Raw genomic sequence first — 139165 nt, 5'->3', positions numbered from 1 at the left:
GCGCCTCGGCCGTTTGGGATGATGGATCGTGGCGTCTGCCCTGATGCAGCAGATGTGGGCTGCACTTGGCCTCAATCGCTCCCCAGGGGCCCCGATCGATGGCGGCCCGTGCGCGGCCCCAGCAGCCTGTGATGAATGGCTGAAGATTGATTTTCACTTAATTGACAATTTGGTGAACCTGTTTGCAAAATCCCAGGTTGGGCCCAGACAGTCTCGAGGTACTAATAGATGGTCGGGTTGACGCTGCCCAGGCCAGAGTGGCAGCCAGGGGGCAGTAGAGGCAGCCTAGCGACTGGGGACCCGGCTGTGCCCGGGTTGAGCTCCCCTCTGCAGACCCAGCAGGGGCAGGTGTGCCAAACCAGATCAGGAACCCCCAGAGGGGTGGGCCCTGGCACTGGTGGTCACTAGGGCAGGTTGACATCCCGGGCAGGGGTTTGATCCTGGCTGGGCCCCCTACTGTATCACCAGGGCACTGCCTCTGACCCTCCTTGACCCTCCGTTTCCTCTTCTATGAAGTGGAGCTCACCTGGCACAGCCTGGTCCCCCCATTGCTGGGGGCCTGTGCTGTCCTCTGGCTGCCACCTGGGCTCAGTCATACCCTACAGCCCCATCTCATTGCCGAGGCTGCCCGCCCTCCCTCTGCTCAGACACAGAGGCCCCCACATTGGCCCCAAGGCAGCTCCTCTCCCACCTGGTGGCCCCATGCTGACATGGCCCTGGGACCCCTGCAGATCCTGCGGATGCCCCTTTCTGCCCCATCCGTCTTCCCCACGGCGCCTGGGTGACACAACCAATCAGATGAGGTCACTCTTTGCCTAGACCCCTCCACTTAGGTCCCCACCGAGCCTCAGACCCTGTCCTCTCCCCCAGCTCCCGCCCATCCCCCTGTGTTCTGGGTGCCTCTGTCTCCTCCACGTGGCAGCCTCCTTCCCACTCTGGGCACGCCGGCTTCTGCCAGCCTCAGAGCCTTAGCACTTGCTGTGTTCTGTGGCTGCAAGCCTTCTCCAATGACCCACACAGGAGCAGCTCCAGTGAGTCATCAAAGCCTCTGTTTAAACGTCCCCCGCCCAGGGGAGGCCTTCCCTGGCCCACGTCTCTGCCCCAGCCAGGCCCTCTCTCATCTCTTTCCACCTCCTTTTCTTTAGAGCCTTCATAACCACATCAACGTCTCTTCCTGGCATGAGGCTTGTTTGCCCGCCTGTCTGCTGGGCCGTCAGCCCTGTAACCCAGAGGCACTGCCCGTGTGGTCACCTGGCTCTCCGGGCCATGACCAACCCAGTCCTGTGTCTGCTCAGCCGGCACCCAGGAAGCGCTCTCAGCACCTGGGCCAAGCCCTGCAGACGCTGTTCCCAGGGTGACATGGAAACAGCCTGGAGCTCACCTTGCCACCTGCCCCTGAACTCATTAGCAGGGCCAGTCTTGGGAACTGAAATAGGACTCTCAGGTAATCCCCTCCGGGGGCTGCCCTACACAAAAGCCCAAATTAAGTCAGTAGAATCGAAGGGGAGAGGCCAAGGGGCTGGAATTTACCCCCTAAAAGCAAACAAAGAAACTCCTCTCTCAGAGGCAGGCTGCTTGAGGTCTAATTTCCGTTCCATGCAATTTGACACCACCCAGGAGTCCCTTGGACTGGCCTGCCTTCCTGGTCAACGAGAAAGCTCTGAGCCCATGGGTTGGCACCCAAGGTTCTCGGCAGAGCCTCACCACGGCTGCAACAGGGCCCATGGGCCCCACCCCTGCCCTGGGACAGAGCCACAGCTGGGCAGAGGGTGGGGCCCTTCCTGTTGCAAGGGGTGCTCAGGGGACCTCTGGAAGCTGCCTCCCAGTCTGAGCCTCAGTGGCTGTTCTGAGGAGGCTGCCAGTGGTCTCGGGGGAGATGTTGGACACCGCAGGGGCTCCCAGTGTGCTGGGTGTGGGAGACGGGGTGAGAGGGGGAAGCACAGCCTTTGACATCAAGGTCCTTGGCGAGCCTTGGTCCTGGTTCCCCTGCTACTGTGTGGGCAGCTCTAGCAAGTGGCATCACCCCAAGAGGCTCAGTTTACTCATCTGTAAATGGGGCTGGTGGTCCCAGGGAACAGATTGTTACAAGAATCCGCTAAGATGTCTGGGGTCCCTGCTGCTCTTGGGGCTCTGTGGTTGTCGGTGACGGTGTCTGATGAGGGAGCTCCATGCATGAGCGTGAGGGTGTGCGAGCGGGGGATGGGACCCTTGCATACACACTGGCACTGTGGGGAGGGAGGCCATCGAGGTGTTGGCCTGGCCTTGCTCCACAGTGACCAGGTAGCCTCTGAACTTGCAAAGAGTGTGTGGGTCAGGGCAGGGGTGGAAGTTATTGGCGGGCCACAGCCCTGCTGAGGTCGACGCACTGTGGATGGGCAGCACCGAGTTGAGTAGGTTTTTCGTTCCTCTGCTCATACCCAGTGCCTGACGCACCCCAGGAGGTGAAGCTGAGCGGCCAGTGTGGCCTGTCAGGCCATGGGCTGGGGCAGACACAGGCACTGCCTCCAGCCCCCTCGGATCACAGGAGAGGTGGCCGCGAACCCTGCTGGGTTCGTTACCAAAGACCGAGATCATCCATTCCTCCCATCTGTGGTTTCCTGAAGCCTCCACAGCTCAAAGAGCCTGAAACTCACCTGGAGCAGGTGCTCCTCTGCAGCTGGGCACAGGTGCACCTGGTAGACATTTAGCGACATCCCTCTGAGGCCAAAATGCTTCTCTTTGGAGAGCAGGAAATGCAGCTGTCAGTTTGCCCCTGTAGTCCTTCAGGTTCTTGGCCCACCTGGCTGTCAGGAGGAATTGCTCTGAATTCCAGAGTTTTACAGGCCTCCTTGGAGCCAGGAATTGCTCTGAATTCCAGAATCTTAGAGCCTTCCCTGGAGGCCCACGGAGTTGAACTTCCTGGAGGCCCATATGACAGTGGCAACAGTGCTGCAGCCCAGTTTCCACCAAGGGAGGACATGGGAGACCCTGGAGGCTCTGGGGAAGTGGGCTTCATTCTGGCTTACTGTCAGCCCAGGAGCAGCAGACCCAGGATGCAGTGGGCTGGATGTGCCCTCAGAAAAGCTGTGTTCAAGTCCTAGCCCATCTGTATCCCGGGAGTTGACCATCTCTGGGAAAGGTCTTTGCAGAGGTGATTAAGGTAAACATTTTGAGATGAGATCCTCCTGGATTAGAGTAAAACCTAAATCTAATGACAGGTGCCCTTCGAAAGGCAGAGGGACACAGAAAGGAGGGGCCATGTGAAGGCAGAGGCAGAGACGGAGCCATGTGGCCACAAGCCAAGGAATGCCGGGGCAACAGAAGCTGGAAGAGGCAGGAAGGATCCCACCTGGAGCCTCGGAGGGAGCCTTGAAGGTGACCCTGTGACACCTGGTTTCTGACTTCTGGCCTCCGGAATGCGGAGAGGATCCATGTCCTGCTGTTTTAAGCCCCTAGTTTGTAGACCTCTGTTACAGCAGCCCCAGGAGACCCTGACACAGACCCGGGCCTGTGGCTGAGCCCGCACATCCCTGCTCCTTGTCGCCCCCGAGCCAGCGCTGCCTTCCTGTCCACAGCAGCTCTTAGCCCTTTCCCTGCCACAGTGTCCTTAGCCCTTTAGCCCTTTCCCTGCCACAGCGTCTTCCACTACGTCCCTGTGAGAGCCCCCCCACAGCCCAGGCCCGGCACACTCGAGTGACTCACCCAAGGCAGGCCACACAGAAGGGGTACAGGCAGGTCACAGGTACTGACCCCACATCAGGGAGGCCTGGGGCAGGGTCTCAGGGAGCAGGAGGAGAAGAGGGTACAACTGGGAGACAGCAGGCACAAAGACCCTGAGGCTGCAGACTCAGAAAGGAGCGAGTGTCTCGGGTGTCTGGAGTGCCTGGGGTGTCTGGGGTGGGCTGGGGTGTCTGGAGAGTCTGGGGTGTATGGAGTGTTTGGGGGTATCTGGAGTACCTGGAGTGTCTGGGGTGTCTGGATGTTTGGGGTGTCCGAGGTATCTGGGGTGGGCTGGGATGTCTGGAGTATCTGGGTGTCTGGGGAGTCTGGAGTGTCTGGGGTATCTGGAGTATCTGGAGTGTCTGAGGTGTCTGGAGTGTCTGGAGTGTCTGGGAAGTCTGGAGTATCTGGAGTATCTGGAGTGTCTGGGGAGTCGGGAGTGTCTGGGAAGTCTGGAGTATCTGGAGTATCTGGGGCATCTGGGGTGTCTGGAGTGCCTGGGGAGTCTGGAGTGTCTGGAATATCTGGGGCGTCTGGGGTGTCTGGAGTGTCTGGGGAGTCTGGAGTGTCTGGAGTGTCTGGGAAGTCTGGAGTATCTGGAGTATCTGGGGTGTCTGGGGTGTCTGGAGTATCTGGGGTATCTGGAGTATCTGGAGTATCTGGGGTGTCTGGAGTATCTGGAGTATCTGGGGTGTCTGGGGAGTCTGGAGTGTCTGGAGTATCTGGGGAGTCTGGGGTGTCTCAAGTGCCTGGAGTATCTGAGGTGTCTGGAGTATCTGGAGTGTCTGGAGTATCTGGAGTGCCTGGTGTATCTGGGGTATCTGGAGTGTCTGGAGTGTTTGGAGTATCTGGGGTGTCTGGTGTTTCTAGGCTGGGCTGGAGGGGCTGGGGCAAGAGGGGTGGAGAACTGGGAGGGCAGCCTCTGCCCTAGGGGCGCGTTTTGTGCACAGCAGATACACTGGCTGTCCCTGGCTGCTAACCTGCTGCCAACCTGGAGCCCCTGTGGGCTGGGCAGGCCTGGCTGACACTATCCAGGACGAGCAGGGTAACAGCTGTGAACAGGGGCCAAGGGCCAGGGCGGGGCCCGCTGCGTCCCCTCCCTGCACCTGCTCCCAGTGTTCTCCGTGGTTCCTCTCACTTTGAGGCCCCTCCCTATGGCTCAGAACAGCTCAGAAAGTCCTGGCCAGGTTGCCCCCCAGTTGACCTGGGCGGTGCTGTGGTCCAGCCTTCCTGACCACATCGAGGCAGCCATGCAGGGGCCTGGGCTCCAGGGGCCTGGACAGACCCTCCCTCAGCTGGGGCAGCTTTCTGGGGGTGAACCCAGGAGTTGGACCCCAACACATTCCTGATCCTCTCTGGGACCGCTTCCACTTCCTGCCTCCTTTTCCTCCCTGAGCTCAACACATCAGAGGAGGGCGAAGGCCTTTGTTTTGAGCGAGTGAAAACTGATGCTAAACTCTCAAGCTCACACCAGACAGCAATTAAACGTCCATCAGCTTTCCTGTTCCCAGGCTGGTCCTCCTTAGCCTGGGGTGACCTGGAGGTGGCTCCCCACCCCCTCCCAGCCAAAACTTAAATTGAATAAATAGATGGGACTTCCGAGGGGCCTTGAGGAGGGGTTCTCCCGAATGCAATCAGCCAGAAAGGGCTGAGAGCTTTGGAAACCATTTCATTCATCAGCCTAATGGCTTTGCAACCCTGTCTGAGGAAGCTCGGGGTTAGGGCTTTTGTCTCTGGTGCCAGCGTCTAAGCCCCTTCCCTGGGCAGGAATGTGGGCTCCCTGGACCCCAGCCCAACCCCACCGCCCTGGAACCAGAGCCACAGGCTCAGCCGGGTTGACTTTGGCTCCAGGGCCAAGGCCCCAGCTTTTCCCAGGCTCTGCAAGATTTTGCTCCGAGCAGAGCAATTTCTTGGGCACTTTCCCTGGATCAAGTGTTAGCCAGGGCTGTAAATCTTTTGTTCCAAAATGCAGACCTCATTCTTCTTGGTTTCTGACACAGATTTGCAGTAAATTAAATGAGAGGGGCCTGGAGGTGGGACTTAACGTCCTGAGTGATTCCGTGGGGTGCCCGCCGTGGAGAGCCCACAACCTTGGATGTGGGATGTGGGATGTGGGTTTCTCTCGCCCCCCTTGGTCTGAGAGGGCACCAGGAGACCTTCTGCCCAGGGCCAGACTGTCCTGGGCACCAACTTTTTTTTTTTTTTTTTGAGCCATCTCGGCTCGCTGCAACCTCCACCTCCCAGGTTCAAGCAATTCTCCTGCCTCAGCCTCCCAAGTAGCTGGGATTACAGGTGCCCGCCACCACACCTGGCTAATTTTTGTGTTTTTAGTAGAAATGGGGTTTCACCATGTCGGCCAGCCTGGTCTTGAACTCCTGACCTCAAGTGATTCTTCTGCCTCAGCCTCCCAGAGGGCTGGGATTACAGGCATGAGCCACTGTGCCCAGCCAGTGACCTCCAACTTTAACCAGGAGTGGGGCTGGCAGGGGGCTGCAGCTTCGCTGGTTCTGTTCCTTCCGCGCAGGGTGCAGAATCCCCAGTCCTGTTGCTTCTGTTCCGAGTCCTAGCTCTGGAGCACACCAGTCACAGGCGCCCTCCCCCGTACTCCAGGCCCCGGGCCGGCTCTCTCAAGTGGTCTTATCTCCCACTCACTGATTAGGAACCAAGGCTCTGAGAGTGGTCAGGGGAGGCCTTAGCAGGTGGAGCCAGCCTCAGCCCAGTGCTCCAACCCAGTGCCTCCGCCCACGCCCCCAGATGGCCTCACGCGGGGCAAATGTCACCCAGAAGTTCACGTCCAGCACAGTCCTCAGGCAGCCCCACAGGTGGGGCCTGGACAGTGCTTCCAGGGCCCTCGCCAGCCCAGGCCCTGAGTGTCCCCATCTCTGCCATCTGAGGAGGGCAAGGATGGCTTCGTTCCTTATTGCTACAGAGATTTCTGGGACTGTTCACCCAAGAGCTGCCATGCCCTTGGTGGTGGAGGGTCCGGGAGTGGGTCACTGAGGAGGACCCAGCTCTGCAGAGGAAGCTGTGTGTGCTCCAGGGAGGGCGGCCGGTGGAGTGGGCAGTGGGGCTTGGCTGGGCGACTGCTGCTCAGCTTACTTTGAACAAACACAGTGACCTAAAGCAGAGCCGGGCACTCCAACCTTTTCATCAGGAAAGATTTAATTTATTGGGAACGCAGAGCCACAAATCACAGGCCTGGATATTTATCGCCTCCAGGGGCAGAACTGACCACAGAGGGAAGGCAGCCTTCCCAGGCCTGCCTGGCTCCTTTAATAAAGTTGAAAATGTAAAATACGCCCCGTCCCGCACCGGGCGCCGTGGGCCCCGCAGCTGAGTTTACAGAGGAGGCAGCACGACCCTCATCTCCTTACCGAACTCAGTAGGGGCCTCCTGGGCCAGGGCGTTTAGGGTTGCGGTGCTGGTGGGGGTGGCGGTGGGGCGGATGCTGAGGAGGTGCTGGGGCCCAGGAGGCGCCCCAAAGATCAGCCTTTGGAAGACTTGGAAGACGGGGAGGAAGATCACCAGCATCGCAGGCAGAGATAGCACTGGGGGAAGTGGGATCAGGGCAACCGTCCTGGGGAAGGGGGTGGCACTGGGGGAGCTGGGATCAGGGCAGGCATCGCAGGCAGGGGCGGCACTGGGGGAAGTGGGATCAGGGCAGGCGTCCGGGGTGGGGGCAGCACTGGGGGAACTGGGATCAGCGCCGCTGTCACAGGCGGGGGCAGCACTGGGGGAAACGGGATCAGCGCTGCGGTTGAGAGCTTCACAATCAACAGAGCCCATCTCTGCGCTCGTGGAGCCTCCAGGCCCCTAGCTGGGCTCTTCACGATGTCTCGTGCCCGAAGTCCTGGTGACCAAGCATCAGAGGCTCTTCCTACTCCCGGCTCACGGGCATGGATGCTGTGCAGACCCGCACAGGCACCTGAGGCTGAGAATGCTGAGATCCCAAAGCCTGCATGCCCCAGCCCCTGGTTCCTCATTCTACCTCCTTAGGTCCCCAGCTGGTAACACTACCACTCATACACAAACCCCAACCCACCAGGGCTCAGCCCCACATTGAAAGTCAGCCCCGACCCTGTGGGCAGTGCTGGGGGCGAGGAAGCCCCAGATGCCCCTCAAATCTGGGGGAGCCCCCGATGCTCCCTGGGGCACTGAGATCTTTGTGGGGGGTAAGGGAGCCTCCTTGCCAGCGCTGCAGACAGCACAGGCAGGCCTGTGATCATAAACGGCCCCTGCGGGACCCGGCACCAAGGCTAGGAGGGGACAGAGCCGAGCTGGTTGAAGGGGCAGGGCTGCCCACCCCCATCCCAGGCTTGTCCCCCTCTGTAGCTGCCACAGCGCCATCCCTGAAAAAATCCCCCCAGTCCTCAGTGAAGAGCCCCAGAGCTGGAGGGACCCTCCTCGGGCCCCCTCCCCGTTCCTGGCTCTCCTGTCTGGGATGATGACATCCTTAGAAGATAAGCTAAGCCTGTGCCATTCAGCCTCAGTCCACCCTCAGGCAGTGTCAGCTCTGAGTCCCGGGGCTTCCCTCCAACTGCCACTTCCAGGGAGGATGGAGCAGGAGCAGGGGGGTTTTCCAGCAGGGACTGCGAGGGCTCAGGGCAGGGCCACGGGTCCCCCTGGGAGGTTCCACAGTCTGAAACTGGGGCCTGGAATCTCGGGACCTTGGACAGTCGGGCACGGAAAGACAGACTCCCGAACCTCTTCAGTTAGAGCTGGGGAAACTGAGGCTGGGAGGGAAGGGATTTGCTCAAAGCCACAGGGGAGGTAGTGAGCCCACAGCGGGCCCAGCCAGCCTCCAACAGACGAGAGACCCTCGGGTCACCCTTACTGGCTGGGATGGGTCCAGTGTTCCCCAGAGACCCCCCGGGGCCCCGTAGATGGCCCCTTGTTCTCCCCTCGCCCACCCTGCAGTAGGGACCCATCCACAGAAAGTCAGGCTGCCTCAGGAGGGGCCGTCTGCCCTTTGTCCTGCTTCCCAGGTGGGAAGTTTGCTCCTTGCCACGAAATCAGACTCAACGGTGAAGCCCTTTCTTTGGCCTGAGCTAATGTCTGCAAAACAGCACCCCCTTGCAATGTGTCTTCCTGCATGTCAAATAAATAAATAAATAAATGTAAAAAATAAAACAGTGGCCGGGCGCGGTGGCTCAAGCCTGTAATCCCAGCACTTTGGGAGGCCGAGACGGGCGGATCACCAGGTCAGGAGATTGAGACCATCCTGGCTAACACGGTGAAACCCCGTCTCTACTAAAAAATACAAAAAAACTAGCCGGGTGAGGTGGCGGGCGCCTGTAGTCCCAGCTACTCGGGAGGCTGAGGCAGAAGAATGGCGTAAACCCGGGAGGCGGAACTTGCAGTGGGCTGTGATATGGCCACTGCGCTCCAGCCCGGGTGACAGAGCGAGACTCCGTCTCAAAAAAAAAAAAAGAAAAAGAAAACAGTGTCCCCCTAACCTCCATGACCCAGTGGTGCTTTCTTGCAAGTTTATCCAGCAACGCTGAGGGCAAACCTTCCCAACCCGGGACACATGTGGCTCTGGGTCTCTCTAGGAGCGGGAAGTTCAGGCCGAGAACTTTCTTCAGCAGGGAAATTGGAGAAGTGGCCTCGGAGGAGAGAGGAGGTCAAGCAAGATCTGGCAAGGAGCAGATGTGTGCGTGCACAGGCATGTGTGAGCATGCACACCTGTGTGCAGTGTTTGTGTACGTGTGCATGCGTGTAACTGAGCACAACGTGGCCGTGTGTGTGTGTCCCCACACCGGGTGGGCAGCCCTCTGCGTGAGCACGTGTGCACACACAGCATGCTTGCCTGGTGTGTTCATGGACACCTGTGGGGAGCCTCGCCTTCTTTTTTTTTTCTTTTTTTTTTTTTTTTTTTGAGACAGAGTCTTGCTCTGTCACTCAGGCTGGAGTCCAGTGGCGCGATCTCAGCTCACTGCAAGCTCCGCCTCCCAGGTTTACGCCATTCTCCTGCCTTAGCCTCCCGAGTAACTGGGACTACAGGCGCCCACCACTGCGCCCGGCTAATTTTTGTATTTTTAGTAGAGACGGGGTTTCACCATGTTAGCCAGGATGGTCTCGATCTCCTGACCTCGTGATCTGCCCACCTTGGCCTCCCAAAGTGCTGAGATTACAGGCAGGAGCCACCGCGCCCGGCCTAGCTTCATCTTCTTGGGCCTTCCCACATCAGGCCTGGTGCTCCCGGGTTCCAGAGCCCTGAGACCCCAGGATTGAGACAACCTGGCAGCCCCTGTTCTGAGTCACCCATGGGCCCCTGGTAGACCAGTCCTCCCCATGCCCGGGACCTCCCCAGTGCCCAGCTGCCCAGGCCCTGGCAGAACCTGCAGCCCGGCCCCTGGCCGCAGCCCGCTCTCTCCCCTCACCAGAGGCTGCAGCTCCGGGACCACCCACCTGTCCAGCCCGTGCCCCCTCCCCACCCCCCAAGCACTCTACTTAATGTCTTTCTCATCAGGAGTTTTAAATTATAAGCCTCAATGAGGTCTATAAATTTGACTTCATAAAATCCCGCGCACATCATTTTCCAGCAGAAAAGACTCTCTAAGAAATATTTGCCATGTGACCCTCTGCACCCCCTCCCTGGGCAATAGAACATTTATTCTAATATTAAAATGGCAGGCGTTCTATAAATCGTGAGTCACCAACACTCTTCATTGATTTTCCTGCGGTCTCCAGCCCGGGGTAGGAGCCGTGTGAATATCTGTCTATTCGATTGAGATTCATACCCTATTTGAGGGTCAAAGAGCGAGACCTTGTGAGTTTGAACTTCTATCAGCCCAAAGCTGATCAATACTTGGAGATATATTAGGGGCCGGCTGCTCACACAGATTAAGTGGCCATAAATACAAGGTGAGGGGGTACCTGGCACCTCCAGAGGGAGGCAGGAGGCCTGGAGGGTCTGATTAGGGTTGGAGGCTTCCCTGGGGCCCCCAAGTAGGGGGGTCACCTGAGGGGCTGGATCTGGCATGGAGGAGCCAGGGGTGCAGGGCCAAGTTGTAGGGCAGGTTGGGGCATTGCCTCCAGCCCGATGCAGGGCCTCCTGGCCCACCTTGACAGGCTCAGAGGTGTGGGAGCCCAGAGGGACAGTTCCCAAGGCCTGGAGAGGCTGAGAACAGCCAAGAGACCCTGGTCCTGGACGGGGGAGGGGCCTGGGATGCAGGAGCTGCTGCATCAGAGGGATCCTCTCACCTCCGTGCACCAGAACATTCTGCAGGCTGGAAGGGCATGCCAGGAGGGGTTTTAATCATTCAATTAGATGATCTTCATCACTAAATCACTTGTTTTAATCATTAAAAAATGATTTAATTTTACCCACGGTTCTTTCCCTGGTTTTTGGGGCCTCGGAGGCCTGTCCTGTCTTCTGGTAGAGAATGAGATCTTGATACTCTGTACAGGTTGATGTGATACCTGATGCATTTCAGGGAACTCAGCATAAAATAGAAGAGATTTGTGCAAAGGGGGCTGGGGGATGAGAGTAGGGACCGTCTATGCTGGAGTCTGAACTGCACTGGAAGCGGCATCTTCAAGGTTCACATGTTCAGCTACAAGTTCATTTGAGTAACAGACCAAGTAAATATTTGAGGTCAAAACCCTACCATGTTTTTGGCCAGGCGCAGTGGCTCACGCCTGTATTCCCAGCACTGTGGGAGGCCGAGGCGGGTGGATCACGAGGTCAGGAGATCAAGACCATCCCACCTAACACGGTGAAAACTCCATCTCTACTAAAAATACAAAAAATTAGCCAGACATGGTGATGGGCGCCTATAGTCCCAGCTACTGGGGAGGCTGAGGCAGGAGAATGGTGTGAACCTGGGAGGCAGAGCTTGCAGTGATCTGAGATCCCGCCACTGCACTCCAGCCTGGGTGACAAAGTGAGACTCTGTCTCAAAAAAACAAAACCAAAAAAAATAAAACAAACAAACAAACAAAAAAAACCCTACCATGTTTTTTTAAAAAAAACCTTACCACGTTAAAAGAAGTATTGATTTGCTTGGGGAGGAAGGAAAGGAATGAAGGAAGGAAGGAAGGAAGGAAGGGGGAGAAGGGAGGGAGGGAGGAAGGGAGAAGGGAGGGAGGGAGGGAGGAGGGAAGGAGGGAGGGAGGGTGGGAAGGAAGGAAAGAGGGAGGGAGGGAGGAGGGAAGGAGGGAGGAAGAAAGGAAGTGAAGGAAGGAAGGAAAGGAGGGAAGAAAAGGAAGGAAGGAAGGAGGAGGGAGGAAGGGAGGGAGAGAGGGAGGAAGGAAGTGAAGGAAGGAAGGAGGGAAGTAAGGAAAGGAGGGAAGAAAAGGAAGGAAGGGAAGGAAGGGAGGAAGGAAGGAAGGAAGGAGGGAGGGAGGGAAGGAAGGAAGAAGGAAGGAAGGAAGGAGGGAGGAAAGAAAGGAAGTGAGGGAAGGAAGGAAAGGAGGGAAGGAGGGAGGAAGGGAGGAAGGAAGGAAGGAAGGAGGGAGGGAGGAAGGAAGTGAAGGAAAGAAGGAGGAAAGGAAGGAAGGAAAGGAGGGAAGAAAAGGAAGGAAGGAGGAGGGAGGGAGGAAGGGAGGAGAGAGGGAAGGAAGGAAGTGAAGGAAGGAAGGAGGGAAGGAAGGAAAGGAGGGAAGAAAAGGAAGGAAGGGAAGGAAGGGAGGAAGGAAGGAAGGAAGGGGGGAGGGAGGGAAGAAAGAGAAGGAAGGAAGGAAAGGAGGGAGGAAAGAAAGGAAGTGAGGGAAGGAAGGAAAGGAGGGAAGGAGGGAGGAAGGGAGGAAGGAAGGAAGGCAAGGAGGGAGGGAAGGAAGGAAGTGAAGGAAAGAAGGAGGAAAGGAAGGAAGGAAAGGAGGGAAGAAAAGGAAGGAAGGAGGGAGGGAGGGAAGGGAGGGAGAGAGGGAAGGAAGGAAGTGAAGGAAGGAAGGAGGGAAGGAAGGAAGGAAAGGAGGGAAGAAAAGGAAGGAAGGAGGGAAGGAAGGGAGGAAGGAAGGAAGGGGGAGGGAGGGAAGAAAGAGAAGGAAGGAAGGAAAGGAGGGAGGGAAGAAAGGAAGGGAAGGAAGGAAGGAAGGAAGGAAAGGAGGGAAGGAGGAAGGAAGGGAAGGAAGGAGGGAGGGAAGGAGGAGGGAGGGAAGGAGGGAGGGAAGGAGGGAGGGAGGAGGGAAGGAGGGAAGGAAGGAAGGAGGGAGGGAAGGAGGAGGGAAGGAGGGAGGGAAGGAAGGAAGGAAGAAGGAGGAAGGAAGGAGAGGAGAAAAGAAGGCAGGCAGGCTCGCTCCTCTCTGGGCCTTGGCCTCCCCGCTGGTCCTGTTTCCTGAGGCTATTCCCCTGCAGAGGCCACCTCCTCTCTCTCCTGCACTAGACCCACCCTTGCCTTTGGGGTCTCTCCTGCTTCTGCCTTGGAGTCCAGCTCATTCGGTTGGACCCCAGGACCCTCGAGGCAGGCCCAGGGGCTCCCTCCTCCCTGCGCCCTGCACTGCCCTGGGCTGGTGACATTGTTCATCCTACACTTTCATTGTTCATCCTACACTTTCCGAGCACCTATTGGATCCTGGTCCCAAGGAAGCTTTAGAAAGTCTGCTGAAGCCAGCTCTGCCTCGTCCGTCACGGGCAAGAGGAGCCACAACTCCTGGGATGTGGGGTTTTATGAAGGAAAATGTGGGGGCAGAGCCCACAGGACCCACCTCTCCTGGACGTGGATGTAGGGGTCCCCAACTCTGCAGACATGCCCTAGCTGTACCCTTGGGGCGGGGTTCCCCTTCCTGCCTCCTCATAGATCACCCACCCCGACTGGCTGGAGGCCTGCCTGCCAGCCTCTGACATCATGCATGTAATCTATTAAGTTATTAGGGAGATAAATAATTTGAACTCTGGCCTTTTACCTTTTCCCCTGCAGGCGACCGCCCTGCGCGGCTCCTCGTGCTGCCCCGCCTGGAGGAGCAATTTCATTAGGAGTGTCCGCGGCAGCTGGCAGAGGCCAACCCGTTGGGCCCGCGAGTGGAATTTCTTTATGGAGATGAGAAATAGGAATATGAAATTTTAAGCCGCAGCGGATGTAATTTAACTTTGCATTATTTATCGGTGACACAAATCCTTTCTAATATTGGTGGATTTGGGAGGCCAGGGCAAGTCGTCTTGGGGGCCCTCAGGGAGCGGCCAAGGCACTGGCTGGGCACCCCTGCCTGCCACCCCCAACCACCCGCAGCCCATAAAAAGCTGCTGGGAGAGTCAGGGCACCGAGGGGCGGTGGGCTGGGGCTGCGGATGCCTGCCCACGCTGCAGGGTGAGAAGGAAGGGCCCCAGCTGGTGGCGGGGCAGGGGTCACTGCTACCAAGGCTGGACAGAGGCAGCAGCCCCAGGCCCTGGAGATGTGAGGCCCCAGTAGGTGCCCTGGGCTGGAGCCAGCACCCAGACTGACTTGTTCAGGACCACACCGGGCCCTGTTCTCCGGTGTGCCCAGCCCCAAGTCGGGACCTGAGTATACCACGCCCACCGGCCTGGCCAGATCTCCCGGGACCAGTCAGCACGGGCCAGGGACCGGCCCAGGGAGGGGTAACCAAAAGTATCCACCCCTCGGAGGCGCATTAGTGTCCTGGGGCTGCTTTCATAAAGTACCGACAGCTTGGCGGTTCACACAACGGGAGGGTGTCCTTCCGGAGTCCGGGGGCCACAGGCCGAAATCGAGGTGGCCCGCTGGGGTGGCTGCCTCCAAGCGCCGGGGGAGAATTGTCCCGTCCCACACATCTCTCCCCGCTCCTGGGGGCTGCTGGCGTTTGCCCGTTGGCTTCCGCCACACCTGCCTCTGCCATCGCTTGGCCTTCTGGTACACCTCCCCTGTGTCTTTGGTCCAAATCCCACTCTAAGAACAGGAAATGCCTGGACCCGGGGCAAGGACAGTCTTAGAAGGATCCTCATTGGAGCAGGGCCCCCTACTCCAGTGTGGCCTCATCTCCCCTTGCTCTCATCAACAAAGACCATATTTCCAGATAAGGCCATTTTCACCGGGAAGGGGGTTAGAACGTGGGTATATATTTTTGAGGGACATAGTTCAACCCCTAACAGGAAGTAGGGGGCAGGGATGGGGGGCTGTCATCTCACACCCACAGAACGCTCAGAGCACCCAATAGCCCAAGTGTGAAGTTGTGTAAGAAAAATTTAATTTGTTGGCCAGGCACGGTGGGTCATATCTGTAATCCCAGCACTTTGGGAGGCCAAGGCAGGTGGATCACCTGAGGTCAGGAGTTCGAGACCAGCCTGGCCAATATGATGAAACGTCTCTACTAAAAATACAAAACTTAGCTGGGGGTGGTGGCGTGCGCCTGTAATCTCAGCTACTTGGGAGGCTGAGGCAGGAGAATCACTTGAACCCGGGAGGTGGAGGTAGTGAGCCAAGATCGCACCACTGCACTCCAGCCTAGGGAACAAGAGTGAAGCTCCATCTCAAAAATAAAAAAAAGAAAGAAAAATTTAATTTGTTAAGTATCAGTATTCCATGCTCTTGGATGTTTTTCTTTGTTTTTTTTGCATAGAAAATATTATTCAGCATAGTTATTTTGGTTTTTGAAATATTCAATTAATTTAAAACTCTAGTTGTTCATTAAGCTTTTAAGTTCAGTTTACAAATATGATTCCATTAGGAATCTTAGTAAATTTTAAGAACAATATGAAGGAACTTTCACTACTCAATTAAATTTCCTTCAACATTTAAACTTAAAATTTGGTTTCCCGGCTGGGTGCCGTGGCTCACACCTGTAATCCCTGCACTTTGGGAGACCGAAGCAGGTGGATCACAAGGTCAGGAAATCAAGAACATCCTGGCCAACATGGTGAAACCCTGTCTCTACCAAAAATACAAAAATTAGGCAGGCGTGGTGGCAGGTCCCTGCTGTAATCCCAGCTACTTGGGGAGGCTGAGGCAGGGGAATTGCTTGAACTCGGGAGGTGGAGGTTGCAGTGAGCCAAGATTGCGCCACCGCACTCCAGCCTGGCAACAGAGCGAGACTCTGCCTCAAAAAAAGAAAAAGAAAAAGAAAAAAAAATTGGCTTCCTTTTTAATCACTTCAGTTGTTGGATGTAAAGCAAAGGCCTCGTGAACATGGGCCATTCTTTCAAGTCTTAAAAACACATTAAACTTGCAAACGTGAAGCCTCCTCAGCCCTCTTATATTTTCGATCTAGTTTACAAAGTTGATTGACCTGAAAATTTAAGTGGATTAATTAACCATTTCCTTTGGAATCGCAGCTAACTTCTGACTAACGGGTCAAATTACTTTAACCAAGACAAAAACAGAAGAGAGCAAACAGGCAGGTTCCTTTTTACCCCAAATGCATCGACATTCCTAGAACCATTTCTCTGTTGTGTTGAGTTAAATGATGCCTACTCCAAATGAAACAATGAGGAGTTGTTTTGGGGGAACCATGTGACCCCGACCCCCAGGCCAGGTGCAGGGTCACAGCCTGTGCGAGGCCTGGCCATCTCCTAACGCCACCTCCCCACTCGAGCTGCTGCTGCCTGAGCCCTGACCTCTGTCAACATCTCTCCCATCTGGAAAGCCTGACCCCCCAGCCCTGGTCAGCTCCTGGCCCCTCCTCACCCCTGCACGGCGCTCACCACTCCTGATGCTAGGTGTTGGCTCGGTGGGGGCTCAGTGGAGGACAGGCTGAGTGCCCCAGCGTCCTGGGGGCAGCTGAGGTACCCCTGTCGGCAGCTGAGGTATCCCCAGGAACAGGAGGAAGGGGCGGCAGGGTCTCGCCGGCTGCCTCAGCTCCCCATTCCCCCACAGCTGTCCCCCTCGACTCCGGGCCCATTAATACCTCTTGTTGCCGCCCCGTGACTGGGGGAGTCAAAGGAGACAGTTCAGTTCTGTTTAAAAATTCCTCAGAGGGTTTGTTAAGGAATAGTGACAGGGGGCGGGTCTGGGCAAGCCTCGGGGGTCCGACCCTTCTAGACCCTCGTGTAGTGCCTGCCTGCCCGGGGCCTGCACACAAAGGGACAGATGGATGGCCAGATGCAGGCACAGGGGCGCGGGCGGCAGGGATGGGTGTGGGGTGGGATGGTCCAGGCGGCCACCAGGGGCTTCCTTCTTCGCAGTGGTCATCCACGTCCCTGGGCTACCCAGGCAGCACCTGCCCCGCAGGTGACTGAGCCCCACCTCCGGAGCCAGCTCCCCAGGCCCACTGGGTGCCCTCCCTGGCCCGCTACCCAAAGGTGCCACAGGGCAGCCACACGCCTGCCTCAGGGTGGGAGGAGGGAATGCGGCCAATGGCGGAGGGAGCCACCCAGGGTGGCTCCTGGGGTGGAGGGGACGGAGCGAGGGCCCCAGAGGCTGGAGGTGAGCTCTGCACAGCAGGAGGGAAAGTGGGCGCTGGCACCGCGTGGCGTTGGCGCTGGCTCTGGCGCTGTGAATAGGATTGGTAGCAACAATGGAGAGCAGCTGCTGCTGTTCCAGCCGTTACTGGGGGAAACGGTTTTAGGCCTCAGCCTTTCCAAGCTTCCTCTCTGAGTTGCTGGGACACACCACGTGGTTCTCCTCCTTCTCTGGAACTCGTCTCTTGCCCACCCCTCCTCCCCACCCCTCTACCCCAGCCCACATCCCTCAGCCAGGGCACCTCTTCACACTGCCGCTGTGCCTGGAGAGGTCACACTCAAAGCTGCCAAAACCTACTGTGTGACCCAAATACACTACTCCCCTCAGCCCCTCCCAGTACCCAGTCCTACGATGGGTAAAAGGGGCTTCCTTCAGTTGCTCCCTCCCTGAGAGAGACTCCTCACTTTCTCTCAGTATCCCCCAAAGCCTTCACAAGCTCATGACCACATCCACCCACATCTCTACCTCCACGCCTAACCCCACACCCCAGCCACCACCGCCTCCACTGGGAGCATTGACTGACTGGTCCCTAATCACATTGCTGCTCTGGATGGAGAGCCCCAAGGGGGCAGGCGGCCCTCCAGGCAACCCCAGGGCCCCCACCCAGCCCTGGTTCAGCCTCTTTGGACCTGAGCTCTTCCCACTGCAGCTCCCGCTGGGATGCCCTTCCCAGGTGGGGATGCCTCAGGCCTCGTGGGAGCATGGCCTCTCAGGGGAGCCTTCCTCAGCCACCACCACCACTGCAGCTCAGCTCCTTCCTGACCTCTGACACTGGAAGGGACCCTGCTGCCTCGTCCAAGGTCACATCCCCAGGCTGGAAACAGCATTTGTTCCCTTAACCCTAAGGAGAGGCCCACGAGATAAATGAATTCCCGACCCCGCACTGCAGGTGAGAAAATGGGGCTTCAGAGAGCTCCGGTGCTGACAGAAGCTGGCCAGCTGTTCGCTGGTACATCCATAAGTCATGAGGGCTCCAGGCCCACTCGACTGTCCCGGAAACGGGCGTGGGGACAGTTTCAGAGGGAAACTTTTCTCAGGTCCTCCAAGCTGACCTCAGCTGTCTTTATTACAATTTCAATATGTGAAAATCAGAAGGCAGGTGAACATCCCAGGCCTGTGGCAATTCGGTAACTATAAAATCAAAACAGCTTTGGCTGAAATTCAGAACAGTGCATTCCAACTAACCGCGTATTTCAGTGACAAGAAGGTTCCTTCTTCCGTCGACCGTGTCATTGTTGCACCCGAGAAGTCCACGCCCATCGCGCCGTCCAGCGTCCAGTCCACCCTCATTGCCACCTGGGAGCTGTAGGAACCCCGGGTACCGGGTCTCAAACCTGGGGTTCTTGGGAGAGGGTCCTGGCCGTCATGCAGTTTGTTTTCAGCCCCTCAGGTGGTTCTAACGCACAGGCAGGGTCAACTCCAAAACACAAAATGTTAAAGATTCTGGCAAAGCACCCAGGATGCGTGGAGAACGACGGCCCCTTGGCTGCAGTTTGAGAAACTCAAAGTCACCCAACCAGGGCAGGGAAGGAGGGAGAGCGGGGGCCGGGTAGAGCCACAATGGCGGCCGTGAACAGGGTCCCCATGTGCTCAGAGGCCCCCTCAGCGACAGGGAGGAATACAGATGGGGAGGGGGAGTGGCCTGGGCATGGGAACATTCTAGAAATCAAAAAGAAGGCTGCAATGTGAACAGTCCTCCCCAGTGGGTTGCTCCTTTGGTCAGGGAGTCACCCCTGGATAGGGGAGAGGCTGATTCCTCCGGGTGAGTCCTGGGCCACCGTCCGCACCCTAGGCTGTGTGTGTCTGGGTCTGTGTGTGTGCTGGTGGGGGGCTCATGAGCCCAGCTGCTGCCAACATGGCCCTGTTGGCCTGGTGAGCTGCCCCTACTCCACCCAGCTTGGATGTGGCCCATGACTGCCCAGTGGAAGCAATGAGAGAGGCCTAAATGGACAGCCCAACTTCAGAAGGCTCTGCCACCCCATCTCTGGAGGGTCACAGATGGCCTGAGAAATGGTCATAGTGTGACAATCAAACCAAGAGGTAGGTTTCAAGTCCGTACATCTCAGCTGGGCGCAGTGGCTCACGCCTGGAATCCCAGCACTTTTGGAGGCTGAGGCAGGAGGATCCTTGAGGCCAGAAGTTCAAGATTGGCCTGGTCAACATAATGAGTCTCTGTCTCTCCAAAACATTGAAAACAAAAGCTGGGTGGGGTGTCCTGTGCCTGTGGTTGCAGCTACTGGAGGGAAGGAGGGGCTGAACTGGGAGGGTGGCTTGAGCCTGGGAAGTGGAGGCTGCAGTGAGCCGAGATCCTGCCACTGCACTTAAGCCTGGGTGACAAAGGACCCTGTCTCAAAACAAAACAATATATCTCCTAGAAACCCAACTCTGTAGGGTGGGATGTGGTGCTGCCTGCCTGTAATCCCAACACTTTGAGAGGCTAAAGAGGGAGGACTGCTTGAAGCCGGGAGTTGGAGACCAGCCGGGGCACCAAAGGGAGACCCTGTCTCTACTCCCGTCCCCCCACCCCCCAAAAAAAGCCGGTTGTGGTTCTGGCTCTAGTTGCTGAAGTCCCAGCTACTCAGGAGGCTGAGGCAGGAGTTTCACTTTAGTCTAGGAGTTGGAGGCTGCAGTGAGCTATGATGGCACCACTCCACCCCAGCCTGGGCAACTGAGTGAAAGCTTGTCTCAAAATCAGTAAACAAAGATAAAATTTTGGGCCGGGTTCGGTGGCTCACACCTGTAATCCTGGCACTTTGGGAGGCTGAGAGGGGTTGGATCACGAAGTCAGGAGTTCAAGACCAGCCTGGCCAACATGGTGAAACCCCGTCTCTCCTGAAAACTATAAAAATTAGCCCAAAGCGATGGCAGGCGCCTGTAAATCCCAGCTACTCAGGAGGCCTTAGTAAGGCAGGAGAATCACTTGAACCCGGGCGGCAGAGGTTGCAGTGAGCTAAGAACACGCCACTGCACTCCAGCCTGGGTGACAGAGCCAGACTCTGTCTCAAAATAAAATAGATAAAATAATTATTTTTTAATTAAAAAGATAAACCCACCCTGGGTAAAATATGTGTGTGCACCGCCTAGGAAAAGCCTGGAAGGAGCATCAGCAAATGGGGTCTGGATAGAGGACCGGTGGGGCAATGTCAGGTTCTGTTTTCCAAATTCTCCACAATGAGCCTATGTTACTTTTGTAACAAAAAATCAACCATGCATGTGAGTTTATACATGCTGAGCGTGGCCAGCCCGGCCCCTGGGAGATGAGACTGGAGGAACCCAGGTCTCTCTGTCCCGAGTCCCGGTGGGGAAGGAGGCAGCCCCTGCCAGCCACGCTGCCTTTCAAATGCCCGGTGGGGTCAGGGCTCGGTGTGCCCACTGGCGATATCATGTCTGCAGGCGGTGGCCTCTCCACACACCCTGGCTGCAGAGGTCCCAGGCCTGAATGTCTCAGTCCCCCGAGAGCCTTGCCAGAACCTGCCCAGCCCTCCCTCGGTTCTGAGGCCCGTGTCACCTGAAGGACTGGGGGGACCCCCGCCTGCCCGTGTGCTGACACCAGCCTGGGCGTCAGGAAAGGTGCCCGCCCACCCCCCCATAAAACTCCTGGCTGCCTTATCCATCTCCACCACGATCCCAATCCCACTGCCATACAGTTTCACTTTAACTAATGGGACACTTAGTTTAATGACGAGCGTTTGCATAAGAGGAACCTGCTAATTAAATTTTAAAGCTTGTCATTCCGAGGATTACCGAGCTCTGAACAAAGCGTTTGCCAGGGAGAGGAGTGAGCCCCACCCTGGGAGAGGCCTGGAGCTCCCGGGCGTCAGCTGCTCTCTGCCCTGCAGGGTGCGTTGGGCGTCCGGCACAAACCACGGAGGGGCCTCTGGCTGCCACAGCCAAAAAGGAGCTTTCGTCAGGCCTAGGAGTCTCAGGGCCCTAGATCCCCAGGCAGCTCCCAGGAGGGGCCTGGCTCAGGGCCTTTGCTCTGAAGAAGTGACTTCAAGGGCCCTCTGGCCACACCCCTCCTGGGTGCCAGATGGGGCGGGGTGGCTGTCTCCTAGGGACAGACCTGGGGAGTAAGTGCTGTAAGGAACCCCCCGAGGTGGGGTTCCCAGACGACCCACCGCCCTTTCTGCCATCCTCCTCCTCCCCCTACCTCATCCCAAGGTCAGCCCTCTTGGACTCAGAGCAGGTGGCAGCTGGCTGGTCCCGCCACCCCTGTCCTCTGGGAGACCTAGCTGAGCCTTCAAGTGTGGCCATCCCTAACGCTCAGCCACCCACCATATCTGCAGCCAGGGTTGCTCCCCAAGCAGAGGAAGACAATGGGGAGGGTGGCATGAGTCATGGTGTCACCCCTAGAACATCACAGGTCTCAACCTCTGACCTCTCTGAAGGTCTGACAAAGCCAGCGGTCAGGGCTGGCCAGCCTGAGAACAAAGCTCTTGCAGAGCTTTTGGCTGAGGACAGGACAGAACCACTCTATAAATGACGACCAGCCACAGGCAGTCAGTGGTTTCGGGGACACTGGAAAACACATCCCTGCTGGACCCCGAGGACTCCAGTTCCCCGCCCACCTTGGTGGGCTCTCCCCAGTCAAGGCAAACCTGTGGAGATGCAAGCCTTCCGGGGAAGCCCTGGGGCTGCAGGAGGTGGGTTAAGGACATCCTGTCCAACACAGGCCGGCTGTCATCAGGTGCTGGGTGCAGACATGCTGCTACCCACGGCCCAGCCCTGTGCACAGGTCAAACCCGTGGGGTTGACCCGTACAGGAGAGGCTAGCGAGGCTCAGTCCTGCTGCCCTGGGCCAAGGCTCCCGGAAGGGGTGAGGCGGGGAGTGGCTCTCAGAGACGGCAGCTTTTGGAGCCAGGTGGGACGTTGCCCGCACCAGGCTAACTACAAGACTTCCCGTCTGCCTCTCCCGCTGGGAGCCAGGCGCATCCTCCAGGGTGGTCTGGGAGGGAGTAATCTTCCTGTTTAAAATTGAGGTAAAGTTCACATCACGCAAAATGAACCACTTTAAAGTAAACCCTGTGCAACCATCACCACAGTCTAGTTCCAATCCAGCCACCACCTCCCGCACCTATGCTGTGGGAGAGGGTGGGGGATGTTTGTGAGTGTGCCGTGCCGTGGGAGTGTGACCTCTTGGAGAGCAGATGAGCGTGTGGATGAGCAGGTGTGGGTGTGCAAGTCAGAGTGGGTGTGCCCTTCACCCACCCATCCCAGGCTTTGCCTTGGCGAGGGTAACCTTCCCACGGTAACCCTGGGAAGGAGATTGTACTTGCTCTTCACAGACTCAGAGAGGCTGAGCGGTTCGCCCACAGTCACACAGTGTGGCTGGTGAGTCACATGAACGAGAAGGACGAGGGGCCAGTTCTCCTGAGCCTGTGCTCTGGGGCCTGCTCTGCCCAGGGCATCCCACCGTGGTTCCCTGACTCCTGGACCCACCCAGCCCCAGCGATGTGACCTGGGGGACCCCAGTCCTCCTGAGACGGCATCCCAGGATGGTGTAGGGGGAAGTGTGTGAAATTGGATTTGGAGGGCTGTGTAGCATCTGGGGCCTGTGGCTCCCAAGCAGGGCTGCCCCCAACAGCGACAGCGCTGCAGCCTCTCACGCACGTGCAGGGCAGCCTCTGCCCGGGGGGCTGCAGAATCCGGAGTCTTCTCCTAGGTTTGGTCTTGGGCTCCATCCTACACCCCGAACATGACAGCTGCATCTTCATCTCATACCTACTTTGGAATGCCAAGAGGGGGCTCCGCTAGTCAGGACAGAATATTTTTATGGTAAAAAATGAGCTGCAGTTGCATCAGCTCCAGGAGGGTGGGAGCCGTCACCCGAGGTCGCACAAGCAGACTGATGAAAATTCTGCTTATGAAGTCGCTGCTCCCCCATTAATTAGGGGGGAGGGGGCACTCCGGCGCCACCACGCACCTCACCCACGGCCAAAAGCTTGTCAACATTTTCCACGAAGAATGAAAATGTAAATAACTTTCAGATTATTCAATGTCACCAAGGTATGGAAAAAGGTCGCCATACTGGGTGTCATTTATCTCATTGTGGATTTAAAGAGCTTTTTTCTATTAAATTTCTCAAAATTAATGTTTTATGTTGCTCAGAGTAATTTAAACAATTATGGGCTTAAAGAATTGATCATCACAGCCTCTGGGATTTAGCGCTGCAGGCTGATTCCCCTGAAAAACCTCTGATTCATCAGGGCTGCTACTCGACCAGGCAAGCCCAGGGATTTGGGCCCCACCCGCTCCTGTCCCCCCTTGGGGAGGGGGGCTGGACCTGGCGGCAGATGGTGAGGAGGGAGAGGAGGGGAGGGTAGGGGGTGTCCCCGCTCTTAGGGAGAGGGAGGGGTGCCGCTGTGACTTCTAAGGCATCCCCTGATTTGGGAAGGTCCTTTGGGCTAAAAGAAGCTCTTCGTGTGAATTTCATATTTAAGAGAAAATAAGCCCTTTTAATGTGTTGGTTGAAATTATTTTATTATTCAGGTATTTAAGTTGGATGATGTAATACAGTTGCTGGATTCAAAGTTAGCAAGCCTCTTCTCCCCCCAAGGGGAGGCCACCTAGAGACCTGTGCCACCCTCACCCCCTCCCCTGCTGCAAAGGGGGATGGGGTCCTGGCAAGGGTCGGTCCTCTTTGGTCAGGGACCCCTGCTGCCTCTCGGGTCGGGACCCCAACGAGCGAGAAAAAATAGACAAAACGCGTGCCGGGGCGCACGACCCCGGCCCCGGCTCCCTGCACCCCTGACTGCGCAGAGCCCTCGCCCTCCGACTTTCCTCTGCCAGCCACGCCAGCAGAACCGGGCAGGTCCCATCTCGGGGTCTCCTCCAGCCCGGACGACCCCTCTCCCACTGCGCCCCCGGCCCTACCTCACCCGCCGCCCCACTAGGGTCCGAGACCCGGAGACCCCAGCCGCGGGCGGGACATCAGCCTTCGATCTGTCCCCGCACCTCCCGCTCCGCGGGGAAACCGGGCGCCAGGAACCCCAAATTCCGGGCCGACAACCCGCAGGCGCGCGGCTAAAGCTTCCACCATCCGCTAGAAGGCGTCTCCACCCTGGAAGGAAGGGGCGTCGGTCTCCTGGGGCGGGACCCAGGGAGGATGAGGGGTCCACGTTCTCCTTCCCTTCACCTCGCTACAGCCCAGAGCCCGCAGACTGCCCCGCAGCCCGCCCCGCAGCCCAAGGTCTCTCTCCTCCTGAGGTCTGCAGCTCTAGCTGGGCGCCCCCGGGCCTGGCAGGGGTCCAGGTGGGGGCCGCGGCCCTAAGTCTGATTCTGGGTTCACCCTCGTGGGTACTGAGCGGGAGCCGGAGGAGGTCGGAGCCTGCGTTTCTGTCCCTGGGGCGCGGGGAGGTCACAGGGCTCCCCGCAGGCCCGCGCGGGGTGGCACCGCGTACGGCGCGCGCTGTTCCGATCCGGAACCTGAGGACAGCGAGGTCACGCAGACAAGCTCTCCAGGGCACCGCGGGTCTCCCATCGCGGAGGCCGCCTCCGCAGGCCCCGCTCCCCGCGCCGATCCCGCCGCGCCCCCCTCCCCGCGGCTCCCAGGGCGGTGTCGGGAGCAGCCCCGCCCCCACTCGAAGCGGGGGCGGCCCCGGGCTCCGGGATTATCGACGCGCCGCCAGCTGGAGCGGGCTCGGGCGGGGGTGCTGCGGACGGGGTCCCCGCGGGAACACTCGGCACTTTATTAACCTGTCAGCGCCTAAAAGGTCCCGGGCGGCCTGGGGGAGGGGCCGGAGGCCGCGACGGGGTGGGGGCGCGACAGGGGGATTTGCACCCCCTCCTCGAGGCTGCCCCTCCCAGCCTGCGCCGCACCCCGGTGCCCCCTCCCTAAATCCCGCCTTCGACCTGGGCCTGGAGCCGCTTTCCCCCGCGGGTTGCCCGTTGCCCCCGGAGAGAGTTCGGGGTCGTCCCTCCAGCGCCGGTCCCTGGCCGTGGGGCCGCTGGCTGGAGTCTCTGCCCTGGGGGCACCGCCGCCAAGGCCGGCCCCGAACCTCGCACTTTCCCATCGGCGCGCCTTTGCTCGAACTGGTCGCGGTCCCCACGCGCCATCCCAGCGTCCAACCCCATCTGCTTCCACGCTCGGCTCCAGTTTTGCCTCCATTCCCAGTGGCCGTCGGGGCCCTTCTCCCCTCCCAGGGCCGCCCTGGTGACCTGCGCGTCGTTCCGCTTCCCAGGGGTGCCCGGTACCTCCTTAGACACAGAGGGGCTGCCCAGACTGGGGCCGAAAGTCAAGCGCCACATGGAGGGAGGGAGGGCGGCGCTGGGGCGGGTGGGGCTTGGGAGGACCCGACAGAAACCAGGTTGACTGCCTGAGCAGCACACCTCCTTCCCCACAGCGGGGGGTGGGGGTGGGGGGACCCAGGCCAGGACAGGCCCTTTCCCTCTCTGGGCCTCAGTCTCCCCACAGGCAGGGGCCGCTGGGCAGAGCATAGCCAATTCTAGAAATGTTTACGGAATGAACAGATCCAGGAGCCCGCCAGAGCCCCTGCCGGGTTCAGCCCTGCAGACCTGGGGTCTGTGGGCACCTAGAGGTCAGCAGAGGTCAGGGTCAGGGCAGCCTGGACATCAGACCCTCTCCGTGTGACGTTTCTCAGAGCTCCTTTACCCCAGCCCCATCACTCCCAGACCCCAGGGTTGCCCAAGCCTGCATAGCTGAGGACAGGCTCCCCCTCTTTTCTCTCTAGCTTCCCTCCCCTCTTCCCCCTCTTCCCTCCCCTTCCCCTTCTTCCCTCCTCTCTCCTCCCTCCCCACTCTTCCCTCCCCTCCCCTTCTCCCTCTTCTCTCCCCTCTCCTCCCTCCCCTCCCCTTTCCCGGGCCTTAGCTTTCTCTTCTGTGAGATTGAGGGGAGAGGCCGCTGTGGGACTCAGAAGAGGACCTGCCTGACACGCATCCCAAAACGATGAAAAGGACGTCCCTCAAAAGACAACTGTTCCCTTGGCTGGGCGCGGTTGCTCACGCCTGTAATCCCAGCACTTTTGGAGGCTAAGGCGGGTGGATCACGTGAGGTCAGGAGTTCGAGGCTAGCCTGGCCAACATGGTGAAACCCTGTCTCTACTAAAAATACAAAACTGGGCGTGGTGGTGCGGGCCTGTAATCCCAGCTACTTGGGAGGCCAAGGCAGGAGAATCGCTTGAATCTGGGAGGCAGAGGTTGTGGTGAGCTGAGATCGTGTCATTGCCCTCCAACCTGGGCAACAAGAGCAAAACTCTATCTCAAAAAAAAAAAAAAAAAAAAAAATGGTCCCAATCAGTTTCCCCCAAAAGATGGCTGGTTCTGGAGAGACTTGGGGGTCAAAAAAGGGGGAAGATCCTGATTCTGCAGCTCAGAGCAGCTTCCCTTGGCCACATTCTGGAGGGGCCTCCCCACCCTTACTTGGGGGACTGAGGCCAGTGCAAAGATCCCCATGAAAGGCATTCCCCCGCTCCTCCACCTTCCCTCCCACTCCACTGAGAAATAGGCAGACCAGGCTCCTCCACCTTCCCTCCCGTCCACTGAGAAATAGGCAGACCAGGCTCCTCCACCTTCCCTCCCTTCCACTGAGAAATAGGCAGACCAGGCTCCTCCACCTTCCCTCCCCTCCACTGAGAAATAGGCAGACCAGGCTCCTCCACCTTCCCTCCCCTCCACTGAGAAATAGGCAGACCAGGCTCCTCCACCTTCCCTCCCCTCCACTGAGAAATAGGCAGACCAGGCTCCTCCACCTTCCCTCCCCTCCACTGAGAAATAGGCAGACCAGGCTCCTCCACCTTCCCTCCCTTCCACTGAGAAATAGGCAGACCAGGCTCCTCCACCTTCCCTCCCCTCCACTGAGAAACAGGCAGACTAGGCTCCAAGAGGGCTCCTCCCTCCAGCCCCCACTGTGCCCCAGGGAGACCCTCAGAGGAAGAGACCCTCAGGGAGGAGGCCCAGCCCTCCCATCCTGCAGGAGGGAAGGCCGAGGTGGAAGGGCCAATCCTGCCTGCTTCTACCACTGCCCCTATAGGAGCACTCACCTGGGGGTGGGGGTGGGGCGCACACAACTTCTTTCTGCCCTCTGAGGGGACTGTCACCACTGTCTTCTCTTTATGGCTTACGGTGGGGGAGGGATGGGGGGAAAGCAGGGCTCAGAGGGGTCGAGCCCCCAGTCTTCTAACACAGCAAGTTAGAAGAGCCAGGATTGGAATCCAAGCTGGAGAGACTTCCATGACCATGAGCCTAGTCACCCTACCAGCCTACGCCAGCATCCCTGTCCTGGGGCTGGTGCCAGCTGCAAGCTGTGAGTGACACACACGGCCCACCCTCCACCCCATCATGCTCTCTGGACATCCCAACCCCTACCCCTCCCAGGGACAGGGTGTGGAGACCCCAACCTCCCCCCTCCATCAGGAATGGACAGGCTGTTCCCCCCACCTCCTCCTAGTGCTCCTGAGCATGGCCAAGATCCAGGGATAAAGACAGCCCAAATTCATACTGGGTGGCAGCCCAAGCAAGGAACTAGGGAGGACCCAGGGCCCCTCCAGGGCTGCCTCTCAACATTCACAGAATGTTCTCCACACTCAACACCCTCCCCCAACCCCTGCAGCCTCATAAAAACACAGGCCTTCCATTGACTGTAACTGACAAATTTATTGAAGTCTTGGAAAGAGCTGATCACCCGAGAATAAATAAAAGACACAGAACATACACAGAACCAGTAGGTAGCTCGAGATTTGGGTTTGCGGGAGTGACTTTGACTTACACACAGGCCAGCCTTTGTGTCTGGGGCACACACAGCTGCAGGTGTCTCCCAGAAACTTCTTCCCAAAGGATCTGATGGAGGAGGCAGGGCAGGCTCAGAGGAGCCCCGCCCTTCTCCAGTGGGGAGACTTCCCAGTCTGGGGCAGGCAGAGCCGGCTCCAGCAGGGAGGGCAGGCTGTTTGGCAACGGACATCTGTGGGTGCAGCCTGGACACCAAGGGCCTGGGGTGGACTGAGGAAGAGACCCTGAGGGGCTTAGAGAATTGAGCTTGGAGAGAAGGGACCCCAGGCATTTTTGCCTCCTCCACAGGGTACTCAAGAAGAATAGAAAGATCTAGAGACCTGGGGACTGGGGAAAGCTGCTCCCGGGGAAGGTGGGGCTGAAGGCAGGGAGGCCCCCCACAGTCTGGGGAGAGGAGGGGGGACAGGTGTGTCCCCGCCCCTGCGGCCTCCTGCCTGGACAGGCAAGGCCAATCTGTGACCTAAAGAGGGAGCCTCGGGGTGACGGCTCCGAGACATACGGAGCCTGGGAAGTGAAAGTACGATTATGATGATTTCTCAGTTTTAGAGATGAAAGTGTTTTTTCAGCCCTCAGGCTATGCTGGGCTGGGCTGGGCCTCAGCAAGGTGACATTTCATGTCTAGAAACAGCAGCAAGTGCTCAGTTAATTGATCAATAAAGGGGAGAAATTTGCTTACAAAAAAGGCCGGCTTGCTGGGCCGCCACCTGGCGGGCCAGCCCTGTGTCAGAGGAGGGGCCAGGTAGGTCCCTCAGCCCCCAGGGAGGGAGCTGTGTGGTCAGCAGTGGGAGGCTCCGAAGGCACCAGCCCTCCCTTGACGCCCTGGCCCCACTTCCTCGCAACCCCCAGCATCCCCGAGCCGCCCACCCAGGGGCAGCTCCCTCGTGTCCGGTGCTGGGTGGAGCTGGGCCTGGGTCAGAACTGAGCGTGGTCCACCTCGTCCAGCCAGGAGGCGGGGCTGGCAGGGAAGTCAGGGTAACCCCCGCTGCTCCCCGTGGATAGGTCGGAACTGGGTCCGTTCCCTGCCAGCACCCTCATGGGTGGAGGCCCGCCGGGGGCTCCCGAGGGCACAAGGCCCAAGCTGGTGTCTGGGTACACCAGGCTGGAGAGGAGGGGCTGGGGGCCAGGGAGGTTCTGCGGGGCGGCGGGGGATGGGGGGACACCGTAGGGGCTGCCGGGACGCAGCTCTCGGTACTGCTCTGGGCCTGCCAGGCCTCCATGCTCTAGTGCGAAGTTGCCCAGGGCTCCCGAGGGCCGGCCCAAGACCGGTGTGGGTTCCCCCAGGCTCCCGTAGAGGCCGTTGGCCGCGCCCATTTCCGCCAAAGAAGGCTCATCTGCAACAGAAGCAGAGGCTCAGTCAGCGTCTGCCCTCCACCTTGAGTCCCATCCTGCAAGCAGAAGCACCCCTGGGCCGAAGCAGGAGTGACTGCCCCACGCCACATGACAGGTCAGCACATGTCCCTTCTGCTCTTGGAAGGCGTGGCTGCCCCTGCCGCTCCACTGCCCTCACCCCTGAGTCAGCCCAGGTGTCTCAGGCCTGGTGGGATCAGTCAGGAACAGCCCAGCATGGGCCCAGGCTTTCAGGACCAGCCCCACAGCAGCCTAGGGAGGGGGCACAGATACCACCACACACGTTTTGCAGACAAGGAAATTTAGTTCCAGAGAGGCTGAGTGAGTAGCCCAGGTCACAAGGCGGCCCAGAAGAGAGTGTCTTGCCCACACTCTGAGGATGGGCATCAATGGATGGGGACGCAGCATCCCCGGTGCTGGAGAATGAGATAAATAATCCGGGCCCCACAGAAGGGTATGGAACCTTCTCTCCCTGACCCCAGGTAGCCCCTTCACGGCCCTCCTCAACTCCAAGCAGCTGGGACTTTGACTCAGTCTCTCCCAAAATGCGCTGCCCATTCTCCTAAAAATCACTGCAAGGGCTAGGAGCCAGAGAGACGGTTTGGACACGCCCACCACCTCACCAGAGAAAGCCCAGTAGGGGCCCAGCTTGGGGACAGGTCGGGCCACAGGGATTGTGTCCCAACCAGGGGAAAAGCAGTGGTCCGGAGTGGCCAGCCAGGGCGGGGAGGGTGCTGGGGATCAGATTCTTAAGTGAAATGTTGTTGAAAGTACAACTTACGGAGCCCCCTAATCCCATGGGAAATTCAGATCCGCAGGCCCCCTGCGACCCCGCTGAGGCGCGCGCATCCCTCCCCGAGCTCTGCGATGCCCCCGCCTACCGGGGAAGGAGACCTCGGCGTCGCTGTCCTGCCCCTCCTGAACGCTGTCCTTATCCGACTTGGAGCCGCCGCGAGAGCGCTTCATGTTGCGGAAATACTGTCCCCAGCGCTGCCGGCCGGCGTCCTTCTTCAGCCGCTTCTCCTTGGCCCGGCGGTTCTGGAACCAAACCTGGGGGCGGGGCGGGGTGAGCGGCCGCCCGGCTCTGCGGGGGTCCCCAAGGCCGCGGGCAGGAGGGGAGCGGGGGCGAGCGCTGACCTGCACCACGCGCATGTCCAGGCCCGTCTCGACGAGAGCTGCTCGCGCACGTGGCGCGCCGGCTTGGGCGAGGTGTTGTAGGCGCTCTTCAGCGTCTCCAGCTGCTTGGCGGTGATGGTCGTGCGCGGCCGCTTGGCCGTGGCCTCGGCCTCTGCGCGGCGGGCGAGCGGTGAGACGCGGCGGCCCCTCCGGCCCCAGCCGGACCCCCAGCGCTCCCCACCCTGGCTGGCGCAGGGACATCGGGGCCCCAGGTGCCCACTCCCAGCGCCCCCCCACGAGCTTCTGAGAACGCGCGGGCGCTGGGAGCGATTGGCGAAAACCGGCGGCACCCAGGCCGGGGTGGAGGGGGCGCCGGCGGAGGGCGGGTTCTGCTGCAGGGGGTGGGGGCGGCGTCTTCCCTAAAATCACACCACCCTCCGTGGCGCCCCGGCCTTCAGCCTTGGCCACCCTCCTCCAAGTACCCTGCTTTCCCCGCGGGATCCCCTTTATTCTAAGGGTGTGGGTATGGCCCAGTCTTCGCGGCCAAGAATTTGGGGCAATCATTCCGACCAGGGGTGAAAAGTCGCACACTTTGGACCGAAGCAGTTCGGAGCGCCGGTCTGTCCCTGACTCTGCCGCTCCGGGTCTTGGCTTCCTTCTGCCCGCACCGCCCTAGCCCAGGCCCCCTTAGTGAGCGCTTGGGGTGAGCATTTCCCCGGAAGCCCCCCCGGACCTGGCCTCAGCCCCATTTTTTCAGACCAGAAAAGGTGGGAGCGTCGTCCCCTCGGCTGACCTCGCTGCTTGGCAGTTTCGTAGTCCGCCTTACACACGAGCCGGCTGTCCTCCATGAGGTAGAACTCGTCACCCGTGGCCAGCTGCCGCTTGCACACGACGCAGGCAAAGCAGTGCAGGTGGTACACGAAGTCCTGGGCGCGGCGCACCACCTGCGTGGGCGGGATGCCCAGCTGGCACGCGGCGCACTTGGTCCCGAAGCGCCTGCAGGACGCATAGGGCCCGGCTCAGCGCGGCAGGGCGAGGCTCATTTCGCCCCGAGCGGGTCAGAGAGCAGGAAGCGGGTGATTGGGGAGGCGGCCCCGGAGGAAGGGTCTGTCTGGCCCTGCAGGTTGGTCGTCAGCCTGGCCTCTGGGGCAGAGCTGCCCACTCCCACTGAGAAGGGAACCTCAACCTCAGGAAGACCTCGGGGAGCCCGGCCGCCACTGCCTGCAGGACCCATGCTGGATCTGGGAAGGTGAATCCGGAGGGAGAGGACCCATCTGGGGCCGGTCCCTCACACCCCACAGCTGAAGCCATGAAGGCCACTGGGCCGGAGCCCCTGGGTCCCGATCATTAGGGATAAAAACACCACCAATTTCAGAGGGACTAAGTCCGATAAAATTCTACAAACTTGGGCGTATCTTCTCTAATGACTGCTTCTGTGATTTAGGAAATAAATTGTTTTTTCCAAATAATACTTGCTGATGTCCCAGCCAGGCCCAGCCACCCAGGGAGCACCCATGGAGAGGACCCATCCTTAGTTTGGCCAGGCCGCAGGGTGCCCTGCCTGGGTGACAGGAGGGGGCCGGGATTGTGAGAGACGCGGGCTCCGGGGGCCTGGCCTCAGTGATTGTGAGGCGAGGAGTCCCTGGGGCAGGCGTGCCCTCTGCTCCTACACTGAGGACCTGGGGTGGCAGGACTCTAGGCCGCCTTTCCCTGGGATGGGCGTGCTCTCTGCTCCCACAGTGAGGCGAGGCTTCGGGACTCACTTGAAAAAGTCATCCTTGCAGTAAACACTCTCCCCTCGGCTGAAGCAGCGCTCGGCCAGTGGCGTGTGGCAGTCACTGCATTTGAGGCACTTGCTGTGCCAGTGGCGGTCCAGAGCCTTGAGGATGAATCGGTCCAGGATGTGCTGGTCACAGCCGGCGCACAGTGGAATCTCTGTGGGCACGAGGAAGCTCTGGGTCACCTCCTAGACCAGGAGGCAGTGAGGCCACCTTCCCACCCCAACGCGAGTCAGCCTCCCCTCCAGCCCGCAGGACTCAGGGCTGCTGAGGGGCTCTCCTTTCCCTGCAGGCCCTCTTCCCCAGCCAGCTTAAGTGGCCCCGCAAGTTCCGGGAGTGCAGAGGCATCTCATCCTATGGCAGGAACTAAGGGGAAACTGGCATCGGTCTAAAAATGTGTGTGTGTGAGCAGGAAAGCGTCCCAAGCCATTTCACGAAGCTGAATACTCAATTACAAAATGTCAGTGCCAAGAAGGGTGCATGTGGAGCTCAAATGAAAACCCTACCCCAGGTCTGCTGTCTGAAGCAAGGCAGGAAACATAGGGAAATGGGTCTTCACCATCACCCGCAGCTGGGGCACCCCACTGGGGTCTGCTTCATATTAAGCGTCATGACCACTCTTTCTAGGGACTCCTCGAAAATGTAGCTGCCGCGCCTGGTGGCCCTGTCTGCAGGCCTCTGGGGTAAGTATCAATGCCTTTCTTATCATTGAGCGGCCGCAGAAGTACTTATGAGTGGACTGGACAAGCTGATCCACTGCCTTCGTGTCAGGCATGGGTGCCCCCAGCACCATCAGAGTTACTCAAACGTTCGGCTTCCCGCTGCTTCTGCCCCCCACACTCCACTTCGGGACTGCAGGCCCCCTGGAGGAACCACGCTGGGGAGGTCCAAGGGTGCCCTGTGGGAGCCTGGAGTCTGTGAGTGGCTTTTCCAGGTGTCAAGGGCTGAGGACTCCCTCTTCACTTAGAAAAAGTCTCTGGAAGATGAGAGTGCCCGCTGAAGGGACCGGGACCTACTGCCATATTGCACCCGCCTCTCTGGCTGTGGACCCCGCCGGCTCCAGCTCGTCTCCCAGTGGTTGAGAGACACGGGGAAGGTGCTCCCTCGGCCTCTGGCGGAAAAAACTGGGCTCCGCCTCCCCCCGCAGTGGCGGGAAACCGGCAATGAATGCGCCCCGCATCCGGCAAAACCGCAGCTCCAGGTGCGTAACATGGAGGACCCGCTGCGTGATCGTCCCCATCGCGGGCAGCGATCGCAGGGCGGCTAGGACCCGGCATAGAGCGGGGCAGCCCGACAGGCCCACACAGCGCGTATTCAGCACCGCGGACCGGACAGCGCCTCGGCCGCAACGCGCCGCCGGAGCCCGCGTCGGGCAAAAGCCGCCCCAGCCCACCCCGCGCCGCGTCCGCGACCCCAGTCTTACGCTGCATGGCGACTCCAGCCCCGGCGGGGTCTCCTGCGGCCAGGGATGGCGGGGTCGGCGGAGCCTGGACGCCAGCCTGCCGGCTCCGGCTAGCTCTCCGGAGCGCAGGGCGCGCAGCCCTCCTCCCTCCCTCCCTCTCTCCGCCTTCCAGCCCCCGCGGTCAACCCCTCCCAGGAACCGTCGAAAATAAATAAATAAATAAATAAATAACTAGGGAACCGCGAGCCCCCACAACCTGGATGCAACCCCCTCTTCCCGCCGGTCGGTCCCTCCCACTCCCCACTGGCTCAGGGGCCTCCTTCCCCATCCTGCGGCTCCAGCTGGCCCAGGAGTGGAAGAGAACTGCCCAGGTTCTCTAAGAACCAAAGTGCTGGGAGCTAGAGTATTTCCAGCAGGAAACTGAGGGCCTCGGAGAAGCGAGGCTTTTTCCTACAGACGGGCCCTGATCCGGGATAAACCAAGCAGGTGTCTGTGGGCGCAGACGCTGAAAACTGACTTCGGGGAGACCGATGGTCGGAGTTCAGCCCGACCTTGGCCCCTGCATCTGACTCTGTTCCGCTGGAACGTGGAAACAGTCCAGGTGGGGCGGCCCTCTTGGGGACCCTCGGGTCCCGTGGTCACCGCCCTACCACTGCTCACTGCGCCTCGTCAAGTCCAGGGGGCCGGCTCAGGGCTGCAGAGGTCTCCTAAGCCCACCCTGGACCCCCGAGAGCTCCCTGGCCTGAGCAGTGTGGTGCCACAACCTCACTCACTCCCTGACAACCCAGGCCAGGGGCCCCGAAACAAAATCAGGCTGAGGCGCCCAGGCGCGGACGTTACGGGGTCCTCGCACCCACTCCCGCCCAGGTCCTCTAGCACCTGCCAGCCTCTGCGGCCAGGCCCGGAACGGCCCGAGGATCTCCGGGTCTCCCCGGTGCAGCCGATCTGCCGGGGCACCCACCTCGGCGCAGGTCCGCCCTCCGCGCCAGCAGCGCTAGCAGCAGGTCGCCGCCCGCCGACTCCCGGGCTGGGCCCAGCTCCCCGCGCGCCTCCATGGGTCCCGCCGCCCGGCGTCGCCACTCTCCGGTCCCGAACTTTCTCGGGCCCGGCAACACCACCCCGCAGTGGTCCCGAACCGGCGTCCAAGCGACTCCCGGTGCTGCTGGGTGCTGCGCCCGCGGGCCGCCGTGGGGCCCGGAGCCTCTGGCCGAGCGGAGGGCGGAGCGGCCGGGGGGCGGGGCCGCGGTGCGGGGCGGGGCCGGGGGTCGCGAAGACCAGCCCCGGGTGACTGCGGACTCTGCGCGCCTTTGCGCCGGGACCTGCGGTGCCCAGAGGCCGCCCCGCGTGCCCGGCCCGAGGGCGGGCACCGGTAGGGGAGGGCTCAGGTCAGAGCTGCCCGCCAGCGTTCGTCCCGGCCCCGCAGCTTCCTGCGCAGGAGCGGGCCGAGGGCAGAGGCCTGGGCTGGAGTACACGCCAGGAGGGCTAAGGTTCCCGGGAGAGGGATCGAGAAGGCAGCCGGGTCCTCCCGCCGCTGAGGTTTGGCCTCGGGAGCCGCAGACGGTCGGCAGGAGCTCAACCCGAAACGCAGAAGGGGTGAGTGTGGCGCCGAAGGCTGCGTACGGGAACCGCAAGGTGCCTGACGATCCCAGATGCTAACGGGCTTCTGGGCTCCACCCCTGGAACTGCGGCCCCGGACTGGGCTCAGGGAGGAAGGGCAATCCTTGAGTGAGAACAGGCTGTGTCCTGGACACGCAGCCAAGACCTCGGGCGGTGGGGGGCTGAGCTGGGGAAGCCCCAGGTCACACCCTCCATTTCCAGCCCCCAGCCTCTGGCTCCATCGGAACAGGGTCCCTTACCTGGTATTCCAGCCCCTTGCCCCAGTCCACACAGGTGAGCTCTCCAGAACCCATGCTGTCCTTGCAGGCAGAGGGATGTACCCACCACTGCCCAGAGGGCCCTGGGCCAGCACCAGCCCTGGGCAGCCACCCGGGGAAGAGCACAGCAGTGGGCGGCCCTGGGCAGCACAGGACATGGTGAAGGCAGGGGGCCCTGGCAGCGCACAGAAACACCCAGGAAGGGTTGGGGGACCAGGGGCTGATGCCATCCTCCAGGTCCCTCTCCCTGTGGGTTTCACAGTAATACTCTGTCCACTCTGTCCATGGCTTCTGGACTGTGAGCTTTAAGGGCCCAGGCTCACAAGGATGGGCAAAAGAAACCACAGTCCCTCCTTCCCAGCTCCCAGCAGGTCCAATGTGTCCGTTTTGAGCAGTGGCCCATGCAGCCCTCTTTCTGCCCCTTCCCTTTGCACGGCACTTGTTACCCGAGAAGGGCCAGGGCAAGGACATGCGGGCGCAAAGCTGAGTGTGTGCGGGCTGTGCTGGGTGCAGGTGGCTGAGTGTCAGCTGCTGCTGAAGGGAGCAGGGGCTGTGTGTGGCTGGACGAGGGAAGGGGCCGCGGCAGGTCAAGGAGGCAGCCCACTCTGCTGGCATCTGGCCAGCCTTCCAACAATGCCTCCATTATTTCCCAGCGTCCGTGGTGATGGAATGGCCCTTGGAGAGGGTGGTTCAGGCGGGAGACCCAGCCTTGGGTCCTCTGCTGTGGGGTCCAGAGGCCTGGGCAGGCCTGTTTGCGAGAGCTGAGGGGCACTGGTCACCGGGAGAACTTGGCACCCCTTGCTCAGCCCCATCGCCCCCCAGATGCGCCTGCGATGCCCCTTTTTCTCTGGTGGCCTCCACTCCAACTGCTGTCCCTCACTCTTGCAGGCCAGCGTCAGGCCCTCCCCGCCACCCTGGGATCTGGAAACTCACTCTCTGCACTGTTCCCATCTCTGTGTCCCGCCTACAGAGCGGCGGGACTTTCTTTGCCTGGCCGCTGGCCCTGCACGCACCCACTTCCTCGCGCCTCTGCCAGTTTCTGTCCTCGTTGTCCTGCTGGGGCTTACCCCGAGTCCCGCCCAAGGTGCAGACGGCGGCGGCCCCAGGCCTCTCTCGGTCGCGCTCGAGCGCCGTTTCCAGCAGCATCGTGGCCACCAGGCCGAGTGGCGCGAGCCGCGCTCCTCGAAGGTCGGCGTCCCCTGGAGGGCTCGGGACTCCCAAGTCCCGCCGCGTCGTGCTGAGCAGGGAGCCCGGGAGCCACTGGGCCGGGCGCTGTCCGCGGTGCTGAAGGAGGCGCCAGTTGCCCGCCCCTCCCGCGCGCCCGCCCACCTCCCGGGGCCCCTCTCGCCGCCCCGGTCCCCACCCCCGCCTCTGTCCCCCTCCCTGGTGCTCGGGCGGGCGGGGTCGGGCGCGCCTCCCTCCCTGGCTGGGTTGGGCCGCTCTCGGGGCAGCCCCCGCCCTCGCCCCCCTGAGACCCAGGGTGGCCGCGCCCGCTCCTCCCTAAGCTCCAGGCCCCGCTGAGGCGCTGGGATTCGCCGAGATTCGCAGCAAACGGGTCGTCCAGCCGCGGGGCAGGAGGCTGCTGACCCTACCCTTCTGACGTGCAGCCTCTGGAAAGCAGTGCGCAGGCCGTGTCCCAGGGCAGCCCCTTGTCTGATCACCTCCAGCCCAGGGCTCACTGGGGCACTCTCCTGCAGGTGTTTTGCTGGTCCAGGAACTTTCCACTCTTAATCTCCTTGAACTCAACCTCCAACTTCTGGGAGGAGCTCAGCCCGCAGCCCTCAGGCTGCCAGGAGGAGGGGCACCTACAGCCCCGCCTAACAAAAGCACTGCTCACGACTGAAGACCTTGGGCATAGGCAGGGCCTGAAGGAATTGCCCAGCACACACCCAGGCTGGTGTCTGCTTCGTGCCTGCCGAGGGACTGAGTTCCTGCCAGCCTCTGCACAGCCTGGCACAGGACTCCTCCAAAGCCACAGAGCAGACTGTTGGAGACCACTGCCCTGCCCCCACCGGCACAACAAAAGTGGGGGTTGGGCAGAAGAAAACAAGGGGTCAAGGGCACCCCACAGAGCACCACAAACTCAGCCTTAGCGGGACACTCAAACCCAGGAAGCAGAGGGGTGGCCGCTGACACAGGCTAAGTTCCTCTGAGGCGCCCTCAGGCTGGGCTGCCGCGCATGCACTTTGAAGTGTGTATTTACATGCATCTCAGCTGCCCTTTAAATCTGTGTAAAATCAAGGGTCTTGTCCTGTGACAGTCTCCCCCAGATCAGCTCCAGGGAGATGATCTATCACTGATTTCCATCTTTCACTTTCCATCTGACCCTTGGGCTGTCTCCTTGGACAGAAGAAATTGTAGGATTCCAGATGTCCAGTCCGTGAACAGAAAGAGGATCCGTTCCGCACCCACCGCCTCTACCACAACTCCCATTGGTAGAGCTGGTTCACACTTCAAAAGAATCACCATTTTTTCAAATCTCAGATTTCTTTATTAAAATGTGCACCTCATAGCTTACTTAAATACAAAATGTTCGCTTTCCTTGCAGGTAAGAAATTTCACTGACATTTCCATGTCGGTTTGCTTCTTTTTAATACAAATCCTTCCATTGAAAATAAATAAGCATTTAAATTACTGAACTATTATTATATTCATTAGTCTCAATACCTCTTAAAATACCTAAAACTTTAGAAAATAGACTCTAAACGTTGCCTAAAGGCGGCATCCAGCTCTGAACAGGCCACACGAGGTGTTTGGGCACGGCATTACAACCCGAGGCCACCTCCACGATGGCCCACCCCCACCACTGATGCTCTGCTGAAAATCCTGCCCCTCAGCAGGACGCAAGCTTGTCCCCCAAATAGTGGTGACCTCGAACTGCAATACGATGATGAAACCTGCAGCCAACACTGCCCTCCACAAGGGTTTCTGGAAAGGCTGAAGCTGGAGACGTTACGGTAAACCACAACACCATCCCAGGTCACCCCAGGCCACCCCAGCTGAATATATTCAACACTAGCCAAGAGGCAAAAGTTTAGTTAAGGGTTCAAAGGCAAATACACTGAAACCCATGTGTAAACCTGCCTGGTTTTCAAACTGAAAGAGAAACACTCTGGTTTCTTCAATAACCCAGGCCTGCACTGGATGAAGCAATGAAGGCAAGGTCACGGCTGCTAAAGCACAGAGGGATTCAAAAGTGTGAAACCAGAAGCAACTCTCGAGTGAGAGACGTGAAGCAGGAGGCCGAGGCAGCAGACACCTCTCCCACCACACACCTCTCCCACCAGGCACCTCTGCCACCAGCTGCAGGGCCCTGGGCAGCGTTCTCAGCACAGCCATTCTGTGACAGTTGTTGAAGGAATCAGCTGTTGACTTTTTTTCTTAAGCGGCACCAGTCACATCCATATTACAGGGGTCTTATGAATACATCCATGTGATCAACTCGTTAGTACACACAGGAGTACACAACATAAAGTAGGCAAAGCGGAAAAAATACTTACAACTGTCAAAGTCTCTCTCTCTCACACACACACACGGGCACACAAATACATGAGTCTATTTTAGCCGAATCAGATTTTGCCTGTGAGACACACCAACAGCCACAAAGAATCTCAATATAAATGTTCCCAGAAATAGTGTATTTGTTTAAATCTTCAGAGGCAATTGACCACTACATGTTTTGGGTTTAAAAACAATGTTTAAAATTATGAAATGGTAAAGGAAATCATGACCAAAGCTTGGGAGATCAGGGCCTGTGTGGAGACCCTTCCCAAAACAGCTTCAGGCAAAGAAGCCTGGTGGTGCAGGCCCCTGCCACCTCCGCCCCTCCACGGGCCCAGAGTGAGATGCTTGAGTGTGCGGCAGGCGCCTCTGGTGCTGGGTGACGAGCAGACAACACAGGGGGCTTTAGAAGTCTCCCTGGGGCCTGTGCTCCCAAGGGCAGCCCGCTCTCCTCCCCACCCCCCAACAGAGGGGCCTCTGCTCTGAGCACTGCCCACTGATCCCAGAGCTGCCCTCCAGGGACCAGCGGCCAAATGGCCCCCATTTGCCTGCCTCTCTCTTGTCACCAGATAGACAAAGGCGCTGCCTCTGAGGGTTAAATGAGCCACCATCCTTCCAACCCCCAAGTCCACTGCCCAAGGCCTCGGGGGGTTATTTTCTGAAATGCAGCAGAGCCACCGAATTCCGTGGCTCCTCCCCTGTTGAATTCCCCACATCTGGCGTGAAACACCGAGAGCCCTCAGGAGCCTGCCCTAGGGAAGCAGCCACAAGCACAGGATAGTCCCTGGAGCTCTGCCCTGTCCCCGCCTGACTAAAGGAAAACACTTGGCAGCCTGGGGCAGGGGACATGGGGGAAGCAGAGGGGGACGAGGGGAGTGGAGGGTGCAGGGGGGGTGAGAGGAGTGGAGGGTGCTGGGGGGGAGCCAGGAGCCATGGGGGGTATAGGCGAGGTTCTTCCCCAAATACAAAAAGAAGGCCTTGCAGGATGAGGCAGAGTCGAGGAAACGAGATGAAAGTGTGTGGGGAACACTATTTGGCCTGGACTCCCCACCCTCTTTTTTAGATCTAGAAGAGTAAAAATACCGAAGTCTTTTTGCTGTAGGACCTGCAAAAGGAGCATGAACAGACTTGAGAATTCCAGGAATGCAAACATCCCCACAAAATTACCCCGTGTTCTTCCCTTGTTAGAAGAGCGTTTGTAAAACCAGGACTTGGAAGCCAAAAGATGCCATCCGACGTGAAAGCAGGCCCACATGTTTATAAAATCCCTGATCATAAATGTTAAAGCTGCAGGTGGCACAGGGCAGGGCTGCCTCCGAGGGAGCTTCCGCCATGGCTGGCAGCGACCGGGCACTCACACGGCCGGGTGGTGGTGCTTGACCTTCCACCGCCTGGACCTCACCCGGAAGAAGAAGTACATCACCATGAGGAACAGGGACGAGGCCACGTACAGCACGACACAGAGACTCATGTCCAGGCTGGAGAAGTCAACCCCGAGGAAGGGTGCAGCGCCCCCTACCTCCTTGTGGGCCCCGGGCCCATCCAGATTCTGGAGTTTCACGTCCAAGCTGTGGTGCAAGCTGTCTGGAAGGGCAGGCCTGGGGCCCAGGGCACTGGGTGGACGGACGCTCTGGGCGTCTCGGTCTCCATGGGGCATCTCTGGGGGGGTGAGTCTTTTCTCCTCTTCCTCACCCCTGGCCAGGGTTCCTCCTTCACCGGAATCCGCCTGGTCTGCAGAATACGTGTCTAAGAGGTTGTCACGGTTGTAGTGCTGCTTCAGGAATGTAAGCACGTGGCCTTCATCCCAGCTGGCCAGGCCCTTAATTTCCTCATGGCAGGCTGGGCAGAGGTCCGGAGTGGGCCACTGAAGCTTTGGAAACCTGGGATCCTCACTCAGATGGCCTAGGAAGGAAAGGAAGCGGGAGAGCCCGAGGTAAGGGGGCTTTGTGGAGCCACGTGCAGCGTGAGGCAACTGGACTCCCACTCCCACCCACCACGGGCCTCCGCTGCCCCGGCCCAGGGTCCTGCCAGGCCTCCCTCCCTGCCCTTCCCACCACCCTTCCCTTGCAGTGCGGCCCAGGTAACATCCTGCTTCTGCAGCCCCTGCGCATGTGTTCCCCTCTGCCGGTTCCCATGCCTGCAAGTAAGGGGACGCTACACACTGAGCCTCCGCCACTTCCCAGACCGCACCTGTCCCAAACCACCCAGCACTCTGCTTCCAAAACGGAGCATGCAGCTCTCACCTCGAGGCCTTTGTCCACACAGTGCTGCCTGTGTGCCCCTCCCCTCACTGCTGCCCCTCTGCCCTTTCCTGAGGGTGCACCTGAGGACCACTCCCACAGTGCCCCGACCACCTGGGCTCTATGGACAGTGGGCCTCAGGTGCACCTTCGGGAAAGGGCAGAGGGGCAGCAGTGAGTTTCCACTGCACTTCAGATACAGTGGCCCTTTCCAGACTACAAATCCCTTCAAGATCTCCAAAACTCGTTTCCAAAGTGACACCTGCTCACTCCCGGGCCCAACAGGCATCCGTCATGCAGAAGCCGTGGCAGACGGCGCCTCCCAACTCTCGGAGCCCCTGCGAGCCGACTTGCTGACACCCGGCCACCCTCAGAGAGCTTCCAGAAGTGAATGTAAACGCAACCACATTTGTCTGGGGGACTTCACACGTGACTGAAATCAAGAGATGCCCTACTCGGGCCAGTCACTGACTGCCTATCCTGCTAACCGGTGCCAGGTGTTGCACACGAAGCCAGAGGGGACAAGCCCACAGCAGCGGCGCTTGGTCAGAAGCTGCCAGAGCCTCAAAGCACTGTGAAGTAAGGCGCAAGTCCTGGGCAGAAGACCCTGGGCAGATCTCCGAGGGGCCTCCCAGGAGCTTGGGTCTTGAAGCACAGGCTGGAGGTGGGACTGGGAATCTCGGGAAGGACAGTCACACTGGGCTGTAAGGCCCCTTTCTGCTGCAGCCTCATGACTAGAGTGGTGGGAGCACATGCAGGCTGGGGCCACAGGTAACAGCAGGGGCTCCAGGTCCAGGCAGGCCTGGTGAGGGTCCTGGTCCTACTGCCTCAGCGCCGATGGCTCAGGGAAAGCACACGGAGCTCTGTGGGCGGCGGCGATGCAGAAGCTGCCAGAGTGGAGAGGCAGAGGAGCTGCGCTGATCGAGGGAACAAATCCCACAGACACGCGGTGCCTTCGCCACATGACCCCGGCCCCGGCAGTCAGGCTCAGGCCAAAGAAAAACCAATTTCTTTAGTGCTTCAGCTGTAATATGTTTTTCTAATACAGTGGATTAAATAAAAACCAATAGTTTAGTGGCATTTTCTATTCATCTCTATTAAGATTTATTTCTCAGTGGAATTATTTTTAAGCCTAATTTTAATCTGCCACTGATTTAGGAACAGTTTGAAGTACTTGACTCTGAGAAAACACATGTGCTCTATTTAATTATTTTTTTTTTAACAAAACCACTTTGAGAAGTTTGGTTTACGTTTGGACAACAAATTCTCATACTACTAAAATTCCTCATCAAAAATTAATCACGTTCCAAGCTTTCCAGAGTCAAAAACATCCTCAGAGTCTAACGGGCACCAGTGGGCACTGACGGGGGCAGAAAGAGCCACACCCATTTCCACGAGGGTCCAAGAGCCCCCCGAGTGAGAGAACCATCTAGAAAGCCAGGGACAGAAGCAGCCTGGGAAAGGCTGCGGTTCTGACAGCTCCCAGCCACCCACGTCCTGATCCCATCAGCACAGTGGGTGGCACGAGGCCGCAAAGCTTAGGGACAAGCCCCACCGCAGCCGTGCCATCCGTGCTGTCCCAGGACCAGGGCCTCCCTCCGCCCGTGCTGAGCCCCCCACGCCCAGGGGCTTCTCACCTGCCAGGCGGCCGTTCACCACATTATGCTTCTTCCAAAGCCAGAGGATGGCTTGGTCTGGGGTTTTCACCGAGTCCATGGATTCTTTAGCCATTTCCTCAAAGTGCTCACCACATTCCTTACACCCAAAGAAGGTGTGAATGTACCTCCTCATCGTCTGCAGCACAGCCTGGGGGTCGTCTTCAAAGCCTGCAGGGGAAGAAACACCGCTGACAATGGCAGGTGCTGACAATGGCAGGTGCGTGGGGATCACTCCACGCCTGTCCAGACAGCCCTGGGGGAAACTGCTCCTGACCTGTCGGGAAGCCACCTCATGTCTCCCCGGGGCCTCAGGCTGTGGGCACAGACCAGGACTCAGCACCTGCCCACGGGTGCTGCAGTGTCTGGAGACACGATGACCATGGACAGCCCAGAGGGTGGACGTGCCAGGATGAGCCACAGACTTGGCTGCCAGAGCCCCCAGGAGCCTTTCCAGGAGCTCCTCGCACCTCCCACCAGGCTTCCGGCCGTCTGTGCCAGAACGCCCACAGTGCCAAGCAATGGTTCTTCCCCAGGATTTGCCAGCTGGGTGCAGTCTCTCTTGCCCTACAAGTAACTCCCAGAGGCTGGTGCCAAGGCAATGACGCTGCTCATTCTAAATCTGCGGCTGTCGTGTTTGAAAGCCCTGCAGGACACCAGCCCAAGTGGGGACACGGCCTTAGGAAGTGACTCTAGGCTGCTGCCAGCCACGGGCGTGAGGATGTGGAGTGGGTGGGCAGGCACAGGGACGGGTGTACCCACAAGCCAGAGTCTGTGCCACCAAACGTAAAAACAGCCGTGGACAGGCCGGGGTGCCTGCGCAGATGCTGTGAATGAACGCGCGTCTCAGGAAAGCAAAGCCCTGCCCGCAGGCGGCAGGAAGTGGCCAGCACCGCACCCAAGGGGAACCCCTAAGAAAACCGAGGGGGCAGCACGGGGCAGGGCTCGGCAGTCCCCGCTCAGACGACCGACACGGGAGCTTGAACGCACAGACAGGAGACCCATGAGATTAAAACAGATTACATGTCAGCATTAAAGAAAGACATGCTTTCGCGAATGAATCCGTCTTCATCGACAGCAGGCCCTGGGGGAGCTTCCCGCACAAGCGAAAGCCTGACGCTTGTTGTGGCTCCCTGCAAAGCACAGCTGCATGCAGGCCCCGATCTCAGCGTCCTGGTCGATCCTTAATCCCGACACTTCTTGTTTATTTCACCCAGAGAAGGTGAGAGTAGAGCAGACCACCTCCTCCTCAGCCGTGAGTGTGTCCACAGGCAGCTGGGCGGTGTCTCAGGCCGGCCCCGTGACCTGGCCCGTCTGCCCTGCTCTCCTGCTGGGAGGGGTCCACGGACATCTGCCTTGCACCTCCACGTAATCCCCCTCCCTCTTCCCCACATCACCGCAAGCATGGGGCCACCCTAATCTTTAAAGTGGACAAGAACCATAAACCTCTACCTGTGGGGGGATTAGAGGCCTTCGCAGGCATTTTACTAGATGGGGCTTAAACATACACTAAAGAGAAGAAAAACCTTCCAAGACTTAATCCTGTGGTCGCCACTGACCCAATTCTCTTGGCAGGAGGCTACTCCTGGAGGCTGCTTCCAATATGCTGATGGGAGGAAGGAGCGCTGAGGGTCTTGTCAGCGGTATGCTTTGCCATCACGCTGCTCTTACAATTCCACTACACTAGGCCCGGTGCTAGCATAGTTTACAATCAAATACCCTGGTCATTCAACTTTCTTCCCTCAGCCAACACTGTACCCACACTGCCTTCAAGGAGCCATTCCTCATGCCCACATGTGCCCGTGTGATGAGAGCAGATGGATAGGAGGACGGCGTGTCGGCTCAGGCCTGCGTGTGCCCGTGTGATCAGGGCAGATGGAAAGGGGGATGGCATGTCAGCTCATCTCACCAGAACTTTCCATGTGTAAACGTGAGGTTTCCTAACTCAGCCTCATGTTTCAGAAACAGTTATTTTATTTTATTTTTTTTGAGACAGTCTTGCTTTTGCCCAGGCTGGAGTGCAGTGGCATGATCTCGGCTCACTGCAACCTCCAGTGCTGGGATTACAGGTGTGAACCTTGTGCATGGCCCAGAATCAGGTTTACGTGGTCTGGCTGGGCATTGTTAGATCAGGCAGTGTGGATGCTCTGATTTCCATTTCTGTTTGGACAGCTCCCAGCGTTTCTCCCTGAAAACATACTACTCTTTTTTTCTGTATCATTATGAAAAGGATTTGAGGTTAAAACCCACCGTCTCCCCCAACCAGACCCTCAAGAAGCAGTAATCCAATGTCACCTTGAGGAGGGCCAACACAGTAGATTTTCAGATGGCCACTACAGTGCCCCCATCCCAGGACACTCTCTGGCAATGTGACTTTGCTGCTTCTCCCATTAACAGGTGGAATCTATTTCTCCCACCACGAATTTAGGCTGGATCAACAAGATATGGCAGAAGTGATACTATGTGACTCCACACTGAGGCCTCTCAGGGGGTCCTGCCTGAACCTGGTGCTACTTGGTGGGGAAACCACATTCAGGAGTACGAGGCATTCCAAGGTCCCCTGGACTGACCAGCTGCCACCAGATGAAGGCAGACACGCAGGTGAGCCCAAGCGGCAACTCACAGAAGAACCGCCTGGCCGAGCCCAGTCTAAATTGCTGACCCACAGCATGATAAGCAAACACAGTGGTGGCTGCTTTAAGCCCCAGCATTTTAGGTTAGTTTGTTCTGTGGTAAAAAAAATAACTGTAAAAGAATTTGAGAATTTTACTGGAAAGAGTATTGAACTGTGTGAGTCAAGACTCCACTTCGGCTTTAAAGTAAACATTAATGAACCTGAATCACTGCTTCAACTGAGAGGCACACACACAACAAAATTCAGAGGGAATAAAAAATCCAATACATACTCTAGTGTTCCGTAAAGGACAGAAAATTTCATTTTATCTATTTCCTAGTAATTGAAAATTATTAAATCCAACTTCAAAGTTTTATAGGTTTTAACCCCTTGTGGTGGGCAGCCTCCGTGACGGTCCCCAGAGATCATGCCACCTATACTCACCCCTCCTGTAATGTCCACCCTTTGCGAGTGGCCTGGGCCTGGTGACTGACTAATGAGCAGCATCTGACAGAGGTGACGGAGTGTCATCCTCGGATGGGCACCCTCTCACTGGCTCGCTGATGAGGCTTGCTGCTATGATATGCCCCACGGAGAGGCCCTAAGCGTGGTCTGCAGTCAACAGCCAGCATGGAGCTCAGGGCCTTAGGGAAGCCATGTGCAATGAGGTGTGCCCTGCTCTCTGCCCCGTGAGGGTGCTGGGAATCCACTCTCCCTAGGTGGGTCTCGGGTGACCCCCCAGGCCCCGCTGACACTCCGATTGCAGCCTGACCCATCCTGAAGAGGATCCAGATGAGGCCACACCTGACCCTCAGAAACTGTGAGCTCATCACCATGGGAAGTTCTGGCTGCTAAATTTCGGGGTGATTTGTTATGTAACAGCTGATAATGAAAACACCTCTCCAAATAGATTTCACTTATTCTGTCTTTTTAAAGCAAAAAACAGGGAGTTTACACTGCAGGAAAATTCCCAGCCAGCATTCCCTTTCTTCTCCATGGTTTATTTCCTGCACGTTAGCCACGCACATCCTTGTGAGTTCTGACAAGGGGAACTCGTGCCCCCGCAGCCACAGCCCTGGGTAAGCTGCCTGTGGGCGGAGTCTGAAGTGCGGTTCCCCTGCCTTGGTGCCCTGGAGACATGCTGCCTCACATACAGTAGTACGCACCTTTGCACACACCGCCCGGGTTAACGTGTTAGGCAGTCCATCGGCCCCTCCGGCCTGTACAGGGACAGCTTACCTGTGCCAACCAGGGCATCAGGGTGGGTTGAGGCTTCAACAGTCAAAGTGTGGAACAGTTTCCAGAGAGAACACGGGTAACCCCTCAACTCAGCTCGGCTTCCTTGACATCCAACCCACTTTATGTGATTAGTAAGGAATATTCCAGAAATCTGGGGAAAAAAAACAACAACCCAAAGAATAAAAGGTAATTGTTGAAATTAAAAACAGTCGACAGATACCTTCTTGACTGGGGGGGTGGTTAATGGGGGTGTGGTTTACTGAAGCTGTATCAACTGCACACACAAGATCTGTGCCTCCTACCGTACGCAAATTCAAATTCAATAAAATAAACGAGGAAATGGTCTCCTTTACTAAAGGAGCTCTCAGGCCACTCTGAAGAGAAGGGAGTGTTCTTCTGTACACTGATAAACCAGTAATGTTAAGCATAAAAAGTATTCACCTTTTCTTTTAAATTAGAATTAGTTGTAAGGACAGTATTAAGAAAAAAGGCAACTAACAACATAAAAAAGCTCAACCATCAAATAATTCTCGGCCAGAAGAAACAAAGTGCGTTCACTTTGGAGAAGCAATGAGGTGGCCATCGGAGCGGGTGACTGCTGGCCTGGAGGGCTGTGAGCCCCGGGCAGATTCCGTTCGGTTTGGTTTTCTGTCTCATCAACCTTTCCCTCCCTAAGGACTCCTGAGCCCAGGACGTGTGCTCGAGGGAGATGTCATACGTCACAGTCACGTGAGAGGGTGCGCCCACGACCTCGAGCTCAGAGTGGAGTCAAGGTGGAAGACAGACTCAGGCAAGAAGCCCAGCACCGTCTGCTTCTCAGCTGCAGCCAGCGAATGACAAAGCTGGCAAAGTCACAGCACGATAAGTGCACCTTATAGGATTCCCAAAAGACCTGCTGTGTGCCACTGACCACGCTGGCCATGGGGGCGTCGGACAAGCACATGGTGGGTTTACTGCCCGCGACTAAATGCTCTGGGGGCCACAGAGAAGCTGCTGATCTGGACTAAGGAGGGAACGGCAAGAGGGAGTGCCAGGACCTCTCTGGGTGCTGGTCCCCTGAGTGAAGACTGGCACCTGCTGGCAGCTGGTCTTGGGGAAAGCTCTGGCAGGACTGCCCACACTTACTGAATACATCATTTTTCGTTACATTGGCTTACTACAAACTTAAAAAGCCCAAGTACTGCATTGCTTGAGAAAACCCCATTTTGTCCAAAGGACAGGTGGGTCACAGTGCACTTTTGGTGAGCTGTCCTCAAACTGAAGCCCCAGCATGACGCTGCCAAGGCAGACACGAGGCTGTAGCCATGACGCTGTCATGGAGACAGTAAGTCACCGCTCCCCTTCCTCACAGCGGAGCCCGGGCCCTGAGCAGGGAGACGCACCAGCTAAGGGCGAGGGAAGGAGGGCACAGCGTGGCTGGCAAGGGTTCTGGGGCTCACCCGCATCTTGTTGTTGACCAGGTCGAGCACGGCGTTGTAGGGGATCCTGTCCAGGGGAAGGCTGGCTAGCCACTCCTGCAGCATCTCCAACAGCTTCCTGACTGGTGGTCGTCCAGGGAACAGCTGCACGAGGAAGGAGCCACTGGAGAGCGAGAGACCCAACCCGGGCCCGCCCCCACCGCCGGGCACAGCACCTCCGAGGACAAGTAACTCCATCTGTGGAGGGGCTGAACCTAGGACGGGGCCTCTCAGAACGCACGTTTCTCTGATGGGAGGCAGGAAACCTGAGGGGCTGTGGGGCAGGCGTCCAGCCAGCGCCTCTCCCCAGGACAGCCTGCGCCCATGGCCGTGCCTTTCTCCAGCCCATGCCTGCAGCTCACCCACCTGTGCCCACGGCCTCACTCCCTCCAGATGACAGGCAAGGTCACGGTGTGTGACTCATCATGGAACTGGCGGGGGCTTGCTGATTTATTTCTGCCTTCCTCACGAGGAGCTGTGCTGACCCCACCTGCCTGCCCGCTAGGCTTCCCCTCCGTCATCGCCGACTGTGTGAAGGGCGTGCGGCAGTGCACAGGCACCGGCAGCCGGGGCTAACTGCCTGTGGCCTCATGTGGGCCGTGAGGCTGGCTGACATCAACACAGCTTAGGGAGGCATCTCACTGAGAAGATCCCAGGGCTCTGTCTTTTTAGGGGGAACTCTGATCAGCTGCTGCACCACAAACCGAGCAAAACGCAGGCTGCCGAAAGAGCTCCGAAAACCCGAGTTGAAATCTCACAAGTGGCAATGCCAGACCAGAAATGCTGGCCACCAAAAGAGCTCCTCAAACCTGAGCTGAAGCTCATGGTGGCGATGCCAGACCAGAAACGCTGGCATCTTTAGCTCAGTCCAACATATTACTCTCCCACGCAGGTGAAAAAGTAAGATTAATTTACGAGTATCAAATTTATTTTGGACATCCAAGTAAACTTCAGAAAAATATTAAGAATAACTTACGGCCGGGCGCAGTGGCTCAGCCTGTAATCTCAGCACTTTGGGAGGCCGAGACGGGTGGATCACGAGGTCAGGAGATCGAAACCATCCTGGCTAAAATGGTGAAACCCCGTCTCTACTAAAAATACAAAAAAATTAGCCGGGCGTGGTGGCGGGCGCCTGTCATCCCAGCTACTTGGGAGGCTGAGGCAGGAGAACGGCGTGAACCCAAGAGGCGGAGCTTGCAGTGAGCCGAGATTGCGCCACCGCACTCCAGCCTGGGCGACTGAGCAAGACTCTGTCTCAAAAAAAAAAAAAGAAGAAAAAAAAAAGAATAACTTATTTATACCCTGGCCTAAGGAGTTACCTAGAGCACAAGTGTAAAAGCTCCAGGCCTAACTAGACTAAGGGGGAAGACAGAGAAGCAGGGAGAGGACAGCAGGTCTCCCTCGCGACAGCTGTGCGACTCCAGCGAATTAGCTGGCCGGTGGCCATCACCACTAAGAGCCACACTGTCCTCCACTAATATGATGGACAGATTAGCAGGACACTTTCTTAAAGGAAACGAGGCCAGCTAGAGATTTCTGAACTCTGGATGGCACCGTGGGGTAAGAACCTGCCGAGGCGGGGTTCGTGCATCCATCTGAGGTGCCTCTGGTCCTTCAAGGTTTCCTGTACTTTTCACAAATCACATTGTAAGTAAACTCTATCCAAAGTGCTGACTATAAATTATTCTATCACTAGCATCTTATTTTTGGCAAGAGAAATAGTTTAAGCCTAAGCCTCCTGGTCATTTAGACAGTAACAAGTAACTGAGCTCACGGAGTTACACCTGGCCACCTCCTTGGCTGGTCCTCTTCAGCCTGACCCTGGGCATGGCCAGGCCTGAGCTCTGTTGGGCTGCATCTCTGCCCGCTCCTGGCAACCCCCTCAGTGGTTTCAGACACCACATCTGTGCTTGTGATGGTGCTGAGTGTGAAGCCCCCAGGACCCCTCCCTGAACCCGGCTGGCAGAGCAGGTGCACACCCCACCTGGATCTGCACGGCCCCTGCCTTTCCCTCTCCCCCCGATCCCCTGTGCACCGCTCCTCTGAGAGCCAGCTGAGGTGTGTGCCTCCGTTCCCTCCTCCGTCTCCTCTCTAGGAAGCCAGAGCTGGGCTTTTCCAACAGGTGCTTGGCTCATGGCCCCGCCCCTCTCCACATCCACCGCCCCAGCCCCACTGCTGGGAACAGCATGGGACGCAGGAGGCACTCGGGAAACAGGTGGAATGAGTTGGGGCGCAGGCCTGAGCGGACAAAGCAAGGTGGAGAGCACCTCAGTGGAGACGGCGGAGGCCCCGCAGGGTCCGATGGCCCCCAGGGCCCACTCTGTGCAGGGCCAAATTCCCACACGCAGCCCAGACCAGAACCGTCCCAAACCTTAGCCAAGACAGTCACAAAGTCCTTGAGTGTCTTCAGCTCTGTTCCAGCCAGGGACTTGTGGGCTGCCAGCTCCACCCGCAGGAGGTAGTGTAGCCCTGATTCCAGGTCCGCCGTGTACAGCTTGGACCTACGACGGGATATGACTGAGTCAGAGAATGCCCAACCTTTCCCTCCGCAGCACCTCTCCCTGGCCTGGCTCCTCCCCACGGACTCCCGGGGCCCCCGGGAGGGCTCCTGAGCGGCCCTCCGCGGCTGGGGTGGGTTTCTGAGTGAGCCCGCCCAGCAAGCACGCAGCCTTCGGTCTACCCACGCTGTCTCCAGGGGGCTTCAGTTCAAAATGAATACTTGCTTGTCAAATTCTCTCCAAACCACGACTTCTGAATTTTCTTCTTCCTTTGGCTTTTCAGGCAAGGAAAGCGATTTTTTCCTCACATCCGGCAATGACTTCAGGTAAGAGGAAAAGAAGGCCCGCAGAGGCTTCCCGCTGTGAGAAAGGAGAGGGCAAAGGTGAGAAGAGCCTCCTTTATAAAATCCTGAAGCAGGAGCCCCCGGCATTCAGGAAAGCTCTGGGCCACCCCATCCATCCTTCAGGCATGTACTGGGGACTGGGGGTCAGTGGGGACAGCCGACACCCCGCCTGGGCCCTGGCTGAGCTTCCACCTGGGGATAAGAGGAGATACCAAATCCACAGATTAATAACCAGTTCCACTTGTCACAAGCACTATGACTCATTTATGTTTGTGGGGAACTTAAGGCGTTTTGTAAAGCTGAGTTGAGCATCTGCCAAGATCAGCTTTATTCTGACTGCGATTTCCGACATGCCTAAGAGCCTTCACCGACGCACCCACAAGCTGCCAGCCCTGAGTGGGGCATCTGGAAGTCGGGGCCTGAGGTGGACGTCAGCCCCTCCCTCAAGTCAGGCCCCTGAGCTCCCAGCGTGCCCGCCCTGTGTGGACAGGGTGGAGCTGAGCCCTGTGTGCCTGCCCTGTGTGGACAGGGTGGAGCTGAGCCCCGCGTGCCTGCCCTGTGTGGGCAGGGTGGAGCTGAGCCCCGCATGCCCTCCCTGTGTGGACAGGGTGGAGCTGAGCCCCCTGTGTGCCCGCTCTGTATGGACAGGGTGGAGCTGAGCCCCGTGTGCCCGCCCTGTGTGGACAGGGTGGAGCTGAGCCCCGTGTGCCCGCCCTGTGTGGACAGGGTGGGGCTGAGCCCTGCGTGCCCGCCCTGTGCGGACAAGGTGGAGCTGAGCCCCCTGTGTGCCCTCCCTGTGTGGACAGGGTGGGGCTGAGCCCCTTGTGCCCGCCCGGTGTGGACAGGGCAGAGCTGAGCCCCCTGCGTGCCTGCCCTGTGTGGACAGGGTAGAGCTGAGCCCCCTGCGTGCCCGCCCCATGTGGACAAGGTGGAGCCGCCTTCTAAGGACACCCTCAATGCCATTATCGAGCACTTCAGTGTGACGTGGAGCTTGTTTCCAAAGACAGAATGTAGCAGTGATATTTGCAAAAATATTAAAATATCTATAAAACTACTAACATTATTTGACACTAAGAAGTTGTCTATATGATACTTTTAACACTAAACAAACATCTGGCAGTGGTTCAGGCCGCTCTGCCAAGGGCAGTGCTGTGCCCCAGGCCTGGAATGGGCCACTTTGTCGGCACAGCAGGGTCCCCAAGCACTCAGAGCATCTCCTAACAAGCTCAATAGCCTCTGTGGTTACCCTGAATTCCAGCTTTATCTTTTTTATTTTCACTTACCTATTTTTGAGACAGGATCTTGCTCTGTTGCCCAGGCTGGAGTGCAGTGGTGCAATCTCAGCTCACTGCAGCCTCAACCTCCTGGGCTCAAATGATCCTCCCACCTCAGCACCCTAAGTAGCTGTGGCCACAGGCACACTCCGCCATACCCAGCTGATGTTTTATTTTTCATAGTCTGGAGTCTCATCATCAACCTGGGCTGGTCTCAGACTCCTGGGCTCAAGTAATCCTCTCACCTCAGCTTCCCAAAGTGCTGGGATGACAGGTGTAAGCCACCACGCCTGGTCGCCTTTTCAAGAGGATAGAAAAATACCTAAGAAGCTGCGGTCTTCGGGGCTTCTGTAGGGCGCCCTCTATGCCCCAGTCGATCTTTGAAGAGGCTAAACTGGAAGCCCCAAGAGACAGGAAACATGTCCTATCTTCACTGCTGTGTCCCTGCACCTAGAAGCCTGGTGTGGTGAGTCACCAAGAGCCACAGAGTCAACCGTGGCTAAACCTGCACATGCCGGAGGTGCTGCGGCTTCAGGCCAGGGAAAGGGGCCGCCCAGTGTGGGGCAGGCCGGCCTCATGCTGTCCTTCTCCCCAGGGTGAGGAGGCCGGGTCCCCTCCAGCCTCAGGACGTTACTTAACTTTCTCAATCGTTTTTTGTTTTTTCTTTCTTTTCTTTTTTTTTTTTTTTTTTTTTTTTTTTTTTTTTTTTTTTGAGACGGAGTCTCGCTCTGTCCCCAGGCTGGAGTGCTGTGGCGGATCTCAGCTCACTGCAAGCTCCGCCTCCCGGTTTCACGCCATTCTCCTGCCTCAGCCTCCCGAGTAGCTGGGACTACAGGCGCCGCCACCTCGCCCGGCTAGTTTTTTGTAGTTTTAGTAGAGACGGGGTTTCACCGTGTTAGTCAGGATGGTCTCGATCTCCTGACCTCGTGATCCGCCCGTCTCGGCCTCCCAAAGTGCTAGGATTACAGGCTTGAGCCACCGCGCCCGGCCGATTCTTTTTCTTTTTTTGAGACAGGGTCTGGCTCTGTTGCCCAGGCTGGAGTGCAGTGGCATGATCTCAGCTCACTGCAGCCTTGACCTCTGAGGCTCAAGCGATCCTCCCACCTCAGCCTCCCAAGTAGCTGGGACTACAGGCACACACCACCAGGCCCGGCTAGTTTTTTATTTTTAGTATAGGCGGGGTCTCACTATATTGCCTGGGCTGGTCTTGAACTCCTAGACTCAAACGATGCACCTGTGCCCAGCCTCATTTTTCTCACTGTTCTTTCTCGAACCTTATTCAAGTTGTTTACTTTTTTGTTGGGCTTATCTGAAGGGCACACGGCACTCCGCGCAGAGGCAAAGGGCTTACCTGAGGGGCACACACTCCGCGCAGAGGCGAAGGGCTTATCTGAAGGGCACACACTCCACGCAGAGGCAAAGGGCTTATCTGAGGGGCACACGGGCACTCCGCGCAGAGGCAAAGGGCTTATCTGAGGGGCACACACTCCACACAGAGGCAAAGGGCTTATCTGAGGGGCACACACTCCGCGCAGAGGCAAGGGCTTATCTGAGGGGCACACGGGCACTCCACGCAGAGGCAAATGGCTTGCCAAGGTTCTGCGGTTCTTAGAGAAGAGAACAGAACATGAGGGTCAGGGCCTGGCGCCCACCCCTACTTCTCATTCTGCAGAGGCAGGCACATGGGCTCGCCTGCCAGCCCCAGATACAGACCAAACGGCAGCCCAGAGTCCACCCAGAGCCGTGTTTGAGGAGCATCTGCTGCTCCCGAAGCACTGGCCCAGCAGCCCGTGTGCATGTGCGGGTTTAGCCACGGTTTCCTCTGCGGCTCTTGGTGAGTCACCACGCCAGGCCCCTCCTAGGTGCAGGGACACAGCAGTGAGAAAACAGAAATCCACAAAAACACAGCACAGATCAGCAATACCCAAGGGCTGAGAGCCAGGGCCCAAATCTGCCCAGGGAAGTGGGGTGGAGAGGCCAGGGCTCCCCGGATCTCACACCAGACTTGCAGGGTCTACTCGGAGCCTCTGCTCAGTCACTCCGCACAGCACGCGGTTCCCAGATCCCACAGGGCACTCACACGTTGATCAATCCGTGCGACCCATTAGGGTAGATGAGGTAACACGAAGGCACTGAGGAAACACCGAGCCTCTCCAGAAATGCTCTGTCCCCATCCAGCGCCCGGACCACCACGATGCCTTCATACGGGATCAGGTCTAAGATCACCTGGGGGTGAGAACACAGTGACACTTCCACAAGGGCTGGCAGCTTCTCAGAAAACACGACGTGCAGATACATGGCCCTGCGGGGAACCTTTCCCAAAAGGGCACGAAGTGTGGCCCCTGCAGGCAAGACCCTCACTCACATCCTCACGCACATCTGAATTCTTACCGCACTTTAAGGCAACTGATGGCACACACGCCATGCGCAGAAACCAGTGTTATGTGGCAATTTTACAGACCAATCAAAGAACACCCTTATCCATGAATTTGCACTTGACTTTCTAAAACCAGGGCGCCTCTAACAACACTGACACTGGTCAAGTGAGTCCGTGTACCCAGCAGCCACGCCCCATGGCCTCACACTCCTGTCCGCCTGTGGAAGCTTCGTGGCCAGGGCAGCAGGCCTCGAGCTGCCGCTCCTCCCCAGCCACCCTGCTCCTGTCTGGTTCTGCTCAGGCTGAAGGGGCAGCAACAGGGTCTCGGTGGCAGAGAGAGCACAGGACTGGCATCTCAGCATTTCGGAAGAAACCCCGTGTGTGCCAACACCACATCGGGCGTACATCTTTCCTTATCTTAGAGAGCAACACAACCAGCTGCTCCTCAAACCAAGGGCCCTGGCTAAAGGGGTGAACTGGGCGCCCTGAGGGGCCATGCCTCTCCTGAGCTGGGTGTGTCTGCGAAGAGCTGATCACTACTCTTGGGCCGCACTGGTGTCTGGGCCGTGCCGTGACTCTGTGTTAAAGAGCACTCCTCCTGCACGGGTGGAGCTTGGCTGCCCCGAACGCACCAGCATGCCAGGGAGGTAGGGGAGCATGCAAGACGGGCCCACACCCACCTCTGCTCGGGGGAACACCTGCCTCTGGTCTGCATGTGTAGAGGCACCACCTGAGACAGCAAGGGCACGAGGGGCCTTGGGACAAGGGCGAGGGGTCTGGGAGAGCCACACACCACTAGTGGTTCCTCAGCCCTCCACGGAGAATCCTGGCCAACCACGGGAAGCCATCCTGGCGTCACCACCAAACCTGGAGGGGCAGTGCTGGGGTGCCAGGAGGGCAGCCAGGGCATGAAGCGAGATGGTCACAGCGTAGGTGTCTGCAGCTTCCTTCCCAAGTGTGCCTTCAAAAACCCTCGCAGGGGCAAAGCTGTTTCCTCTATTCAACGCAAGGCCCCCCCAGTGGACAGAAAAACAGTTGCCTATCAAGTTGCAAGGAGGAGGAGGAGAAGCACAGGGTGAGTGCTGGGCGAACGTGTGCGCAGTGAGGCCTTTCATCTCCGGAAAGACTGTTGGCAATAATGCCTCTCCCTGGGCTGCCCCTGCACCTGGTCCCTGGACCTTATTTAGACTTGGCCAAAAGCGAGGCTTCAGAACTGTACGTGTGAAATCAAAGTATGACAATGACAGAAATTATGTTTTACGGAATCTTGGATTTGGCAAAAATGTTGAGCGTTCAGAATATAGCAATGTACCATCCTGGCTAACATGGTGAAACCCCGTCTCTACTAAAAAATACAAAAAACTAGCCGGGCGTGGTGGCGGGCGCCTGTAGTCCCAGCTACTCGGGAGGCTGAGGCAGGAGAATGGCGTAAACCCGGGAGGCGGAGCTTGCAGTGAGCTGAGATCCGGCCACTGCACTCCAGCCCGGGTGACAGAGCGAGACTCAGTCTCAAAAAAAAAAAAAGAATATAGCAATGAAAAAATCTCAGCAATACCACACGCAAAATACAGAATGACCTCGAGGTGAGCTGAGCCTGTCATAAAAATGAGCTCTTCTGCAAAATCCTCTCAGTTTCAAACCTGGGGTTAGGTCACCTTCTGAACCCCCCCACTGCCAAGCTCGTTCCTCCTAACAGTCTTCTCCAGACACCAGTGACTTTGCTGAGGAACGTTAACTACACTTCTGATAATGAACAAGACCTAAAGCCACAGACAGGACACGAGACGCCGACGCGGTGACTGGCACCCACGAATCTCATCACAGATGCACCGCCAACCCCCATCACACCACGTGTGACACCTGGAGCCCACGCAGAGGCCGTACCTCTCGTCCAAGGTAGGAGCTGTTGCTTTCAAAGACAATAGCCACGTAATGGCTGCCACGGTGGTCCAGGAGGGAAAGAACATCACTGGGCCTTTCAAGAGAAAAAAAAGAGGCTTTTAGTGCTGTCAACAGCAGCGAGTTGCCCACCACATTCCAGTGGCCACATCACTTAATAGAAACCTATTACATTCCTTGCACAGCTCAACGTGAGTCTAACAGCCACCTTCTTCATGGAGCTACTCACTGAATGGGGTCCAGGGGCGGGCAGGCAGGCGGCCGCCTTCCTTCCGTGTGGTTCTGCAGGAAGTCAATCATGGTCTGTCTGACTGTTCGCAGCTCTCGGTCGGGTCCTGCCGGAAGCACACCAGGGTCAGAGGTGTGTGCAGCTGTCTTCGAGGGGCAGGCGCACACCCAGGGACAGCAGCCCCGTCCCAGCCCGGGGCCCAAAGACAGCAGGGTGCAGGTGGCAGCAACGTGTGCATTCCCAGCAGGTGTGCCCAATGCCACCCACAGGCGTGGTATGGACAGCACGGGATTCACACAACTGGAGACCACATGGCAATGAGACACGCATGGGTGGGCTACATGGACAGGTAACAGAGGCAGATGGCAAGACACGGCATGGCGAGGAGCAGGCCAGGCAGCTCCACTGGGTCACTCACAGGCAGAGCCCCCACAGGGCGTGGCAAGGAGCAGGCCAGGCAATTCCACCAGGCCACTTACAGGCAGAGCCCCTCGGGGCGCAGCGCGGAGCAGGCCAGGCAATTCCACCAGGCCACTTACAGGCAGAGACCCTCCAGAGCGTGGCAAGGAGCAGGCCAGGCAATTCCACCAGGCCATTTAAAGGCAGAGCACCCCCAGGTGTGGCCTACGGGGTCTGATCACACTGGGTGATGCTCGCCTGGGTGAGGTCATTTGCAAAAATTCATCGGGTAGGTACATGTGATCTGTACGTCTCCAAATATTTTTATAATAACAAATTTACTCTGAAAAAGTTTTTATTACCGTATTTGCCAAGCAAGGCAAATCACAAAATGAAAATTTTTCTTGAAGCTATTAACGTCTGAACTCTTGAGGGAAAGCAGGCAGGAAGGTCAGCAGAGGCAAAGGTGCTGGCCCGAGCTGGGAGCTCCCCCGGCTCTGGGACCGCGTGTCTTTAGCAGGTTTATGAGAGGAATCTCAGGGACTAAAATACAATGCTTACGTCCTTACCTTTAAAATTTTCTCCAGTTGTAAACTCCTTTGTAAATGCTTTAAAATACTAAGAGGAAAAACACAGAACAAGTAAGAGGCAGCCTCGCGTGGGCATCTGCATATGTGTTTAAGCAACAAAACGACCGTCACCTTAGAGAGGGAGCTTTACTCAATTTCCTTCGGAAAGTTTTCATAAATGGATGATAAACCACACGCTTCTCCATGTCTCTGTGCATATTAGTGTTTCCTGTCAGATTTACGAGGGGGCTAAGGTTAGCTCCGATCAGCAGTCCCATCATTGACATCTTCTGACCCAACAGGGCTAGAAGTAAAAGACAGTTCAACTGGGCTGGAATCATTAAAGACACGGCTCTCCGGGACTTGGTAGTGAGCGCGTGTCCTGATGGTGAGCTGTAACGTTAGCTGTAACAACACAGAGATCTGCAGGAGGAGGAGACACCACGCAGTACCTCTGAGTGGATGGCAAGGGTTCTTAGGTTAAAATGAAAAACTTTCTTCATCAAAGGGCACATCAAAGACAGTGACGAGACAAGGTTACAGGATGGCGGCGATCAGGTCGGTAAGAAAAGCACCGGCCAGCCAAGAGGGAAATGTGCAGACGACAGGCAGACACTTCACCTGTGACACCCACAGCCCACGAAGCCACATGTGCTGGCACCGCAGCCACCAGGGAAATGCAAATGAAGCTGCTGGTGCTTCCTACTGCACCGCTCCCTGGGCGAGCATGAAACTGCCTGACGCTGCTGGCCCTGCAGGTCTGTTGTGCACAGATCTGGTTCGCGGCCCAACGGCTTCTCTCCCAGCCTCAGCTCTTCCCGTGCCCGGGAATGAACACAGCAGTGCTGTTCAAGGCCACCAAAGCCTGGAAGAGCCCACATGCCTGGCAACGGGGGATTGTGGGTCTCAGAGTGATGTCACGGGACAATCCCATCCAATGAGCATCGTGGTGGATCTGAGCAACGTCCCATTAAGTAACGGAAAGAAGGCCCGAAAGTTTACACACAGCACAGTGTGACCTGTGTCTGAAGCTAAAACAAAACAGGAAGCCATCCTGACGTAATCACACGCAGGGGCAGGCAAGCAAGCGTGCGACACAGGCCCCGAGAGGCCCTGGGGCGGGGCTGACACCGGTGCCACCCAGCGTGGCACCTGTTAGGGCAGGACCACAGGTGCTGCCAGCACAGTGAAAACAGCCCCCAAAACATAAGGGAAGCCACCATGACGTGACACCACACCACACAGCAAGGCACCAGGGCTGACAAGGATGGGGGCACAAAGCTTCCTGGGAAGTGGGCCCAAGGTGCCTACATTTCTGGAGATGTCCATGTCAAGGCATGCAGGAGGCAGCGGCAAAGGCGTGTACACACATGCTATGCACGGGCCTGCAACAGGTCACAGGTACCTCTGCCCCCTAGTGGGAGCAACGGGCACAGCCTTGTCTTCTGCAGGGCTGACCCTGGCTCAGGAAGGCAGAGGCCCTGTGGGTGTGTGTGCGTATGAGTGTGCACGTGTGTGTGCATGGGTGAGTGAGCGTGTGTGTGTTCCACCGAGGGGAGCCCCGTGGTACACGGACCACATGTGTGGCTTCAGGTTGGGGTGCCAGCCCTTGTGCTCCTGGTGTCCTTGTGCCCTCTGGCCATGCAGGCTGCAGGGGGTCTTTTCACGCATCCCCTCCATGTGACCGGGGCTGTGTGAGCATGGACAGTCCCACAGACACTGCTGCAGCACAACAGGGTAGAACAAGAGCTGCCCCCAGCAAACATCAGTTCCTACAATTCCTATGAAGTTTTAAGGAGAGAGCCAGAGAGGCCGAAACACAGGCACTATGATGTGGCGAATTTCAACATACAAGAAACCCCGTGATACTCACCCGGAAGGTGGGGTAGAAGTGGATGTCATAGTCATGGCACACAGCCTGGTTCTTCTCTTCCATGCAGTCCAGAGCTGCCACGCGGATGGCGCTGGCCCAGTCTGAAAAGCAGGAGCATGACCCTCAATGTGGTGAGCAATGAACTCTCAGGAAGCCCAGGACCCAGCAGTCCCCACTCCAGGCTGCAGACACCTAAGAGACCAGCCCACCTACCCCCTCTCTGTCATCAGTTAGGCCCCCACCACACAGAGCGTCTATGTGGAGCTAGGAAAGAGAACTTCCACCAACAGCACGACGCCTCTCCTACCACAGATGGATTTGTGCTGAACCTGCACATCATGCAGCAGGGATGGGGCTGCGGTCCCCTAATTAAACGACACCCTGATGGATGAAAGCGCTGGTTACAGAAGCGGCTGTCGGCGGCCGGCACTTCATCAGGACAGCAAGCACGTATGTGCAGATTAGTCGGACATGGTCCAGGCTGTTCGGCAAAAACTTTCCCACGTCCTCACTCCAGCAAGCAGGTACTGGCAGCACCTGAGCAGGCTCTTTCAGGGCCAGGACGCGTGCACAGACACATGTGAGGTGGTTTCCAACACCATCCCAGACGCTGCCCACAAACCCTGGAACACCTGTGCCATTTTGGGGAGGCTAAAAGGAGCCATATTTTTTGTTCCTATCTCTTAAGTTTTTACTTTAATTTTTTGTTCCTAACTCTAAAGTTTTTACTATGGAAAATTTCTAACATGAAAATAAAATAGAGATAAAAATGTAACAAATCCCACACATCCTACCTCTTGGATCAATAATTACCAGTTCAGGGTGAATCCTGTTTTGCCAAAGCCTCCACCCACTTCCAGAACTGTCCCAAAGCAAATCTCAGACAGCACGTCATTTCCACACGAAATCTACCAGGCTTTGCCTCTGAAAGATGAAGGCTCTCCACTGGGCATGGCAGCTCACGCCTGGAATCCCAGCACTTTGGGAGGCCAAGGAGGGAAGGTTTAAGCTCGGGAGTGTGAGACCCGCCTGGACAACATGGTAAAACCCTGTCTCTTAAAAAAAACACACACAAAATTACCTGGGCATTGGTGGCACACACCTGTGGTCTCAGCTACTCGAGAGGCTGAGGTGGGAGGACCGTTTGAGCCCAGAAGGCAGAGGCTACAGAGAGCCAGTGACACACGGAGGCTCGTCTTAAAAAACAACAACAAAAAGTCCCTATTTGTTCATTTATTTAAAGTTTGTTTGAATCGAGACCCCAGCCAGGCTAGTTGGTTGCCCTCGTGGGTCCTGGCACTTTCCTTCTTGGGGTTTGACCGACAGCACCCTGGCCTCCTGGCTCTTCTGTAACAGGGTACTCAGCTCTAGACGCCTGTCTGATTTGTTTGGTGAGATGACTTAGTAGGTAGTGGGGCATGCTTCCACCCAGAGGCAAGCGACACCTCTCTCCTGAGTGATCACGACCTAAATGCATTCATGCACTAGGGCTGCAGCGAAATGGTGACGTGTCATCTCTCACCGTTTGCTCATGATGAGCCGGGACAATTCTGTGAAGAGAGACCTGCCCTCACTGCAACCCAGAGGAACGACTCACACGAGGAAGCGGAGTGCCCGGCTCGTGCTTCAGTCACCAGTATCAAAGTCATGGTTTCTGAAGCTGACCAGTGAGGTTTTCTTTTTAAAAGATTTGTGCTCTTTCTCTGGGATGTAAAAATTGCACTGCCAACAATTCACAAACATTTCCCAGCTCCTCACCCCGTAGGGGCCCTTCCAGGCCCTGAGACTTTGAGGGGACAGCCTAAAGGGGCACCAATGGGTCAAGGGATTGGCGCTGGCTATCATGGAGCCTGGAGGCCTCGGCAGAGTCAGCAGTGTGGCAGGGCACGCCGCGCCGTGGGAGAGGCAGGTGCAGAGGCAAGACCCAGGCGCCCAGCAAATGGATTTGCCTGGAGGAACGGAGCGAGCCACATGGGGCAGTGCCATGGCACAGCCTTGCGACCAGAAGCCCAGTGATTTCTGAATGGGAAGGTATGTCTGCCTGTCCCTGAGACACTGATAAGGTTCTTTGTAGACTTGTATTCTGATTCTGACCACTTGTCTAAATCAATGATTCGACTATAAATCATGTCAAAAGAGTAAGAAGTCTTCTCTGAGAACAAGCTATGATCTCAAACTTCAGAGGTCCTGTTAAAGGCATGCCTGGAAGAGACGGAACGTATCACCAGACACTACAAATATGAAGGCTTGTGTGTGTTAGCGGTTCAGATTGCTATTTTTATTTTTTTTTGAGACGGAGTCTCGCTCTGTTGCCCAGGCTGGAGTGCAGTGGCGCGATCTCAGCTCACTGCAAGCTCCACCTCCCGGGTTTACGCCATTCTCCTGCCTCAGCCTCCCGAGTAGCTGGGACTACAGGCGCCCGCCACCTCGCCTGGCTAGTTTTCCTTTTTTTTTGTATTTTTTAGTAGAGACGGGGTTTCACCGTGTTAGCCAGGATGGTCTCGATCTCCTGACCTTGTGATCCACCCGTCTTGGCCTCCCAGAGTGCTGGGATGACAGGCGTGAGCCACCGCGCCCGGCCGAGATTGCTATTTTTCTACGTAATATACCACAGCTTTGTTTAAGATACTGGTCTTTTCTCTGTAATTTAAAATCAACAACAACAACAACAACAAAGAAACCTCTTTCAGAAACAATGACCAAATACCGTTCCTGCTTACGCCGGCTAAGTGAAACCAATTCATATTTCGAGGCCACTTTCGTGGATGAGGGAAAAGCCACGCCAGCTCCCTGCATCCCCGGCCACACCTTCCTCAAGCCTCAGACCACATGGAACTGAGGCAGCGGGTTCACGCTCTCATCCAGGCAGCGCAGCAGATGGCAGGGGACACGGAAACAGAGGGTGCTCCCAGCAGCCCCGCCGTGGGCTGCTCACCGGTGGACCCCTCCACAGCCTCGGCTCCTCGGCCCGTGCATCCTGGCAAAGTGTCTCCTTTCTGTGGCCTTTCATCTGGCTCACAATTCCACATTCTGTTTATTGGGAATTTCTACGACATTTTTATTCCACACTTTTTTTTTTTTTTTTTAAAAAAAAGCACCTTTGTGCCCAGATACTATGCAGCCATAAAAAAGGATGAGTTTGTGTCCTTTGTAGGGACATGGATGCAGCTGGAAGCCATCATTCTCAGCAAACTATCGCAAGAACAGAAAACCAAACACTGCATGTTCTCACTCATAGGTGGGAACTGAACAATGAGAGCACTTGGAAGGGGATCATCACACACCGGGTCCTATTGTGGGGTGGGGGAAGAGGGGAGGGATAGCACTAGGAGATATACCTAATGTAAATGATGAGTTAATGGGTGCAGCACACCAACATGGCACATGTATACATATGTAACAAACCTGCACATTGTGCACATGTACCCTAGAACTTAAAGTCTAATAATAAAAAATAAAAATAAAAAATAAAAAAATAAAGCACCTTTGTGCCCAGAAATAACATGTAAGAAAACAAAAAGTTGCTCTGACAGCCCAAACTGCACACACAACAGACTCACGGCGTGTGACATGATCAAGCTGGCCTAGAAACAGCAAAAACATAAGACGGGAAGAAGAAAACGTTCCAAGATGTTTGCCAGGATTTGGTTTTCACGGTGGGATCTGGCCCCATCTGTGGTTTCTCAGATTTGTCCTCAGTGCACGTTACTTACAAAAACACACACAGCACGTCCCCGCTGCCCCAGGCACTTGCTGGCCGCATCACACCCTTTCCTCCGCTGGCCACCTCTCCTGCAATTTTCTTAGTTTCTGTCTTCCCATGGATCTTGGTACAAGGTGGCAACACAGCACCCTGCACAGCAGCCATGGAACTCTCCCAGCACCTCGGGCGAAGGCTGCTTGGACAGTCTGGGCCCAGGCCAGGTGGTGCTGCCTTTTTTTGTTGTTGTTTGACACGGAGTCTCACTCTGTTGCCCAGGCTGGAGTGCAGTGGCGTGATCTCGGCTCACTGCAAGCTCCGCCTCCCGGGTTCATGCCATTCTCCTGCCTCAGCCTCCCGAGTAGCTGCGACTACAGGCGCCCGCCACCACCCCCGGCTAATTTTTTGTATTTTTAGTAGAGACGGGGTTTCACCGTGTTAGCTAAGATGATCTCGATCTCCTGACCTCGTGATCCACCTGCCTCGGCCTCCCAAAGTGCTGGGATTACAGGCGTGAGCCACCGTGCCCGGCCGGGACTCACGCCTGTAATCCCAGCACTTTGGGAGGCCGAGGCAGGTGGATCACGAGGTCGGGAGATCGAGACCACCCTGGCTAACACGGTGAAACCTTGTCTCTACTAAAAACACAAAAAATTAGCCGGGGGTGGTGGCGGGTGCCTGTAGTTCCAGCTACTCGGGAGGCTGAGGCAGGAGAATGGCAGGAACCCGGGAGGCGGAGCTTGCAGTGAGCCGAGATCATGCCACTGCACTTCCAGCCTGGCGTCAGAGCGAGACTCCGTCTCAAAAACACCTAAAATTTAATAACCCTCCTGAATCTCATGTAGTGCTAGAGAGAATGTGAAGAGTTCAATGTGGCTGGTGGGAATGGCTGTCAGCCCCGCAGTAAACAACTCTGTAACACCTGGAATGCAGAATCCCAGGTGCGGAAGGGCTGAGCCCATGAAGAACAGAGGCACGATCAGATCCAGGCCTCACAACTGCTCCCTGATTCCTGTGCCCCCACTCCCATCCAGCTCATCCACCGCAGGGTGCTGCCCAAAAACACACGAGCCTCAGTAGTCGGCCTCGGTGACGGCATCCTCATCACGTCGGGCCACAAATCCACCCTGTCACCCTCTTCACAGGCTCTGCCTCTCCAACGAGGCTTCAGATTCCCAAGACCAAATGTCTGCTGGTTGTTTCTACCTGTTACTCTTCCATGATAAGCAAGTAAACATTCAACTCAAGATTTAAGTACGTAATTCTAACATTCTGAACCCAGCTGGAAGGCGCCTGGGAGAGAGTCCCAGTCTCCGCAGGATCCGCCGGACCCAGCACTGCTCCGTTCACGTGTCCTCTCCTGTCCCCTCCAGCCATGCACAGGTCTGACCTCCATCCCACCATGCCTGGGCCTTCGCCCCTTCTCTTCCCTGGTGGAACTCCTTCCACTGATCTGTTCCTGGCTGCTTTCCCATCGATTTCACGATTTGAACACAGGTAACACCTACTCAGCAAGGCCTTCCCTGACTCTCTGCCCAGGCCTCGTTTCATTGGCAGGAAAAGCCTCCTACCAGCCTTATTTCCACAGGAAGTAAATTTACACAGCCCTTTAAAGTTGACAAAGCTTTCTGACCAAATTTATCTACCATGGGAGTGGCCTGGTGACAAACACAGGATCCTACAGAGGGGGATGCTGATGCTTACAGAGGCCAAGGAAGGCTCCAAAGTCCGTCAGGTCCACACAGCATGCACCTCGAGCGTGGAAGGCAAACCTCCTAACAGGCGTGCCCAACTCCGACTAGTGTGTGACCAGAATACGCCCCCAGCCTACTGAGGCGAATGAAGACTCCCCATCACGCAGGTCAGATGCTGCAGCCCAAACGTGCACCTGCTACACCCTGAGACAAACACCTGTGGAGCAGAGAGATCATTCCACCAATTCCCTTCCAAAGGTTCCCGCAGGACATGCTGCCTCCTTCAACATGCAGAAAACCAATGCTTTGTAAAAGCAAATTATCTTCACCTTCCCAACATATTTCACACCGTCTCTCCACTAGATCAGAGGGCTCTGCCCTTGGAAGGCACGGATCTGTGTCCAATCAGCCTGGCAGCCCATCCCCGCACACAGGAGGTCCCTGGCCAGTGCTCAGGGGGTTGTGTGAAATGACACAGTGGAAGGGAGTGCCCCTCACAGCCCCACACTGATCACTCCTTACCCAGCCCGCTACCATGGCCTGTGTGCAGTTTCTTCAGCACTTAATGCTTTAGAAGCACTCAGACCCACCTTATCCCTCTTGAGCTTCCATCAGAGGCTATGGTGTGAATGTCACCGCCCCTACTTGGCAGATGAGGACACCGAGCTCCAAGACCCCAGAGGCCAAGAGAGGGACAGCGAGCCTCAGGGCTGGCGCTCTGCCCCCTCCGGCCCCTCCACCCTCTCCACACTCTCTGCCCCCGCCGCGGTCCGTCTGCCAGGCTCTCCCAGCGAGGAGGAACCTCTGCTCTGGAACTGTCCCACCCGCTGACCCTCAGACACATAAAAAGGGAGGCAGAGGAAACTACAGAAGTCCTCACTTCGTGTCACTGACAGGCTCCTGGAAACGGTGGCTTGAAGCGGAAGGACACATAACAAAAGCAGTTTTTTTCCCTCATCCACGTTGTAAGGAAATGACGTTGACAGAAACGTGGTTATCTGAGGACGTGCTGTCTTCTTTGCGCTTCACATGGCAGTTTGCAGAAACCACTGAGGCCGTGCAGTGAGGGCTTTCTGCAGAGGGCGGGCAGTCTCCCTCACCTCCTGTCCCCTCCTCTTCGTGACACATGGGAAGGGGTCACCCTGACCAACATGGCTTCAAACGGCGTGTGTCCACTTAAATATGCACATTTTTTTTTTTTTTTTTTTTTGAGACGGAGTCTCGCTCTGTCGCCCGGACTGGAGTGCAGTGGCCGGATCGCAGCTCACTGCAAGCTCTGCCTCCTGGGTTTACGCCATTCTCCTGCCTCAGCCTCCCGAGTAGCTGGGACTACAGGCGCCCGCCACCTCGCCCGGCTAGCTTTTTGTATTTTTTAGTAGAGATGGGGTTTCACCATGTTAGCCAGGATGGTCTCGAACTCCTGACTGACCTCGTGATCTGCCCATCTTGGCCTCCCAAAGTGCTGGGATTACAGGCTTGAGCCACCGCGCCCGGCCAATATGCACATTTTTTCAACAAATGTATTGGGAAATTTTTTGGAGATATGTGACAATTTGAAAAAACTTGCGAATGAGCCACACGGCCTAGAAATATCCAAAAAATTAAGAAAAGGCATGTCATGAATGCAGAGACCATATGTAGACGCTATTTCATCATTTACTACCACAAAATATATACAAATCTATTACAAAAAGTTACCATGCATCAAAACGCACACCCACAAAACCTGCAGACCACACACAGCACCATTCACAGCAGAGAGAAAGGTAAACCACTGTCAGGATACAGGATAAGCCGGGGCCTAGAGGCTCATGGCTATAATCCAAGCACTTTGGGAGGCTGAGGCTGGTGGATCACTTGAGCCCAGGAGTTTAAGACCAGTCTGGGCAACATAGGGAGACCCTGTCTCTGAGAAATATTTTAAAATTAGCCAGGCATCGTGGTCCCAGCTACTTAGCAGGTGGAGGTGGGAGAACGACTTGAGCTCGGGAGGTCAAGGTTGCAGTGAGCAGAGACTGCACCACTGCACTCCAGCCTGGGTAGAGGGAGACCCTGTCTCAAAAAAAAAAAAAGAAAAGAAAATGAAAAAAGAAAATCACGGAGGAGAAAGGACATCTGCCTGAACAGGTATTTTCATGCAGGCGAAAGTGCCCTATTCGGGAATAAAATGCCACGAAGGACATGAATTAGAAAGGAAGAGGTGTAAGCACCGGCTGGGAGAGGCCAATTCTGCAGTTTTGCACATGCTGCCGGGTGTATCGGCAGGACCGCCCTTACCTATAATTAGAGCTCCTAACCCTTGAGCCTTGAATAAGAAAGGCAAACACCAGCTGCCAGTCTTCTGGTTGCACGAGAAGGCCCAGGCAATGAGACACACTTTTCCGGAGTGGTTCCACGGACGCTTTGTCCCTGAAGCCAGGAAGTCCTTCTGCTAAGGGGCTGCCTCTTGCAGTGATTTGATCTTGCTCACTGCCCCCGGCCACCAAGAACTCATGAGTTGAACACCGAAGGCTTCATCAGTCTACCTGCCCCCAGACACAGTGAGCCTTACTCTAGATCTGGGGTCCTAAGGCCCTTTAGGGCTCATCACACAGTCCTCTCAGGACGGCCAACATGGTGGCAGAGAACCTCACAGAGGGAACATCACGACAGCAGGAAGGATGGCACGACAGAAGATGCCCTCGTTGCTACAGGAAGAGCCGTGAAGGCCGTCGAACTGGAGAAAACTGTGTCCATAGGCTGTGCCTGACCTCACAGGATTTATGACAGAGCCAATCAAGGAGACCACGAGAGAGTGTGGATGTGGCCAAAAGGGCAGGGGAGAAGGGTTCCATGAGACGAAGCGTGGAGAAACTGAAGAGCTAACAGACACCACACCAGAGGAATGAACAGAAGATGACGCTGTGGATCCAAGTGCCTCCAAATCAGGGCCAAACACAAATGCAGCCCATCACACCAGGGCCAAACACAAACGCAGCCCATCACACCAGGGCCAAACAAACGTGGCCCATCACACCAGTGCCAAACACAAACGCAGCATCACACCGGTGCCAAACACAAACGCAGCCCATCACACCAGGGCCAAACACAAACTCAGCCCATCACCTGGCAGAAGGACTCTCATCACTCAAGATGGTTTCTGGTTTCTTCCATGACATGGACCCTTTTCTAAAACAAGCACTAAAACTAAAGCAAACAGTGGAAGGAGGACTGGGACCACACACAAACAGTTTAGAGAAATAAAAAGCAAAAAAGCCAGACAGAAAGAATGACGTACCTCCATGAAGTGACATGGAACACGTCTGCCTCCCTTCTATTGCCTCCACCTCCTCTACCGCTGCCACCTGGGGCAGCCCAGGCAGGACAAAGGCCTTTGTAAGGGTCCGCCTAGGACACTTCCCGAGCAGAAGGCCTACTTCTTTTTTGTACGACCATCTTCTCTATCTTGCTTTACCATAAGAACACAGTACGGAACATGTGTAACACCCAGAGTTTGTGTCAATCGACCATTTGTTACCAGTAAGGCTTCCAGTCAACGGTGGGCTATGAGCTCGGTTTTTGGAGAGTCACAGGTCACATACACATTTTTCACTGTACAGGAGCTGGCACCCCCCAGTCGCCAAGTTGTCTGAGGGTCAACTGTACACGTAATGGAGTGCTGCCCTTCTAACTGACCCCGCAGGGCAGCCCCGACGTAACCGGCAGACGTCCCACACCTTTTCCAGCTCAGAGTTGACAACGCACCATCCCAGAGCAACGGCGGCAGATTCTTTTTGGCCTGACAAAGAGACACTTGGTGGAGAAAAAGGTGACAGAGTTCACACAGCCCCTTCAGGCTAGCACGCCGGCACCCGGGAGCCGTCCTGGGCATGAGGCTGCTGTCACTAAGACCTCTCCTATGGACCTCGCACCAGCAGGCGGAGACGGAAGCAGGGCCCTGGAGGAAGCCCCAACGGCCACCCCCTGCTTGGGAGCAAGGCTGGTCTCCACGAGGCCCCCCAGCTCCATTGCGCCCGCCCCAGCCTCATCGTGCCACACCCCAGCGACCACAGGTGAGTCTGCGTCTCTTGCTCTGTCCTGTCCCCACACATCTGGGCTGTGTGACCCTGCTCCCTTTACCGGGCTTGTTCCTATTTGCCCTCCAGGTCTCCACCCGAATGCCACTTCATCTGGGAGTCTACCCTGACCGCTGTTCAACTGGGTCCCCACCCAAGGCCCATGGTCAGCAGACCCTCCTTCCAGGTGGAGACCCAGCCAGGAGGTCCAGCTTCACATCCGGCTCTGCTGCTTGCTGGGTTTTGAGAACTGGGGCAAGTTACAATCTCTTCTTGCCTCGGCGGCTCCATCTATAAAATGGAGATGCCAAGGAAGATCCATCTTCCAAGGGCAGTGTGAGGCTCGGCCCGGTCAGAGGCACACGTGCTGGCACAGCAACCGCCCGGAACAGGGCCAGGACCAACAAGCCCACTCGAAGGCCATGCCCCCACGATAGCAACACCTGCAGGGACCAGGGACACTGCCAGGCCCTTACGGGGAGTGACGACCAAGGAAGGAGAGAAGGAGGGAAGACAACTCAGGCTGGCAGAGCAGGAGGGGAGACGGCTGCAGGAACCCCTCCAGTCAGGGACACCGTCACCCAGAAGACGAGAGGAAGCCCTGAGCGGGGCTCGGGCCGGTTCACAAGAGGCTGCAGATCTTGGTGTGGACTTTGTTCTTTGTCTCAACAGCCACGGGCGGCCACTGATGTGTGTGTGGAGAACTCAAACACCACGACGTCCGAGTGAAGGAAGACGGACGGCCGACGAGCACAGAGCGTCGGTGTCAGCCAGAGCCCTGAAGACCACCTGCTCCTTCACCTCGGGCTGGGCCACACCCAGGCGACCCGTGGAGCTCTGGCGGCTACAGAGGCAGCATGGCCCAGTGGTGGCCAGGGCTGAGCCGTCTCTTCTCCACATCCGAGGCCACAGACTCTGGGTACCCAGAAAGGAGTGGGTCTCACCGGCTGAGTGCCTGCAGGCACGTCCTCTACGAACACTTTCACCAGCGACACTCTCTGGCCTCAGCTTTGGGAGGAACTGAGCTGCGGAGAGCAGTTTCCATCATAAATGTCAAGTATGGAACTGTTTCACAGCCACCTTAGCTGAAGGAGCATCCAGTCTCCCTCTGGTTCCGAAGTCACTGGAAATCAGGGTCAGGGCCGGGTGGGGGCGCTGCACCCCACCAAGTCAACCCAGGCCTCTCCCAGTCTAGACTCTGCAAGCCACCTGCCACCCACCACCTCCACTCAGCTGTCCCAGGCATCGTCCCAATGCTCCTGACCCTCCACCTCCTCCCCACTCCCTGCTCCACAGAGAGCCAGGTAGACAGTTCCCCTCCATGGGGCACCCGGAGACAGGACTGGCTGCTGCCCAAGGAGAGAGGGAGGGGTGCGCCAGCTCCCGGGGAGACGCGCAGTGTGGGGAGATGAGGCAGATGCTAGGTGGCAATGGCGATGTTTCTCCTTCACCCGGACTGGATGGACATCCACAGGTGGAACCTGCCCTCTGAGACAGGCGGCAGCTGTCAGCTTAAATAAAGGCGGCAGAAAAAACCCACCTTGCTTTCCCCTGAGTTTTGGCCAATCTGAGGCTTTCCTCACGATGACAGAAAGAGCCAGGGCTGCGGCATCACCTGAATCACAGGCCCGCTGGCCACACGAGTGCTCCGAAACCCAGCGTGCGCCCCAGACTCACACGGTGCACTCCACTGTGACATCTCTGATAAATAAAATAGCAGGTGGATTCCCAGCGAGACGAATGCACACCTGGAGCCCGTCCTGGGCTGCCGTCACCTGGAGCCCATCCTGTGCCAGTGTCCAAGAAGAATTTTCTAAAAGCTAAACACGCGATTCTCACACAAACACAGAGTGAACACGCGTCAACGACGTTCTTCAGTGGGACTGCCGAAGGAAACGGTGAGGCCAGCTGGGGAGCAGAGAATCGTGCTACCTGCCCCCAGGGACAGTGTGCAAATAAGCTGTCCTACTGGGCAAGAAAACCACAAACTTTGGGCTTTCCTTGTCTACTGGACAGATGCTGTTCACCCCTCTACCAGGAAAGGTCTGCGAGCTCATGCATAACCCCAGAGCCTGGGCCCTTAGTCAGCAGTGAACAGCAGCGTAAACACATAGATGTCCCCCAGGTCACAGCCCTCGGGCAAGCCTGTGCAACACCCCAACATGATGCTGACAGGATACGAGACTCAGCTTTTGTCCTATTTCCAGGTTTTACCTAATATTTCCTTAGCAGCAGGATACAGAAAACTAGCTGACAGGGAAACCAACCAGTCAGGGGCCAGGAACAAGAGCCATGCCCTGGACAGGAGTGAAACGCGCTGCTCCACATCTCGGGCATGTGCCCACCTCCCCGCACCCTCTCATGCTCCCAGGAGACGAGATGTGGCCTTCGGTAACTTTTGCCCAAACACTGTCTACATGACCTGAAACCACAGTTCTACCAAGAAGGCAGAGTCTTCCCCTCTGTTCCCTGAGGATCCCTCAGACTTCAGGGAACTGTGAGCTGGTCTTCCAAAGACAATGCTCCCCGGCCTCCTTCCCGCCTCGCAATCCAGGCCCTGAGCAAGCCCGGCGGGCGGCCTCCTCCCACCTGGCTGTGCCAACCCTCCCTCCGCCGCTCAGGCCCCAGCTGCCACGCGCGGCCTGGCCTCTCACACATCCCACTGTCCTCCGCTGGTTTCTGGCCTTCAGTTCTCCAGAGAGCAGCCGGAGATTTTTACCTAGAAACCAGGTTTCCCTGCTTAAAATCGTTCTTTGGCGTTCTGTTGCTCAGGAAGAAGACAAGCACTGTACACTGAGCCCGCATCTGCCTGCTGCCGGGCCCTCAGGGACCTCGTGGTCGCCCCCTTGAGCGATCAAGGCTCTATCAAAGTCCTTTTAGCCGAGCATGGTGGTACCTGCCCATTGTCCCAGCTACTTAGGATACGGAGGCAGAAGGGTCTCTTGAGCCCAGGAGTTCTAAGCCAACCCGGCCCACAAAGAGAGACCGGTCTCTAAAACTAAAGGCCCCCTGGACACTGCAGTCTTGGCTGTCTCGGGGCCTCTGTGCTGGCCATGCCCCTGGCAGGACCTTCACCTCGCAGCTCCTCTCCCAAGTCGCTGCCGTCTGATGCCTTGCTCTACCACCCAGAGCCACTCCAGTTTCTTTCTAATCAGTCTATTCATTTTTCTAGGCTTACAATCTATAGGTAACTTATTTATTTTATTTTGAGACAGGTCTCGCTCTGTCACCCAGGCTGGAGTGCAGGAGCGTGATCACGGCTTACTGTAGCCTCAACCTCCTGGGCTCAACTGATCTTCCCATCGCAGCCTCCCAAGTGGCTGGGACCACAGGAGTGGGGAATCTTGCTATGTTGCCCAGGCTGGTCTTGAACTCCCAGGCTCAAGTGATCCTCCCACCTTCCGAAGTGCTGGGATTACAGGCGTGAGCCACTGCCCCGGCCACTTCCTTGTTTCATTTGTCTTCCTGTTGACTGTCAGCGGCTCCCTCTAAAGCACAGGCTTCCTCAGGCAGGGACCTCCCTGCTTTGTTCCCTGCTGTTCCTCCAAGCTCTCCGAAGCCTGGGGCTGGGAGAGCACGCAGCGCAAATTCATCCCCGAGTTTGAATTCACACAGAGCCCCTGCACACACTGCAGGGCCAGGAAAGTCCAGCTCCACTAGTCCACGGGGCAGCACCTCGACCTGCCTCGGCAGAGCTATGCTCCCGACAACACTATCCCATGCAGGGTCGGTCCTGGTGAAGGGGCCTGCAGGCACTCCACGACGCCTTTGTCTGCCCTTGAAAGAACGCCAGCCCATGTGCTCGGGGAAGGCTGAGCAGATGAGGGAGAATTTCAGTTACACGGGCCGCCCTCAGCAGCTGAACAGGCGTCAGGAGTCCCGGCAAGGACCCGGCAGATGGACGGTATTCATGGCAACACAAAAGATATGGCAGTCCATCTTATCAAATCAAACACAAAACACGTAAAAGGCTTAGCTTCAGGGCACTGGCCTCATTCAACGGGTACCCTCCCCTTCTCCTGCCCTGCCCACCTGTCCAGCTCTGAACCTCTAAAACTGAATGCAAATGGCCTGCTTTCACTGGGCCTCTGGGGTTAGAGCTGGCTGAGAGGCACAGGGTGTGGGCAGGGGCGGGGGTGTCCAACCCAGCGCAGCCAGGGGCTTCCAAAGGGAGGCAGAAATGAGACTGCAGGCCTATTCTCACTTCCGCTCAAGAGTCTGGCTATTTTAGTACTCCAGTCTTAAAAATACTTCGGAAATAATTAAGCTTCTATATATAGCAGACAAACATTTATTTCAAATGTGCTTGTCAAATAACTCTGATACTGAATCTAACAAGATTTAACTCTTTGACGGCTGCCTGTCATGTTCTAATGAAAAAGTCTATAGAAGTCTAATGTATAGTGAAGTATCAATTAGTTCTAGAAAATGATTACAGTAAAGACGAAATCATCTCCCAAGCTTCAATGCAACTAGAGAGCTGTGTTTAAGGGACAGAGCTCCACCGAGGCCTCTCCTTCCTGAGTCAGGGCCACACTGGGGTCTCGAACTCCGCATGCCAGCGCCCTGGAGAAGACCCTCTGCGTGGAGCCCCCTCTTGGCTGAGCAAAGGTCTTCTTAGCTAAGCCCCAAGTTCAAGGTACAAGTTTGGAATAACAGGCCTGGGTAGAAATGAAATGAAACCCGCCTAGCAACCAGGAGAGCCTAACACAAATTACCTAGAAGCTGCCAAGGGCTGGTCTGAGACAACCTGGGCGCACGCTATGGTCACCTCCTTTGTGGACTGAGGGCAGGGCTGGGTCCCGTGGACTCTTGATTCCCAGCATTAGCTCAAATCCGTTAAACCACAACTACACGGTCCTCAGCCTCGAAGGGTGCTCCAGGGTGACAGCAATTCCAATGCTGCTTATCTCTCGGGAGGGAACGAGTCCCTCAGCCCGTCCTCCATTGGGAAGCCCAAGCAGTGCTTGCGACCTGGGTCACCCAAGGCACGACGACCGCACTACACAGCAGAGACGGCTCCCTGAATGTGGCATAAGGCCCTCTTAGCGAACCATCCCGTCTTACTTCAACAACAAGTAAGTGGCCTGGAACTCTTGGTGGACTCTCAGCGCACCAACCACAGCCACTGGGGAGGCCAGCAGGGAGGCCGGTTGCTCCGACGCACCATCCTTTCTGTGAAATACCCAGGCGGTCGCCACAGCGGGGCTGCATTAGGCCATTTCTGGGCCCATAAGGAGACAGGAGGCCTCCTGTCCCACCCTTCCTCCTTCCACCCTCTCCATCCCCACGAGTCCAGTGAGCATCCGGCGGCTCTCAGGCTCTCAGGGCTGTCAGCCCCGCCAGATGCCCGCTGACACCTGTATGTCCCCCTCCCTCTGGCCCTTATTGTTTCTTTCTCCAGTAAACAGACAATGAGCCTGTGGGGAACACCAAGTTCTAATTCATCTCCAAGAAGCCTGTAGCCTAGTCGAGTAGATAAGAAACCAGACCAAGTGGGACAGAGGAGCTGGCAGCAATCACAGAGTGCCCTTCCCTTCCTTCAGGAGACGTGGGATGTGCCCAACCCCCACCCATCCTGTACAAAGACACAGGAATGAACTGCCAGGGCTCCAGGTCACCCACACCTGGACACCCATCCTGGCCTGTCACTCAGCTGCATGACGTGACTATCCCACACAACCTCAGGTGCTATCACCTGCAACATGAGCGCCCTCCTGAGGACAGGTGTGGGAGGACTCGGCCTGTCCCAGGCAACCTCACGTGCTATCATCTGCAACATGAGCGCTACCGCCTTCCTGAGGACAGGTGTGGGAGGACTCGGCCTGCTGTGGGTGGCGGCCTGCCCTGCTTTCTCAGGCTGACCAAGTGAAGGAGATGGGAGGGAACAAGCACCAGGGCCACACAGGGCTCACGGAGACACAGGCCCTGCCTTTAGGGTGCATCCTCTTGCCCACTCAAGACTGCAGAGGCATTTCAGAGATCTCATTGGTCAGACAGGCCAAAGTGTAGCCCCAGGCCCCATCACAAACCCAGCAACCATCACTGCCAGGCAGATCTTCAAGAACTCAGCAAGGTTTTGTTCTGCAAAGTACTTAGAAGTGACAGGCTTAAGCCAAATCTCCACACACACTAGAATGACATTTGGTCACACCAAACAGTAGTACACCTTTTGTCTGTTAAGCCACCTTCTTATAAGGAAAAACATTTATTTTCCCAACCTTGAAAATGCCAGTCAAGAGCTAAAGTTCAATCCAAATTTTTGAGGAAAACAAACGTGCCCTAAGCTGTGGGGAACAGGCCTCTAAGAGCGGCCCTGGCCTGTCCTGCTCTTTCCAGCTGCAGGCTCCTGGGGAGCAGAGCCCACACCTTACCATCCTCTCCAGCAGCTACAGGCGTGGAGAATGCAGGGCGTGGCGGGTGCCAGCCAGGGGGATCGGTGGGAGGAGGTGGCTGGACACTCTAGGTCGAAGTGGGGGCCCAAGCCATGGCCTGTGTGCCCCCAGGGGATCAGCAGGATGACCTAAGTCACAGGTGACTGATCAGAGCCACAGGTGACTGATCTGAGTCAGGTCAACAGGGACATAAGAAAACATGAGAATGCTGACAACGGGAATGATGACTGCATGCAGCCAGACCTATCACTGCCACGGGGAGTGGGCGCCCTATCCCTGTGGGACAGCTCCATGCAGGGATGACAGACAGGGAGCCAGGTGCCAAGCAGACAGTTCTGACCTGGCAGGTCTGGGCTGGGGCTGAAGGGCAGGCATTTCTTGTTTTTTTTTTTTTTGAGACGAAGTCTCGCTCTGTCGCCCAGGCTGGAGTGCAGTGGCGCGATCTCCACTCACTGCAAGCTCCGCCTCCCGGGTTTACGCCATTCTCCTGCCTCAGCCTCCCGTGTAGCTGGGACTACAGGTGCCCGCCACCTCGCCCGGCTAGATTTTTGTATTTTTTTAGTAGAGTAGGGGTTTCACCGTGTTAGCCAGGATGGTCTTGATCTCCTGACCTCATGATCCGCCCGTCTCGGCCTCCCAAAGTGCTGGGATTACAGGCTTGAGGCACCGCGCCCGGCCGAGAAGCAGGCATTTCTAACAAGTACCCAAGTGGCCCCACTTTGAGAGCTGCAGCCTTAGAATAGCTCTGGGGACTCCTCAGTGCCGAGGGCTCTTCACCCCTTTCTACCCGGCCTCCACCCCCGACAAGCCTCTTGGGCACAGCTTGGCTCTCAGGACTGTAAACCAAAAATAAAATCCTGAGTCCCCTGACTAACGGAACTGAACCCCCTCTTGGCCCCCCAGGGCAACCTGCGGAAACAAATTCCAAGCCCCGAAGGCAAGGGAGGTCAGACACGCCTGGCTGTAACCACCTCCCTTTGGAGTTGAGGCAGAGCTGACCAGCGTGAATGAAACAGAGGTCACGAACAGCACAGCCTCACCACCAAACTCCAGCCTGACTCGGGTACAGCACCTCATGATAGATAGCAAACCCTGAAGGAAATCAAAATATTTCACCCCACATACACTTATTTCCTGGACATATTTGAAATGGTCCTGCAAAGCTGTCTTTTGTGAGGGAAATTTGCATCTGTAGAGAATCTCCCTCCCTTTCTAGGTCTTTCCTGAATCTAGGAGACATTTAATGAGTCTGACAGCATTAAGGTCTGAAAAGAGACATTTACCCTCTATTGTCCCCAAGGCTGCTGCCTGTGACGCTTCATCTACTTAACCTTGGCCTCCGGCCGGGCGCGGTGGCTCAAGCCTGTAATCCCAGCACTTAGGGAGGCCGAGACGGGCGGATCACGAGGTCAGGAGATCGAGACCATCCTGGCTAACATGGTGAAACCCCGTCTCTACTAAAAAATACAAAAAACTAGCCGGGCGAAGTGGCGGGCGCCTGTAGTCCCAGCTACTCGGGAGGCTGAGGCAGGAGAATGGCATAAACCCGGGAGGCGGAGCTTGCAGTGAGCTGAGATCCGGCCACTGCACTCCAGCCTGGGTGACAGAGTGAGACTCCGTCTCAAAAAAAAAAAAAAAAAAAAAAAAAAAAACCTTGGCCTCCACAGCCCCTTTAGCTTAACTCAAGCATTTCTCTCTGCTGACTTCAAGTCTTTAGACAAAGCTTAACTCTTTCAACCCATTGCTAATCAGAATCCACCTATGATCTGTAAACCTACCCCTTCCTATACCTTACATGTACAGATTTATGTTTCTCTGCCTGTAACTTCTGTCTCTCTAAAACGTATAAAATCAAATTAACATGACTGCCTGGAGCACACTTTCTTAGGACCTCTTGACACTCTTCCCCGGGCCATGGCCACTCCATTCATTGGCTCAGAACAAACCTCTTTCAATACTTTATAGTTTGGCTTTTTAGCCAACAGGACCCTCTGCCTGGGCTCCCTGAAGCCCTCTCCCTGCTGCCTGGTCAGGCCACCTGCTGTCTTTCACTTTCAGCCATATCCTCCTCCAGTCTCAGTCTCAGGCCCAAGCCTGTTCTTCCTGCTGTGACTGGGAAGACAGTCAGACCCTCTAAAGGAACCTTATTGAGTTGAGTTAATCCCACCACTGGGTATGGAGGTTACTGTGTGGCTCTCAGGAGTGGCCTTCCTTCTGAGCTCCGGGGACAGTTCTCAAGGCTGCCTAAGCGCTGCTTCAGCTACAGAATCTGCAATATTTGAATCTGGTTACCATCTTTAGACTTCAGCGACTCAAGTGAAAAAAAAAAAAATCAAACCCAAAACCCACAAAAAAGCAAAACAGGTGACAAAGTCCTGCCAGGGCCACCTGCATTTTAATAAACATAACTGTTTCTGCCACTGAATAACACACAAGAACTGAAGGGTTCTCTACATGATTGAATTGTTTTCCTAAAAGCAGTGTCTAAAAACCCCACTGAACAGTTTTTCTGTCTTTCTATTCCAGTCTCTGACCTCAGTTCTGACTGAGGTCAACAGGGACGTAAGAAAACATGAGATCAAAGAGGAGGAATCCATTAGAATCAAAAGGCCCCATCACCGTGAGGTAAGAGGAGAATGCATTTTAAAGATAACCACTTACAATGACATACAAAAGCCCTATTTAGAGTTGAAAAAAAAAGATTTCTTTACAAATGTGTTTGGCGATGAGAAAAATACAGCAGGATTGGGTATAAGACATAAAAACAAAGGTGCAGGAAGAAAGAACAGCAATTTGTTACAGCTCTTGCCCACTGAAACATGTAATTAGAGGTTAGCACAACACAGGAAGCCCTGCCAAACCTCACTGGCTTGGGAGGACCTCCTACTTCAGTGATTTAAATTCCATTTTCAGGGAAGGGTGTGGTGAATGCCCCTCCCACGCCAACTCTGACCTGTAGAGCAGGCGAGTTAACTTCGTGACTGATTAACAACGTGCGACCAAATGAAAGCACTCAACAGTAAAGTGCGGAACACTACCGGCAGTTTGGTGAAACATTTCTCAAAGGCTGTGCATCTGTGATCAAGGAACCCACCAAAGAAATGCTTTGTAGAGTTAAAAAAAAAAAATGCTTTGTAGGTTATTGTGGGTTATTATAGAGAAGTCTCCAGAGTATTTGCATCGCTAAGTTGTGGGTTCACTCTGAGCACCCACTATACAGCCAGCTATCCGAACCAGGAAGTTAATGATGAAGGTTTAAAGGGAATGAGGTAGCTACGAGTGTGGAATAGAAATTAGGGATTCTCAGAGAACAGGAATTCTAGGCACTGATGTGGAATAACTGGGGATGGGGTGTGTGGACGCCAGGAAACAGCTAGGGTAGGAGGTCTGGCAGGTCAATGAAGTTATTGGGGCTCAAAACACAGGTATTTTGAGAGCTCGGATACGGGAGGGCTTCCCTATCCCCAAGTGTGCGGTGAGGGCTGCGGGAAAATGGTTTCATTTTGACTTGTGACAGCCCGACTCGCCAGGATCTAACCTGGAGAAGACGTGGGGAGCAGCTGGCTTAGTTCCCTGCCCCTGGAAAGGCCAGGGTTGATCCGAGTGGGGTGCCTCTATGGAGCAGGGGCTGGCTCTGCGGTAAGGAAAGAAAAACGGGAGAGGGGCCCCGGGACCCGCCTTCTGGGGCGATCGCAGGGGGTCCTGGAAGGCCGCGGTCCCGGGGGTCGGGGGTCCCCGCGCGGGGGCGCGCCTCACCTCGCACATCCCCGGCCAGGGCCCGCCAGGTGGGCGCGTAGCCGATGCAGTGGCCACACCACGACGAGTAGAACTGCACGAGCCACGCGGCCGAGCTGTTGGCGGTGGCCCCGCGCACGCTGCCGCTGTCCAGCACCCACACTGCGTCCTCGCCCGCGCGGTACAGCCGCGCCGCACCGCCCGCGCCCGGCCCTGCCGCCGCCGCCGCCAACAACACTAGCAGCCGCGGCAACCGTGCGGCCCGCGGCGGGGACGAGCGCCGGGCTGCCGGCGCAGGTCCCGCTCCGACTCCCGGGCTGCGCGCCACAGCCACCCCGGCCGCCGCCATGTTGGAAGTGCCGCCGCCGCGCTGAACTTTCACCCTAGCAACCACCGTCACGTGCGCCGGCGCGCCCGGCCCCGCCCCCGCGCGTCCAGTTCTGTCCCGCCCCGCCCCCGTACGTCTGATCCCACCCTCTCTCCCCGCCCCCGCGCTATGGCCCCGCCTCCTCCCCGCCCATTCGTGGCAGCCCCGCCCCCAAGAGTCTGATGACGCCATCTCCCCGCCCATGCATGGCAGGCTCCGCCCAGGCCCCGCCCCGCCCCGCCGCGCGATCCCCAAACCCCTTCCTTGAGCCGGGTCAGGTGGCCACATTTAGCAAATGAAAGTGCACGACGCCAGGTTCAATGTAGATTTCAGACAAATAGTCGGTTTTTCAGCCTAGGTCTGTGCCATGCCTGAAATGCAAATTTAACAAGACATTATTGGACGTAAAAAACTATTCCGGAGTTCTTTTACTTGGCAACCCCACCTGGGGCTTCAGAGGGTCTGCAAGCCAGCCTCGACTTTCTAATATGAGATTTGAACGCTTAGAATATGCAGCAAAACATCCACTCAAAGTCAGATGTGTTGCATGCTACCTTTTAGGGTGTTCCAGTCGAACGCAGCTTTAAGGTTTGGAAATGAAATCATACGACTTTTTGCTTCATTGAACAGGATACCTGGGGTTTTTTAGTTCCTATTCCTAATTTTTACACGTCAGTATTTTCTCTGAACTGTGTAACCAAAACAAAAAAAAGGGAATGGGTGAGCCTGGGCAACATAGCAAGAGCCCATCTCTTAAAAAAAAAAACTGGGCATGTTGGTGCACACCTGTAGTCTCAGATACTTGAGGGGGTAAGGTGGGAGGATGGCTTGAGCCTGGGAGCTCCAGGCTGCAGTGAGCCGTGACTCTGCCACTGCACTCCAGCCTGGATGACAGAGCGAGACCTTGTCTCAAAATAAATAGATAACTGTATTGTGGGGTTCTATGTAAGATTTTGTTTAAACGGTTTTGCTGCTAACAACAGTTAACCCCAGATGAGAGGATTGTCCCCAGAGGGCCCCTGGCCGAGGCACCTGCTCCCTTTCCCTCACGTCCTGCGTCTCCCTGTTCACGTTTCCTTCCATCACCCATGTTTCCTGGCTTCTGCTCTGTGCCAAGCCTTGGAGACAAAGCGAGAACAAAACCGAGCCCCCAATGCCCCTGGCCTGCCATTCAGGCAGACCCAAAACAAACCAATACGTAAAACAGCCAACGCGTGCTATGAAAAGCAGTGAAGCCGCATAGGGAGGCGAGTGCCAGCAGGGCTACCGTACACAGGAGAGTGGGGAAGTCTTTGAGAAGGTGACCCGAGTGGAGAAGGAGGTGAGGGAGGAGGCACATGGCCCAGGCAGAGGAGCCATACATGCAAAGGCCCTGGGGCAGAAGGGTGCTGAGCGCACTGGAGGAACAGCGAGGAGCCGGAGCCGGGCCTGGTGGGAGCGGAGCAAGCTGGGGAAAGTGTGGGAGGGAAGAAAAGCTGAGAGCCTGAGCGAGACCCAGGGGGCCTCACAAGCCGGGCCGCAGACTTGAGCTTTGATGCTGAATTGGGGTCCGCCATGGGAGGATCGGTGCAAGGATGCAGCTCTGCCCTTCGAGTTGCAGCGTAGGAGGGGCAGGAGGGGAAGCAGGGGACCTGGGAGGGGCCGCTGCCTCCTTCCACCAGCTGGAGGGACTCAGGGAAGGGGTGAGAGGCAATGCTGGTGGAGGGGTCGGCTGAGCCTGGGTGGAGGCGGGGGGTGTCACATTGGCAGAGTTTGGGCCAAAGCAATTGGAGGAATGGGGTTGCTTACGGCTGAGACTAAATCCTGCAGCAGTGAGATGGGAGAGCTATGCTGGGGAGGACGCCAGGAGTTTGCTTTGGACCCGTTACATCTGAGCAGCCTTTTCAACCTCTAAGGGAGGTGTCAGGTCAGGGTTTGGAAGTGGGAGTCGAGTCTGGAGCTCAGAGCTTGAGGTCCCCCAGGGAGGCTGTGGGACAGAGGGGAGGGCCACATGTCAAGCCCCAGGCCTCCAGAAGGAGCAGCAGCGAGGTGCAGGGGAAGAGGGAGTGGAGAAAAGGAGCCTGATCCGGCTGAGACAAAGGATGCCATGAGCCCAACTGGAGGGGCACATTCAGAACATCGGGGCAACACTTCACCCCAAACCTGCTCGGTGAAATGGAGCCACCCATGGGACCAAGCTCAGCCCAGCACTTAGAGGCCACACCCCAAAACAACCAGAGTTTCTCCAACCCAAGACAGGGTGGGGGAGGAGAAGGGGTTGGGATTGAATCTCAGAGTTTAGGCAAGAGCTCTCTGTGCTGAGCCAGGTCCTGCCCAAAGCCCGCGTGAAATCTGCCCCTCGTCCTACAGGAGAGGCGTCCGCATGTCGCTGTGGCAAAGGCCAGGTGACTGCAGGCGCGGTTAGCATGCGTGCCGCTGAGCGAGGAAACACGTGGCTGGTGGTAATTTTCAGGTGCCCTGAGAGAGACAGCTCTGGCTTCAAAGGGATCAAAATGTGGGGAGATCACATCTCAGACCTGATGAGATAAGGTGCTGTGCAGGCTGAGGCAGCATCTTGGACCTAATTTGCTGTGTTGGATCCTGATGAGCCTGATTCAGGGAAGGCCTCCAAGATTTGCAGTTGATCTATTGTTCCCTGTATAGAGCAGGTACTTGCCCTCAATCCTACCCTTAGGGCACAAAGCCTTGATGCTATCTGCTTCAGGTTTCTGCACATCCCTTCTTTTTTTTTTTTTGAGACGGAGTCTTGCTCTTTCGCCCGGGCTGGAGTGCAGTGGCCGGATCTCAGCTCACTGCAAGCTCCGCCTCCTGGGTTTTACGCCATTCTCCTGCCTCAGCCTCCGGAGTAGCTGGGACTACAGGCGCCCGCCACCTCGCCCGGCTAGTTTTTTGTATTTTTAATAGAGACGGGGTTTCACCCTGTTAGCCAGGATGGTCTCGATCTCCTGACCTCGTGATCCGCCCGTCTCGGCCTCCCAAAGTGCTGGGATTACAGGCTTGAGCCACCGCGCCCGGCCTCTGCACATCCCTTCTAAACCAACCTCCCCTGTGGCAGATAAGCCCTGGGCCTGGGGGTGCTGGCGGGATCCCATCTGTCTGGGCCTCCAGAGATACAGATGTGGCTTCTATTTGTAAATCCCTACTAAATGTTTCTTCCTGAGAAACTGGACCTGTCAGCCCCTTTCTTCTGCCTCTCAGCCTCTTCCATCTTTGGGGCAGATTTGCACAAGCCTGCCCATCGTGGAACAGGTATTGATATTCCTGGTTGTTTGTTTGTTTGTTTGTTTTGAGACGGAGTCTCGCTCTGTCGCCCAGGCTGGAGTGCGGGGGTGCGATCTCGGCTCACTGCAAGCTCCACCTCCCGGGTTCACGCCATTCTCCTGCCTCTGCCTCCCGAGTAGCTGGGACTACAGGCACCTGCCACCACGCCCGGCTAATTTTTTTTTGTATTTTAGTAGAGACGGGGTTTCACCGTGTTAGCCAGGATGGTCTCGATCTCCTGACCTCGTGATCCGCCCACCTCGGCCTCCCAAATTACTGGGATTATAGACGTGAGCCACCACGCCTGGCCTGATATTCCTCAGAAGGGGAAACTGAGGCTCAGAGGGCTGACTACTGTGTGAGGTGAAGGGCACATGGCATGTACGTGACAGAGAGGAGAGTCTCAGGCCCACGTGCCTCCCAGAACCCAGGAGGGCCCACTCCAACGCTTGTGTTGCAGACAAAGGCAGAACCCCAGCTCTGAGCCGCCTCCCTTTCCACACGGGGAGAGCGGAGATGAGGCCTGATGGATTTCAATGGCCCTGGCTCCAGGACTGGTCCTGCCATCCACATCTCCCCCTTTAGCAGGACTTTGGCATGGAGGGCTCAGCTGCTTATGACTACCACCCATTTTGGGAAAACTTCTGAGGAGGAATTGTGCACACCTGTGCCAGCCCCTGAGTACTGGCTATGTGCCAGGAACAGTGCCCGGGGGAACAATTCTCCATGTCCTCACTAGGACACCATGAGGAGGTGGGTGGCCACCCTCCTGGGACTGTGGACACAGAGGCACGTCTGAGGGCAGGGGCTCCCTGCCAGACCCCTATGGAGAGGTGGAGCAGGGTCCAGGCAGCCTCAGAGCCCGAGCTGGCTCCCAGTACCAGTGTGGCCGGTGCTGCATCAGCTACAGACTGATGGACATGGTGAGTGGCGGGCAGGGGAAGGGTGGCAGGAAGCCCCGGGGCAGGGGCAGGGGGTGTGTGTGATCCCATCCTCCGCTCCCAGCTTTGATGCTGCCGTGTGGTGGGTGGACGGGACAAGGTGCCATGGGATGGCTGTGGGACCTGCCAGCACTCTTCCAGGACCCCAAAGCTGCCTGGGGAGCCGGGAAAAGGATGGCTTCTGAGCCTGGCTTTGCTGGGCATGAACAGGCCAGGTTCGACCCTGGGGACAGAGAAAATGACCCGCAGGGACCCTGCTCTGCCTGGGCAGTGAGTGAGTTCTCCCAGTCCCCTGGGTGCCAGGAGGCTTTGCTTCCCAGGAGTGTGTGCAGCCACGACCTTTCATAAAAGGGCCCCCCGGCCTTCATGTGTGTTTTATGAGGGTGGCCATGATGGCCACGCAGGGCAGGGAATCAAAAGGACTCGTAAAGTTTGTCTGATGATTTGGGACTGGGAGTGCTGCGGACACGTCCATGGGCATTTTATGCAGGAGGGAACCGTTAAGCAGGGAAGCTGAAAGAGACAGATCACGGGAAAATTAAACGTAGGGTTTAACTGAGAAATAATCATTTTCTATGAAAGATAATGACTTCTCTGGAGGCTGGTATCAAGATTTATTGGCCCAAGCGGTGACGACAGATCAGAGCCTAGGCAAGAACAGCAGGAGACCTTGAAGGGGAGGAACCTTGGATTACCATCTCGCGCGGTCGATATATCTGAATGCCAAAGCCCTCTGCTCTGTATGTGTCGTGTTGGGAGATTAAATGTATTTACACCTCTGGTGGAGTGGTTTTTGCTCCTGTAGTCAGAGTAACCTGATAGCTCCGGCCCCCTCCAGCGCTGCCGTCCTTGGAAGCCCTGGCCCAGGTTTTCCTTCGTTCCTCACGACCAGCCCCATTCAAGGGCACCCTGCCACCGGCACCTGCTGGGCTCCCAGGGAAAGTCACTCTGGTTCCAGCTGTGAGTGCAGCCGCTGCATCACACCGCACGTCAGCACCAACCATGTGGCGGCGAGCCGGGAAGCCATCAGATTCGCCGCAAATCGGCGGGACTTCAGTGGGGGAGATTTATTGCCATGCCAGATGCGTGTGTGTGAAATATATAATTCCTCTCACACGGCCTCATAAATCCAAAAGGGTCAGCAATAAATGGAAAAAAATAAAAAATCACAGACTAATTTGTTCGGAAGACTAGAAGGGGATCCATGAGAAAGCTGTAGCTCAGCTCAAAGTTTGTTCTGAAACTGAGAGCACGGAGCAGGAACACATTCCCCACTGGATCCAAACCTCTGCGTTCTCAGGTGGGCTGGGCAGGAGCCGGTGCAAAATCAGATGCCTGGCCCGAGCTGGGCTTCCCACGCACATGGTGAGTGGGGGCCCTGACACAGGCCGGCCATCCTAACGGCACCTGGGGCTGAGCAGCCGCCCCAGGGCTGGAGAAGGCAGGCTGGGCCCAGCTGCTGCCCAGCAAGGGGTGTCTGGAGAGGGGCTCTTACCTCACGGAAGGGGGCCCAAAGGGGTTCTCAGGGGCCTGGGGTCTCTCACCAGAGCTATGGGGTAGAGGGCCCTGGCAGCTCCGTGTGTCCTGTGACCTGGAGCCTTAGGGCTTTGCTAGGCCAGCTTTGTGATGTCTCCCACCAGACTGCATGCATAAAGTCTGGAGTGTGGTTCTTTCTCAAAGTGGAGGAGGCCTGAGGCCCTGGACAGGAGAAGCCACATCCTGGAGGGATCAGTGCTGGGACACAGAGGTCCCTGAGGCCAACACACTGCCCATCAACTCCCCATTCAAGGAGAGACCCTCACATTCAAAAGGATCCCAGAGAAATTACAGGGGTCCCAGCAAATCCTCTGGAAGCAAAGAAAAGTCCATGACACCAGGAGAAATCGGATGCCCTGGCCTTCCAGGCACAGCGAGTCCTAAACATGCTCCAAAAGAGACCTTGGACCACTGATTCCCGGAGGACAAGCCCCCGGCTGTGCGGGCTGCAGGAGAAATGACCTTGGGCCTTTGAGCTGAGGCTTCCTCTGGTCTGTGCAGCTCAGGTGAGAGACGCCCATGCCCAGTCTCCCCAGCTGCACGTCATCTGCTGGCCGTGTGGCCGGGGTAGGGGTGGCGGGGGGGGGCACCTCCAAAGTCAAAGCAGGCAGATGCCCCCGACTGTCTTCTAAACAGGGCTCAGGGGTGTGAGTCAGCACCAGCCGGGCCCACCCCAGCTCTTCTTTACCCCAAATGTTCTCTCTTCCTCTCTTGGCCTTCGCTGATCCCCATGACCCCTGTCCTGGCATAGGCGCTGCTCCACCCCTGTCCTCGCTCCTGTTCTTGACGACTCTGATGTTCCTGCCTTTGGGCTGCAACACCTTTTCTTGGACGCCTCTTCATGGCTTTGATGCGAAGGAGTGGGTGTGCAGTCTGGGCCCGGCTCCAGGCGACCGTCCCGCACAGCCAGCCACCCAGCCGGTCCACCCTGGGAAAGTCCAGGCCTCTAGGTTCTTTTTTTTTTTTTTTTTTGAGACGGAGTCTCACTCTGCCGCCCAGGCTGGAGTGCAGTGGCCGGATCTCAGCTCACTGCAAGCTCCGCCTCCTGGGTTTACGCCATTCTCCTGCCTCAGCCTCCCGAGTAGCTGGGACTACAGGCGCCCGCCACGTCGCCCGGCTAGTTTTTTGTATTTTTTAGTAGAGACGGGGTTTCACTGTGTTAGCCAGGATGGTCTCGATCTCCTGACCTCATGATCCGCCCGTCTCGGCCTCCCAAAGTGCTGGGATTACAGGCTTGAGCCACCGCGCCCGGCCGGCCTCTAGGTTCTTACTCCCACATGTGCATGTGTATGCCACACACAGCTCACAATGACATCGTGGACGCCTGGGCATCTCTGTAGTTCCAGAAAACACTCCTAGGGGCTGCACCTGGGGCCAGTGTGGAGAGAGCTGCTAAGGAGTCGTGCAGGACCCTCCTAGTGAGCCGCGTGGAGATGAGGTCCACTGCCTGGTCTCTCTCCACACCTGGGAGATGCGCACAACGGCCTGAGTCTGTCTCCAGGAGCAGCTCTCTGCCCAGTGAGCCCTCGGGCCCAGGTGGGTCCTCTACCTGGCGGCTCAGGCCTCCCTCGATGTCCTCGCTGGCATGCTCCAGGGACCCACACTTTCCACTGGTGGCCAAGGGTACTTGGCCTGGGGGAGAGGATGCCGGGGCTGCTTGTCAGGGACGTGGAGGTGTGGCTGCCTGTGGGGGTGTGGCTGCCTTCCTGCTCTTATCCAGCATTTCTTTGGGGTCTCGGGCCCTGGTGGGGGTCTTGGCCAAGCAGGCTCGGCTGCCGAGGGGCCCCACTGCAGATGAAGCAGTGTCTAGGAGCTCATCCAGACCCACCAAGAGCTGTCCCGACCCTCCCTGGCTCTCTGCACACCCAGAGCTCTGTGCTCCTTCCCAGGGCTCTCCCCGACTGCCCAAGACCTCCTCAAAGGCCACATCAGCCCAGAACCCTGTGCCCAAAGCAGGAGCCCAGTCCTCCGACGAACTGCCAATCGTCATGTCCGCGTCACCAGCTGCCAACAGCCCTGACAGACCTTCCCTGGCCACAGAGGCCACTCTGGATGGAGCTGGGGGCTGCACTGATGGCCCTGGGAGCCCTCCAGGGACACTGCCTGACCCCTCATACGACGGGTGCCTTGGCCAGCTGACAGGTTCAGGCCACTGGCTGCCTCCGGCCTCATCCCCTGCTATAGAACTGCATCTACCCAACTGGTCCTCAAGGCTTCCACCTGGTCCAGCCACCCCTAGGCAGAGCCCCGACTCCTGGGTTCCCGCGGACCCCTGGAGCCCAGGAAACAGTCCCTCCGGCAGACTCTCCTCAGACAAGGAGGACAAATCCTGGGTGGTGATGGCGCTGTCCTCCCCGAGGGGCCCCGAGGGCGGGGAAGGGAAGGCATCTGAGCCTGGGTTGGTGTCTTCGCCATCACTCTGTGCCTGGGGAGTGGGAGGAGGTGGGGGTAGGGGGTCCTCCCTGTGGATGGAGGACGGGAGGTCAGCACTGCCGTAGGACAGCAACTCGTCCACGGGAGACAGGATCTCAATCAAGACGTCACTGGCAAGTGGGGGACAGGCTTCCTCCAGGACAGTGGGGGCTCCATTCCCACCGGGCCCAGGCACCCAGCTCTCAGTTACTAGGAGTGCCAGCCTGCCCAGGTCCCCGGGAGGAGCCTGCAGGGTCACTGGGGTCTCGGGCTCTGGCATGAGGCGCGGGAGTTTGCTCTTGGTGGACATACTTGAGTCAGCATCCCGAGTTCCCTCCTGGTAGCCAGAAGTCTCTCCTCCTTTGCCGAAATCTGCTCCTTCACTCCCAGAGGTCCCCAAAGGAAAGGCTGGCAGTGAGTCCGAGTCGCTGGCAGAAAAGATTTGGGGTGGGAACACCACACCGGCGGCCTCAGGGGGTGCCTGGCATGCTTCTCCTGTGTCTGACACCCCCGTCAGGCTCTCACTGGTCCCAAAAGCTTCCTGCCCCTCCCCAGGCTGTGGGGAGGGACGAGCTACCTGGGGCTCCACACCACTTTCAAGGCCGGATGAGCCACCTGCAGGCAGGGAGCTCCCCGAGGCTGGCTCGGCCCCGGTACAGGGTTCTGGCGGGTCCTCCTCTCTGTCCTCGTCCCAGACTTTGCTGGAGGCCTCTGACAGCTCTGACCCTGACCTTGGAGAAGGGATGTCTGGGAAAGGCAGCAGCCAGCCTGCCTTCGGGCTTTGCTCCGCTGCTGAACCTTCTGCCACAGCCGTGTCCAAGGAGGAACCACGCAGGGGGCTGGCCCCACTGCCCTGGGGCCTCTGCCAGGTGACCCGTCCTCCACCCCCAGGAACACTGCCTGGCCGAGGCTCACCCTGGTTTGGCCCCCAGGACAAAGGCAGGCCGGCTTCCTCCGAGGAGTGTCGGGCAGAGAGCTCTCCAGGCCAGGCGAAACCGCTGTCTGGGGAGTCTTTAGCTTCCGAGCCGGGAAGAGAGCTGGAGCTCTCAGAAAGTTGGACCAGGGTAGCCGCTGCTTTCTGGAACTCCCAGAGAGAGGGACAGGACAGGCTGGTCACAGAGCCTGCTGGGGAGGCGTGGGATGACACCATGGCTTCTTGCGAAGGCCCCCAGCAGGTTCCGGAAGCAGACTCAGAGCCGGGACCGCAGGAGGGGGTGGCGGGGAGAAGGGGACTGCCCTGGTGCAGGATCGGGGGCGCCACCTCCTCAGGGGCCACAGGAGCTGCTGAGAGAGGAGACAATCAACACTTGTCACTCTCTGCACCCTGGACCCCACGCATATCCCACGGCCCCCAAAGCCAGGAGGTCAGAACAGAGAAACACCCTGAACAGAGGCGGGAAAAGCGTCGAGGGTGCCAGCGTGTTGGACCCCTGTGATTCCACCCCAGCGGTTCACCACACCCACTCCCACCCACACGCAGTGAGTCATGTCCAGGGACCTTGCCGAGCCTCGGGGACCCAGCCTCATAGCACCGCAGCCGTGGTTCAAGGACTGACTGGTTGGCTTTGCCTTGTTTTATTTTCATTCGGGATGTGGGTGGATCCAGAGGATCCCTGACCGTCATTCACCTCCCCTGGCAACCCTGTGATGGGGAGGTGCGTGGGCAGAGCCCCCCAGTGGGGCAGTGGGGAAGGTAGGGGCTGTGTGTTGTGGGCAGAAGCTGGCTGTGACGTAGAAACGGCCTTGGGGGACCTTTAGTGGGGACTCGATGGCTGAGGGAGGGGCTGGGGCTGGGGCATCACCTGGGAAGGCAGCAGCCTGGGCAGCTTCCAGCCAGGTGGAGGAGACGCCGGGGACCTCCTGCAGGCAGGCCTCCATCCTGCAAGCATATTCATGGAGAACCCTGTGGGGATCCTGGTCCTCCTGGCCTCTTCCCCAGGGCCCACTGTCAGGGACCCCACTGGGCTCAGTCCACAGCCCACACTCGAAAAACATCCCAGCTAGTCCTCTGCCACCACCTGAGGTGACCCTGAGGGCAAGGGCTCCCCAGTGGCTTGTCTTAGGAGGCATCCAGTCTCAGTCCCACTGGATCAGGTGGCAGAGAGGGGTGGGGCAGCCACTCCCAGGGGGTTTGAGGCCCCTCTGCTGACCTTGGGCTGATTCATGGGTGACATCTTTATTTCCAAAAGTGGGTCAGACCCAGGAGGGCTCAGGGTGGGTGCACAGCTGTACCCCAGCAGCACAGCTGTGCCAGGAGAGAGTGAGGGTCTCCACAGCAGGGGGACAGGCAGTGCTGGCTGAACCCGTCTCCGTGCCTCAGGCTCCACCCCTGCCCCAGGTCCTGCCTGCTCCAGGGAGCCCAGCCCCACACCTCTGCTCCCCTGATCGCCAGCTCTCGGTTTCCTGGGACTCCTCCACGGGACTCTCGGCAAAATCCAGCCCCAATTCCGAGCCCTCTTCGCTCATGCTGCCCTCAGTCACCTGCTGGAGACACATTGGAGAAATGACACTGTCAGGATGTGGCCTCTGTCTCTGTCCACCTACTATAGCTGGATGGATCCCCTGTGCTTCCAGCGACCATGGTTAAGGAACAAAGACCACCCAAAAGATGGCTGTGGAGCCGGGCGCGGTGGCTCAAGCCTGTAATCCCAGCACTTTGGGAGGCCGAGATGGGTGGATCACGAGGTCAGGAGATCGAGACCATCCTGGCTAACACGGTGAAACCCCGTCTCTACTAAAAAATACAAAAAACTAGCCGGGCGACGAGGCGGGCGCCTGTAGTCCCAGCTACTCGGGAGGCTGAGGCAGGAGAATGGCGTGAACCCGGGAGGCGGAGCTTGCAGTGAGCTGAGATCTGGCCACTGCACTCCAGCCTGGGCAGCAGAGCAAGACTCCGTCTCAAAAAAAAAAAAAAAAAAAAGATGGCTGTGGAGACCCCCACTCATCAGATTCCCCTCCTCCCATTGGGCCCTGCCACCATGGAAAAAAAGCCTGTTTTTCTGCCCAGGTGTTGAGTGTTAGGGTGAGACCCAGAGAAATGGCAAACTTCAGAACTGAAGGCATCTGCCGGGAAGGGCCTCGGGACACTCATGGGATGGACCAGGAGACCCCGCAGGGCCACACAGCAAGGCCAGGCCCCACTCAGCCCACAGGAAGTGCACAGACACACCCGACTCACGCTGGCTTCCTGTGGGCCACAAGGACCTTCTCTGCCCCAGGAGTGTTGGCTGTGTTCCCCGAAGCTCCTCACATGGCTGTCTGTCGGAGCCCGGGGCTTCCCCGCTAAGGAAGGCCCGGGCTTGGTCTGAGGGTTTCCTGAAGGGCAAAGGGACTGTCAGCGCTGGCGGGGACAGATGCAGGAAGCAGAAGGAGCAGCTCCCAGGAATTCCGAAGTCACATAAAACAAATCTTAAAATTCAAAGTGACGCACGCCTTTCTGCAGTGCTTAGTTAGTATGAGGGCGGAAACGTACATGGTAGTTTGCTCCTAAAATGATCCTGTTATTGGACAGTTAGTGATCGAAGTCCCAGCCAAAATTTTAGAGAAAATTTGTTTAGAATTCAGAAGTCGGCTGGGCGCAGTGGCTCACGCCTATAAACCCAGCACTTTGGGAGGACGAGGTGGGTGGATCACAAGGTCAGGAGTTCGAGACCAGCCTGGCCAATATGGTGAAACCCCATCTCTACTAAAAATACAAAAATTAAGTGGGCATGGTGGTGGGTGCCTATAATCCCAGCTACTCAGGAGGCTGAGGCAAAAGAATTGCTTAAACCCGGGAGGCGGAGGTCGCAGTGAGCCAAGATCACGCTATTGCACTCTAGCCTGGGAGAGAGTGAGACTTTGTCTCAAAAATAATAATAATTATTATTATATTATTATTATTTAGAAGCCTCTTTCCCTCCCTCGGGGGAAACCTTTTGCCAGACCTTGCTCTTCCCCCTCGGTGCCATCCAGACAGACACTGGTGTGAGGCAGGAATGGCGCAGAGGGCTTGTGGGGGGCAGGCCTCGGACACAGCAAGGTCACCAGTGCACTGCCAGGGGATCGCAAAGGGGGACAAAGGGGTGGGTGGGGCCATCGCAGAACCCTCCCCAGGAGCACCAGGCCCTCCCCGCATTGCATCTTCATCTCCCTAGACTTTCGTTCTGTGGGGTCAGGGGACTGTGAGGGCCAAGGCCACCTGGCTAAGGGAACCGGAGCTGTTTGGCGAACGCCCAAGGAGGGGGAAGCTCCATCAGTGGGAACACCTGCCCTGGGCAGGTGTTCATGGCCCTGGGCTGCCCCAGTGACCACAGTGGGGTGTCACCCAGGGAGGCCTTGCGAGTGCAGTCTTTTGATCAGAGAGCGGCCAGCACTGCAATCAGGTAGCCCCAGGGCGAGCCCCGGACCACCTGAGAACTTAAGTCAGGCCTCAGGCTCCTCCTCTGCAGTGTGGGCGTAACGAATGAAGCCACCTCCAGAGGCAACGAGCACCCATGGTGGGTGCGGGCACCTGGCTGGCCCCCAGAACGGTGACAGCTGGTACATGTGGCCATGTGGCGAGGGAGGCTTCAGGCTGAGCAAGCTTCACGGTGGCCGCTGAAGTCTAAATGACGCAGGCCGGGGGGCGATGCGGGACACGGGGGGAAAGTACTCTGTATTCACTCCACCCCTCAGTGCCACTGGCCTCTCCAGGGAGCCCCACCAGCCACGCTTTCCTGGGCAGGCAGCCCCACAAGTGCTTCTAACCTCTTCCTATCTCAACCCGTCTGTCCTGAGGTTTGCTTTCCCTGGCTCCAACTGTAGGGCCCCCCGGTCTGGCAAACCCTTGGTAGCATAGTCTCCCTGCTTCCGAGAATGGACACTGGCTGGGGGCCTTCTGAACTCGGCACCCAGAGCTGGTCAGGGAGCTCCGAGGTGGCATCACAGGGCAATGCAACCCCCCACTCACTCTTCGCTGGTGGCTACGGGATCCACCACCAGGGCTCCCTGACACGGTGAGCGCGTCCCCTCCCGCCCCACCTACAAATTGGGGACTTGGCTCTCGGGGAGGCCCCCGGCCAAGTGTAAGGTTTGGAAAGAGAAAAATGTAATTTTTTTTTTTTTTTTTTTTTGAGACGGAGTCTTGCTCCGTTGCCCGGGCTGGAGTGCAGTGGCCGGATCTCAGCTCACTGCAAGCTCCGCCTCCCGGGTTCACGCCATTCTCCTGCCTCAGCCTCCCGAGTAGCTGGGACTACAGGCGCCCGCCACCTCGCCCGGCTAGTTTTTTGTATTTTTTAGTAGAGACGGGGTTTCACCGTGTTAGCCAGGATGGTCTCGATCTCCTGACCTCGTGATCCACCCATCTCGGCCTCCCAAAGTGCTGGGATTACAGGCTTGAGCCACCACGCCCGGCCGAGAAAAATGTAATTGGTGCAAAAACCTCCATCGGCTGAAGACGCTCAGGCAGTGCTGGCTTGCAAACGCTTAAAAACCTGCCCCAGATGAACGAAGTTGCGACTAAAACAACCCCAGCCAGTTATGACTTTTAATTTCTCCAGAAGAGTCGCTGCATCACCTCCGGTAGGAGATGGAGCCGGCCACTCTTCTTGCAGTGAAGGGGTCCGAGGCCAGGGTGGGGGGCCACCAGGGCCCATCTTCTTTGCTTTCCGTCCTTGTCCAGTGGCTGAGCTCCAGCCTTGGACAGTCTCTGCCGGATGTGGGGGAAGCGTCCGGCGCCGCGATGGCCCGCACGCTGTTTCCAGGGTGCTTACCTGGGAGCGGCTCGTTCGCCTCTGGCGACCTGCGCTGAGCTGTGGGGAGGCGCCCCTCCGCCTCCTCGGCCTGGGGATTGAGACAGGGGAGTGGACATGCCACAGGGCCCTGCAGGGAGGGCACCATGGGCCAGGGATAGACCAGGATGGATGGGGACAGATGGGGACAAACTGGGGTGGATGGGGACAGATGGGGGCGGACAGGGACAGACAGGGACAGACAGGGACGGGCAGGGACAGACAGGGACCCACTGCAGGAACCAAGGACCGGCCACAGGAACTAAGGGGCCCCAACCAAGATCAAGTTGTGGATTGGCAGAATGTTGGGAGGAGGGCCCTTAAACAGATGGGGCTGGGGAAACGGCTTCCAGGGACTGTGCGTACGGGAAAGGCTGGGCCCAGCCGCTGTCCGTCGGTGGGGCTCGTGGGCTGCAGGTCCGGCTGAGGGGCCCGAGGCTGCTTCCCAGATTCTGAAAGACATAGTCCCAGAAGTCACCAACGGCAACCACAGACTGAGGCCAGGAAGGGAAGGAACGAGGCAGGGGCAGAATGGAGCTGCGGGGGGAAACACGGTGGGGACTGATGTGCGTGGGGAGTGGGGAGGGTGTCGCCGCATACTGCCCTGTTCTTGGCAGGATGGATGGCAAACAAGTCAACTTTGAGGGAGACAGGGACAGCCTGGGGCCACATCCGGCTCTCTGCCCTGCCATGTCCCCTGCCTGGAGGCCTGAGGGTCTGCTCAGCCTGAGCCTGGGAAAGGCAGCCTCTGAGGCAAGCTTGGGGCAGGCCCTGCCGAATCCTCCTTCTGCCCTGGCCAGGGGCTCTCTGTGGGTCTGTGTTTCTGGGACCTGCCTGGCAACAGTCTGAGGCCTGCACGTGGCCCAGGGGCTCTGAGCAGCCGCCCATGAGGAGCCCTTCCCAGACAGAACCTGTCTGGGTGGTTTCCCGGCCAGTGCATTCCTTGCTCTGTATCTTGGGAATGCTGGCTGCCTGTGCATGGGGTGGCCTGCCTGTTGGCAAGCCCACTGTGTGCCCTGCTGCACTGAGACGTGGACACGGGGAGGCTGGGGTGGCCTGGTCACAGGTGGGGCACAGCAGGCCTGCCTGACCCTGAGCCTGACGCCACCCCACACTGCCCAGGGCCCACTGAATGAGTCCATCTGTCCCTGGGCAGTCACCACTGCTGCTCGTTACCTTGGCTGACGTGGCTGCGACTCTCCACCAGCGGGCTCCGGGGGTCATGTGTGTCCTCGCCCCACGCTGGCCTGGGAGGCTGCTGGTGACCATCTGCGTCCGAGGTTGTCTGAGGCGGCATCACATCCTGCTGCTCCACGGGAGGGCTGCACGGCCATGCAGAGTGGAGGTGACCGCCCGCCCGGCTGCCCCTTCCCAGGTGTCCAGCCCTGGCCACAACCTCCACCAGCACCCTCTCTCTGGGAACAACCTCATGTCACATCCAGGAGTGGCTGTGGTCAGTGGCCAAGCAGAAGATGGGATTGTGACCCCCTCACCCAGGTAAGGTGGGTGGGAGAGACTTGTGTTCTCTCCAGGGTGTGGCCCCTTGAGACTTCTGCCTGGAGATGGACTGTGCCTCCCAGGTGCACATGCTGGGCCCCCGAGAGGCACGGTGCCACCCCAGGCCTGCGCTGACCTCCAGGCACCCCCGTCTGACTCTGCCTGGGTCACACTGCTGGGGTGGCAAGAAAACTCCTGCTCTCTCAGGTGCCTGCCCGGCGACACGTCGTCTGACTCCCTTTCTCCCCCAGGCACCTGCCACATCTGGGCACAGCTGGTTGCCCCCACCCAAGGGTGCCCCTGAGCATTTCCCCCTGGATTCACAGATGGCCAGGGGTGAGCAGGTGGTGCTGGTTCAGAGGAGGGTGGCCCTAAGGGCCTGGAATCCCTGTATCCCAAGGTAGATGGCTGAGGGGCTGGAGCCCACACTCTTGCTGGAGCAGGACTGGGAAGGCACCTTGACACCAGTGTGTGCCCCACGCAGGCTCTAGAGGGAGACAAGGCAGTGCCCCCAGGGCTTGGCACTGCCCCCAAAGCAGAGAAAGGTACTGTACTCTCAGAGCTGCCCCAGAAACAGAACACGGCTGAATAAAAATGGGAACAGGAACCCCCACGTCCTAAAAGATTCATTCCCCTCCCCTACACCCTCCTTGGCACGCAGCGTCTCAGGCCAGGACCCCGCGGCAGCTCCATCTGCTCCATCCAGCTTCTCCCTCGCTCCCCTGGGATGCAGATAGACACACCCCGACCCCAAGGCACCCAGCTCACAACTGAGCTTCTCTCAAATGGACCAATGAAGGAGGGAAACGTGTCTGCTGCTGTGTGGCAGGACCCCCAGCAAAACACCACAGGTGAGCTTCTCGGGGGTGGGGTCCCAGGGAGCCAAAGTTTTCTCTGTGAATACCTCACTTTTCTCTGTTTTCTGGCTGTGGACAGGGCTACACATCGCTGGTGTGACAAGCCGAACATAGGGGGTACCCCTCCGCCAGGAGGGTGGGCTGAGCCCCACGCTGGGGTCCAGGTCTGCAACCATACGTCTACCGGCCCCTCCCTCCAGCCCTATAAGCAAACCCTGGGGGACCAAGTGGCGGTAGCAGGCCTGGAAGCCTCTTCAGAGATTCCTGGGACTGGCAACTGGCAGCAATGTGAATGACAGATCAGTCTGTGCCCAGGTTTATTTGAAAGCTTGAGGAGGAGCTACGGAGCCAATGGCCGAGGCTGAGTGGTCAGCAACTCCCCTCACTGCAGAGGCCCCTCTGGGCTGGGAAAGAGCTGCAGGACGCTCCCCCAGGCAGGCAGGGGCCTCCAAAGGCTGCTTCCCTGGGTCTGTGCTGCCCTGCTGCTTGCTGCTTCAAGGGGTTCTGTGATAGAGTCTTGAGGGCTGCCGGCCCTGGGGGCCTGAGCTCAAAGGAGAGAAGGCCTCCTTGGCCCTCCAGGGCCATTTTGAGCCCGGAAAGAAGAGCTGTTCCCAGCATCAGGAAGCCGGGAGGCTCTTGATGGGAAAAGCAGCTGCGCCTCCCACGGCCAGGCTCTCGGGCAGGTGACCCTGGTCATCACACCTCCTCCCCTGCTCCATGGGGACAGTCCAGGCAGAGCCCTGGTGCCCTCTAATGAGGCGCTTTTGCTGCAAACCAAAGCCAACGGCCATATGGCCAGGCCTCAGAGAAGGCTGAGCTGCCACCGGTGGGCAGAACAGCCCCCAGCCACCTTGGGAGGGGGTGCCCAGGGCTACACGTGCCACCCCTGGCCCCTGAGCCAGGCCTGTCCACCGGCTGTGCCCCACCGCGTCCTGCAGCAGCTGTTAGGGGGGAGAGCACCCCGTCCCTATTTCCCAGGTGAGGAAACAGGCTAAGAGGAGACTCTCCCCATGGCCACACTCCAGCCAGCCACAGAGCTGGGAAGGTGTAGCCAGCTCCTGAGGCTCCTCCCATGGGGCCCGGGCAGCTCCGGCTTCTGCCCAGACCCACTGGGCCAGCAGGCCTCCCTCAGTGCCCTCAAAACCCACCCCCTTCCGTCCTCCCAGGCACAAGTGGGGATGGGGCTGAGTGAGAGCCGGCCACCCGGTGCAGGAAAGGCTTCTCAGGCGAACATCAGCGTCCAAGCGTCCAGACCCCGACTCCCAACCCCCAAGACCAACCAACTCACCGTATGGCCTTCGAGCTTGCGGGGCTGCTCTGGGGGCGACGGCTGGTGGGGCTGCTGGGCCTGCGCAGGGTCAGGGGACACAGGGAGGCCTCTGGCTGCTGGCTTGTCTCTGAGCCGCCCTCCCAGGTGGCCTTGACTTTGGGGCTGGAACCCTGTGAGAAACGGTGCAGGAGAGCCTGGCATGGCCGTCTCTGCCCATTTCCTCCTCAGAAAAGCTGGTGCTGGGCGTCATGTGGCTGTGGCTGTGGCAGGGCTGGTGCAGTGCTGGGGCTGTTTGCTCCCCGCTGGGTGCCAGGCTGAAACAGGACCTCTCATTTGAGCAGGGGTCCTGCACCCCCGCTGAGAGGTATGGATGGGAGGCCCAGAACGAGGAGTCTTTGCCCAAGGCTGGCCAGAGACCCCCATGCCCAGCTCTGGAATCAGGTTGCTCATGTCTCCTCTCCTGCAGTCCAGCCTGGAGCAGGTGCTTCAGAAAGCTCAGATCATTCAATCCTCATCCCCACCTTCCGGGTGAACCCACTGCCCTCCCTGCCTTACAGAGGAGACGCGCAGGTGGGGAAGGCACACAGCTTGCCTGGGGATAGTCCCCCACCCCTCATCCACACAGCTTCCTCACTCTGCTGGTGGACATGGGGAGCAGGAGCCTCCCTCCAAGGACGCAGCTTCTGCCTGGGGTCCCGAGGGGCTGGCCTCCCTGAGGAACTTCCAGCCACACTCTCCTTCCTGCCTGGGTCCCATGAGATCCCCAGTCCTGCTTACTGCCCAACCCCACCCACTGCTGCCCCCACCTAAAGTCTGGCTCTGCTCTAGGGCCTGGCCGGGACCACCCCATCCAGGAAGCCTCCTCAGCCCCCAGCAGGAGCTCCTCCCTCCCTCCATCTGCCCCACCCCCACCCCCACCCCCCAGTAAGTCTTCCTGGGGCCATAGGCACTTTTACAAGGGACTTGCGCGATCCCAGGGTACAGCATTTCTGGGGCTGAGCCCCAGCCCAGGCGAGAGCACCCACCTGCGGCAGCTTGGCCCGGGCCTGCAGCTCGTGCACTGGGATGACGTCTGCGGGCTCCGTCATGGGGAGGACTTCCGCTGGCCCCGGGATGGTGAGTGCGTCCGTGGGCCCCGGGATGGGGAGGGCGTCCGCGGGCCCCGTCACGGGGAGGACTTCCGCTGGCCCCGGGATGGGGAGGGCGTCTGTTGGCCCCGGGATGGTGAGTGCGTCCGCAGGCCCCGTCATGGGGAGGACTTCCGCGGTTCCCGTCATGGGGAGGACTTCCACGGGCCCCGGGATGGGGAGGGCTCCTGCAGGCCCCGGCATGGAGACGACGTCCCTCTGATGCTGCAGAAGCAGCTTCCTGTGTCGGTGCCTGAGCAGCTGCGTGTGTCGCAGGTATTGGATTTCCCTCTGAGCAGGCGAAAGAAGCAGATGTCAGCATAACCCTGGAGCCAGCAGAGGAAAAGGCCAACGAAAGGGAAGGGGTGTCTGGGGGACGCCCTGGCCCTCGCAGTGGGGGGGGTCCCTTTCCCTCCAATTGGCCTTTGCCTGCCCCTCCTGCAGGGCCTAGGATACCCCCATGGCCTTGAGCTTCCCTGGGGTTGGTGGAGGAGGCAGCTGCAGGCAGCAGGAGGCAGGAGGGAGACAGGTGTTCATTCCCCGGGGCCCGAGCAGGGCTGGCACAGGTTGACTGGGCCTCGTCCTCCCTCTCTTCAGGCTCTAGGCACTGCCCCCACCCCATCCCTTCTTTACGACTGTTCTCTCTGTTCCCCACAGTGTCCTGGTGGACGCACCCTCGGAACCACCTTGTATGGAGCCCAGGCACGGGCTGTTGCCCACCTGCCCTGGGAGATGGCAGCTTCATCAGGGAGATGGGAAACTGAGGCTCTACCAAGCGGGTGTCTGGTCCATGGCCTCGCTGGGGGGGTCCCAGACCCCACGTCCACCAGGGCGTCTCTGTCTATGACATGCAGCCTGCCTATGGCTGGGCGTCCTGGCCCTGGCCAGCTCCAGCTCCTCCCGCATGGGCTCCCTGGGCAGGGCCTGTTCTATCAGGCCCCCTCGTTGACAAGCGGATCCCTTCTAAGCCCCTTTTGTCTCCCCGACTAGCATGGTTCTCTGTGGTGCCTGCCTTTTTCTGTTTCTCCATATCCAAGAGGACTCGTGCATGAGTCTGCAGCCTGGGTCTCCGCCCCCAGCTCCCGTGCCCCACACCTAACACCCCAAGTTCCAGTATGTACAGGGCATCCAGGGCAGGGGTGGGGATTTTTTTTTTTTTTGAGACGGAGTCTCTCTCTGTCGCCCAGGCTGGAGTGCAGTGGCCGGATCTCAGCTCACTGCAAGCTCCGCCTCCCAGGTTCACGCCATTCTCCTGCCTCAGCCTCCCGAGTAGCTGGGACTACAGGTGCCCGCCACCTCGCCCGGCTAGTTTTTTGTATTTTTTAGTAGAGACAGGGTTTCACCGTGTTAGCCAGGATGGTCTCGATCTCCTGACCTCGTGATCCGCCTGTCTCGGCCTCCCAAAGTGCTGGGATTACAGGCTTGAGCCACTGCACCCGGCCAGCTTCTTTTTTTCTTTCTTTCTTCTTTTTTTTTTTTTTTTTGGAAACAAGGTCTCACTCTGTTGCCCAGGCTGGAGTGCCCTGGTGCAATCTCAGCTCACCGCAGCCTCGACCTCCCGAGCTCAAGCAAGCCTCCCACCTCAGTCCACCAAACAGCTGGGACTACAAGCATTGGCCACCTGTAGTGGCAGATTTAGTTTTTGTAGAGACGGGGGTCTTACTATGTTGCCTAGGCCTGTCTCACATTTCTGGGCTCAAGCGATCCTCCCACCTTGGCCTCCCAAAGTGCTGGAATTATAGGCGTGAACCGCCTCACCCAGCCAGGTTCCTTTATCTGTACCAAGGGTGTTAGCGCCAGCCCCTGCGCCACAGCATGGGGACACTGATGTGAGGATGCGGGCACAGTGGCCTCGAGCTGTGAGGGGCCCTTGAGCCTGTGACCTGGGCGGGGGCTGGCAAGGGTCCTCGTTCTGGCTCTCAGGCTTGCTCCTCAGTCTCGCTCTCTGCCGTAGGCAAAGCCCTGACTCTGGCAGCTGTTCCCCTCTCCATGTGTGCGCCCAGCACCGACTTTCCCTGGGGGTGGGCTTCCTCCAGGCCCTGGTGACAACGATGGCAGGAAGGCAAGAGCAGCCACAGATGGAGACCCCTCCCTGGCTGGCGCGGCCAGGGATTCACCTGCACCACCCTCACGGCCCCCACGCAGCGCACATCAGGCTTTTCCTCATTTTCCAGATGAGGGAACTGGGCTCGGAGCAGCTGGGAAAGTCCTCTGAGGTCGTACATGGCACACATCCGCCCGGGTAAGTGCCGGCTGCGCTAAAGTCTCCCAAACCCCTGCTTACAGATACTAACTATTCTTCTCCGGTTCCAAGGAGGAAACCGAGGTGCCAAGAGACAGAGCCACTTGCTCGAGGTGACATCTAGCAAAAGGCCAAGCCAGGGCCACAGGGCCACCCTCCACTCTGGCCGTGATGCCCCGGGAAGGCTGTAGACACTCCTTGTGTACAGGGCCATGCTCCACCCTGGCCGTGATGCCCCCTTGGGCCATGGGCACTCCTTGTGTACTGCAGGGTCTTGTATGGCCCTGGAGGGTGGCAAGGGCTTGGGAATTCTTTAGTTGTGGTGCTGGGGAATGTTCAGATTCCAGGCAAGAAGATGACAGGACCACCTCTGTGTGCCGCCCACCTCGACCCACCAGGCCTGTGCTGGCCCCACCTGCTCCTTCTCGAATCCGCTGAGGGCTTGCTGCTGCTTCTCCACCAGCACGGCCAGCACAGCTCTGTCCCTCTTGCTGTCCAGGCACCTGGGGGGAGGTGGCAACATCACCGCCAATCTTGACAGCCCGTGCAAGTGGATATAGAAAGTCACAGACACAGCCAGCCCTGGTCGGTCACATCAACCTGGAATGCCCTCCCAAGGCGCTGCGGGCACCGGGGAGGAGGCAGCCATGCGTGGATAGGCTCGGCAGCCTTGAGGTGGCCAGATGGCCCCAGCCCTGGCTGTCACTCTTCCACCCCTCACAGCCACTTTTGGACTTTTGGTCTAAAGAGACAAAGGCTGGCAGAGAGCAGCCCCTGCCACCCTGAAGACCCAGCCCAGGCCAGTGGGTCCTCTGGGGAGGGAGGTGGGGGTCACCCACATCCACCCCCGCTCCCATCATGGAATAAACACCCTCAGCCTGGCCCGCTCAGACACTGGGTGAGGATGTTAACTGGAATCACCTTTCTGGAGACCAATGTGGCATTATCGAGCGGCTTCCAAATGCATTCTCACTGACATGGTCATTCCACTTCTAAGGTTTTATCTTAAGGAAATGACCTCTCTATCTTCATTAATAATGGCAAAAATTTGGAGACAGCCTACAGGCCCAGAGATCCGGGACAGGCGAAGGGAGTTACAGCCCTGTCTCTGTGCCGGTGCGCCCTGTGTGTTACAGCAGTTACGTAGACACACAGAAAGGTTTTCCTGACATTTAAATTGAAAATGCAAGTTACAAAACAGCACATGCCGCCCATTTGCAATGTCGCAATAGCCATGTGTGTTTCTCCCCAAAACAGAGTATCCACACCGGGCGCGGTGGCTCACGCCTGTAATCCCGGCTCTTTGAGAGGCGGAGGCGGGTGGATCACCTGAGGTCGGGAGTTCGAGACCAGTCTGATAAACACGGAGAAATTCCGTCTCTACTAAAAATACAAAATTAGCCGGGTGTGGTGGCGCATGCCTGTGATCCTAGCTACTTGGAAGGCTGAGGCAGGAGAATCGCTTGAAGGAGGAGGAGGTTGCAGTCAGCCTAGATCGTGCCATGCGCCACTACACCCCAACCTGGGCAACAAGAGCGAAACTCGGTCTCAAAAAAACAAAACAAAACAAAAAAAGAATGCGCAAAGACGATTTCAGAGGTCATCTTTGGGACGATGGGGGTATTTTTTTTATTTGTGTATTGAGTACTTTACTGCCTTAGCTAAGTTTCAGCAAACACCTATTACTGTTTGGATCAGTACCGTGTTTCTCAAAACACTGTCGGGCCACGGCAGGGACCCGGACAGGGCAGGGCGGGGCTGTGGCGGGGCGGGGCCGCGGCGGGGGCGGGGCCGGCGCTGGGCGCATGCGCTCACCCTCGCCGATGCTCCAGCCAGGCCAGCTCCGCGAGCGTTTTCTCCTGGAGCGCCATCTCTCGCAGGTGCAGCAGCGCGGCCTGGTGCTGTGCTCGCAGCTCCTCCTCCCGCAGGCTCCGCTCCAGCATCTGCAGCTTGAAGCGGCCCAAGGCTCCTAAAGCTCTGGGTTCGGCGCTTCCTGGCCTCGCGGGGCTCCACTACGGCGGGCCGCGTCACCGCCTAGCTTCTAGCCGCTCCAGGCACCGGCCACCGCCTCCGAGAAGCCCTCTGGGACTGCCCGCCCCGCTCATCTCCCATGCCGCCCCCGCTTCCCCGACTGTGAGCCGGCGGGGCAGGCTGGATCTGCATCATCTCGGCCTCACGACCAGCCCTGATCCAGGAAGCCCAAGCCACCTGCCCTAAAATATACAACCTGGGCGGGGGCTAACCGTGCCCAAAGCACCCTGTTGAAATGCCTGCCCCGCTCTGTCACCCAGGGCGGGAGGAACCGGCTTGAGTAGCTGTCAGCTGGAAGACTGCATGACACGATGGCCGGAAGAAGCTCCCAACCCAGAACCTGCCTTGGCCCTTCTTAGTGGAGGGACGGTTGGGTCCGAGGCCCACTACCAGGGCCGTGCTGGGTCCTGAAATTGTGCCCCTCCCCCAGGGGACCTCTCCACGTACCTGGTGGGCGCGGTTGTGTGGAGGGAAGAGCTTGGCCAGGGGCAGCTGGGAGAGGACTCCGTCAGGGCCCCCCACCTCTGAGGAAGGAAGCACCATGGTTGGGTCATGTAGGGGGTCTAAGTGCCCTGTGTCAGGGGCCATTTCTACCGGAGGGCCTCATAAAAGTAGGAGGTCTAGGGCAGTTTAGTGCCCCCGCCCCATCCCGGACACACAAGGCTTCAGGAAGAATCCACAAGACCACGTGGGAAGGGACCAGCAGTCTCCTGATGTGAAGTTCTGGTGTGTAACCCCACTGATTGTGGGAAAGACCAGACCAAAGGTAGAGGGAGCTCAGGGAGACAGCCCAGCTGCTCCGCTTCTACAGGAGGGGAGACTGAGGCCCACAGAGGGAGAAGGGCTGTTCTAGGTCCAGCACCAAGGAGCTGGCAGGTGACAGCAGAGCCCTGACCCCCAGCTGAAGTAGCTGACCTGCTGCCCACCTCTGCTGACCATGCTTCTGTTTCTGAGTGATGGAAAACGGAGCCTGTACTTAAAAGATCCTTAAGGACTTTACCTCCCCACAAAGAGAGAGCAAAAAGGACTGGATTTTGGCTTTACCATCCCATCTGCAACAACTAAAAAAATCACATAAATATACACACACATATGTGTGTTTATATAGAGACATGTGTGTATATACATATATATATATTTTTTTTTCACACACACATATGAAATAACAGTTTTCCAGGCACTGGACATGAGGCAACATAGCACAGTGATCCCTGAGAGACAGAAAACAAAGGAGGTGAGACTTGCGATGCTCACCGTTCACTGCCTGAGAGAATTGCCAGGCTACGGTGAGGGAGGGGAAGCTGGCTGAGCTGGAGGAGTGCCTGGGTAGAGGAGACAGCAGAGTCTGGGGGGACCAAGGCAACTGGAGTTTGTGAGGGCAGAGTGTCAGAGAGGAGAGAGTTGCACAGAGAGAGGACCTCTGAGATGTATGAAGCGTCCTCCTGGAGTGTTCAGTAGAGAACTGATGGATGAATGCATGTCAAGAAGCTACCAGATGCTGGGACAGAAGCATTCCGGGGGACTGGAAGCCTGGGAATGACACCTGTTTCCAGTAGCCAGACTGGAGGACCTCAGCACTTCCAGGTCACTGGGCAGGCAGTGTACACAGAACTTTCTTGCCCTGACTGTTGGAAATGATTAGCCCCAGGCTGAGCATTGATCCAGATCAACCTAACACACTATTAACGCAAAGTCTGAAAGGATCAAATTACTTCCAAATAACTGCAGTCCAGAAGAAAGCTTAAGAATGTTTATAGGGGCCGGTGCGATGGCTCACACCTGTAATCCCAGCACTTTAGGAGGCTAAGGTGGGCAGATCACGAGGTCAGGAGATGGAGACCATCCTGGCCAACATGGTGAAACCCTGAAACCTCATCTCTACTAAAATACAAAAAATTAGCTGGGCATGGTGGCATGTGCCTGTATTCCCAGCTACTCAGGAGGCTGAGGCAGGGGAATTGCTTGAAGCTGGGAGGTGGAGGTTGCAGTGAACTGAGATTGCTCCACTGCACTCTAGCCTGGGGACAGAGTGAGACTCTGTCTCAAAAGGAAAAAAAAAAAAAGGCATGTTTACAAGAACACAAAAATATCTAGCACTCAGCAAGGTAAAATTCACAATGTCCAGAAGATATGCAAAGAAACCAGAAAACACAACCCATAGTGAGCAGGATAATTTATTAACCTTAACCCAGGCTCGACATGGGTGTGAGAATTGGCAAAGAAGGACATTAACAGTTTCATAACTGTATCCCATATGTTTAAGATGTTTAGTAGAGCCACAGAGGATATAAAACCAAAAGATCCAAATGGAATACACATTCTGATGAAAATTAAAACACTTGGCCCAGCACAGTGGCTCACACCTGTAATCCCAGCACTATGGGAGGCCAAGGTGGGCAGATCACGAGTTAAGGAGATCGAGACCATCCTGGCTCACACAGTGAAACCCCGTCTCTACTAAAAATACAAAAAAATTAGCCAGGCATGGTGGCGGGCGCCTGTAGTTCCAGCTACTCGGGAGGTAGGAGAATGGTGTGAACCCAGGAGGCGGAGCTTGCCGTGAGCTGAGATCGCACCACTGCACTCCAGCCTGGGCGAACTGCACTCCAGCCTGGGCGACAGAGTGACAGAGTGAGACTCTGTCTCAAAAATAAAAGAAAATTAAAACACTTGAAATGAAAAACACACTGGATGGGATGAAGGGCAGACTAGACACTGCAGAAGGAGAGATGAACAAATTGGAAGTTGTAGCAATAGAAACGATCCAAAAGGAAAAAGGGAGGAAAAAAGAATAAAAGAATACAAAGAGCTTCAGTAAGCTCACAACTTCAAGTGGCCTAATAGATGGGTAATTGGAGTCCCTGAAGGAGATGTGAGAGAAAGAGGAGCAAAAAGATATTTGAACAAATAGCAGCTAAACGATTTCCAAATATGAAGAAAATGAGAAATCCACAGGTCCAAGAATCTCGACAAACTCCAAGGACAAGAAATATGGACTGGGCGCAGTGGCTCCTGCCTATAATCCCAGCACTTTGGGAGGCTGAGGCAGACAGATCACCTGAGGTCAGGAGTTCAAGACCAGCCTGGCCAACATGGTGAAATCCTATCTTTACAAAAATACAAAAATTCACCAGGTGTGGTGGTAGGTGGCTGTAATCTCAGCTACTTGGGAGGATGAGGCACAAGAATCACTTGAACCTGAAAGGCAGAGGTTGCAGTGAGCTGAGATTAGGCCATTGCACTCCAACCTGAGTGACAGAGCAAGACCTCGTCTCAAAAAAAAAAAAAAATTACAAAATGAAAAACGATAACAAAAGACATCATAATAAAATAGCTCAAAACCAGTAACAAAGAGAAAGTCCTTTTTTTTTTTTTTTTGAGACGGAGTTTCACTCTGTCACCCAGGCTGGAGTGCAGTGGCGCGATCTCGGCTCACTGCAAGCTCCACCTCCCAGGTTCACACCATTCTCCTGCCTCAGCCTCCCAAGTAGCTGGGACTACAGGCGCCTGCCACCATGCCTGGCTAAATTTTTTTGTATTTTTAGTAGAGGCAGGGTTTCACTGTGTTAGCCAGGATGGTCTCGATCTCCTGAGCTCGCAATCCACCTACCTCAGCCTCCCAAAGTGCTGGGATTACGGGCGTGAGCCACTGCGCCTGGCTGAGACAGTCTTAAAAGCAGCCAGAGAAACAAAGACACAGTGATGTACCAATGAACCAAGAAGAATGGTAATCGATTTCTTGTCACAAACAATGGAAGCAAGAAGACAATGGAGTAATGTCTTCAAAGTACTGAAAAGGAAAATCCACACCTAGAATTCTATGTCCAGGAAAGAGTACGTCAGAGACGGAGATGAGATGAAGGTGTCCTCAGACATCCAAAAGCTAAAGACACCAGCAGACACACACCACCAGAAATACTAAGGGAAGTCCTTCCAGCAGAAGGAAAAGGATGCCTGTTAGAAATCTACATCTACCCTAAGCAATGGAGAGCACCAGAAATGGTAAAATGACGACTATGTGCAGATGGAAATATAAACACATATATCATTTAAAACTTTTAACAAGATAATTGGCTGTTTAAACAAAATGATAACAATGTATTGCAGAGTTTATAAAACATTTAAAATAAGCCTGGGTAACATGGCAAAACCCCATCTCTATAAAAAATACAAAAATAGCTGGGCACGGTGGCTCATGCCTGTAATCCCAGCACTTTGGGAGATCGAGGCAGGTGGATCACCTGAGGTCAGGAGTTCGAGACCAGCCTAGCCAACATAGTGAAATCCTGTCTCTACTAAAAATACAAAAATTAGCCAGGCATGGTGGTGTGCACCTGTAATCCCAGCTACTCAGGAGGCTAAGGCAGGAGAATTGCTTGAACCTGCGAGGTGGAGATTGCAGTGAGCTGAGATCACACCATTGCACTCCAGCCTGGGCAACAAGAGCAAAACTCCATCTCAAAAAAAAAAAAAAAAATATCTTGGGGTGATGGTGCATGCCTGTGGTCCCAGCGACTTGGGAGGCTGAAGAAGGAGGATTGCTTGAGCCCAGAAGGCAGAGGTTGCAGTGAGCCGAGATCTCACCACTGCACTCCAGCGTGGGTGACACAGTGAGACCCCCATCTCAAAAAACAAACAAAACATTTAAAATAAAATTCATGACAACAACCACCTAATGACCAGGAAAGAAGAACTGGCCTTGTACTATAAGTGAAGTGGTCGACTGTGTATACTATCATAAATCCTAAAGCAGCCACTAAAATTATAGAGTTACAGCTCCTGAGCCAATAATGGAGATAAAATGGAATCATAAAAAACATTGCTTAATCCAAAGGGAGGCAGAAAGTAAGTGGAAGAAGAAAATAAAGGACAGATAGAACAAAAGAAGAATAACCAGGTGAAAATCTAACCGCATCCGTCATCACGTTCAATGTGAATAGTGTAAGCACCCCAATTAAAAGGCAGAGATTGCCAGACTGATTTTTTTAAAGCAAGATCTAACTCTTTGCTGCCTGTAAGAAACACACTTGAAATACAAAGATGCAAATAAATGGAAAGTAAAAGGATGGCAATGGAGATACCGTGAAGCACCAGTTGAAGGGGAGCTGGAGTGGCTGTATTAATATCAGACAAAGTAGCCTTTGAAGTGAAGGATACTGCTGCGGGTAAGAGGATTATTGCATAATGATAGAGGGGTCAGTTCATCAAAAGCGCATAATAATCCTGAGTGTTTATGGGCCTGATGTCAGAGCTCCAGAATACATGAAGTGAAACCTGTTAGAACTGCAAGGAGAACTCGGCAAATTGCAATGTGATATTTCAACACCCACCTCTTATTCATCGATAGGAATGTTAGGCAGAAAATCCACCAAGATGCAGTAGATTTGAAGAGCATGATGCACCAACTTGATCTAAGTGATACTGCAGAACGCTCCCCCCAGCAACAACAGAATAGACATTGTTTTCAAGGAGCACCCACTGATGTAGACCACATTCCAGCTAAAACCCGAGTCTGGACATTATGAGGTTCACACGAATGTGTTTTGTGAACACAATGAAGTTAAACTAGGAATACGCAGCAGGTGCCAAGCCTGGAGATGGGGCAACTGTGGCCAGCTGGGAAGTCACCGCATCTGCCATGATCACACTGAGGGCTAAAATCACCTTGTGGTGGTCTCGCTGCACCATCCCTACAACCTGCACGCAGACCCTTCCTTATTGGCTGACACACATCACATGGGAGGGGAGTCTGGACCAGCTTTCTGCACAGCCCACACTGGGGAGGCTGTGCAGAGACCTTTCCCACCAGGGAAAGCCACTCAAAGGAATGGAGGTGGGCATACCAGCAGGCCTGGAACCAGGGAAGGGTTCCCGTTCCTGAAGACACCGAGACAGGTTGTACCCAGGCTTCCAGGAGATGGCAGCCACCTGGAGGCCAGCCTGGGGGTCACGCCAGCTCAGAGGAGCTGAGACCCTCTGTCCCAGAGCAAGGCTGATAGCAGCCTGTGCTCAGTCACCTGGCAGAAACCCCGGAGGGCCGAGCTGCCACACTCACCCTCCCTGGGCTGCGGACCTCCCTTCCTGTCAGGCTGGTCCCCCAGCTCAGGGAAGCTTTCCTGCTGAGATCCCGACGCAGCTCCCTCATGCTGGGTGGGTGGAGACGGTGTCCGCCAGCTGTCTAACCCAGTTCCCCGGGCTCAAGGGATGCCAGGGGCTAGGGCTGCCCGAGGGTCAGTCACATGAGTGCTGGAGTCAGACAGACCTGACTGCAGATCCCAGCTCCACTCTGCATGGCCTTGGGCAGCCACTGTAGCCCTCTGGGCCTCCCTGCTGTGTACCTGCCTCGGTTCCCCCCTCTTGGGTCCACACTGGCTGAGGGCTCTGCCTGCCTCCAGGCCTGGGTGGGGTTTTGAAGACACTGTCACCTGCAGAGGCTGGCTTGGCCACCACACTCTCTGGTCTGTCCTCGGGACCCTGGGAGGACGTGGCAGCATCTGTGTCCAGAGGCGGGTGTGACCTACAGGTGAGGACACGCCCAGGAGACTTGGCACCAGCGCCCGCAGTGCCCGCCCCACTACCTGTGCCCAGAGACTCCCCAATCTGCATTTCCACATTGGGAGGGGGTGGCCAGCCCCAGCCCCTGGCCTCACCTGGGTGTGGCCGTCCCTGTGCTCTGAGAGGCTGTGGTCGGCTCTTGGTCCTTGCAAATCAGAGGCTGCTCCAGCTTCAGCGCCTCCTCTGGCCCGGCCTGGGTCGAGTGTCTCTCCATCAGCTGCTGTGAGGATTGGGAGGCGTGTTGCGGAGAACGCAGGAGGCGGCTCCACAACTGTGGGCATTGGGTCAGGACAGTCAGGCCAAGTTCGGTCCCAAGGAGGAGCCTGAAGCTGGGCAAGTCTCCAACCTCAGGGGCCTCTCTGTCCATCTTGCCAGTGGGGCTGACGGTCCCCTCCTGCCTCCCGGAGAGGCCACTGTAGGGAAGCAGGGGTGGCCGGTGCCCAGCCAGGGCTGTGTGGGAGCTGGGGGGCCTGCTGCACGGAGATGGGTGGGAAGGAATCCCCAGCTCCGGTCCTGGCTGGGGGTGCTGGGAGGGCAGGCACAGGAGGGGAGCAAAGCCTGTGATGCCGGGAGCAGGGAGAGAACAGGCAGGGATGCGGGGCAGGGTGTCAGTGCTCCTGTGGGTCTGAGGCCGCCTGTACATGTACTCCCACACGTACACACACACACACACACACGCTTGCATGCACACACTTCCATCACTGTCCTGGAGATGCCTCCCAACATGTACCGTGGATGTACTTCCCACCATCGGCCCCTGAACCAAACACAGGAAAAGTCCACCTCCCAGAAGGTGTATCTCTTCCAGCCAGGTCATAGCTGTCAGCCGCCCAGTCAATGCCCTGCCAGGGCCACCGTTCCTAGGCCTGGGTGACATTGTCCCCTCATGGGGCAGGTGCTGAACCACCCCGGACAGCGAGAGCTGCCTATCAGAGGGGACGCCATTGGCGCAGGACGGCCCGGCAGAGGCGGCTCAGGAGACACTAAGCCCCTTCCTTTCTGGCCAGAGACCTGCCTGGGGTGTAAGCACCACGCACGCTTTGGGTCGTAGGCGCCCATGGAGAGCCCAGGGCTCAGGGGCCTACCAAGCCTGGGGCATGGACAGGTGGGAGGCTCCAATGGCCATCTGTGACCCAGCTCTGGTTCCCTCTGAGGCACCCCCAGTGCCGGCACCCCGAGGACACAAGTGGCCGAAACCTCCTGTTTCTGCACAGAGACTTTGCTTTAAAGGGAGCTCCAGCCTCTGGCTCGTTTCCTCTTGGCGAGGGGTGCCCACTGTTCCCGTGGAAGTCTCCGTACTCCTTCCCAGTGTGACTGGCCTTCCCAACCTCCTGCAGAGAGAGGGGCTCACCCCGTGGCAAGCGGCCACTACCTCCAGCTGCCTCCTGAAGAGCAGCCGGTCCAGAGTCTGCTGTGTCTCCCAGGCCTCCAGCTCGGCCTGCCGCCGCAGGAGGGCCAGTGCCCGCTTCTGCTTGTCCAGCTGCAGGGAGAGCCCACGCTCACGGTTCCTGCTGCCCCCAGCCAGAGCGGGTGGGCCCCTTCCTCGGGGGTGACCTCGAGGAATCCTATGTCTGGGCAGGGCCCCTCCTTCCAGCCCACCGACTTTCTCTCCCTGCCACGGGCTTCCCTATCAGCCCGGGAAGGCCAGGCACCCTCTGTCTGTTCCTCCCACCTGCGTGCTCCCCTCCCTCTCACCCGGCCACCCTGTTTCTAAATTCTATAGTCTGCGCATTAGAGTCTCTTCCACTTGGCCTCTGGGAGACAGAGGCTGCTCCCGGCTCACCACCCAGCAGAAAGGGGACCCAGCTGTCATCGGCCTGGGGCAAACCTTCAGAGAATCCAGAAAGCTGGAGGCCTTCTGCTGGGTGATGGGAAGGTGTCTCACACACGGGTCCTCCTGCTGACCTGTGGAACAATGGAGGGGGGCAGCTGAGTGGCCCAGGCCGCTCTCCAGGCCTCCCCTCGCCGCTGCCTCGGCGCACCATGACACAGCGGGTTAACACAGCCTCTGCACCTGTAGGGAAACTGAGGCATGGGGGCCAGGAGTGCAGGCGGCCTGACTCCTGAGCCCAGCTGGCATCAACTCCATCAAGAAGAGCCCCTGCCCTGCATGTCGAGGAAGGGCCGGGAGGGCTGCAGCCCCACGGAAGGACACAGGGACCCGCTGCATCTCCTCGTCCCCGCTAAGGCTGGCTCTGCCTGACCCTGGCCAGGACCAACTCCAGGATGGATGGCAGGAGTCTGTGGGGCGGGCGGAGGCTCAGCATATGGGCTTTGCCCCCAGACAGACCGGGTCCGTCAAGCATTTGCCATGTGACCTTGAACAAATCACTTGTCAGTCAGAGCCCAGTGGGGACACAGAGGTTCCTCCTTCCCTTGTGTGAGGGTCCAAGGAGATGGTTTGGTACAGGCTGGCTGTGCACTCAGCAGGTAGAAGCTGCTGCTGACGGTGTGGACAGGGTGGGAGGGTGATGACCGGGTGGGTGTGAACGGGGTGGGTGGGTGCTGAGGGGGTAAGTGGGTACAGACAGGGTGGGTGGGTGCTCACGGGGGGGTAGGTGCTGAGGAGGTGGGTGGGTGGTGACGGGGTGGGCAAGTGCTGAGGGGGTGGGCGGATACTGGGGGAGGTGAGCAGGTGCTGAGGGGATGGGTGGGTGCTGAGGGGGTCGGGGGGTGCTGATGTAAGCACCCGGCACAAGTCCTGGGCTCTCCTTGGAATTTCTGGGATTGGTCCAGAGCATGGGCATGAAAACCTCAGCCTCCTCCTTGGATAGTGAAGTCCCCAGTAGCAGCGGAGGGGCTTCTCTTTCTCCTTGGTGGCCCCGGGTCCCAGCTCTGACTCTGCACGCTGTTGGAGCTCCTGGCCCCACGGAGGCTGCCACCAGGAGGCGCTGCAGGCAATGGGGTCTGCAGATGGTGGGGCCTCGTGACGGCTGGCGATGAGTGCCCTGGTCACTGTCGCCTAGTGTATGGACGGAGCCAAGACCAGGATCCCCACTCCGACTGCCCCAAGACCGGCAGCTCCTCCAGTGGACTGCTCGCCTTCCCGGAACGGAGCAGCTCAGCCGTGAACCACAGCTCAGCCGGTTCCTGGGCATTTCCACAGCAGCAGAGGACGCCCCAAAGCACCCAGACAGGGCGAGCAGCGGGGCACCGGCCACCTGGCGTGCACTGAGCATTCGTGGTCACCCCTGTGGCCCCATCTAACTGGTGATGATGGAAAGTGAAGACACTCTTACACTTCTTGGTTTTGGTTCAGGCGTCTGTTCTGAGCTGAAATTCCTTTTTCACCAAGGGGAGAAACCATCCTTTGCTTTTGTTTCATGGCCCTGAGAGAGGCTGAAGCCCGCAAAGGGGCCCCAGCCCCACCAAATGCCCCTCTGGCTCCTGCAAGCCCCACAGTCCCACGGCCCCCAAGATCTCCCAGCTGTGGCCTGAGGAGGGGGAGTCCTGGTCATCACCGGCCACATCAGCACCCGACAGTTCAGGGGACGTGTCGGGACGTGAGCTGTTTCTTCCTGAGCTCTGAGCTGTGACCCAGGAGAAACCGAGCCGTCCCCAAGCTGGGCACGGCCCTGGCTGGACAGAGACTGCAGGAGTCACCCCAGTGAGTGCCCTGACTCCTCTAGCAATGGGTGAGGAGCCCCAAAAAGTCTAGCTCCACGTGCCACCCCAAAGTCCCTGGTAGCTGTGAGGATGCAATGGGAGAGTTTGACAGATCTTGGCACATGGCAGCTGCCGTCACTGCTGGTGGTGATGATGTTAACTAGCTACATTCTCAGTCATGTTAAGGAAGGAGGCCACTACTACTCCTGCTGCCCTCCTCCCCCCACCTTGCCTAGTTCACAAGACAGGAGGAAAGAGAGAAAGAAACAAAAGTTAGATAAATAGCCAGACAACCTTGGCACCACCACCCGGCCCTAGGAGTTAAACAAAGTAATAATAATAACATCAACCCCTGGCTTAAACTACTTGTGTTATCTGTAAATTCCAGACACTGTATGAAAAAAAGCATGTATGTAAAACTTTCTGTTCTGTTAGCTGATGCATGTAGCCCCCAGTCACGTTTCCCACGCTTGCTCGATTTATCACGACCCTTTCACGTGGACACCTTAAAGTTGTAAGCCTTTAAAAAGGCCAAGGATTTCTTTCTCGGGGAGCTCGGCTCTTTAGACGCGGGTCTGCCGACGCTCCCGGCCGAATAAAAAACCTCTTCCTTCTTTAACCCAGTGTCTGAGGAGTTTTGTCTGTGGCTCGTCCTGCTACAGTGTGGCTTGGGTCCTGGGGAGTCACAGCCTCAAACCAGAATGAGGCTGACAGGACCCAAGCCCTCGGTGGGGGCTGTGGAGTTTGAGAGCCAGGGCCCTGCTGTCCAACATGGCGGCTGGCAGCCACACCCGCCGTTTACATTTAAACTTAAATTCACAAAAAAAAAAACATAAAATGCCACTCTTCAGTCACATTGGCCACATTTTCGTGGCTTGACAGCCACATGCGACTGGTGGCTACCATATTGGACAACTCAGAATCTGGAACATTTCCCTCATTGCAGAAGGTTTCTAGTGGACAGTGTGGTGTACGTGTTTAGGTCTAGAAAGTTCCACTGGACGGAGCTAGTCTACATGTTTAAGTCTAGAAGCTTCTATTGGACAGTTCTGGTCTAGGTGTTTAAATCTAGAAGGTTCCATTGGACAACTCAGGTCTAAGTCTAGAGGGTTCCATTGGACAGAGCTAGTCTACATGTTTCAGTCTAGAAGGTACCATTGGACAGCTCTGGTCTAGGTGTTTAAGTCTAGAAGATTCCACTGCACAGCTCTGGTCTGGGTGTTTGAGTCTAGAAGGTTCCACTGGACAGCTCTGGTGTAGGTGTTTATGTCTAGAAGATTCTCCCGGACAGTGCTGCCTCCAGTCATAAAAGCTAGACCCAATAGACTCCTGTTGCCTGTCCCCCTGGGGCTACTGCACTTTTCGCCCATAGGATGGTGGAATCAGGTATAGGGGTAAAAACTGCCCCTTCAGGCTGCCCTTTCCAAGGAGAAGGCAGAGCCTGACTCTGACTTCAACACCCTTGGGAGATCCTGGCCAAGAGGCAGCTGTCCTACAGCCACTGGAACTGTCCATGACTCACATCAGCTAGCCCCTGCCTATCCAGCCTTCAGGAATTGGGAAGTCAGCAAATCCAGCAGTGGGAGAACAGAGCCCCATCCCAGCCTATCCCTGGGCACCCTGGGAAGCCCGCTGTACCTCCCCGGGCTGCACTTTCTGGGGAGAGGAAAGGTGGTGCTATGGTTTGAACGTTTGTCCCTCCTCATGTTGAAATACAAGGCAATTCAGCCATGAGGCGGCGATTCAGCCACGAGATGTTTCAGCCATGAGGGTTCCGCCGTTGTGAACGGATGAATGCCATCATTGTGGGCAGAGGTTCGTTATAAAAGGGGCAATCCCACCCCCTCTCGCCCCCCTGCCTTCCTCTCTGTGTTCATGCAGCAAGAAGGCCCTTGCCAGACACCAGCATCTTGTTCTTGGACTTCCCAGCCTCCAGAACTGTGAGCCAACACATTTCTGGTCATTATAAATCATCCGGTCTCTGGGATTCTGTTACAACAGCATAAACAACCAAGGCCAGAGGCCTGCGGGGGCCTTCCTGGCTCTGAACCCCCCCAGCACATGAGCTGTCTGCCCCTTCCTGTTGAATTCTCCCCTGGGCCTCTTGCCTCAGACCCCATCCGCTGTGTATCCTCCCTTGCTTGTCTTCTTACTGTCCACTTTCCCTGAAACACAGGCACTGTAAGGGCCAGGGCCTGCTACCTCAGTGCCATGCAGGCAGTGATGCTCAGAGGGTGTGTGTGGAAGGAAGGGGCAGGTGCATAACAGGGGTGCAGAGGCTCCCACATCCTGGAGACTGGGAGAGTCTCCCAGGGGAGGGGCCGGAGTGGGGAAGACACAGACCCTTCCTCCCTCAGAGGGCTCCAGGTGTGAGCCCGACAGGCCCTCTCCTCCACACACACACACAGCATGCACACACACATGCACGTGCACAAACACACAGGACCCTCTCTGCTGGTCCACAGAGAACAACTTCCCTGAAGCTGCCAGGTGTGGCTCCAGGGACCTGGGAGGATGCTGTCAGTTGGGGAGGACCCGATGAGCGCCCCCACCAGGGCTCCAGCTGAAGGCTTTGAACCCAGCCCATGGCGTCCACATCCCAGGACTGAAAACCTCCTCCCTGCCCCTGGCACTGGCCTGGGGCAGGAAACTTCCTCAGGCCTCCCCACTGCCAGCTGAGGAGGGTGCAGGTTGTATCTGGGGCTGCTCTGGGGTGGTGGTCCAGGGGTAGGGGCTGGATGGGGGCCCCCATTCACTTGGAATGCACCCTCCCACCACCTCTCCCCCAGCCAGACATTGAACCTGTTTTACTCCAATGCTCAAAACCTGTTCTTTTGAAGAAAATCAACAGACAACGATGAAGCAGTAAAAGGGGTCCCCCACCTTCTGAGTCCATACCCACTTCCCATGGCTGCACCAGCCCCTCCAGCTGCCCTGCCAAGCCCGCCCGCCAGGAGGGTCCCACAGCACAGCCCACGCCAGCACGAGGGCCTCAAGCCCAGGGCTTCAGCAGCTGCTGGGTCCCTTGGGCACCAGGCAGTGGGCACTGCTTGTTGGAAACCCAGGATGAAAAGACTCAGTAGCAGAAGAAAAAGTGGAATCCAGGCGGATGGGACTGTAAGGAAGCGCCCTGGGAGGTGGGGTGAGCACAGCGGCATGGGGCATGGCTGTCATGAAATAAGCACGTGGGTCTCATTCACCCAGCCCCCATCACTGCAGGCGTGGCGAGCACAGAGCACGCAGAGGGTCCCGAAAGCCTCCAAAACCTTTAATAACGAGGCGTGGATGCTCTCCACGTGGAAAAGTATTTGTCTACCCCACAGGGCCAAGCTTGAGTGCTAGGCAGTGGAAGGGGTTCTCGGCGGATGCCCCTGGCCACCCGACCAGCCAGCCCAGGGCCTGTCTGCAGGGTCGCCCTTACCGCAGCTCTGGGGGGTCCAGGGCGCCACAGAGTCTGCCCCTCCAGCCGACGGCATCTCCTCCAGTCGCAGGGAGTCCCAGATAGGGTGGAGCATGGCTGGGCCCGCGTGTGAGCTGGAAGATACAGGCACAGGCATGGCAGGGCCAGGGCCGTGGAGGAGACAGGAGGCAGGGAGATCTGGCGGACAGCCCTCATTGAGCAGGAAGCTGGGCTCCCGTGGCCTGGAGCAGCTCTCAGACTCCCAACATGTGCCCAGGATGGGACCCGAGGGCCAAAAGCTTGGCAGGGGAAGAGCCTGAGGCCTGGGACCCAGGAGGCAGGAGTGAGTGGGAGGCAGGGGTAAGCGGGAGGCAGGGGTGAGCGGGAGGCAGGGGTGAGCGGGAGGCAGGGGTGAGCGGGAGGCAGGGGTGAGCGGGTGGGGCCTGAGCATGTGTCCCAGGGTGGTGGCGTGGGCCAAGGCGAGGGTACCAGCCCACATCTGGGAAGCGCCGGCTCCAAGCCTGGCTGCTCTGGGCTCTGCACTCGGACCCCAGGGAGAGCAGGGGTGTGCACAGTCAGCTTCCATGGCCACCATCGGTCCCCAGGGCCAAGATCAGAGTCTCACCAGCCAGCGTGGTCATCGGGACCACCTCTGCCATCTACTAAGGGCACTGCCCATCAGGCCCAGAGCAGAACAGGGTCACACATCAGCTGTGACCTTCACCCCTCTGCTCAAAGCTGGCACTGGAGACTTCAGGGCAACCGCAACCTATCTGGGGAGCACCCAGGCTGTGACCATGGAGGCAGGCATGGCTGGACCCACACACCTGCCCCCACTTAGGCTGGCCAGCACGCAAGGCTGACAGAGCCAGGAGCCAGGTGTGGCCGCTGGCCTTTCCCCTGGAGGTGGCTGAGTGGTGAGGGAGAGCTGCCAGGCACGGGCAGGCAGTGCTACTGGGATGAGGGGTCTTTGGGGTGCACAGAGAGATGGATTTGTGGGTGGGGTGTGTGCTGAGCCTGCATCCGGGACATGTGCTGAGCCTGCATCTGGGGCGTGTGCTGAGCCTGCATCCGGGGCGTGTGCTGAGCCTGCATCCATGAGCACAGCTCGCCTCACTTCACATTTCTCATCAGGGCCCCCATCTGTGCTTCCTGGTACACAGTGACCCAGAATCCACTGGAGTGGCTGACGATGCTGCCCACACCTGTGGCCTAGGGGTTGTTGGGCAGTGGGTAGACACACCCTCCCTCAGCAGCCTGCAGGGCCTACAGGTGTTTGTCACACACCCCAACTCAGAAATCAGTCTGAGGCCAGGAGCAGTGGCTCACACCTGTAATCCCAGCACTTTGGGAGGCTGAGGTGGGCGGATCACGAGGTCAGAAGTTCAAGACCAGTCTGGCCAATATGGTGAAACCCTGTCTCTACTAAAAATACAAAAATTAGTTGGGCGTGGTGGCGGGTGCCTGTAATCCCAGTTGCTGGGGAGGCCGAGGCAGGAGAATCGCTTGAACCTGGGAGGCAGAGGTTGCAGTGAGCTGAGATCAAGCCATTACACTCCAGCCTGGGCAACAGAGCAAGACTCCACCTCAAAACACACACAAAAACAAAGAAGTCAGTCTGAGAGGCAGCCGGGATCTGTGGCACCTGAGAGGCTCGGCGTGGGAAACGCAGGAGGCGGCCACAGGTGGATCCAGCAGAGGCTGCGTGCGCTGGCCCTGAAGCTCCCGCCCCTCAAGTGGTGAGTGGCAACAGCTGTTTCGAGGACACAGGCCAGGCCCCTTTCCTGGCTGCTGGAGCAGGGGCGGAAGCCTTGGGAGGGCCCAGCAAGCCTCTGAGCCTCTCCCTAATCCCTGCTCTCCACAAACCCGGGTCCCTCCGGGCCACGGTTCATGAATATGATTCTGCCTCCTGTTGTCTCTCCGCTGCCTCGGCAGGGCTGTGGAGGTGGAGGGCACAGCCCAGTGCCCGGCCCTGGTGGGAACGTCTGGGTGCCATCGCCACAGGGAGCCTGGGCCGCGCCTCTGCCCATCTGGCTGGACCCAGGCTAGGCCAGGAATGCAGAGACCTCAGCCTGGGTCTGGCCCTGGGGGCCGATCTAGCTGGTCCCCGGGGAGCTGGGGGCACTGAAATTAACCTTTCCAAAAATTCTCACCACCCCCGCCCCCTACCGCTTCTCAAGGGCTGGGCGGAAGTTGTCCGGGGCAACGCAGGGACAGAGTCGAGGTCTGGCCCGATGCTGCCCTCTTCTGGTCACAATGACTCAGTTCCACGGGCTGGACTGGGCCTGGGCAGCAGGTGGGGTCGGGAGTGAGATGGGGCACAACCCAAAGGCCCTGGCGCAGGCACCAAGCCCACCATCCCCTGAGGTCAAGGAGTGAGGCGCCAGGAAAGGAAGCTGGTGGGGTTTCCTAGGAAGGATAGGCAGGGGAGACTTCGGGCCAGGAAATGTCCCAGCAGCAGGGAGGGGAGGGGAGGGGAAAGGAGGGAAGGTTGGGCTTGGGGAGGGGGCACCCCCTTCCCCCACATGTGGACTCTGAGCAACAGCCCCTCTGCTGTGGTGCCCACTGCCACCCTAGTGCTACACGTGGCGTCTGCCCTCATGCCCTCGGCCACCCAGAAGACAGCTTGGTGGAGATGGGTGGCATGACCCAGGCCCTGGCGTCTGGGGAGCTAATGTCTAGGTGTCCCTGGTGGACCTGGCCACACGTTAAGGATGCACAGAGGCCTTCCCAAGAGACGGCCGCCGACCTGGCCTCCTGCCTGCCCGGCCCATGGTGCTGAGTTTTCGAGCCTGGGTTCCAGGGCTGCCTGGGAAGTGGCTCAGATCAGGTCGGGGTCCCTCACCCGGGTGCTTCCATCAAGGACAGAGGGGTGAGAGTGGCCATGAGTGGCCCAAGAAGGCCTGGCAGCATGTAGTGTGCAGGGAGCCACAGCAACCAGGAGGGCACTGCTGGCCAGGAGGCCCTGGACAGGGATCCCGGCCCACCCTAGCAAGAGCGAGAGGCCGGCTGGGCAGGTGGTGGGCTCGGAGGAAGATTTTTGGTGGGGGGCAGGTGTGGAGGGGAGTTTTTCAGGAGAGGAGATCCAAACGTGTTCACCAATCCCCAGGAGGGACTCGAGGCCACAGCTGCTACTGAGGCTTAGGTGCTCGGAAGGGAGCCGCCGCCGCGTGCACTGCAACCTCGGTCACGAGTGTCTAACTCAGTTTCCATCTGCACACGCCCCATGGACCGAACCTGCTGGGCTCCACTTTCGCCTGGGGCTCACTGGGGCTGCAGGCGCTGGGGTAGGACAGATGCTCCCCCGGGAGGAGGAAGTTGGGACGGAGAGGGACCTGGGGTCGCGGGGCAGGTGGGCTTACCTCCCCGCAGAGGGGCTGAGGGCCTGGAAGGGGGCTACACCTCTCTGCAGCCTTTTGTCCAGTTTCACATCCACGTGTCCCTCCTCTGGGAAACCTTGGAGAAGAGAGCACCTGGCTTCACTCCCTGGTCAAAGGGCGCACAGGACGGGGGACCCAAGCCATCACAGCAGGAGAGCGTGAGCCATACCTGACAGGGGTGGGGGTGTGGGAGCTTCCCTGGCCCTCAGGCCCCTCTGCTGGAGGAAGGGCAGGGAGTCAGCAGGGAAGGAACCACAGGAGAAGCCTCACTCTTCCTCTGGCCAGAGGACAAGACCAGAGCAACAGCTGTTGCGGGTGCCACACGCCACACAGGAGAGCTCACACACTCCACACGCCACGCGGGAGAGCCCACGCACACCATGCTGCTCAGACCCCCCGGACAACCCCTGGCTGTTGTCCTCCTAGCCCCCTTTCCAGGAAGGAAGCCAAGGCTCAGAAAGAAAATGGGGTCCCCATTCCTCCCAGCCCACAGGACCCCCCGGCCACTCGGCGGTCACCGTGGCCCAGGTGCCGGCTTACCTCGGGGCTTGCTTTCGTGGAGGAACCTCGGGCTCACACTCTGCTGTTGCTCCCAGCTGGGGCCCCACGGCAGCGTCTCGTCATCCAGGAAGTAGGTGGCAGGGAGAAGGGGCTGGGGCTGCACGCTCGCCCATTCCCCAGGTGCCCCTCTGCCCCCGTTGGCCCCCAAGGCTCCAGGGCAGGCTGGGGCGGTGAGCGTGGGGGCGGCAGGCAGGGTGTGGGGACGTAAGCGCAGCAGGCCCGCAGCTAGGTCCCCGACAGTGTCCGGTGCCTCGGCATCCTGTAGCTTGGCAGTGAGGCTATCGACCCGTTGCTTGAGGACTTTAGCCGTGGTCTCTAGCGCCTGCAGCCGCGCCTGCTTATGCTGGAGGTGCAGGGGGCTGGAAGTGCCCAGGTGCTCGGCCTCCTTCGGGTCCAGGTAGATGCACAGCCCCCGGGGTAGGTAGTGGGTGGTCAGGTCCTGGGGCTCCAGGGATCCCAGAGAGGGTGAGGCTGACAGCAGCACGGGGGCATCCCGTTCATCTTGGGGGCCCCCTATCCCTGGGGTCTCTAGGGTCTCAGCACGGTTCCAGGCTCTGTTCAAACACAGGCAGAAGCTGCAGGGAGAGAGACGTGGGCAGATCAGCCCAGGCTCAGTCGCCCCAGCAGGGCATGGAAAGCAGGCGTGTTTTGTGGGGGTGAGCATCACAGCAGCGTCTGTGACCGACCGAGTGTCTGTCCGCAGGGACCGGGGAAGTGGTGACGGTATCCACACAACAGACCACACAGCTGCCGCAAAGAACAGGGCCAGGCGTGAGCGAGGGGACAGAGGAATTGGATCCCTGGCACTGCCGGTGGGGGTGTAAAACGGTGCTGCCGTGGCAAGAGGCAGTTGGGTCAAACATAGAACAAGCACGAGTCTAGCAAGTCTGCCTCTGGGCATGCACCCAGAAGAGCTGAAGTCAGAGTCTCAAAGACGTCACCCCTGTTCACAGCAGCCTTATTCTCAACAGCCAAAAAGTGGAAGCCACTTTTGTCCATCGAGGGACAAACGGAGAAGCAAAATGAGATTCACCGACACGGTGGAATAGTATTCAGCCTTGAAAAAGGAAGCACATTCTGACGCAGTCTACAACATCACCCTTGGTAGAATCAGTCAGGCACAAAATGAAACTGGCCCGATGGTCCCCTGGAACTCACCTTCATGGTTTCTTTTGAATGAACATAGAAATGAGCCCGGCCGGTCTTCACACGTGAGAAAGTTTCATGTGTCTTATCTGAGTTCCTTTCTCAGGAAACCGACCACCAGCCCTCCCAGACAGAATCAAGGAGTTGAAACGCACCAGATCACCGCATCTGGACAATGAGATGCCAGACTCCTTGTTCATCATGCTTGCTTCCTCACCCTTCCCTAGTTCCCGTTTCCTGCACGGAGCTGCACTCCTTCCCTGATACGCAAGACCCCAGCTTTAGTCAGTCAGGCAGGGAGTTGAATTTGAGACTCAGCCCCTATCTCCTCGGCAGCGGCACCCAATTAAAGCCTCTTCCCTGGCAATGCACATTGTCTCCGCGATTGGCCTTCTGTGTGGCCAGCAGCAGGACTGAGACCAAACCCCTGCTGTCTCAGTAACAAAAAAGACAAACACAGTGTGTTCCCGCTCACATGAGGGCCCTGGGACAGGCAGATCCATAGAGACAGGAAGTCGAATGGTGGTTGCCGAGGGCTGGGGAGGAGATGGAAAGTTAGTGTTTTATGGGGACAGAGTGTCAGTTTGGGAAGATGAAGAGTTCTGGAGAAAATAGAGATGGGGTCTCACAATGTTGTCCAGGCTGGTCTCAAACTCCTGGCCTCAAGCAATCCTCCACCTCAGCCTCCTAAAGTGCTTGGATTATAGGCATGAGCCACCGCGCCTGGCTACAATTTTTTAGGTGGGGAAAAAAACAGACAAGGACATGATGAAGTGAGATGAGACCCTGCAGCCGCCCAAGATGACAAGGACCAAGCTCGGCAGCATCCTGTTGAGCAAACAGAGCCCGACGGTGGCCAGTGGGGGAGGGGCTGCCCTTAGGGAGGGGGTGGCACGGCGGGGCCAGCATGGGACGCTTACTCAGTGGCTCACTCAGGACCTGTGTCCTTGTCTCTCTGGACATCGACAGACACAGCCCCTGGGCTGCCCTGTGACCCAGACTCCAGGGAAATAATCCCCAAATAAGCACCTTCAAGACAAAATGGAGTCAAAAGGAGCCAGAGGGAGGGGTCGGGTCCTGCAGAGAGGGGTGGGAGCTGAGCTCCCAGGGCCAACTGGAAGCCTCCAACACCAGCTGCCAAAAATATGCCAGGGGCAGCCCTGAGGGAGTCCAGGGTGGGACGCTCCTGGTGGGTGGGAGCCCCCTCCCCAGCCTCTGAGCCAGCATCCCCCTGCCCGCCGGAACCAAGGGCATGCAGGAGGCCTGGCTGAGAATTCCTCACAGGTGCCTAGCGTGAAGCCAGGCCAGAGAGTGTTTGCCACTGGCCTGAAGCTGGGACCTTCCACAGCCCTCCCTGGGCGAGAGCCAGGCTGGAAACTAGTGAGACCCAGGCTCAACTCCCCCAGGCAAAGTGGGGGGAGGTCTTCAGACCCCACGTGTGTGACCCACGATGCCCTTGGCACAGGGGCCTCCAGAAATTCAAATACACGGTAGTCAAAGCAAAACAGAAACACAGAAAATAACCGAAAAGTAAGTGCTGCGAGGAAGAGGAGAGATGGGGACTCTCGCACCGGCAGGGGGATGGGAACCAGGGCGGCTGCTGTGGGAACGGGGTGCAAGTGCCCGAGAAAGCTGCACACAGAGGTGCACGTGCCCATGCAGTTCACTCCCAGGCGGGTACCCAAGAGAAACAGTGCAAGGGCCGGAGCAGCCCATGCAACCCACTCACAGCCACCGCAGGTGGGGCCCAGGCATCTGTCAGCCACGAGGCTGTGAAGAAAAGGTCGCCTGCCCACAGCCGGCATTATTCAGCCACAGACTCAGTGAAGTTCTGATTCAAGCTGCAACACTGATAAGCCTGGAAAACGTTATCCTCGGTGAGAGAATCCAGACCCATACCCCATAATCCCATTTAGATAAAATGTCAAGAATAAGCAAATCCGAGCGGGGCGCAGTGGCTCACGCCTGTAATCCCAGCACTTTGGGAGGCCGAGGTGGGTGGATCACCTGAGGTTGGGAGTTCTAGACCAGCCTGGTCAACATGGTGAAACCCCGTCTCTACTGAAAATACAAAAAATTAGCCAGGCGTGGTGGTGGGTGCCTGTAGTCCCAGCTACTTGGGAGGCTGAGGCAGGAGAATCACTTGAACCTGGGAGGTGGAGGTTCCAGTGAGCCGAGATGGTGCCACTGCACTCCAGCCTGGGCAACAGAGCGAGACTCCATCTTAAAAAAAAAAAAAAGAATAGGCAAATCCGTTGAGGCAGAAAGCAGACCCATAGCTCCCCCCAGGGCTGGGAGAGGGGCTGCCTCCTGAGGGTGGGGTTCATGGGGAGTTGGAATGTTCTGGAACTCAGTGGAAGTGCTGGTTGCACAGCACACGGTGAAGGTGCTCAATGAACGTGCCCTTTAACATGGTGGATTTAAGTTAGATGCAACTCTTGCCTCCATGAGAACAAGCACAGTGATGACCGCCTGCTCCATGCAGCCAGGTGGTACTGCAGGCGGGTGGGACAGAACCTGCCCCACCTGAGGAGCCTCTCAGTCATGAGGCGATATCACGAGGTCCCCAGAACGCACCCAGAACTGTCCTCGGCCCCAGCCCACCCACGGCCCCGCCCAGCACATGCAGCCCCTGCACTTTCACACCCACCTGCCTGGGGCTTCCTGGCCCCCCAGCACCACGCCAGAGGTCACTTTGCTCCACTCCAGCACTGGGGACTCCAGGCCCCCGGAGGCTTCCAGGCCCTAAAGCAGAGGGCAATGCCATCAGAGGCCCCCTGCTTGGGAAGCCCACACGCCCCGTTCTCTCAGCCTCAGAGCTAGGCCCTGACCTCCCCCAGGGGTCTCAGGCTGCTTTCCCAGAGCTGTGCAAGAATCGGGGGACCCACTTCAGGGGCTGTGAGAGCCAAGGGAGTCTCCCCGGATCCCCGTTGTACCCAGGGGCAAAGGCGCCCAAGTCTGACCCTGCACCTCATCAGGGCCTCCCCCAGGGAGGCATCCACAGAAGCCCTGGCTTTCTGCAGGCAGTGGCAGCGACACCGTGCAGTCCCCAGCCCCCAGCTGCAGCCCTCAGGCCCCAGCTGCAGCCCTCAGCCCCCAGCTACAGCCCTCACCCGGCTACTCCCTGGAGGGCACTAGGGGGCTGGAGGCAGCACCTGAGCGCCTAAGCCTCGGGTCCATGGCTGAGTCCCCCCAACCCACCCCCGGCACGTACCGCGGACTGCGCAGAACTGGGGACAAAGGTCACGATGCCAGGGGTGGTCCGGGAGACCACGGGGACCGCCCTGCCAAGGACGGCCTCCCTCTGCTGCCGGTAGACCTCCTGCAGCCTCCGGCTCCTCAGCTCCTGTGTGCGCAGGGCCGAGGCCTTCTCCTCCAGGGCCTGCTGCCACCGGGCCTGCGCCTTCTGGCGCATGAACTCCCGCAAGGACTCGGAGCTGTGTGAGGGTCCCAGGAGACCCCGGGGCCTGGGGCAGGGCCGTAGCACGTCCTTCTCCTTCCCAGGTGGGTTCTGAGGGAAGCTCCCAGTGGGCCTTGGCAGGGCATGCTTGGCACCCGAGGCAGGGGAGCCGATGCCTCTGCCCTTGCCCTGGGGGCCGGCCCTCTGCACGCTGGAGCTGCTCCAGGGCCGCTGTGCTGGAGGACTGGGCCTTTCCAGAGGATTCCACAGTCTGGGGCCAAGGGCCTCCCAGTCTTCACAGGCAGTCCAGGCTTTCTGCGGACAGGGCTGCGTGGCTGCAGCACTCCAGGGCTGCTGGGTTCGGAAGGGGTTCCGCTTTTCAGGGGGGCTCCCAGGCCTCTGGAAGGAGGGGCCCTGTCTTTGGGACCCCGAGGCCCTCTGTGAACTGTAGGCCTGCCCAGCCAATGTACTCCAGGGCCGCCGGGAGAAGTGGCCCAACCTCTCATGGGGACTCTCCGGCCTCTGGAAGGAGCAGTCCTGTCCTTGGGTCTCCCAGGCCCTCTGCGGACAGGACTCCCATCCAATGGAGGAGCTCCAGGGCTCCCAGGTGTGGAAACTCCTAGCTCTCTCTGAAGAGGAATGCTTCCCCTCTGTCACGGCCCAGGGACTCTTAGAGAAGGATATCTGGGCATTGGGGTCCCTGCAGGGGCCCTTCCTTGCCACATCCTGCAGCCTCCGCTTTGATGGCCTCAGCTCTTGCCCTCCCTTGCGGGTCTGGGCCAGTTCTAGACCAGCCTGGATTTGCTGGCCCAGGTCTCGTAGGATGGCCATGGCCGTCTGGATGGTCGCCGGCTGGTCGAAGGAAGCCAGGCTGGGTGTGTTCCCAGACACCTGCTGGTCACTGTGGGCGGAGGTGGCACCGGGAGACTGGGCACAAACCGGCGAGCACTCAGCAGCTGTGACTTTCTCGCTGTCTCCTGTGAAGACAGGAGCATCAGGGGTGAGGAGAGGAGTGGAGGGGAGCGCAAAGCCAGCTCCTCCACCCAGGCTGGAGGCAAAGAGCGTGGGGGCGGCTAGGAGGCCCTTGGGCCCCTGCTGGGCAGAAGCCCTCTGAGGGTGGGCACCACGCCTGTGTGATGAGCCGCTGCTCTGCACACAGTAGCCAAGCACAGGTGGAGGGTGCCAGTGTCTGGGGAGCCCCTGCCAGCTCCCATCCTGCCTTCCTGCCAGGAGAGCGCCTCGGCAGCGTGCCTGCCCTGGGAACTGCTGATGGAGCCTCGCAGGGACAGAAACCCTTTTGTTAGGCTTTGAAAACACTTATTGCCCGAAGTCCCCAGTTGCGTGCGTGGCAGGTTTGGAGGGTGTTTGCGGGCTTCTGTGAGAGGTGCCCACACCTCCTCCTTCCAGGCAGCCTGGAGCCTGGGTGTCTCCTCCTCCGCTCCCGCCCCAGGTGCCACAGCAGAGCAGGACAGAGCTCATGGCAGAGGCACAGATACCTAAGGCCACGGTGAGAGCCGGGTCTCTCGAGGGATCCTTGCTATGGAGGCTGAGGAGGACGGGAGGGGGCCCAAGCAGCGACCTCACCAGAGCTTGTCCCTTTCTCCAGGCGTAAACACCAACCAGCTCCGAATCTTAAACAGAGAACACACACACACAGCCGGGCGCCCCATGTCCCTCTGGGCACTGGCCCGGACGGGGAGGTTGGTGGCTCTGCACAGCCCCAAGAGGCCACTTCAACACTCCCAGAGGGCACGGGGGGCACATCCCTCACATCCAGGCCCCTGTTGGGCACAGCGCGACCCTCAGCCTGCACGAGGCAGGCTGAGTCTCAGGGCAGCCACAGGCAGGTGGCTTCCCTGACCCTCAGAGTCTTCAGGAAAGCGTGGACAACGGGACCTGCCCCACAGCTCTGCCAGTGAAGCTCTCAGCACAGGCAGGACACACAGCCCATGCGAAGGAAACACTGAGCAGCACAGCAGCAGGAGTGACCATCGTGAGCCAGGAGCCCCACCCTCGGCTCCCCGCTGCACATCAGGCTCCGCACGGACACGGGAGGTCCTGCCACCGCTGGCCACGGGCGCCAAGCCACAGGAGATTAACCTGCTTTTAAGCCAGCAGAGTCAGCGGTCACACAGGTGGGCAGCGGTGAAGGCTCCCAGACTGGCAGGACAGGGAGTCCCAAGCATCGCGGCAACAAACGGCCCCACGTTCGGAGTAGAAATGAGCCTTCGCTCACAAACGGCGTCACACAGTGAGCGGCATTCGTCAGGGTGGTACTTCATAGCCCAGCTCACGGCCACCGATGCCAACATCAGCGCTGCCAGCCCCGTGCGCCCAGCCACGAGGGCCCTGGCAAAGGCCGGAAGCAGGGCCAGCCCTGGGCTCACACGCTCGCACACTCACACACTCACGCTCAGACGCTCTCACACATGTGCCCCCCACACGTGCTCACACACATGCTCACAACTCCCACACGGGCTCACAGGCTCACACACGCACTCCAGTGCTGACAGGCACGCACACACTCACACTCATGCTCATAGTCACAGCCCACACACGCGCTGTCACACACGCTCATTCACATGGTCACACATTCACACAGGCACACACACTCGCACACACTCTGACATGTGTTCACACACGGTCTCATCCTCACACACATTCACACAGACACACATGCTCTCACACACACACACTACCACACACTCATGCTCTCGCACACTTTCACACAGACGCACATGCTCTCACACACACACACCACACATGCTCTCACACACACCACACATGCTCTCACACTTTCACACTCAGTCACCTATGCTCGCTGACTCACGCTCACTCACAACCACACACACTCTCACAAGCTCATATACACACCTTCCTGTGCTCTTGCTCACGCATTCACTCTCACACACACTGCTTATTCCACCTGGCTCTGCAGGACCAACACCACATGTGCTATGAGTCCCTGGCTCCTACGCCCCTTCCTTAGGCCGAGCCCAGGGCAGTTCCACCCCATGGCCTGGGGTTAAGACCACAGTGGAGTCTCAGCCAGGGCTCGCCCTGACCCCCACGAAGGGCGACTTTCTGCCAAATGAGGGTGCCTTGGGCAGGGACCATCCAGAGAGCTAAGCACCCAGGGGCAGGCTCCTGGACTGAATCAGGGACTTCCCTAGCACCCCCCAGACATGGCACCTTCCTCACACTGCCCTGACCCCTGGCCATCAGCCACAGGCCTGAAGCTACCTCTCCAGGAAGAGAAATGGGCTACGCAGTCACACCCACCAGGCCATGTCCTCCCAAAGCCACATCCCCAAGGACAGGTTTCCCACAGCCACGCCCTCTCCAGGACAGGACCCCAAGCCATGCCCCACGCCCACTTTAGGACAGGACCCCTTAAGGCCATACCCTGTCTAGGACAGGACCCCAAGATAGAGGAAGGTTTAGGGTGTGGTCTTAGGAGTCCCAGACCTGGGTTTAAGTCTGGCTCTGCCACTCATCAGCCATGGGCCTCAGGCAAGTGATTCACTTATCCATGCCTCAGTTTCCCCATCTGTAAAAAGGGGTGCGTATCTCACAGCACCTCCCATAGGGCCACAAGAATGAAAAGGTAGTCACGATCATTGCAGGAGTTAGGCCCGGAAGCAGGTCAGGATTCCACTGGCTCAGGGTGGTGTCAAAGGCCGGAGCTGAGGCCAGCATGACCCAATTGGCCACAGCTGGGTTTCGGGGGGGACCCAGCACGGAGAGGAGCCCCAGTGGGGTTTCTCCATCGTAGTCCCTACAGCTGCTTTCCCTCGCTGGGGTGCTGGGCCAGGGGCCCACCTGGGGAGGGGCTGCCTGCCTGCCCGCCCAGCCCCTCCATCGCTGGCCACTCACTTCCCCATCAGCCCGCCAGAGGGTCCCGCTCGATAAATGGGTCCTGATGGGCACATTTTTTCTTCCGCTGAGCAGTTTAATGGCAATTAATTTTTTTACGAGAGGATTTTTAATCTGTGGAAATGGATGAAGTCCCCAAGTGCCCTGTCAAAGTTCCGGGGCCGACCGAATCTATGATAAAAAATGCAAAGTGAGGTGATATAATCTGAAATTAAATATCGGGCTTCATTTTCCTTTGGCCCGGATGGATGAATATTTTATAACTATTGTGATTTAATTTTTTGTTAACTACAGCAAATTTCTAATTCATCCAATTCCCAAGTCCTGTGGCTCTGACCTCTGAACTGAAACTCATCTCTCCTTAGCCCAGCTGTGACTTCGTCACTGACAGAAACTAATGGTCAACGCTGTCAGGGTGACATGGTGCTTAGGATGATGAATGCAGCCGGTGGCATGCCCTCTGACCCGGTGTCAGGCAGAAAGCAGGTCATTTTTCAACTGAGCCATTAAAATAAAACAAACCAAAGACCTGGGGGAGGAAGGGGGTGATCATGCAGAAAATTGTTGTATTGTACGCATGTTTCCACAGGCTTCTGGAACCTTCTTGGTGCCCGGGTCCCTCGATCGCCTTCCCCTCCTGCTCAGCCTCTGGCCCCGCTGAATGCACATGGTGGCCCCGCGGCCCTGCTGAGCTCCCACCTAACCCTTGTGTCCTCCCTGGGTGTGGGCACAGAGACGTTTACTCTCGGCTGGAAGCTGCCGCTCTGCCTAAGAGCAGAGGGGCCGGTGACTGATGACATGGGGCAGACGCTCAGGCACCCGGGCATGGACAGAGTGCACGCCACACAGTGCCCCTCCCCGCGGCCCCAGGGCTGTGACTGCACACAGTGTGGAGAAACTGAGGCATGGAGCATCACGGGAGAGGCCGGCAAGCTGGCACTGCTAAAACTTAGAGTGAGGGTCCCACAGAGCCAATCTCAGCCCAGTGGGTGGCGTTCACTCCACCTGGGGGCTGTTGCTGGTATCTCCAAAACCCCGTGGTTTGGGGGCCCCAGGATCCACACCTGGAGGGTGGCCTTGACCAGCTGCCCAGGCGTGGCCCCAGGTGCACATGGCTGGGCTCTCAGGTTAGGAGCATCGGCCTCGGGCTGGATGGGTGGGAGGCTCTGCCTCTGCCTGTGTAGCCCCGGGCAGGCTGTGGACTCTCTGTGAACCTTGGTTGCCTCATCTACAAAATGGGAGCAAGACTGCTGACCTTGGCAGGGAACCAGGAGGCTACAGTGGGCCCACATAGGGTGGGTGCTGGCCACACCACTCCACTGACCATGAAGACGCCCCGGAGGGAAACCTCGGAGGGACTCTGCCTGCCGCCCACCCACTCAAGGGCAGGGGCCGCTCTCAGGTTCACCCTGCCATCTCTGAAAACCCATGCCCAGGCTGGGCCGCTGGGTCTCTGACCCCTCTGCCCGGTCCTCAGCAGGGGAGATGCCTGGATCAGAAATTCCTCTGTGACCACTGGGATCCACCCACAGGAGTACCTGACTGGACTCTCCAGGAAACACGCATGACATTCATCGTAACGCAAGCGCACGCCTGACCCACACCCCCATGTGCCTGTGCGGAGTCCCCAAGCTACTGGACGGAGTGGGGTCTGCAGAAGACCCTTTCCTACCCCCAAGTGTGCAGGTGGAAGGAGATGTCCTGGGCTTACTCATTACATGTGACCGCTTGACAAAGCAAGCACGGCTCCATTGGCCAAGCGTGCCCTGAGCTGCCCACCGCACGTGCACCCATGCCAGTATCTGTTACTGCTCTGGAGAGCTGTGGGCTGCAGGTGGCGTGAGCTGCGGGTGGCGTAGGCTGCGGGCGCCATAAGTTGCAGGTGCTGTGGGCTGTGGGTGCTGTGAGCTGCGGGTGCCATGGGGTGTGGGTGCCTTGAGCTACGGGTGCCATGAGCTGCAGGTGGTATGAGCTGTGGGTACCATGAGCTGCCAGTGCATGCTACAGTGTGGTTGAACGGCTGTTTCCTTAGACTCGCCCAGTCTCCCAGTGTTGAGAGGACAATAGTGCCTAGTGTTTTGTGGACTTTGTCTCAAGGGACACGCCCCTGCCCAGACAGGAACCACGTGCTGCTCCAGTGGTGGCCAAGGTCACCAGTTGCCTGGGACACCAGCCCTGACGCTCCAGCCGGGCCTGCCGATCCCAGGTGCCCTGCAGAACCCTGTGCACATGGCAGTCCGGCCGGCCAGCCCCAGCTCCAGAAATGAAAGCCATCTGCCTACCTAGTGTGCGCCAGGATCATATACACCTAGTGTGCCAGGGCCCCCAAATAGCAAACCTTACCTTCATCTTTGTCTTTGTCTTTGGCTGGTCTTCTAGGGGAGGGTGACTTCGGAGTCTTCTCTCTTTTGCAAGAACTGCTCTTGGTTCTTTTGGGTTTTTCCCTTAGAACTTCAGTGAGGAAGAGAAAGGAAGGAAGGGAGGGAGGGTGAGCAGTAAAATGACACACAGGCCCCGCCACATGGCTGCCCTGGGGTCCTGTGCAAACACAGTTCCTAGAGTCATAAACATTGTCGGTCCTGGTCCCTGGTTGGTGAGAGCCAGGGTGGGCGGCTAACGCTGGGGACGTGGCACAGTCTGACTGTCACGTCCCCTGCAGTGCTCAGCCTGGGGACTGCCGCTGGGGACTCCTCCCTAGAGAGCCGGGCATACCTATTCAAATTCCCTCCTGAGTGTCTGGAAGCCTCCCCTCCGGGCCCAGAGGTCCTGAGGACAGGAACCGGTTTCTCATCTCTGAATCCAGCACCCAGCTGGGGGCCCGGGCCATGGGCACTCAGGACTGTTTGCTGAGTGAATGAATGACTGGACCGGCCAGGACCCAAGTGAATGCACAGAGTGGCAGCAGCGGACTGAACACCTCTGGGACCAGGGCCAGGAAGAGCAAGGGCAAGACTTGGAGAGGCCTTGGCATGGCGGGGTGGACCCCTCTGCTGATGGGGAGGAGATGCAGAACCCCAGGGGGTGGAGTTTGCTCAAAGTCCTGCAGCGAGTGCAGGGGCCACAGAGAGGGCCTGGCTCCGGAAGCTGGCTGGTCATCTTTCCCTGCCTCCCAGTTTTAGTCTCCGCACAGCTGGGGTGGGGGCGCATCTGGGACGTCACCATGCGAGAGCCTGCCGTGTCTGACGGCTGTCCCACGGGTGGGGACCCATAGAAGAGGACCCTGGCCCAAAGGCGTCTGAACCTCCAAACGCCACTGGGTCCAGGCTGGGCCTGTCCCTTGGTTTTACAGGCTCCAATTCTGCTGGCAGGAGGAGCCTCAAGAGGCAGGTCCTCTGCAAGGGACACAGACTGTGATCCCATTCTTTTTTTTTTTTTTTTTTGAGACGGAATCTCGCTCTGTCACCCAGGCTGGAGTGCAGTGGCCGGATCTCAGCTCACTGCAAGCTCCGCCTCCCGGGTTCCCGCCATTCTCCTGCCTCAGCCTCCCAAGTAGCTGGGACTACAGGCGCCCGCCACCTCACCCGGCTAATTTCTTTTTGTATTTTTAGTAGAGACAGGGTTTCGCCATGTTAGCCAGGATGGTCTCGATCTTCTGACCTCGTGATCCACCCGCCTCGGCCTCCCAAAGTGCTGGGATTACAGGCGTGAGCCACTGCGCCCAGCCTGTGATCCCATTCTATACGGTCCCCAGAGTCACCAGGTCCATAGAGACAAGAAGTAGGAAGGTAGGTGCCAGGGGCTGGGGGACGGGGATGGAGAGTAAGTGGGGACAGAGCTTCGGTTTGGGAAGATGGAAAGTTCTAGAGATGGAGGCTGGCAATGTCTGCACAGCGCTATGAATGTGCTTAGCGCCACTGAACTGGGCACTTAAAAAAAAGGCCCTCCGGCCGGGTGCAGTGGCTCACGCCTGTAATCCCAGCACTTTAGGAGGCCGAGGTGGGTGGATCACCTGAGGTTGGGAGTTCTAGACCAGCCTGGTCAACATGGTGAAACCCCGTCTCTACTGAAAATACAAAAAATTAGCCGGGTGAGGTGGCGGGCGCCTGTAGTCCCAGCTACTCGGGAGGCTGAGGCAAGAGAATGGCATGAACCCTGGAGGCGGAGCTTGCAGTGAGCCAAGATCGCGCCACTGCACTCCAGCCTGGGTGACAGAGCGAGACTCCATCTCAAAAAAAAAAAAAATAATAAGGCCCTCCCCCATGCCTGCTTCTGGAGAGTTCTCAAACTGGGAGAATGAAAACGAGGCTGCCAGGAGCCAGTGGCTGATAGGATGGAGTGGCTGAGGTCCCTGAGTGACCCATTGCTGGACCCTGAACTTGACCTGGGGCAGGGGCAGGGAGAGTGGCCACCTGGACAAGCTGATGCCATTGGGGTCCCCCGGAAGGCGGAGGAGGGAGGAACAAAATGGCCCTGACCACGGGGCTCAGGCGGAACTGGATCTGGATGGGCAGGAGTGCCCCTGCAACTGTGGGGTCAGCGAGAGGGCTCTGTCCCCTGCTCTCCGAGGGCCAGCCCGGAACCCCGCCCACATCTGCACTGGCTCACACACCGCATGGGAGGGACACACCCAAATGCATGCCTGTGGCTGCTGCCCCACCAGATCTCATGGAGAAACCATCAACCTGGGCACACCCGGCCAGCACTGCACCGCTGGGATGGGTGACAACTGTCCCCGAGAAAACGCACATGATGCCCCGTGCTGAGCCTGAAACGCCTCTGCTCCCAAGCTCCCCATCCTTCGTTCTGGGTCTCAGGAATCTTACTGGCATCTGCCTCTCTCTGGACTGGAGAGAGCCTCCTGCATCCATTTTCCCCCGGCAGCAGAGTGAGCCTGCCCAAGCCCAGCTCACGGCCACTCCCAGCCTAGGGCTCAACGGCTCCCATTGCCCGGGATGAAGGCCACATCCTCCAGCCCCCAGCAGCAGCTCCTGCCCCCTCCATCCTACCCCTCCCATTTGTCAAACAAATAAGTGAGTAAAAACCTGGTGAGGCCCTTGGCCCTTGGCCCCGGCCCCTTCATCACGGGCCTGGGAGCCCGCCAATGGTTCAGCATCTCCCCCTCTGTGGGATGGATGCCTCGCATCTACAAGACAGAAAAGTGAGCCCAGGAGCTGGCAGGGACCTGGAGGGCCCCAGGCCCACTCCCTGTGGCTGGCATGCAGCCACACAGGAAACTCCTTGCCTATTTTGTGCAGGAGATCTCTCAGGAAAAAAAAAAAAAAAATGCCCCTGCTCAACTCCCCTACCCCGCAGGGCCTGCCTGGATTCCTGCCCCACTGGAGAGGCAGAGGGTTAGAACACAGGCTCCGGAGAATGGCAGTCTGGCTCCAAATCCCTGCTTGGCCTCTTTCCAGTTGGGGTCCTCCCTGACCCTGTGTCTTTGTGAGTGTGGTCCAGCATGTGCTGCCCACATCATGGCTGCCCACATCATGGCCTAAGCATGTAACCCGGAGCACCAGGGCAGCCAGCCACAGAGCCACTCACCAGGAACCTGGTGCTGGGAGACCCTGGAGAGCGTGCGCCCCTGGCCACGGGAGGCCTTGGCTTCAACTCTGCGCTCAGCCGCGGTCAAGATGCCGAAACCTGGAACAGGGTGAAAAGAAGAAGGCAGCGTGAAGAGAGAGATCCACAAAGAATTTCCAAGAAAAGATTCCATTTTGGCAGCAGCTCAAGAGCCTTTATTTATTTATTTGAGACAAAGTCTCACGGTCAGCCAAGCTGGAGGGCAGTGGTGCAATCTCAGCTCACGACAACCTCTGCCTCCTGAAGCTCTGTCCCCATTAAACACTCACGCCACTGCACTCCAACCTAGATGACAGAGCGAGACTCCATCTCCAAAAAAAAAAAAAAAAAAAAAATATATATATATATATATATATATATAAAAAATAAAATAAAGGAGGAAAGTATCTTTCCTGTTTTCTTAGGAAAAGAGTTAAATACCTGGACACAGAGAATCCACAGGACTGGCTCTCAACATTACTCCAACAGGGAAGCCGTTTCCAAACTTCTTTTTTTTTTTTTTTTTGAGACAGAGTCTCGCTCTGTCGCCCAGGCTGGAGTGCAGTGGCCGGATCTCAGCTCACTGCAAGCTCCGCCTCCCGGGTTTACGCCATTCTCCTACCTCAGCCTCCTGAGTAGCTGGGACTACAGGCACCCGCCACCTTGCCCGGCTAGTTTTTTTTTTTTTTTTTTTTTGTATTTTTAGTAGAGATGGGGTTTCATCGTGTTAGCCAGGATGGTCTTGATCTCCTGACCTCGTGATCTGCCCGTCTCAGCCTCCGAAAGTGCTGGGATTACAGGCTTGAGCCACCGCGCCCGGCCTCCAAACTTCTTTAGTTACCACTCCCACCCTTGACCCCTCCAAAGCCAAGACCCCCACCACACTCCCACCCCTGTCCCTTCAGGAGGGAAGCTGCTAGACTTTCCAAATCCCGGGCTGACATTTTAGGACACTCCTGACCTAAGTCCACACAAACCTGACCATGCAGCGTCCCCCGAGGCTACAGGGACAAAGGCACAGACTCTAGGTCCAGGGACCAGGCCCCCTCTCCCAGCCCCGCAGGCCCTGTGTGCCCCCCGTCCTGGGCGCTGGCATCTCCACCGCTCCCCTGCCGTCTCCAGGGAAGGATCCACATCATGGACCCGGCTCAGAAGCACCCCTTCATGACTCCTAATCCCCACCCTGGGGGCACACTGCATACACCCGGCTGGCCCCCACCACGTGCCCAGCACAACCCGATCCTGCCCGCTCTCCACCCTCCCGACAGCCTCACAGCCCTCTTCCCCTCTCTGGCAAAGCGGCCGCTGACCTGAGCATTCAGGGGCTGGAGGGGGATTTTTTGCCTCTTGGGTCTTCCTCCTAAGCGCCACCGCGGAGGCTTTGTGGAGTCTGGAGGTGCTGGAGGGGGCTGAGGTGCCCAGGGACGCACAGCTCCCCTGCTGCCACGCCTGGGCCCGAATCTTGTCTCTCAGCTGCTCCAGCCGTGGGTCACTCTTTCTGGGCCGCCACTGGGGCCCCAACACCTGGGGCGGCCTCTCCTTCCAGGACACACACACTTCATGGCCCCCCGAAGAGCCCGAGAGGCGGCCCGATGACACCGAGCTGTCCCCATCCCTGACCTCCGGGCCTGTGGACCACATGGGCAGGCTGCGGGCCTTTCCCCAGGGGCCTGGCTCCTCGAGGTCTTCAGACCCGACCACGTGGGGAGCTGCCCAGGGTGGGTCCGGCTGCTGGGAGGGCCACCTCAGGGATGCCACGTCATCCTCGGCTGCAGGTGCGCGGAGCCTGGGAGGGAACAGCAGACATGCGGGTCAGATGTGCAGGTGGAGAAGTGCCAAGCAGAGCTGCTCAGACTGGCCCCACCTCCCCAGGCATTCCTGCTCTGCAGACTGGAGGTGGAGAGGAGGGCCTGGAATATATCCCACCTCAAAGACAGCCCCAGCATTCTCTCTCAAGCCCTGACCACACCCCTCTGAGGTAGGTAATGTGATTGGCCTGATTTACAGATAGAGAAACTGAGTCTCAGAGAGGCCGGGCTGCCTGCCCAAAGGCACAGTCAGAGGCAGGCACAGCACTCTGACTCCACACCCTCGTATCTCGCACAGAGCTGCTGCCTCCCGGGGCAGGCATGGCACCTGCCAGCAGTGCAGCCCTCCACCCGAGTCCACGCAGATGCTACCTGGGCTTGGTACCAGCCTCCCAGTCGGCTGCTCTCCCTGGGGCCCCATGGGAGAAGAGGCCCTGCCTCTGGCTGTTCTTGTGGCCGAGCTGAGGCGTGTCCCCCAGGCGGGTAGGCAGGGTGTCCGTGACCAGGGTTGGCATGGCCGCAGGGCCGAGGGGTGAGCAGGTGCAAGGCCAGCCTGGCCCGACCTGCCTGGGGTCGCTGCTGCCTTCACATGACGGCTTCGAGGCCTGCAGCCCCGCCTATGACCCTGCCCAGGATGGGCCAGCCACTGCCTGGCTCCAGATGCCCGCCTGTGCCGGTCCCCTGGCCCACGATGTAAGCCCTCAGATGGGTCATTGAAACTGGGCTGGCACGGTGGGCAGCCTGGCCCTGGGCTGGCCACAGCTGGGGGCCTTCCTAATGAGCTGTCTCTTGGTGGGGTGGGGGAGAGTTCCGGCTGGCCTGGTGACAGCATAATAACCTTGTCACTCAGCGACAGAGCCTCAGGCCTTCAGTTCCTGCTGGGGCTCTCAGCAGTGCCCCACCCAGCCCTCCCAGGCCCAGAATGACATGCAGGGAGGGAATGGGGCCGGGCTGGGCTTGTGGGGTCAGGGTTGGGCAAGTTTCTGGTTGGTGGGGGTCAGGGTCAGGCTCAATTCAGTCTGAGGCACAGAGGTCCCAGCAGTTGTGGGGCCCAGCCCAGACATCCCAACAGAAACACATCAGCTGCCACCTCTCAGTTCCATGGGGCTGGGCAGGGGAAGGGACGCTGGCTTCTGGGCTCACCTTGGTGCAGGCTGGAAGGCACCCTTTGCCCACAGTGACATTAGCAGAGATGCCAGGTGCTGCCCCAGGTCAGGAGCCCCCGCTGGCCTCCTCAGCCCCTGCACACCCCAGGAGGGCCCTGGTGGGGCAGTGTGGTGGGGAGGACATGATTCTGCAGTCCCTGAGGGGGAACTCGGACTCAGATCCCAGTTCCCTCCCAGCTCCTTCCCCAGCCCCACTGGCAGTGCCACCTTGGAGCCTGGGGACCCCACCCCACTGCCTCTGGGGACTGTGAGCACCTAGTGAGTCCACCTCTGTGGAGGTGGCAGTGGCATGGAGCTGAGGTGAAAATGAGCACGGATTTGTTTCAGGAATGGCCCTTAAAGTGCCTCTTCCCAAGTGACCCCAGAGAAGGGGGGTCTGCAGAAAAAGACCCCCTAGGTCTAGGCAGGCATGAAGGATGGAGGGCCCTCTTCCAGGCTCACTCCATAGAACCTGTCCTCTGGGACCACCAGGTGAACGCCTGGAGACGCCGCCCAAGCCCAGCCCCACATAGGCACAGGGCTCAGGGGAGGTTCCGAGCCAAACGGGGCCCTGGTCACTGGCAGGCACAGCCATGGGCATCCAGGGCACAGAGGCTGAGCCACCAGCAGCCTCGGAGGGGAAGGAGAGAGGAGCCATCCAAGGACAGGCAGGCCCTGCATATAGTGTGAGGTGCGGCCACCTCCACTCCCACCTGGCCTGTCTGCACCCTCCTAGCACCAGGGCATGAGCCTATTCCTGTGATGAGGCAGGGATAAGGATGACCCTCGGGCTGCTACGCCCTGGGGAGCATGTCTGGGATGTTACAGGAAGCTTCAGGGAACCAGTGGTGTGACCACAGGGTCCCCACCACCCTCGGAGCCTGGACAGCTCTCAGGCACCCAGAAGGCAGCTCCACTTCCAGCCTCCTTCCATTCCTACAGAGCCTGGCTCTGCGCGGGGATCCCTCTGCAACCTCTGCACCTCAGGGCCACCTGAGTGGCGCACAGACCTGGTTCCCCTGCTGACAGGTTGCCACCTCCCTGCCAGGCCTTCAGGCTCCCAAATCAGCAGTGGTCTTGGGCTCTCAGCCCTGATCCCATAAAGGGACAGGGGCAGGGTCCTTATGAGCAGAAGAGGCCAGGCCTGGTGGCTCCCTTTTTCCCACGAGCAGGAAAACCACCCAGCCACTCAGCAGCTGCCTGGAGGCTCTGGAAGAAGCCGCATCATAAATACAGCAGGACAGCCGTGGAAATGCATTATTGTGGCCAGGAACAAAATCATGACAGCAAATGCCTGGGAATGGAAAAGCAAATCCAGTGAGCAGAGCATCACGAGGTCCTGCGAGTCGCCCCCACCGCCAGCTTCCTTCCTTCTCTTCCCCATCTGCCCCGGGGAACAGCTGAGCGTCGGTCCTGCTGGCCTGGTCACCAGCCGAGACTTCCAGACACAGCTCCGAATCAGGGCATGCACGTCAGCTCCTGAAGGCGGTTCCCTCTGTGCAGGACCCTCTGCCAATGTCTGTGCCAGGAGGACCGCTCACAGCCTGCACCAGCTAGTGCCCCTGCCCTGCCCCCAGGAGACTCAGCCTGCTGGGATACAGGGCTTGGGGCTGCTCAGCATGGGGTGGACAGGAGCAGCAAGGCTCCGAGAAGGCCACTGGGCAGAGGCTGCAGCGTGAGTCAAGGGGTATCCCCTGGGCAAGCCAGGCCCATCCTGTCCCCAGCAGCACAGGAGCCCTGCAGCCAGGCTCAGCCAGCCATGTCCCCACCCCGCTCCTAGCTGGGTTCATACCCACTCAGACCCTGAACCTCGGCTCCAGGCCCCTCCACAGCCACACCGCTCCCTCCACCTCGGCCCACAATGCTCCAGTCCGGCTCAGTGAGGCACCCGCAGTTCCCCTCTGCCGCCCCTCCCAGGCCTCCCTCCCTGGGGGGATGGTCCCTGGGGGCAGGAAGTAGCCTTGCTCGTGGCACACACTGGTGCGCAGATTAGGAAGAGCGTTCCAGCACCCCCAGTGCACCGGGCGCCGTGGCAAGTGCTCGATGACTTATTTTACACCGTCTCAGGGCAATCCCACGGGAGAAATGCAGGTGCTACCTCCACTTAACCAGGGGACGAGGCTCAGCCTAAGTCATGTGTCCAGGGTCCCAGCAGGGTCAGAAGGTCGGGCGTGCCAAGCCGTCCCACACCTTCCATGTCCCCAAGGCCAGGAAATAGCAGCAGTCACCTGCGGTCCCAGCATCATGCAGAGCCGCTGCATGGGGATGGCACCTCAGCCAGGAGCGGCTGGGATGAAAACCCCACAGAACAGCCATGCAGCTCCCCTTCCCACTGACCTTGGGGCCCAGAGGCCAAGAGCACCGATTCCCAGACACACGCTGTCTCCGAGGCTGGTGACGGCCGGCCAGTCGTTCAACCCTCTGGGCTCGAGTCTTCCCCTCTGTAAAGTGAGCGG

General features: G+C 57.8%; 3 protein-coding genes and 1 pseudogene across 9 annotated transcripts; 1 reads left to right on the top strand and 3 right to left on the bottom strand.

Annotated features, from left to right (window-relative positions):
* Positions 1–28688: 28688 nt before the first annotated feature.
* On the bottom strand, positions 28689–34474 carry LHX3 (LIM homeobox 3). The gene is given in 7 exon segments (XM_033238778.1): positions 28689–29107; positions 30005–30173; positions 30261–30292; positions 30295–30411; positions 31033–31235; positions 32003–32174; positions 34381–34474. Coding segments are annotated over 7 exon segments (1206 nt in total).
* Positions 34475–37761: 3287 nt separating this feature from the next.
* Positions 37762–79408, bottom strand: QSOX2 (quiescin sulfhydryl oxidase 2). The gene is made up of 12 exons (XM_033238575.1): positions 79061–79408; positions 59461–59561; positions 57588–57636; positions 56620–56725; positions 56376–56466; positions 54195–54340; positions 50722–50856; positions 50370–50499; positions 47981–48103; positions 46542–46692; positions 42671–42859; positions 37762–40696 (listed from the first exon to the last, which is right to left on the bottom strand). The coding sequence occupies exons 1-12, from the start codon at positions 79386–79388 to the stop codon at positions 40149–40151; spliced, it is 2097 nt and encodes a 698-aa protein (XP_033094466.1). The 5' UTR covers positions 79389–79408; the 3' UTR covers positions 37762–40148.
* Positions 79409–81768: 2360 nt separating this feature from the next.
* LOC117099286 lies at positions 81769–86073 on the top strand (annotated as a pseudogene).
* Positions 86074–86347: 274 nt separating this feature from the next.
* On the bottom strand, positions 86348–136351 carry CCDC187 (coiled-coil domain containing 187). Of its 7 annotated transcripts, none has more exons than XM_033238567.1 (26): positions 135937–136351; positions 135067–135542; positions 133739–133837; positions 130598–130705; positions 125875–126009; positions 124193–125355; positions 123629–123723; positions 119812–120407; positions 119254–119347; positions 115913–116025; positions 110714–110790; positions 110237–110365; positions 108981–109105; positions 108756–108847; positions 102778–102854; positions 102115–102248; positions 100715–100802; positions 97956–98348; positions 96949–97100; positions 94483–94628; positions 93673–93758; positions 93289–93358; positions 90735–90871; positions 89928–90040; positions 89359–89435; positions 86348–88840 (listed from the first exon to the last, which is right to left on the bottom strand). In XM_033238567.1, the coding sequence occupies exons 1-26, from the start codon at positions 136077–136079 to the stop codon at positions 86805–86807; spliced, it is 6954 nt and encodes a 2317-aa protein (XP_033094458.1). In that variant the 5' UTR covers positions 136080–136351; the 3' UTR covers positions 86348–86804. The 7 variants fall into 7 exon arrangements, with proteins under 7 accessions (XP_033094458.1, XP_033094461.1, XP_033094462.1 ...); XM_033238570.1 differs by having other exon boundaries at positions 86348–88837; XM_033238571.1 differs by having other exon boundaries at positions 89928–90037.
* Positions 136352–139165: the final 2814 nt, after the last annotated feature.

This window comes from Trachypithecus francoisi, unplaced genomic scaffold (genome assembly GCF_009764315.1).
Source record: "Trachypithecus francoisi isolate TF-2019V2 unplaced genomic scaffold, Tfra_2.0 Lachesis_group16, whole genome shotgun sequence".
Taxonomy (NCBI): Eukaryota; Metazoa; Chordata; class Mammalia; order Primates; family Cercopithecidae; genus Trachypithecus; species Trachypithecus francoisi.
This window is presented reverse-complemented; position numbering and strand designations above follow the sequence as displayed.

Excerpts from the sequence above, each read along its gene's own strand:
- QSOX2 (XM_033238575.1), bottom strand. The coding sequence starts at position 79,388 with ATGGCGGCGGCCGGGGTGGCTGTGGCGCGCAGCCCGGGAGTCGGAGCG. Across the intron at positions 50,857-54,194 it reads TCGCACGGATTGATCAACGT|CGGGAAGCCTCTGCGGGCCT; the intron begins GTGAGTGCCCTG and ends CCTTTCTCACAG. Across the intron at positions 46,693-47,980 it reads TGGTCAACAACAAGATGCGG|ATTTCTGGAATATTCCTTAC; the intron begins GTGAGCCCCAGA and ends TTTTTTCCCCAG.
- CCDC187 (XM_033238567.1), bottom strand. The coding sequence starts at position 136,079 with ATGCCAACCCTGGTCACGGACACCCTGCCTACCCGCCTGGGGGACACG. Across the intron at positions 135,543-135,936 it reads GAGGCTGGTACCAAGCCCAG|GCTCCGCGCACCTGCAGCCG; the intron begins GTAGCATCTGCG and ends GTTCCCTCCCAG. Across the intron at positions 93,759-94,482 it reads TCGCAGCCACGTCAGCCAAG|AATCTGGGAAGCAGCCTCGG; the intron begins GTAACGAGCAGC and ends TATGTCTTTCAG.